Source organism: Coregonus lavaretus, assembly GCF_964263955.1.
Source record: "Coregonus lavaretus genome assembly, chromosome: 26".
Taxonomy (NCBI): Eukaryota; Metazoa; Chordata; class Actinopteri; order Salmoniformes; family Salmonidae; genus Coregonus; species Coregonus lavaretus.
The window spans coordinates 1769675-1910000 of NC_140013.1; the positions used below are offsets into that span (position 1 = coordinate 1769675).

The window sequence follows — 140326 nt, forward strand, 5'->3', positions numbered from 1 at the left end:
CTTTGCCACCATTCACATAATTCCTGTTTATCTGTTCTGTTGTATTGTCATCACATATTAAGGTTGAACACTGACAGTTTTGTAGCTTCAATGAGGCTTACAGATGTGTATGAGTTCCTCAAGTGCCTATGCAAATCCCAATGTTGGATTATTTACCACTTTATTACTTTATAAAGAGATCATTGCATTCGGATGACTGTCATGGCTCTATATGTAATCAGCAATGTTAATATTACATTAGAATGCTGCTACAATATATTATAAAAAAGGTTCAACATTGAACCCCTCCCATCACAAACAGTATCAGCGTATAAGCTTCAATCTGTGACACCTTTGCGAAAATATATGCTTCATGTCACAGGGGTTCCTCGAATAACCTTTTCAGAGGGGTTCCTTGATGAACTTTTGTGACCTGGAAAGATTCCCCATGTGGCAATTTGTAGAAGGTTCTTCCAGGCTCCTTTACTTCTAAGAGTGTAGGGGAATAAGGTTAGGATTGGGGGAGGGGAAGCTGATCCTAGATCTGTACCAAGGGGAAACTTCACCCTGGAGCGTGTGCATGTAGAGAGGGTGGGGCTGGGAAGAGAGGGGCGCGGCCGCGCGGTAGGATCCTGGGCCGCAGGTGTCCTGACAGGTGCTGTGACAACAGGAAGCTAAAAATAACCTGGCAGAGGTAGAGAGGAGGCTGGTGGGGGCGTACACAAAAAGGAAATAGATTATCCCAACACATTTGAATGTTTTAGGCCAGAGCTGCCAGACTGTGAGGACATATTCCGAGAACACAGATATTATCAGTATAAATTCAGATTACGTATCATATTTGCCCCTAAAGAACTGTCAATTTCATCAACCCCTTCCTTTCAGAAGTACTTTTTATTAATCTACAAGAAAAGTTGAGGACCTATAAAGTAGGCTACAATAAAAAAACCTGAGACTCATTTTCAGTCACACTAAGCGATACATGAAGCGCTTAGTCATTATGTAGGTGGAGCCTAATTGGATTTCCGCAGGGACGTTACACATATTGGAATAAGAGTACACACGGTCTCTTCAGAAGGGTGCAACGTTTCCAAACGTTCAGATATAAATGCTTTTTGTAGAACAGATCTGATTTTCTGGCATGCATAATTAGGCATCATGTATTATATTCATTACATTTCTATCTGCAATGTTTCACCGCACTGAATACACCCCATTCCTATATGTCAGTCTCTCAGGACAATTTATTGGTCTGCACCCCACCAAATCATATCAGTCCCTGCGACCTGACTCATCCAACCATATTCACCATGCCATGCCCTCCCTGTTGTTACATCACATCTGGGGCCTGTTGGAATACCTCCTTCCTAGAGGTAATCAGTGATCTGACAAGATTGGGTTGGTGAAAGCAACAGGGTGGTAAAACTAGCTTTCACTTTTCCAATGATTTACAGATCAGGGATTGCCTACCGAAAGGGAGGATGCATTTGTAAGTGTATGCGAACAGTGCTCAATCCCTCCCTCTCGCGCTTTCTCTTACCTACCAACATTAGCCGTAAGAGCAGTCTGGGAGGAAAAGGTTGTCATTATTAGTGATCATATCTCCTCTCCTCAAGAGGAAAAAACCCAAGCAAGGGACCTCTGTTTCGTCCTTTGGCCAGGACACTGTGACGGGATGAATCTCAAAAGTCTTTCCCTGTGTCTTCACTCCTTGCCTCCTTCTCTCCTTCTCTCCTTGCCTCCAAGTGGGTATTGCAAAAGGTATTGGAGGAATAGTCTACTAAGCTATGTGGCTATATGGAGAGGCAGGACGTTGGAGACGGCGAGATGCTGAGGCTTCGGACCTGTCCTTGTCTGACTTACTGAATCCCCTGGCAGCTACCGTGATGCTTCCTCCCCTATGAGACCAACAATGCTGTCACCACTCCAGTCAACCCGAACTGCTTCAATCAACCCTTCAGCCATCATTCTACATTTTCCCTTATCTAAATCAACTTCTGTAATAATTTTTTCTCTTTGTTTCCTTATTTGGCGGTTTATGGGATTCCGCTTTTAGCTGTGAATGTGTACAATATCAAATAAATCTTACTCTATGGATTGGAGGATAAGATCCAAGGTTCTGGATTATCTCTGACTTTCTCTCCTCCAATGCACTTTGAGAATGATGCGAGGAGAGAGGACGCGTGGAATCGAGGAAAGACAATTGTGAAAGAGCCAAGTACCCAAAAGGACAGCAGCTACCACAGCTTAAGCCGGGTGTCAACTGATAATGGCGCCGGAGGGGATGGCTGCCGTTTTACGTACTCCTAACCAATTGTGCTATTTTGTGTGTTTTTCAGCATTGTTTGTAATTTATTTTGTACATAATGTTTCTGCTACCGTCTCTTATGATCAAAAAGAGCTTCTGGATATCAGAACAGCGATTACTCACCTCAAACTGGACCAAGATTTTTTCTTTAATGAGTCTGACACGAAGGAATATACTGCTGCTCCCGGACCTGGCCCAAATCCCCATAATTTGCATGAAGAGGAGACAGAGATTCAGGGGCCGCAGATCTGGGTGCCTTGTGAGAATTTGTCGGCGAGCGGGTAACCTGCCTCTACCATCTGTGCAACTGGCCAACGTGCAATAACTGGAGAATAAACTGGATGAGCTCCGTTTGAGACTATCCTACCAATGGGACATTAAAACTGTAATATCTTATGTTTCACCGAGTCGTGGCGGAACGATAAAAAAACAAACATTTTTAGTAATTTAGCAGACGCTCTTATCCAGAGCGACTTACAGTTAGTGAGCGCATATGTTTTCATACTGGCCCCCCGTGGGAATCGAACCCACAACCCTGGCGTTGCAAACGCCATGCTCTACCAACTGAGCTACACGGGAACGATGACATGGATAATATACAGTTGGCTGGATTTTCCGTGGAAATATTAAGGAAGGTTTTGCTCGCCTGAGGTAGAGTACCTCATGATAAGCTGTAGACCACACTATCTACTAAGAGAGTTTGTGTCTATATTTTTCGTAGCTGTCTATTTACCACCACAAACCGATGCTGGCACTAAGACCACACTCAACGAACTGTATAAGGCCATAAGCAAACAAGAAAATACTCATCCAGAAGCGGCCGGAGACTTTAATGCAGGCAAACTTAAATCTGTTTTACCAAAGTTCTACCAGCATGTCATATGTGCAACCAGAGGGGAAAAAAACTCTAGACCACCTTTACTCCACTTCACACACAGAGACACGTACAAAGCTCTCCCTCACCCTCCATTTGGCAAATCTGACCATAATTCTATCCTCCTTATTCCTGTTTACAAGCAAGAATTAAAGCAGGAAGTACCAGTGACTCGCTGAAAACGGAAGTGGTCAGATGACGCGGATGCTAAGCTACAGGACTGTTTTGCTAGCACAGACTGGAATATGTTCCGGGATTCATCCGATGGCATTGAGGAGTATAACACCTCAGTCACCTGCTTCATCAATAAGTGCATCGAAGACATTGTCCCCACAGTGACCGTACGTACATATCCTAACCAGAAGCCATGGATTACAGGCAACATCCGCATCGAGCTAAAGGCTAGAGCTGACGCTTTCAAGGAGCGGGACACTAATCCGGACGCTTGTAAGAAATTCCGCTATGCCCTCAGACGAACCATCAAACAGGCAAAGTCTCAATACAGGACTAAGATTGAATCCTACTACACCGGCTCTGACGCTCATCGGATGTGGCAAGGCTTGCAAACTATTACGGACTACAATGGGGAAACTCAGCCGCAAGCTGCCCAGTGACGCGAGCCTACCAGACGGGCTAAATGCCTTTTATGCTCGCATCGAGGCAAGCAACACTGAAGCATGCATGAGAGCACCAGCTATTCTGGATGACTGTGTTATCACGCTCTCCGTAGCCGATGTGAGTAAGACCTTTAAACAGGTCAACATTCACAAGGCCGCGGGCCAGACAGATTACCAGGACGTGTACTCAAAGCATGCGCAGACCAACTGGCAAGTGTCTTCACTGACATATTCAACATCTTCCTGACCAAGTCTGTAATACCTACATGTTTCAAGCAGGCCACCATAGTCCCTGTGGCCAAAAAACGCCAAGGTAACCTGCCTAAATGACTACTGCCCCATAGCACTCACATCTGTAGCCATGAAGCGCTTTGAAAGGCTGGTCATGGCGCATATCAACACCATCATCCCAGAAACCCTAGACCCACTCCAATTCGCATACCGCCCCAACAGATCCACAGATGACGCAATCTCAATTGCACTCCACACTGCCCTTTCCCACCTGGACAAAAGGAACACCTATGTGAGAATGCTGTTCATTGACTACAGCTCAGCGTTCAACACCATAGTGCCCACAAAGCTCATTACTAAGCTAAGGACCCTGGGACAAACAAATATCTTCCTCTGCAACTGGATCCTGGACATCCTGATGTGCCACCCCCAGGTGGTGAGGGTAGGCAACAACACATCTGCCACACTGATCCTCAACACGGGGCCCCTCAGGGGGTGTGTGCTTAGTCCCCTCCTGTACTCCCTGTTCACCTACAAATGAGTGGCCAAGCACGACTCCAACACCATCATTAAGTTTGCTGACGACGGTGGTAGGCCTGATCACCGACAGCCTATAGGGAGGAGGTCAGAGACCTGGCAGTGTGGTGACAGGACAACAACCTCTCCCTCAACGTGAGCAAGAAAAAGGAGCTGATTGTGGACTACAGGAAAAGGAGGGCCGAACACGACCTATTCACATCGACAGGGCTGTAGTGGAGCGGTTCGAGAGCTTCAAGTTCCTTTCTGTCCACATCACCAACAAACTACCGTGGTCCAATCACACCAAGACAGTCGTAAAGAGGGCACGACAACGCCTATTCCCCCTCAGATCCTCAAACATTTCTACAGCTGCACCATCGAGAGCATCCTGACCGGTTGCTTCACCGCCTGGTATGGCAACTGCTTGTTATCTGACCGTAAGGCGCTACAGAGGGTAGTACGTACGGCCCAGTACATCACTGGGGCCAAGCTTCCTGCCATCCAGGACCTCTATACTAGGCGGTGTCAGAGGAAGGCCCCTAAAATGGTCAAAGACTCCATCCAGCCATCCAAGTCATAGACTGTTCTCTCTGCTACCGGTACCGGAGCGCCAAGTCTAGGTCCAAAAGGTTCCTTAACAGAATCTACCCCCAAGCCATAAGACTGCTGAACAATTAATGAATTGGCTACCCGGATTATTTGTATTGACCAAGCAGCTGCTACTCGCTGTTTATTATGTATGCATAGTCACTTTACCCCTAGCTACATGTACCTTTACCCCTACCTGTACACCCGCACATTGACTCGGTACCAGTAACTTCTGTAGATATTTTTTTGTCTTGCCAACACTAAACGATGTGACACAGACGGGGGTCACACACTACAAGATTCTTCACTTGGTCGCGAGGATTCTCGATACCACGCTGTCTCATGAAAATAATGATGTGAGTAGATTTAACGTAGCTACAATGAGCTGTGGCTCAAAGCAACCTCATAACCGTTTTCCGTCAGACATTCACGCTTGCCATACAGAGTTGGAAATATCTAGCCAACATTTTGAATTGAATAACATTGCTTGTGAACTTCAGAGTTGTAACGATTTGACGCTTTGGTTATAGGCAAGTACAAACGCATACTCGTAGCAGGCAAGTACAAACGCATACTAGTAGTAGTCATCGCTCCTGCTCGAGAGTCTACACATTCGGGGTGATGCAACGTCATCATCTCACTGGCTTCTTCTCTGGCGACCTCTCATTGGCTATTGCCGACCTCTCATTGGCGATTGCTAACCACCGTTCTCAAATCTTGTCATTGCACATCTCACTACAAGAGCATTGCAGATTTTGTGCGGATAACATCAAAACGTTTGAAAATATCGGGACGTCTGGGACTGCTCAAAGACGAAATCGGTAGCCTTCAGATTGCGTCTCTGAACCGCTCACATTAAATGAGCGTCGGTTCCCCCGTAGGCAACGACTTGGGGATTTTGTCTCCGATCTCAAAAACCTGTCTGGGACAGCTAAACCTATGTAATTACACTACATGACCAAAAGTATGTGGACACCTGCTCGTCGAACATCTCATTCCAAAATCATGGGCATTAATATGGAGTTGGTCCCCCCTTTGCTACTATAACAGCCTCCACTCTACTGGGAAGGCTTTCCACTAGATGTTGTAACATTGCTGCGGGGACTTGCTTCCATTCAGCCACAATAGCATTAGTGAGGTCGGGCACTGATGTTGGGCGATTACAAACTTTAGAATTGGCACTATGCATTCGGGCAGGTAGCCTACCACTTCGCGGCTGAGCCATTGTTGCTCCGAGACGTTTCCACTTCACAATAACAGCACTTACAGTTGACCGGGGCAACTCTAGCAGGACAGAAATTTTACAAACTGCCTTGTTGGAAAGGTGGCATCCTATGACAGTGCGAAGTTGAAAGTCACTGAGCTCTTCAGTAAGGCCATTCTACTGCCAATGTTTGTCTATGGAGATTGCATGGCTGTGTGCTCGATTTTATACACGTCAGCAACGGGTGTGGCTGAAATAGTAGAATCCACTAATTTGAAGGGGTGTCCACATAGTTTTGTATATACAGTGAGGGAAAAAAGTATTTGATCCCCTGCTGATTTTGTACGTTTGCCCACTGACAAAGAAATGATCAGTCTATAATTTTAATGGTTGGTTTATTTGAACAGTGAGAGACAGAATAAAAACAAAAAAAATCCAGAAAAACGCATGTCAAAAATGTTATAAATTGATTTGCATTTTAATGAGGGAAATAAGTATTTGACCCCCTCGCAATCAAAAAGATTTCTGGCTCCCAGGTGTCTTTTATACAGGTAACGAGCTGAGATTAGGAGCACACTCTTAAAGGGAGTGCTCCTAATCTCAGTGTATTACCTATATAAAAGACACCTGTTCACAGAAGCAATCAATAAATCAGATTCCAAACTCTCAACCATGGCCAAGACCAAAGAGCTCTCCAAGGATGTCAGGGACAGGATTGTAGACCTACACAAGGCTGGAATGGGCTACAAGACCATCGCCAAGCAGCTTGGTGAGAAGGTGACAACAGTTGGTGCGATTATTCGCAAATGGAAGAAACACAAAAGAACTGTCAATCTCCCTCGGCCTGGGGCTCCATGCAAGATCTCACCTCGTGGAGTTGCAATGATCATGAGAACGGTGAGGAATCAGCCCAGAACTACACGGGAGGATCTTGTCAATGATCAAGGCTGCTGGGACCATAGTCACCAAGAAAACAATTGGTAACACACTACGCCGTGAAAGACTGAAATCCTGCAGCGCCCGCAAGGTCCCCCTGCTCAAGAAAGCACATATACAGGGCCATCTGAAGTTTGCCAATGAACATCTGAATGATTCAGAGAACTGGGTGAAAGTGTTGTGGTCAGATGAGACCAAAATCGAGCTCTTTTGCATCAACTCAACTCGCCGTGTTTGGAGGAGGAGGAATGCTGCCTATGACCCCAAGAACACCATCCCCACCGTCAAACATGGAGGTGGAAACATTATGCTTTGGGGGTGTTTTTCTGCTAAGGGGACAGGACAACTTCACCGCATCAAAGGAACGATGGACGGGGCCATGTACCGTCAAATCTTGGGTGAGAACCTCCTTCCCTCAGCCAAGGCATTGAAAATGGGTCGTGGATGGGTATTCCAGCATGACAATGACCCAAAACACACGGCCAAGGCAACAAATGAGTGGCTCAAGGACATTAAGGTCCTGGAGTGGCCTAGCCAGTCTCCAGACCTTAATCCCATAGAAAATCTGTGGAGGGAGCTGAAGGTTCGAGTTGCCAAACGTCAGCCTCGAAACCTTAATGACTTGGAGAAGATCTGCAAAGAGGAGTGGAACAAAATCCCTCCTGAGATGTGTGCAAACCTGGTGGCCAACTACAAGAAACGTCTGACCTCTGTGATTGCCAACAAGGGTTTTGCCACCAAGTACTAAGTCATGTTTTGCAGAGGGGTCAAATACTTATTTCCCTCATTAAAATGCAAATCAATATATAACATTTTTGACATGCGTTTTTCTGGATTTTTTTGTTTTTATTCTGTCTCTCACTGTTCAAATAAACCAACCATTAAAATTATAGACTGATCATGTTTTTGTCAGTGGGCAAACGTACAAAATCAGCAGGGGATCAAATACTTTTTTCCCTCACTGTATAGTGTATCATTAACGTGCATCAGACAAGCGACTTAAATATTATACAACGTTGTTTGTCAATTATTTTCAAGCAGTTTCTCTTTAGGGTTGTTGTTAAATATGTTTAATTACAGTTGAGCTTGTTTATAGTGTTACCATCTACACAGATCTCAGATTAAATCACACAATTTGATATGGTCATTGTAGGCCGAACGCGGGACTTGCGCTCCCTCTCATACAGTATGGTCATGTTTCAGGCCAACTACATTGCAGACGTTGCATTGCATCCACCCATGGTCGATCGATTTGTACAGTCAGGCATCAGATTGCTATATCGTGATGTGATATGACATATCATATGATGTGATATGACAGCTCTCCAGGCATTGTGAGATTTGGCAGGCGTCTGAAACGTAGTCAGCCCGGAACGCGGCCAGTATGCCTTTGGAAAGGCATAGAACACATTCTTCAGGCCACTCCAGTGATTGCTCCAAATTAATGTTAAGGCAGTGTGTTTGATCCCTGCCAATGTTGAGGTTGCTCATTTGGTCCATTCTGATTGGTCCATGACAGGTTTGACTCAACAGGATTTGTCTAATAGAGGCCACGCGATTCGTCGGTGCTGACAATGCCGCTGCCAGATTGATCCATACAAATGATACAGGCAGGATCCCACTGCTGTTTTCCAGTACTATGTACACAGTAGCTACGCACATGTCCAATTCAAATTCATAATGGTCTGTTTTTAACTTAATTCGCATAACCAGTCAATCATAAAACATCTTCATAAGGTCAGCAGCAAATATGGAAAATAAGACTATGTAAAATGTTTCAGAGTTCCATATAACAAAGACAAACAAAAGGACAAGGTCCCAGAGTTCTAGAATATCACAAATACGTATTAAAATACACCATTTCACTAATCAGGAGTGTGTATGATGAGTGTTAGCACGTTTATGTATGGTGTGGTGTGTGTGTGTGTGTGTGTGTTTGTTTACTAATTGCACTTGAGGATGAAGATATGTGTATCACATTGCCGGTCAGATATCTGCAGATTTTTGGCATATTCGGGATACGTCTGGAACTGTTCACTATACACATAGGACATGGACATGCCTACAAAGAACGTAAAGTTAGAAACAGCTTATTGGAATAACAGCTCTAAACATACTCTAAACCAGTAGGTATAAATTCAGAGCATTTAGCCCAGCGGAGAAAAAAATACCATTGAAATTGCCTTCCTAAAAGATATGCAACATTTCAGACTTCACTTCATAGCACTTCCACCATGATAACTGTGTGCCTCTACATTCTGTGCAAGACCAAAGTCAACACACACACATATCCACTCAACTCTCTCTATGTACAGTTAACGGCGTTAGTACCATCAGTTCACCTACAGGGACAAAGACATTCCTTAACCTTCCGAGGCAAGACACAGTACCTCCTCTCCCACCTGTTTCATGTAGTTCTGTAAAGACCTTCTAAAAGGTGACACGGGCACTGTAGGGTTGGTGGGGTGTGGGGACAGGTGTCAGGGACAGGGAAACAAAATGGGAAGACACCATTGGACAAAAGCACCTCACAACGCTCTGTGGCGACCGTTACTTGGGAAACCGACTAATTTTACGACTCGACCGATCTAGTCAAAGGGAGAAGAATGGGTGCCGTGGGGGGGTGAGGAGGAGAACAGTATTTTTATATTTTGAAGTCTCAGAAGAACTTGTCGTCGATGCGGAAGTGCGGCCGGGTCACATCGTCGGGGTTGATGAACACCGAGATGGACTTGCCGGGGTTCTCCGTCACCAGCTGCTGCAGCTTCTTAGCCAATCGGTCATCCGGCTGGTGCTCGCCGCCCGCGTCCGACTGTGGCGACGGCAGGTTTGAGGAACTGCCGCGCCAATGCAGGTCCAGGGTCAGCCGGTTGGCCGCCTTGGCATGCTCAATGGTGGTGCGCAGGTGCTCGGACGGGTCGGAGCGCACCGAGCTGAGCTTGCGGGCATGGAGCATGGCCGTCTCGTCCGACAGGTGCTCCAGCATGTTGCACTGCGGGATGAAGTAGTTGGGGCACATCTTGTTGACCAGGCAGTTCTGCAAGTCGTCGATGAGGCCTAGCAGGAAGTGGGCTGAGAAGTCTTCCTGGGACAGGTAGGTGGCGGGGAGCCGATCGCAGGCCCACAGCATCATGCTGCGCAGGTGGTAGGGGCTGATGGCCTTGGGCCTTGACAGCAGCTTGATAATGATGGCCTTGCACGCCTGGTAGGCCTGCATCAGGCTGGCCGAGATGCACTTCTTGAGCTGCACTTCGCTGCGGGCGAACGACAGGCGCCACTCATTCTCCTTGCGGCCCTTGTGGGAGCAGGCAGGCACCAGGTAGAAGCCGCTGATCACCTCCTCCTCTGTGATCTTGCCGTCCCAGAAGTGGTTCTCCATCAGCCAGCTCTGGGCCACCGCCGGCCATCCCTTGAAGGAGACCACAGGCACGATGTCATAGAGCATGCGGCTGCTGCCCACGCCCAGGATGACGGAGATGATGGTGCCATTCCGCTCCACCTTCTCCACGCGGGGCATGCCGCGCTGGGGCTTCTTCTGGATCTCCACCAGGACCACGCTGATGGACTCGTAGAACCAGTCAGCCACCAGCGTGGGTGAGAAGAAGTAGTTGGTGGCGCCGTTGATGTGGTCTACCATGGTGCAGCAGTCCTTCCACTTGTTGATGGTGCCCTCGTCGAAGAGGCGCAGGCTCAGCCACGAGTGGCACAGGGCTGAGTGGCGCATGTCCAGAGTGACCGGCTGGTTGCGGTCGTGCAGCTTGAGTGCAGGCACAAGGAGGGTAAAGTCCATGTCGTAGTCGGTGCCGCGGGCGTAGACGCTCAGCTCGTCTAGGTCCATGTCGACCACGCCCTCCCGCACGCCACCTGACAGCAGTAGGTACTCGTTGGCCACAGGGAGCTTCTGGTCCAGTTTCTGCACCATACCTAATGGGAGAAGGATAAAGGGGGATTAATAGTGGCCTGTGTGGTCCAGTGGCTAGAGTTGGCATGGGTTCGAATCCGGCACACTGCCCTTTGACTCAACCTCCTCCTACCTTTCCTTGCCTGTCCTATCTGTTCAATAAAAAGCACAAAAGGAGTGGGACTGTCCACTCTTTAAAAAATAGGGGGATGAATAGACAGCATATAGCTAGCCTATGATTATGTTTCAGCAGTGCAAATGCTCTGTATTAAGGTAGCCTACTTCATTCCAGGCTTTGTGACTATACGTTATTGTGGCAATCCACACTGAAGGACACACTTGAGGTGGAGGAAACCTCTAACCACAGATCTAGGATCAGATTACCCTACCCCCAATACTAACCTTAACATTAATGGGGGTGGGAAAACATCAGATCCTGTATCAGTGTTGTTTAGATGCAACCCATTACCAGTAGACCAGAGGGGTATACTACAGAGCAGGATCAATGAGTTAGCCAGCTAACCTTGATAAACAACTAGAAATAACTATTTATTTTATGTTTCATTAAGAAAGCTGAACTTGGAAGAGTTTTTGGTTGTTGAGTACATTTTCCATGCTTGCTTTGCCTTCCAGGCTGCAAGTCTGGGCACTAGAGGCATATTTCACCCCCACCAGGGTGCCTGTCACAGTCCAACCACCACGCTGCCCAGTGCCCACTATGGGGATAACATACAGAGCCAGACACTAGACTATATTGATCTTTACACTAGTATTTCTACTCCTATACATTTCAGGGGATGGAAGCTAAATTATTTTCCAATCGTTCCGTTCCGAGCAGAACCCCTATTTTTTTTTTTTACATTCCTGTTACATTTTGCTCATTCATTTACTCCCCCAATTAGTGCATATTGAGCAGCTTGCTGTGGAACAGGTAAGATAGCTGTTTACATTTTTGATTGGTCAACTAAGTGCAGTCGCGAGATGCGACTGAAATTTCACGGGTAGGTAGGTAGGTAGGTAGGGGGAGAGAGAGAGAGAGACATGGAGGGGGCTTGAATCATGACATGACGTGAATTGTAATGTGTTTAGGCTATTCCTAACAATATAACTTCACCAAATTACCGAATCATATAATCAAATCTTATTTGTCACATGCGCTGAATACAACTGGTGTAGACCTTACCATGAAATGCTTACTTTCCTTCTTAATGCGTTTGAGCCAATCAGTTGTGTTGTAACAAGGTAGGGGGAGGTATACAGAAGATAGCCCTATTTGGTAAAAGACCAAGTCCATATTATGGCAAGAACAGCTCAAATAAGTAAAGAGAAACGACAGTCCATACAGACTATAATTTGTTTTTCAACAGGACAATAACCCAACACACCTCCAGGCTGTGTAAGGGCTATTTTACCAAGGAGCGTGATGGAGTGCTGCATCAGATAACCTGGCCTCCACAATCCCCCGACCTCAACCAAATTTAGATGGTTTGGGATGAGTCGGACCGCAGAGTGAAGGAAAAGCAGCCAACAAGTGCTCAGCATATGTGGGAAGCTGGTTGAGAGAATGCCAAGAGTGTGCAAAGCTGTCAGACGTGGCATTAGCTTCTAGGTTCTGTGTGCACTGCACTGGACTGAGCTAGCCTAGCATTCGCCTTTGCATCAGCTGAGTTTATCGATGTGGACTGCAGTGCTCTGCCTCGTTTGTTTTTCCTCTTCACTGATTCCAGGAAGTGTCTGTTCCCTCTCAGCAGCCATAACCCCGGACATAAGAGACGGGCCCCGAGTGGCTCGGCGCTGTGGTCTACTGTCACTGTTTGAGACACTGAGCGCAAGAAGCTTAAGTGTGAAGGCCTACAGCGCAAGTGTGTGTGTGTGTGTGGGCTTGTATTACTATCCTTGTGGGTACCGGAAAACTCCAAAAGGTCCCCACAAGGATAGTAAAACTAGGAAAATTCTCCCTTCGTGTGGACATTTCCCAGGTCTCCGCGATGACAAAGGCTATTTTAGGCTTACGGGCTAGGGTTACAATTAGGGTTACAATTAGGGTTAGGGTTAAGAGTTAGGGAAAATAGGATTTTGAATGGAAATCAATTTTAGGTCCCCACAAGGACAGTAAAACATATGCTGTGTGGGTGACTGTGCGTACGACTGTGTGTGTGTGTGTGTGTGTGTATGTGTGTGTGTGTGTGAGACTATGCGCTCTATGAAAAAATAAAAAAATTATGTATGTACTCACTAACTGTAAGTCGCTCTGGATAAGAGCGTCTGCTAAATGACTAAAATGTCAATGTAAAAAAATGCGCGTCCATCTGTCTGCTACTCCTTTTGTATCTTTTGCTCACATCATCTGAGTGAGTTTTCATGGTGTCCAGTTTTCTGCACTGCTGCTGAACCAGTACCACCACAACAGTTAGCCTAATATGCCAGTCAAATCAAAGTTATTCAAATTAGTACAGTGGTATTCAAACCTTTTCAGCGGGGACCCTATTTTTTCAGCAAAAATGTAGATTTCTATATCAACAGATAACCTTAAATTCATTACATTTTCATGAAATCAATAAATACATTTACTAAAAAAGAAAGAAAAAAATAATAAATCATTTTGGCGACCCCACTAGCGGTCATGACCAGACTTTGAATACCACCAAGTTAGTGGGCCAGTTTGAGTGGTAAGTCTAAAGGAGCCGACTGTAGATAAACTGTGACAGCCGAAAGTCTAACACTGACGTTGTTTTCCAACAGCAAGGCTCAGAGCAACATGGCAGTGTTGACATTGTTTAGAAAAGTTTTTCTTTATAATTTAGAAATAAACAGGTCGCCAACCCCCATGTCACACACTCAAACTGAAATATTTGTGCATTTACATTGTACAATGAATTATTGAGACTCAAATATCACATTAATTTGTATATCCACTGCTATATATGAATCGCGGCAAAGTTAGTTCCGGTTTCAGGCATGTTTTTGGTCACGTTCGTGAGTCAAACAAAAACACCCTAATGATTGGTTGACAATAGAGCCTCCCACAATGAGAGTAACTGCAGAAACTTGCTGTCAGCTGTAGTCAAAACTTCATGACCTTTGATCACATTATTTTTGTAAAGATCATGCAGTCGACATGTAGGAGCTAGTCGGGACAATTTTAATCCTCACCATAATACAACACACTTTGAAAGGCGGTGACCAACGACTTAAAGTGATCTACTCGAACGTGCCCACTGTGATCTGTTACACAGGGCTTGTTCTACATTGCAGCAGATAGTGTAGGAGACTGCCGACTGACTGATCTACAAATCACCTTCCGTCATAAATAGCTACTCATTATTATTTGTAGATCAGTCAGTTAGTCACAATTTATCCATGATACCTTACCCAGTGGGCAAAACCTGATTGAAAAGACGTCAGTATGACATCTTATTCTGGTCGCAATTGTGACCTCTATCTGACCAGCTGGTCATCATTTTGACCACCATATTGTGTGTTATATTATTTAGGCTACTGGTCATAATTAAAGACCTCATCATAACCTGGTAGTGACCACTTGACTACGCCATATTACCTACTGTAAAAAGTATTCCAAAGGATAAAGTTGGATATCGAAAACATTGTTCATTACAATTCAATTTGTTTCCATAGGCACCAAGTTTTAATCTGCAACATATTCTTACATTTAAAATAGATCAAGCAATGGCAAAAACCAATCTACATCACAAATCTTTGCACATCTGCAAAGTAATTGTTTCATAATTCACCCACAAACATTACATGCATAGAAAGACTGGGACAGAGTATATTTAAGCAATAAGGCACGAAGGGGTGTGGTATATGGCCAATATACCACAGCTAAGAGCTGTTCTTAAGCACGACGCAACGCGGAGTGCCTGGATACAGCACTTAGCCGTGGTATATTGGCCCTATACCACAAATCCCCGAGGTGCCTTATTGCGATTATAAACTGGTTACCAACGTAATTAGAGCAGTAAAAATAAATGTTTTGTCATATTGTGGTATACGGTCTGATATACCACGGCTGTCAGCCAATCAGCATTCAGGGCTCGAACCGCAGTTTATAAATACGCACATTGGGATTTTTATTAATGCTTAATAAGAGTGCCGTGATGGGGTAGATCCTCATCAAGGACCTCATAGCAGAGAAGGCGATCTGGAGCGTAGTGGCCACTTGAAGTGTGGTGTGATGGGTCAGATCTGGAGTGAAGAGAATCAGTTCATTACAACTTTATCAATTTCAGATTTTAAAAATAAAACTAGAAAAGGATGTTGCTGAAGAAACTTTGTGGACTCAGCTGTCTAATATATTTCCATGGTACTACACTGCTAAAAAATAAATAAAGGGAACACTTAAACAACACAATGTAACTCCAAGTCAATCACACTTCTGTGAAATCAAACTGTCCACTTAGGAAGCAACACTGATTGACAATACATTTCACATGCTGTTGTGCAAATGGAATAGACAACAGGTGGAAATTATAGGCAATTAGCATGGAGGCGCTACCAGGAGACAGGCCAGTACATCAGGAGACGTGGAGGAGGCCGTAGGAGGGCAACAACCCAGCAGCAGGACTGCTACCTCCGCCTTTGTGCAAGGAGGAGCAGGAGGAGCACTGCCAGAGCCCTGCAAAATGACCTCCAGCAGGCCACAAATGTGCATGTGTCTGCTCAAACGGTCAGAAACAGACTCCATGAGGGTGGTATGAGGGCCCGACGTCCACAGGTGGGGGTTGTGCTTACAGCCCAACACCGTGCAGGACGTTTGGCATTTGCCAGAAAACACCAAGATTGGCAAATTCGCCACTGGCGCCCTTTGCTCTTCACAGATGAAAGCAGGTTCACACTGAGCACATGTGACAGACGTGACAGAGTCTGGAGACTGCCTGCAACATCCTCCAGCATGACCGGTTTGGCGGTGGGTCAGTCATGGTGTGGGGTGGCATTTCTTTGGGGGGCCAGAGGTAGCCTGACTGCCATTAGGTACTGAGATGAGATCCTCAGACCCCTTGTGAGACCATATGCTGGTGCGGTTGGCCCTGGGTTCCTCCTAATGCAAGACAATGCTAGACCTCATGTGGCTGGAGTGTGTCAGCAGTTCCTGCAAGAGGAAGGCATTGATGCTATGGACTGGCCCGCCCGTTCCCCAGACCTGAATCCAATTGAGCACATCTGGGACATCATGTCTCGCTCCATCCACCAACGCCACGTTGCACCACAGACTGTCCAGGAGTTGGCGGATGCTTTAGTCCAGGTCTGGGAGGAGATCCTCCGTCACCTCATCAGGAGCATGCCCAAGCGTTATAGGGAGGTCATACAGGCACGTGGAGGTCACACACACTACTGAGCCTCATTTTGACTTGTTTTAAGGACATTACATCAAAGTTGGATCAGCCTGTAGTGTGGTTTTCCACTTTAATTTTGAGGGTGACTCCAAATCCAGACCTCCATGGGTTGATAAATTTGATTTCCATTGATAATTTTTGTGTGATTTTGTTGTCAGCACATTCAACTATGTAAAGAAAAAGGTATTTAATAAGATTATTTCATTCATTCAGATCTAGGATGTGTTATTTTAGTGTTCCCTTAATTTTTTTGAGCAGTGTATAATTACTCTTATGCTCTTTTACAAGCCCAGCTATGGCTAGAAAGGAGGGTACTGTCATTAGCACTTTTACTAATTTGCGTTGTAAAAGGGAAGCCGCTGCCGTCTCAGGTAATCCCTACTATTATTACGTCTCTACGCCCCCAGCAAACAGTGATAGGTAAGCAACATGTAGGGCGGATTGGGGTCAATTTTGACAATTTAATTTTCATTGCTATGCAGCCTTTGGTTATGAATAATAGGTTGGCAGGTAATGATTCGACTTTTATTGACACTTCAGGTGATTTCAAAGCCCGAAAAGGTTTGAAATTCATGCAACTAAATGTTGTCAGCCTTTTGCCAAAAATGGACTACTTCAAAATCTGGGCTTCCCAGGCGGATCCAGATATTCTTATTTTATCAGAAACATGGTTATCTGAGAAAATCGTGGATTCTGAGGTTACTATTGATGGTTTTAAAGTTTTCAGGGCTGATAGAATGGGCAAAGGTGGTGGTGTTGCTATCTATACAAAAGGTAACCTTATTGTGTCTCTTTTAAAGGCTACGTCCAGTCCTAAACAATTTGAATTTCTATCTTTAAGTGGCTAGGAGTCTACCACCCTCCCTCTGCTAAGAAAAGTTTGTTAACTACTCACTGACTGTCATAGGTGACTTTAACCTGTCCTGGGGAACCCAAGACTCAGACTGTTTAAAGGACTTTTGTAATAACCTAAACCTCACTCGGATGATTACCAAACCCACACGTCCAAATCTGAGGGATTCTACTGAATCAACATTAATTTACATTTACATTTTAGTCATTTAGCAGACACTCTTATCCAGAGCGACTTACATGACCTTATGTTTACAAATAATCCAGATCAATTTGTGGCTAGTGGTGTTTTCTCCCTGGATATTAGTGATCACTGTCCTATTGTTTGTATTAGAGATGTTAGGGCAAAATCATGCATTATTACAAGGAGAAATATTTTCAATTTAAGTGAACAAGCTTCTTTTTTTTACATGATCTCTACCATTGTAATCTTAATGTAATCTTAGCTATACCGGATTCTGAATTTGCTCGAAATCACTTTATTACTGTTTTTAACAACATTGCAGATAAGCATGCCCCGTTTAAAAAAGACGAAGAGTTCAATATAGATCGAACCTTTGGTTCACACCTGAATTATCAGAGTTCATACGCAATAGAGATGCTGCTTGGGCCATGGCCAGAAGTATTGACTCCGGCCGGGACTGGCAATCCTTCCGAGAATTGAGAAATCGGTGTGTAAAACTTGTTCGAAAAGCGAAATCTGATTATTATATTAACACTCTAGCTGACTGTACTGGAAATCCATATAAAATTCAGGAAAACTGTGAAATCATTAAAGGGTTGTACTTCCTCTACTCTTCCCTTACAAAAATGAATGTAGAGTCTGGCCCTATTACTCATAACTTTGATATAATTAATGAATTTAAATCAACATTTTATTTCTGCAGGCTCTCTCTTTGATAGAATTTAAAAAAATAAAAAATACTCACTGTGACAATGTACTGGAATTTTACTGAATAATTTTGAAGATGTCAGTCAGGGTTTTTCCTTTCGGCAATTCACAGACAATGAAGTCCTTGATGTGTTGTTGGCATTAGACATTAAAGAAATCTACAGGGGCCGACCATTTGGATCCAGGTCTGCGCAAGTGTGCAGCATCCCTCATTGTTGGCTCAATAACCTACATCTTTAATTTAACATTGTTATCAGGAAATATTCCTAAAGTGTGGAAAGCAGCTTATGTGCTGCCACTACATAAGGTGAGGTGATTGTTGTGATCTTGACAACTATTGTCCCATAAAGGATTTGGAATCTTTGGATGAATGTGTAACTTCGTTCTTTATTTTATCTATGAACTGTATTTTGAATATACAGGTGCAGCTCAATAAATTAGAATATTGTGGAAAAGTTAAGTAATTTCAATAATTCAATTGACAAAGTGAAACTCATATATCGTGGATTAATTACACAAAAAGTGAAATAGTTCAAGCCTGTATTTGTTTTAATCTTGATGATTACGGCTTACAGCTCATGAAAACCCCAAATTCAGTATCTCAGAAAATTAGAATATTGTGAAAAAGTTCACTCTAATCAGTTAACTCACTCAAAACACCTGCAGAGAACTGGATTGATGTCAAGTTGTCTTTTGAAACACACATTGAAAACTAACAATCTATGATTGTTTTTTTTATATAGAAATAAATCCTGCCTCAGTTCTGAAAATAGAAGGAAGATTGTTCAATCAACGCTTCTCCCTGTAATAGACTGTGCACACATTATTTATATGCCCGCAGCAGCCTCTGTTCTGAAACCATTGGACTCAGTATTCCATTCAGCAATGCATTTTATCACTTGGGACGGTTTTCGGACTCATCATTGTGTTCTTTACAAACATGTGGGATGGACCGCTCTGTCTGTAAGAAGAGGGCTGCACTCTTATTTATTTACAAAGTCTTGCAGAAACTTCCCTTAATTGATTAATTTTAGACATATGAATTACCAAACCCGTTCTCAGGGATGGAGAACTTTGGAGATCCCTTTGGTCTCCACAGAATTGGGAAAATCTGCTTTTAGTTTTTCCTTGAAATTAGATATTCTGGTGCCTTTCAGGCATTTTAAAATTATGTTACAGATTACTTTTCTTAAATATTTTTTATGTTGTGCATTGTGTTTTATTATACTGTGTCTTATTTTTAATGTATATGTAGGGCTGTTGTGTTTTATTTATGTATTGAGTTTTATTTGTAAACGTATACAGGGCTCTCTTGTAAAATAGTTTTCTCAATGTGACTCCCTGTTTAAATAAAGGTTAATACATAATAATACTGAACAAAAATATAAACACAACATGTAAAGTGTTGGTCCCATGTTTCATGAGCTGAAATAAAATATCCCAGAAATTTTCCAGACGTACAAAATGATTATTTCTCTCAAATGTTGTGCACAAATTTGTTTACATCCCTGTTAGTGAGCATTTCTCCTTTGCCAAGATAATCCATCCACCTGACAGGTGTGGCATATCAAGAACCTGATTAAACAGCATGATCATTACACAGGTGCACCTTGTGCTGGGGGCAATAAAAGGCCACTATAAAATGTGCAGTTTTGTCACACAACACAATGCCACAGATGTCTCAGGTTTTGAGGGAGAGTGCAATTGGCATGCTGACTGCAGGAATGTCCACCAGAGCTGTTGCCAGAGAATTGAATGTTCGTTTTACAGAATTTGGCAGTACATCCAACCGGAATAAAAACCGCAGACCACGTGTAACCACTCCAGACCAAGACCTTCACATCAGTCTTATTCACCTGCAGGATCTTTCGAGACCAGCCACCCAAACAGCTGATGAAACTGAGGAGTATTTCTGTCTGTAATAAAGCCCTTTTGTGGGTAAAAACTAATTCTGATTGGCTGGGCCTGGCTCCCAAGTGGGTGGGCCCTTGCCCTCCCAGGCCTACCCATGGCTGCGCCCCTGCCCAGTCGTGAAATCCAGAGATTAGGGCCTAATGAATTTATTTCAATTTACTGATTTCCTTATTTGAACTGTAACTCGGTAAAATCTTGAAATTGTTGCACGTTGCATTTATATTTTTGTTCAGTATAGTTGAAGAAGTTTGTTGCAGTTATAGCCTAGAGATGTCTTCAAAAAAAGAACAACTTGCTCATATACATACTTTGCGTCCTTCTCCACGGCGGTCCGGGACATATTTTAGGACTTTCCCGAGGGTCCGTAACACATCAACCTCTTGTGTTCAGGCTTTTCATGACTTACTGTAAGCATAAAATGAGAAGAAAATTAATTAAAGATTGGCATAATGTGGGCATGCAGGACACAACAGAACAGGAACACACATTAAAATATATTTAACAGTCAGATCTACTAAAAATGTATTATTGTCAAATGTCTCAACTGCTCACAATTACTTACCAAGTACAATGGAGCACACACAAGTGGTAGCAAAGGCATGTTTGCTTCTCTGTCCCTTCATATTGAAGTGGGACATTCATTAATTGGTCATCAATCTGAAACATTAAGAAAGACGATACCAAAAGTAGACAGTAGTTGGATAAAAAAAATAGTTTTGCTTAATCTAATACATGTTGTAATATTCAAACAACTTTTTATAAAAACACACTGCTCCATAATCCTGAGGACATTGTTCCGGACAGAGGTTCCCCCAATTGAGGACAGCTTGGCAGTCTTAAAAAAGAAAGGTACATGCAAAAATGTTGTATTTTTCAAAAGTTGGGTCTGTCATATCATTCCTGCAACCAACATTGTTAGAAATGGGTGTAATTGGCAAATCTCTTCCTCTTCCCTGCAACTGCGCACGTGTATGAGTTTGAGTGAGCAACTGGGAAAACGAGCAAGAGGAGAAACTACATGACTCACCAAGGGAGGTCTCTGTTGAGTCAGGACACAAGGGTTTCGCACCTGTAAAAAAAAAAAAAAGGCAAGTTAAAATAGGATTTTATTTGCTTTACTTATATTTACTTAAACTTGGATGATTAGGAAGCGATGCTATTTCAATTGGATCTACTTACACTAAGATCAGGCGAGACCTGATTCAGAGAAAAAAACGAATGATCATCAGCATGGCTAGTACAAACCTAGCTCTTACCAATGTGGTTAGTAGGAATCAATACACATTTTGCACACAGAACTTGCGGTCAATGACTATGGATTTGAGGGGTGGTTCTGCTCTCTTCTTTCCCTGCGATGTGGCAGAATAAGTCACTGGTAACTAAGTGGGTGGCCAAGGACTACTGTAGAGGTCATGCATCAGGTCATTGACATGTTTCAGGAACCATAAAGATAGAGACAAATCATGATTAACCATTAAGTTCCTTAACCTAGCTACTACAGAAGACCTAAGGTCTTCACTAAGTTAGACTTAGCCTAGCAAGTACATTGACCATGTTGCCCCTCAGCAATCTGGCAGACAGCAAAACATAGGATATTTGCATTTCTTAGTCAGCAGGCTGGATTACTGCTGTCCTCCTTCCCTTTGTTCCCCTCCTCCATCCAAACTTGAAGATTTCTGCAACAACAACAAAAATGATCAAGAATTGAAAAAGGCAGTTGAGAGGTGTAACGTTAGAATGAGTGTTGAGGGAGCTGGGATAGGCAAAATGCATCATAATGTCAAATACAAAATACACAAATACAAGGATCCCTGATGAATCAACAAAAACTTCACATCCATATCGGGGTACATATTTAAAGAATTAGGCTAGCTAAAAATGTCTCACACACACACAGTCAATGTTTCCTATATTTGTATTCATCAACCATCTCTCATTCACTCACTCTCACACACATACTGCTAGCATGACAATGTTAACAATCTTTTCTATAAGTTATTGTGATCATCTCCCTCCCTGTCACACACAGCTAGTATGACAATATTGACATGCCAATGTTTTCTAAAGTTATTGTGATCATCATCGCTCTCTGTCCGTCTCTCACACAGACAGAACACACACACAGTCATTAACTAAACAGATATCAAAATGTCAAAACGTTAGCTAGCTAGCTACAACAGGTAAAAAAAAGAAAAGAAAACTTACCATGTAAGTGGGGGATTAGCTAGAGAGCTAACGTTAGCCATCTAAAATTAGCCAGCTAGCAAAACTTTCCTTGACATTCTTCTCCCCAACAAACCGCCGCTCTACTTACAAAAGTAAAACAAGAATGCAGGAGAACAGGGACTATCACTTAGCAGTCAAATCTTAAAGTTTTTTGTGTACATTTCGAGAAACCGTCATTGTTTCCTGCTGTGTCCCAATGACTCTTGAGCAAGCAGGCTGCCAGCAACGCGCACAGAGATCTATTGCTGCGAGCGAGCGAGGCAGATTCCAATCCAAGTTTTAGTTGGTACTGATGTGCCTACCTCTTCATTTAACTACTGATATAAAAATAAAAATGTGGGCAGTCATTTTAATTGTTCAAAAGCTTTAAAAAGGAAAACATAACTCATTTTCAGGGTCAAATTCAGGTGCAATAATTTGACTAATTATTGATATAAATGGGATATAAATAGGGTTTGTAAATCCTGGTGGATTGTAGTAGGTTATTGAAATAAAATACGTAGGCCTACGTGTCTTTTGTTAAATTCTGCAGTTTCACAGTAGAACATTTTTGTAAAGGTATCCTGTATTATTGTGCATGTTTATCTTACATGTTGGTAGCCTAGAACAATTTATTTTTATTTTTTATTTCACCAGGTAAGCCAGTTGAGAACAAGTTCTCATTTACAACTGCGACCTGGCCAAGATAAAGCAAAGCAGTGTGATAAAAACAACAAACACAGAGTTACATATGGAATAAACAAAACGTACAGTCAATAACACAATAGAAAATATATATACAGTGTGTGCAAATGTAGTAAGTTATGGAGGTAATGCAAAATAGGCCATAGTGCAAAATAATTAAAATGTAGTATTAACACTGGAGTGATAGATGTGCAGAAGATGATGTGCAAATAGAGATATTGGGGTGCAAATGAGCAAAATAAATAATGTAAATAACAAATGCTATGGAAGTGAATGTGCACTTTTCAATTCGGTGGACTACAACTACAAAAAGCATTGCCATAGCCTGTAGTAAAATCAAAAGCATTTAAAGCACCCCAATGGTGGAACAAGCTCCCCCACGACGCCAGGACAGCGGAGTCACTGACCACCTCCCGGAGACACTTGAAACCCTACCTCTTTAAGGAATGCCTGGAATAGTATAAAGGAATCCTTCTTCCCCCACAAAAAAAATATTTAAAAAAAAGTGGTTGTCCCACTGGTTATCATAAGTTGAATGCACCAATTTGTAAGTCGCTCTGGATAAGAGCGTCTGCTAAATGATGTAAATGTAAAGCATCGGAGTTCCTCAAAATTAGGGACCAACTCTGATTGGGCTGCAGAGACTGTCACAAATTTTAGCTTGCTAATGACCTAGCAAATTCGATGACTTGGAGGTTAAATATAATACAAGTATTTTTTAAATGTTTTGTATTGGGGTTTCATCACCTGCCGGATAAAAACCTAAAATGGCCCTACTCCTGAAAAAGTTAAATCGGGACAGATAAGTTGAAGTGGACTCGCCCAGAGTACCATTAGCCTCAGCCTAGAGTAATATTATTATACCATTACAATTATACAAATCGGAGTAATGTTATTTTTCCAGCAGGGTTTGCGTGATTCAGTTTAGCACAGTTGGCAAACAACAGCTGGCAGAGCGCACCAAAGCGGGTTAGGGTCTCATGTACCCAGTCAACACACTGGGCCTATTCCGTTTGAGACTCTGGGGACTCGGACTCAGGGGGCTTCATGCGGGCCGAGCTCTTCCCAAGTCTCAAATGGAATAGGCCCAGCGTGTTGACTGGGTACATGAGACCCTAACCCGCTTTGGTGCGCTCTGCCAGCTGTGCTAAACTGAATCACGCAAACCCTGCTGGAAAAAGAACATTACTCCGATTTGTATAACTGTAATGGTTCTAGTGTCTTATATGTACAGTTGAAGTCGGAAGTTTACATACACCTTAGCCAAATACATTTAAACTCAGTTTTTCACTATTCCTGACATTTAATCCTAGTAAAAATTCCCTGTCTTAGGTCAGTTAGGATCACCACTTTATTTTAAGAATGTGAAATGTCAGAATAATAGTAGAGAGAATGATTTATTTCAGTTTTATTTCTTTCATCACATTCCCAGTGGGTCAGAAGTTTACATACAATCAATTAGTATTTGGTAGCATTGCCTTTAAATTGTTTAACTTGGGTCAAATGTTTCGGGTAGCCTTCCACAAGCTTCCCACAATAAGTTGGGTGAATTTTGCCCCATTCCTCCTGACAGAGCTGGTGTAACTGAGTCAGGTTTGTAGGCCTCTTTGTTCGCACACGCTTTTTCAGTTCTGCCCACAAATTGTCTATAGGAATGAGGTCAGGGCTTTGTGATGGCCACTCCAATACCTTGACTTTGTTGTCCTTAAGCCATTTTGCCACAACTTTGGAAGTATGCTTGGGGTCATTGTCCATCTGGAAGACCCATTTGCGACCAAGCTTTAACTTCCTGACTGATGTCTTGAGATGTTGCTTCAATATATCCACATAATTTTCCTTCCTCATGATGCCATCTATTTTGTGAAGTGCACCAGTCCCTCCTGCAGCAAAGCACCCCCACAGCATGATGCTGCCACCCCCGTGCTTCACGGTTGGGATGGTGTTCTTTGGCTTGCAAGCAGCCCCCTTTTTCCTCCAAACATAACAATGGTCATTATGGCCAAACAGTTCTATTTTTGTTTCATCAGACCAGAGGACATCTTTGTCCCCATGTGCAGTTGCAAACCGTAGTCTGGTTTTTTATGGCGGTTTTGGAGCAGTGGCTTCTTCCTTGCTGAGCGGCCTTTCAGGTTATGTCGATATAGGACTTGTTTTACTGTGGATATAGATACTTTTGTACCTGTTTCCTCCAGCATCTTCACAAGGTCCTTTGCTGTTATTCTGTGATTGATTTGCACTTTTCACACCAAAGTACGTTCATCTCTAGGAGAAATAACGCGTCTCCTTCCTGAGCGGTATGACGGCTGCGTGGTCCCATGGTGTTTATACTTACGTACTATTGTTTGTACAGATGAACGTGGTACTTTCAGGCGTTTGGAAATTGCTCCCAAGGATGAACCAGACTTACGGAGGTCTACAATTTTTTTGCTGAGGTCTCGGCTGATTTCTTTTCATTTCCCCATGATGTCAAGCAAAGATGCACTGAGTTTGAAGGTAGGCCTTGAAATACATCCACAGGTACACCTCCAATTGACTCAAATGATGTCAATTAGCCTATCAGAAGCTTCTAAAGCCATGACATCATTTTCTGGAATTTTCCAAGCTGTTTAAAGGCACAGTCAACTTAGTGTATGTAAACTTCTGACCCACTGGAATTGTGATACAGTGAATTATTTGTGAAATAATCTGTCTGTAAACAATTGTTGGAAAAATTACTTGTGTCATGCACAAAGTAGATGTCCTAACCAACTTGCCAAAACTCTAGTTTGTTAACAAGAAATGTGTGGAGTGGTTGAAAAACGAGTTTTAATGACTCCAACCTAAGTGTATGTAAACTTCCGACTTCAACTGTAGGTCCCGTGTAGCTCAGTTGGTAGAGCATGGCGTTTGCAACGTCAGGGTTGTGGGTTTGATTCCCACGGGGGGCCAGTATGAAAAAGTATGGAAAATGTATGTACTCACTAACTGTAAGTCGCTCTGGATAAGAGTGTCTGCTAAATTATTCAAATGTAAAAAATATTATATCCAATGTGTGCATGGCCCACAAACACAGTGGTGGAAAAAGTACCCAATTGTCATACTTGAGTAAAAGTATAGATACCTTAATAGAAAGTTACTCAAGTAAAAGTCACCCAGTAAAATACTCCTTGAGTAAAAGTCTAACAGTATTTTGTTCTAAATATACTTAGGTATCAAAAGTAAAAGTATAAATAATTTCAAATTCCTTATATTAAGCAAAGCAGATGGCACCATTGTCTTGTTTTAAAAATTTACTGATAGCCAGGGGTACACTCCAACACTAAGACATCATTTACAAACGATGCATTTGTGTTTAGTGAGTCTGCCATATCAGAGGCAGTAGGGATGACCATGTGTTCTCTTGATAAGTGCGTGAATTGGACCATGAAAAATAGGTCTTAATCTTGTTGATGTACGGTTATAAAACCTCGCGAACAGATTTCAACCAGAAAAATACGTCTTTAGCACGCCGTATGCCCTCGAGCATACAGTTTGCAGGCAGTTCAGCCCTATGAATGATTAAAGACTAAATTCATATTTAACTATATTGATCAATGTATCTAGGACTGAACAATGATGGGTCAGATATTAAATAGATTAGGGATTTAGTCGGCCTCTTGACTTGATCTCCTGATCTACACTGATAGATTTGAAAACAATAGCACACTTGCTTTCATTATTGCATCCATTCACCGCTGAAATCAAACTAGCAGACTGTAGTTGTTGTTATTGAGCATTGTCATAAATACATTTTGCATAATAATAATAAAAAAATCAGCCTCATTCTAGGTTCAAATGTCAGCTAAACAGAGGTGCTTTTTCCCACCGACAATCGCTTACCGAGCATGGAGAAAATGAAATCCTTGGCTGTGTGGATCTCGAGCGCTCGCTGGTCGTCATATTCTCGCTGATCGTGTTTACTCAATTCCTGAATCAATCGGTTCAAATCCTCAATTCTGGCCCCGGACCTGAAATCGAGCTCGGGGTAGCTTGGGATGATCTTGTTGTTATTGTTCGTGGAGCTGGGAGTCGCAGTGGGGCTGTTTCCCAAGCTATTTACGGACCCAGCCCGGCTGGTTAGAGTAGGGGCCGCCATGTTTGCAAGAAAAAAACAGCACGGTGAACGCAGGCGTCCCAGGGTCCCACAGTGGCTACCTTGGCTTCAGTTCAGAACATCAGCCGCTACTTGCACCAAACAAATCGGAGGTCATTTAAATTGTATGCGGGGTGTGTAAAGTGCTCTCCCTTTGGCTCTCATCAGCGTGACTGTTGGTGATGGTCTATCGAATCGTAGGCAAAGTAATTGTCATAGTTCGTGTGAAAGTGATAAAAATCTAAAGTCAAGTCGTCGCTTGCTCTGCTCCTCCAGAGCGACGAAGGAATTGTGCTGGCGCATTTATGTAGCTGATAAATTGCCCAGCCTATTATAGACATCTGTTTGGAAGATTAGATGTTTGAGATTTTTTCACTATTTAAACACACCAAATAAAAACAGCTCTCACTGTAACATATTTACTTTGAAAATATTAGCTATTGTTAGAAAAATGTTTAAAATTGTCAGAATATTTTTGAAAGAAACATGACATCATGAAATTCTATTATAGAAAAACACACTGTACTATGCTGTCATGTCCCTGCTTTTCCACTAGTTGACCCCAGTCAGTTCTGTGGTTAAGGGTAGAAGGGATCCAGCTTTTCTTCAGATGTAACTTTTCGTAGCAGGTTAGAATAATTAACGTAGCACATAAGGAGAATTAGGAAAAGGGTTAGCTAAAATTCAAAAATATTCCACTTGACGTAAATTTGACAAAAGCTGGAAACCTTCTAGCCATGACCCAGTTCTGTTTGGCTGTTTTAGACTGTTGACCCGGTATCGAATGTAGGAGGGGTCATTCTGGTTACTCGCTCACAAACATGGCGTGGAGGGGGTGCGTTTTAAGATGGGCTAGGGAGGACATTATTAGTACAGCAACCAGAGGAAACAGGTATGGTGTACGATATGCATTTTGCCCATCGCTGCGATCTTCAACGAGCTTGACCACTGATATATGTATTGTCATTCTAGAAAATATATCTAAAACTCAGCTAGCGGCTGCCAGAGCTAGCTACTTTAGGTTATCAAGATGATGAACAGCTGATCACTTTGAGATATGTTGCTAGTGGTGCCACAGTCCACTAGTCTTTGCAACCTGTCAATTCACAATTGTGGTAATATCTGTGGCTGCTCGTTACTTCAGTCTTCCCATTGAATTATTGTTTGTGGTAATATCTGTGGCTGCTTGTTACTTCAGTCTTCCCATTGAATTATTGTTTGATGAGTTGGACTTAGGCTATTCTTTTGTGCCATTTAACTCCCAAACGTCCTTTGTTGTTGTTGACAAATTCTGGCATGTAAATATGAAAGCATTACCAGCTGACTTACCTGTGTTCATTTACAGTTAGCACAGTGTTTCTTAATCCTGGTCCTGGGCAGTGGTGGTTACTCATACTTGAGTAAAAGTATAGATACCTTAATAGAAAGTTACTCAAGTAAAAGTGAAAGTCACCCAGTAAAATACTACTTGAGTAAAAGTATTTGGTTCTAAATATACTTAAGTATCAAAAGTAAATGTAATTGCTAAAATATACTTAAGTATCAAGTATAAATCATTTCAAATTCCTTATATTAAGCAAAGCAGACGGCACCTTTTTCTAGTTTTTAAAATGTACGGATAGCCAGGGGTACACTCAGACATCATTTGCAAATGATGCATTTGCGTTTAGTGAGTCTGACCGATCAGAGGCAGTAGGGATGACCACGTGTTCTCTTGATAAGTGTGTGAAATTGACAATTTTCCTGTCCTGCTAAGCATTCAACATGTAACGAGTACTTTTGGGTGTCAGGGAAAATGTATGGAGTAAAAAGTACATTATTTTCTTTAGGACTGTAGTAAAGTAAAAGTTGTCAAAAATATACATAGTAAAGTAAAGGTACAGATACCCCAAAAAACTACTTAAGTAGTATTTTTACTTGAGTACTTTACGCCACTGGTCCTGGGGACCCAAAGGGTTACACATTTTTGTTTTTGCCCTAGCACTACACACCTGGGGTGTGTTCATTAGCAACAGCAGTAGCAAAAAGTTTTGCACTGTTGCAAAAGGTTTTGCAATGGAAAATATTTTGCAACGAAAATAAGTTACTATTCGACAAAATTCAGGTAGGCTGTCCCTCCCCGTTCCATTCGTTTATGTTTGCCTCCGTTTGGTTCCCTTTGGTTCCTAGTGAATACACCCCGGATTCCACTTATCGCTCATCATCAAACCTTTTATCAGTGGAAGCAGGTAGTGCGAGGGCAATAGCTCCACTCCCCAGGACCAGGATGAAAAAAGACTGATTAAGCAGACGCTCTTATCCAGAGCAACTTAGTCAGTCAGTGAGTAAGTTCCTCCGTTTACTTTCAAAATCACTTGTCTTTTCTCTAGAAAGAGGATTCAAACCATTTCTCCTTTTACTCAGATGTTATTATAGCTAACTCATTGACCAATCATCTATCTCGTACTCTTCCCTGTTTATGCTTTTTCCTAGATTCACCCTCAACACTCAACAGAGATGTGGCTTCAGGAAAGCAGCGAAGGAGACAACGACCAAGAAGGGGGCCTTAGAGGAGACTGGGCCTTTACACACAGAGCCCATTGAAGGGCTCATCCACAGGAGGGGTGCATCTCCCCACGTGGAGCCCTCAGTGGAATACACACACCCCAGGCACTTTGGCAGACTGGTCAAGCCCCTGGTGTTCACAATAGGGGTAGGTATTTAGGTATTTCGTTAACTAAACAAGCACTACTCAATAAACTATACTACAACACAGTACACTAGAACTGTATTACCTGTTACACACTGAACAACTATTACTGTTTCAATCACAGAGACCTCTATAAGTCTATTGCCAGATTCAGCACAGCACTGATGGAATAAGGGGGACTAACACCATGTTAGTTCACAGCCTGTTCATTTGGCACAGCGGCCATCTGGCAGTATGAGTCACTAAAGTCCCGGGTCCAGAGCTACGTTAACGAGGTCCGGGCAGACTGGCTGGAGAAACTATGGCCGCAGAAACGGGGATCTTCGCAAATGGGTGAGATGAAGGATGGGTCAAAACATGCATGATGTTGGGTTGATCCTTTTTTTTTATACCATGCCTCATTATTTTGTATACATCTTTATTGATACAGTGAGGGGAAAAAAGTATTTGATCCCCTGCTGATTTTGTACGTTTGCCCACTGACAAAGAAATGATCAGTCTATAATTTTAATGGTAGGTTTATTTGAACAGTGAGAGACAGAATAACAACAAAAAAATCCAGAAAAACACGTCAAAAATGTTATAAATTGAGTTGCATTTTAATAAGGGAAATAAGTATTTGACCCCCTCTCAATCAGAAAGATTTCTGGCTCCCAGGTGTCTTTTATACAGGTAACGAGCTGAGATTAGGAGCACACTCTTAAAGGGAGTGCTCCTAATCTCAGCTTGTTACCTGTATAAAAGACACCTGTCCACAGAAGTAATCAATCAATCAGATTCCAAACTCTCCACCATGGCCAAGACCAAAGAGCTCTCCAAGGATGTCAGGGACAAGACCTACACAAGGCTGGAATGGGCTACAAGACCATCGCCAAGCAGCTTGGTGAGAAGGTGACAACAGTTGGTGCGATTGTTCGCAAATGGAAGAAACACAAAATAACTGTCAATCTCCCTCGGCCTGGGGCTCCATGCAAGATCTCACCTCGTGGAGTTGCAATGATCATGAGAACGGTGAGGAATCAGCCCAGAACTACACTGGAGGATCTTGTCAATGATCTCAAGGCAGCTGGGACCATAGTCACCAAGAAAACAATTGGTAACACACTACGCCGTGAAGGACTGAAATCCTGAAGCGCCCGCAAGGTCCCCCTGCTCAAGAAAACACATATACAGGCCCGTCTGAAGTTTGCCAATGAACATCTGAATGATTCAGAGGAGAACTGGGTGAAAGTGTTGTGGTCAGATGAGACCAAAATCGAGCTCTTTTGCATCAACTCAACTCGCCGTGTTTGGAGGAGGAGGAATGCTGCCTATGACCCCAAGAACACCATCCCCACCGTCAAACATGGAGGTGGAAACATTATGCTTTGGGGGTGTTTTTCTGCTAAGGGGACAGGACAACTTCACCGCATCAAAGGGACGATGGACGACGCCATGTACCGTCAAATCTTGGGTGAGAACCTCCTTCCCTCAGCCAGGGCATTGAAAACGGATCGTGGATGGGTATTCCAGCATGAGAATGACCCAAAACACACGGCCAAGGCAACAAAGGAGTGGCTCAAGAAGAAGCACATTAAGGTGCTGGAGTGGCCTAGCCAGTCACCAGACCTTAATCCCATAGAAAATCTGTGGAGGAAGCTGAAGGTTCGAGTTGCCAAACGTCAGGCTCGAAACCTTAATGACTTGGAGAAGATCTGCAAAGAGGAGTGGGACAAAATCCCTCCTGAGATGTGTGCAAACCTGGTGGCCAACTACAAGAAACGTCTGACCTCTGTGATTGCCAACAAGGGTTTTGCCACCAAGTACTAAGTCATGTTTTGCAGAGGGGTCAAATACTTATTTCCCTCATTAAAATGCAAATCAATTCATAACATTTTTGACATGCGTTTTTCTGGATTTTTTTGTGGTTATTCTGTCTCTCACTGTTCAAATAAACCTACCATTAAAATTATAGTCTGATCATGTCTTTGTCAGTGGGCAAACATACAAAATCAGCAGGGGATCAAATACTTTTTTCCCTCACTGTACATTATACAGGAAATTTTTCATTTTGCTGTCACAGTATCCAGCCTCTCCCCACAACATACACATACAGTACAACAGGCTGTGATCAGAACAGGGGCCCAGGAACAGAGGTTAGGGGTTATAGTCTCTCTGCCATTTGTAACTGAATGGGATATGAGGGTTACGAGGAACAATTCTTCCAGTGATTATTTGGACTAATTATGATTTTGCGGGGCTGGCGTCTTTCAAGTTTCATAAGGAAAAGGGTTGATTTGGCCCAAAGATGGACGAGGATTTCAGAAGAGTGGTGTGGACTTTGCCACTCACACTAGGCCAAATATCTCAATGCTCTCTCTTCTTGCTGAACTGTTGTCACTGATGTCTTAGCGAGTTGATTCCCTATGCTGGGTCGTGTTCATTACTACACACAACGGAAAATGTTTAAAAACATTTTGCAACAGAAAACTAAAATGTACATTTCTTATTGGACCAGGTTGTCCCTCCCTGTTTCAGTCATTTTTATTTTGTTTGGTGTCTAATGAACACGACCCAGGTTTCACCACATTGTGTGGGTGTTTTTTCAGACCGGTTCTGTTTCTGTTACAGATCAACCAGTGGTGGAACAGCTTGAGTGAGGGCCAACATACTGTTACAGGTTAGTCTGTACTGAAGCCCATAGATTTTGTTTTCTTGTGTCCTCTCAATAGTAACTAGTTGATACAGATATTGTGAGATCACTACTACTCTCTCTATCTCAAGATACCGTATTTTCCGCACTATAAGGCGCACTTAAAAGCCTTTAATTTTCTAAAAGAACGACAGTGCGCCTTATAATCCGGAGCGCCTTATATATGGATCAATTGGTTAATTGGTTGATCCATACTGGTTGTACACGGCGCTCAAGGCGCTCTGTCAAAATGTTTCAGTATGAAAAACCAATAAAAACAATTTAATAATAATGAAATGTTTCAGTACGACTGGTAAACTACAAAGCCGCACCGCTTGCAGCATTACGGCTACCGTAGTCAGTAAACACCGGTACTGTGCTTACTCACAATCCCACACCACTTGTGTGTGTGTATAAAGACCCCAAAATGGCACCTTTCAAGAGACACGCTTACGACGCAGAGTTCAAGCTCAAGGCTGTCGGTCACGCAGTAGAATATGGGAATAGAGCAGCAGCGAGAGAATTCAACATTAATGAATCAATGGTACGGAAGTGGAGGAAGCAAGAAGATGACCTGCGCCAAGTAAAGAAGACTAAACAGAGTTTCCGAGGGAACAAAGCGAGATGGCCACAGTTAGAGGACAAACTCGAACAGTGGGTTGTTGAACAGAGAGCAGCAAGTAGAAGCGTCTCTACAGTCACTATTCGAATGAAGGCAACAGCGCAAGCACGGGACATGATCATCGATGAATTTCGAGGCGGTCCTTCTTGGTGCTTTCATTTTATGAAAAGACGTAATCTCTCCATCCGCACACGAACTACCGTCTCGCAGCAACTGCCAAAAGATTACCAAGAAAAGCTGGTCACTTTCCGCGCATACTGCAAAAAGAAGATCACTGAAAAGAAGATCCGGCCAGAGCACATCACCAACATGGACGAGGTTCCACTCACCTTTGATATTCCCGTGAACCGCACTGTGGAGAAAACGGGGACCAGTACGGTGTCTGTACGCACCACAGGGAATGAGAAGTCATCCTTCACTGTAGTTCTCGCCTGCCAGGCTAATGGCCAGAAACTTCCACTCATGGTTATTTTCAAGAGGAAGACCTTGCCAAAAGAAAACTTTCCAGCCGGCGTCGTCATCAAAGCTAGCCCGAAGGGATGGATGGATGAGGAAAAGATGAGTGAGTGGCTGAGAGAAATTTATGTCAAGAGACCGGGTGGCTTTTTCCACACAGCTCCGTCCCTATTGATCTACGACTCAATGCGCGCCCATATCACCGATGCTGTCAAAAAACAAGTGAAGCAAACTAATTCGGAGCTTGCCGTCATTCCGGGTGGATTCACTAAAGAACTCCAGCCGCTAGATATTGGTGTCAACAGGGCGTTCAAAGCTAGACTGCGAGCTGCGTGGGAGCAGTGGATGACAGAAGGCGAACACACGTTCACCAAGACGGGGAGACAGCGCCGGGCGACTTACGCCACTATCTGCCAGTGGATCGTGGATGCCTGGGCTGATATATCAGTCTCAACTGTGGTCAAAGCTTTCACGAAGGCAGGAATAATCTCTGAACTGCCAGGCAACAGCAGCGACACTGACTCGGATAATGAGGAGAGGGAGCCGGGCAGGTTGGATGCCGTAGTCGCCCAACTGTTCAATTCGGACACTGAAGAAGAAGAATTCGAGGGATTCGTGGACGGGGAATGAACTGAAAAAGTGAGCTTTACGTGTTATACGTAACTGAACAATGTTGAGTTATGCACTAACGTTTGATTTAGTGGTATCAGACTGTTTCTTTTACTACGTGTTTACTGAATCAGGGAAAAGTTCCCCTCCACGTTTGGGAGAAGAGTGAGCAAGGCTGGGAGATATTGTTAATATGCACATTAACGTTTGAACAACGTTACCATGGGAGTGAACGGAGTTGTCAGAACGCTTAATAAAGTTTGACTTTATCTGACTGTTTTGTTGACATTCCCTTTAGCACAGCTCCATCTAGTGGATGCATAACGCAACCCCAGTCAAACGTTTGACTGCAGTATCTTCTATTCTATGCGCTTTATAATCCGGTGCGCCCTAAATATGAAAACAGTTCTAAAATAGGCCATTCATTGAAGGTGCGCCTTATAGTGCGGAAAATACGGTAATATATACTTTTTGTCCGTACGAGACAGAAATGTACTCAACCACTTCGATACACATAAACACACATTAGGTTGGAAAGGCTGGAGCAGAGGGCAGTCGCATTGCAGTGCCCAATGAGCAGTTTAGGGGTTTAGGTTCCTTGCTCAAGGGAACATCCCCCCAATCTCTTTCATTATCCACTAATCTCTCTCTCATCTCTCATTCATTATGTATTTTTCTACTCCTCTCCTCCTCTCTCTCAGGGATCATAGCTGCTAATGCTGTGGTGTTTTGCTGTTGGAGAGTACCATCCCTCCAGCGCTCACTGATCAAATACTTCACATCCAACCCTGCCTCCAGTGAGTAGGGGAAACTGTCCTATCATCTCAAATGACAAATACACTTAACTTGATCTCTGCCTCAGGAGGCGTTAATAGTAATCAAGTGTCATGATTAGGTCGCTGAGTTTTTCTTCAAAACGTGACCTGACCAGGAAAATCTCCGGGGCCCTTGTTATAGGCTATAGTTTTTCCTTGTCAGGTCACATGGTCAGGCAAAACTAGGGGCCCTAATCATGACACTTTATTACTATTAAAACGGACAGAGGCAGAGATCCAGTTTATTTGACATATGTAATAAATAAATATTAAAAAATCGACTCACCTAAGCTCTTACAGTAAAAACGGCATTAAAAATAAATATTAACAAATATACAGCCTCTATAGACAGATTATAATCTGAAAAGACTTGTCCAATAAGAAATAGTGCACACAGTAGCAAACCCTAGCGAAACATTTTGCAATGAAAATATTTCTTATAGGACAAATTCAGGTAGATCCCTCCCCGTTCCTAATGAACACGTCCCTGATCTCCTCCTCCTCCTGTCTGTGCCCTACCCACAGAAACCCTGTGTTTCCCCATGCTCCTGTCCACGTTCAGCCACTACTCCATCTTCCACATGGCGGCCAACATGTACGTCCTCTGGAGCTTCTCCTCCAGCGTCGTCTCCATGCTAGGCAGGGAGCAGTTCATGGCCGTCTACATGTCTGCAGGTACCAGCACGTGTGTGTGAGAGACAGAAACGTTAGAATGTAATAGACAGATTAATAGACTTATTTTCAGATAAATAATTAATCATCTCCTCATTGCCAGGTGTTATCTCTACGATGTTCAGCTATGCGTGTAAGACAGCCAGCGGGCGCTTAGGTCCCTCTCTTGGAGTGGTAAGCACCAACATTTTAGACTTCCTGTGTTATTCCCCTTTACTTCCTGTCTCTAACATCACTTCCTGTTCACTTCCTGCCCTCTCCAGTCAGGAGCCATCATGACAGTCTTGGCTGCCGTTTGTACCAAAATGCCAGAGGCTAAGCTGGCAATCATCTTCCTCCCCATGTATGCATTCTCTGGAGGCAATGTGAGTGAACAACCCTTACAGCACACTTAACCACACAGAGGCTACATTCCGATTTTCTACCCATCTCCAGAAGTGTGCACTCAAGCATTTAAAGGAAAGTTTGACAATATTTCAACTTCAAATTCATCATCTCCAGCACTACCCCAACATCAACATATGTAAAAATGGTGCGTTTCTATGTTTTGTAGTAAAAAATATGGAGAAAGATAAGTGTTTCCAGTGAACTCATCAACCAATTAGTAGACAATTAGTAGGCAATGCCTACTCACAATTGGTAAAAATCACACAAAAAATACCAATGATGTCATTGGAAACACTTATCTTCCTCAGTCTTTTTTACTACAAAACATAGAAATGCACCATTTTCACATATGTTATTGATGGGGTGGTGCTGGAGATGATGAATATGAATACAATTCTGAAGTTTCCCTTTAAAAGTATTGGATTGGTGCAAGCTTGGATGGAGGGAGTTTTCACCATATTCCTCATACCCATGAGGGGGAGTGTACTAAGGCTGGGAATTGCCAGGCACCTCACAATACAATATTATCATGATACGATATGTATTGCGATTCGATACTTTGATTGTATTGCGATTCGATGTTCCAAACATATGTCTGCTGCAGAGGGACAAGAGAGCCATGAGAAAATAAGTTTTGATCAGTCATGGAAATAAAAGTGCTGAAAACATAAGTGCTCGTTCCCTATTTAAAAAGAAGATGCTAAGAAGACCAAGCTATGAAGGAAAAATACTGGAATTCTGGTGCAGGTACAGCAAACTAATGCAAAAATAATATTGCGATATTGTCAAAATGATACGTTATATAGTAAAAAATAATATCCCAATATGTAACTATACTGAACAAAAATATAAACGCAACATGTAAAGTGTTGGGCCCATGTTTCATGAGCTGAAATAAATGGTCCCAGAAATGTTCCAGGTGCACAAAAAGCTTATTTCTCAGATTTGTTTACATCCCTGTTAGTGAGCATTTCTCCTTTGCCAAGATAATCCATCCACCTGACAGGTGTAGCATATCAAGAAGCTGATTAAGCAGCATGATCATTACACAGGTGCACCTTCTGCTGGGGACAATAAAAAGCCACTCTAAAATGTGCAGTTTTTGTTACACAACACAATGCCACAGATGTCTCAAGGTTTGAGGGAGCGTGCAATTGGCATGCTGACTGCAGGAATGTCGTTCAGAGCTGTTGCCAGAGAATTGTATGTTCATTTCCCTACCATAAGCCGCCTCCAACGTCGTTTTAGAGAATTTGGCAGTACGTTCAACCGGCCTCACAACCGCAGACCACGTGTAACCACGCCAGCCCAGGACCTCCACATCCAGCTTCTTCACCTGTCTGAGACCCCGGACAGCTGAAGAAACTGAGGAGTATTTCTGTCTGTAATAAAGCCCTTTTGTGGGAAAAAACCCATTCTGATTGGCTGGGCCTGGCTCCCCAGTGGGTGTGCCTGGCTCCCAAGTGAGTGGGCCTATGCCCTCCTAGGCCCACCCATGGCTGCGCCCCTGCCCTGTCATGTGAAATCCATTGATTAGTGCTTAATTAATTTATTTCAATTGACTGATTTCCTTATATGAACTGTAACTCTGTAAAATTGTTGCATGTTGCATTTATATTTTTGTTCAGTGTATATATCAATTCCCCCCCCATCACTAGAGTGTACATGTGTACAGTTCAGGAGAAGGGTACAGAATCAGAATGTAGTCACAAACTGTCCATCGATGTGCATGTTTACAATTACCATTCTGGAATCACAACGTATGCATTTTGGACACATTTCTATGCTACTTGGGGATTTAGTATTGTTGGTATTTCAGATTTTTGGTACGATGTGTGTTGGTATGTCTGATTTGGTATGTGTTTTGACAATTAGGATTTGGTCTTATTGTGGCTTTGTGTGAAATGCCTTTAGTAGGGTGTGTTATGTGACCTGCTGTGCACATTTACTGAGATAATCAGCGACCTAGCTACCAGCAACCAGTCATTTTCAAAGATAGGAGGAGACACCGCAACTAGAGAGCTAGTGACCGGAGTTCGAACATTTCCCACGTTTACGAACATTTCCCACGTTTATGCACATTTCAGCAACGCGGCCGCCTGACGGCCAATCGGAAGAGGGCAGCTCTTGCTAGCAAGCTGTGACATTGACTAACAACAAAATTGCCATCAAGCATGCTGTTTGAAGGATACACACACCAGGGGAGCTCTCACTGATTATCTCTTATTAACTCCCCCAAATAAATAATAAATAAATAAAAATGCCTTTTGTGAACTAACACTAACACTCGCACTTGACTTTCTTTTCTCCCCCTTAGTAGCTCTGACTTTGCTGATAGCTACTTTATTGAGGAAAACGTACTTACTATGACTGCTTGTTCTTCCTAGCTATCTTAAGACGAATGCACTGTAAGTCACTCTTGATCGCGTCTGCTAAATGACTAAAATGTAAGTGTGACTCCAGGAAGTTCTTTGCTGTCCTGTTTATTCACACCATCATTTTTATCTTCTCCTGTCCAGGCATTGAAAGGCATAGTAGCCATGGACACAGCTGGCCTAGTTTTAGGATGGCGGTACTTCGACCACGTGGCCCATCTAGGCGGAGCTATTTTTGGCATGTAAGTCTCACTGTTCAGCTAGGCGGAACACTTTTTGGCATGCAAGTTAGCTTCAAGTCCATCTGTCTGTCTGCTCTCACTCACTTATTCAATTACTCTCTCACACACTCATCCCCATTAAACTGACTGTTGCACAGGGCAGCAACAAAATATCTCAACATCTAGTCAAGCTAGCTGTCTTTGACCATCTTCTCCACAATACCCCAGCTTTGCTGATTGTGTTTGGGGGGCACTTAATCCTCTAACCCCTCCCTCCTCCAAACTGCTCCAGTCTTCTTCTTACCCTGTGCTGCTCCCAACCTATCGCGTACATGTCTGGTGTTGGGTCGGGTACTACGACAGCCGAAAATTGACAAATTAAGATCTATTCTTTTAGTCTCGTTTGAGCTCTGTTGTTCTACCTCTCTTCCGATCTCTATATGTTCCTCACCTATACTCTCTCGCTCTTTTTTTTTTTTTTGCAGCTGGTACATCATGTATGGCCACGAGCTGATATGGTAGAACCGCGAGCCCCTAGTGAAGGTGTGGCACGACCTTAGGACGAAGGGTCCTGGTGGGGGTGGAAACGGTGGTAGCGGCCCCCTGTAGAGCGCACTGGACTGGGTGAATGCATATGGATGGACTGGCCTTGGCTGTTATGTATAAATTAACAGATGACAGAAGTGTCAATAGCATCAACAGCCTTGCTGGCCACACAAACCAAAGCCCAACTCTCCATTTACCCCACACACACAAGCTCTACGTTTGTCTCTCTCACACTCACACATGTAAATGCCATTTGCATTCAGTGCTTTCTCTCTCTCTCTCTGTCTCTCTCTCTTACTCACTCACTCACTCACTCACTCACTCACTCACTCACTCACTCACTCACTCACTCACAATACAAAAGAATGCAGGGCTTTTGTGTTAATCATGCTTTTATGTGTTTGTGAGAAAAGAGGAGAGGACTCACTGGGGACACATTGTTGAGTTACACTAGGGCCTGCATTCACAAAGTGTTCTAGGATTAGTTTGGCCTTTTACATCATAATGAGTAAGATTATATGTGAACACGGACCCAGGAGCCTACAGGTCGTCATCATCTCCCCAAATGCTGAGGTGGAGGCCTAAACCCTAAGATACGAAAACCACATGGTCACGAAACCCCTCCCACTGTCAGTACAGGGGATGGCTAGGGAGCTACAGTGTCACAACCAATTATGTGTTTTATATGATGAAATACGTGTATATGATGATGTCTACAGTCAAAAGCACTAATTATTCTCTGGTCCCTGCAAAAGAGCAGGTGTTCTTAATGTTTGTTGTAGATTAAATAATTTTTGTTTGTTATTTGAACCAAATAAAATGTGTATTTGTCTTGTGTTCCAGGCTATACAGTGAGGGGGAAAAAGTATTTGATCCCCTGCTGATTTTGTATGTTTACCCACTGATAAAGACATGATCAGTCTATAATTTTTATGGTAGGTGTCACGCCCTGACTCTGAGGACTCTTATTTGTTGAGTCAGGGGTGTGATTTTCCTTGTTGTGTTTGTTCATTGTTGTAGAATCTAGTATGTCTAGATCTATGTTGGCCGGTGTGGTTCCCAATCAGAGGCAGCTGTAGCTCGTTGTCTCTGATTGGGGACCATACTTATGCAGCCTTTTGGCACTAGTGGGTTGTGGGATCTTGTTCCGTGTGAGGTTTGGTGTGTGTACCGTAGGACGTCACGTATCGTTAATTTTGTTGTTTTGTCGTGGTGTTTATTCAATATAAATAAACATGAATGCATATCACGCTGCGCCTTGGTCCTTCTCGTTCGTCAACGATTGTGACAGTAGGTTTATTTGAACAGTGGGAGACAGAATAACAACAAAAAAATCCAGAAACGCATGTCAAAAATGTTATAAATTGATTTGCATTTTAATGAGGGAAATAAGTATTTGACCCCTCTGCAAAACATGACTTAGTACTTGGTGGCAAAAACCTGTTGGCAATCACAGAGGTCAGACGGTTCTTGTAGTTGGCCACCAGGTTTGCACAAATCTCAGGAGGGATTTTGTCCCACTCCTCTTTGCAGATCTTCTCCAAGTTATTAAGGTTTCGAGCCTGACGTTTGGCAACTCGAACCTTCAGCTCCCTCCACAGATTTTCTATGGGATTAAGGTCTGGAGACTGGCTAGGCCACTCCAGGACCTTAATGTGCTTCTTCTTGAGCCACTCCTGCCTTGGCCGTGTGTTTTGGGTCAATGTCATGCTGGAATACCCATCCACGACCCATTTAATGCCCTGGCTGAGGGAAGGAGGTTCTCACCCAAGATTTGACGGTACATGGCCCAGTCCATCGTCCCTTTGATGCGGTGAAGTTGTCCTGTCCCCTTAGCAGAAAAACACCCCCAAAGCATAATGTTTCCACCTCCATGTTTGACGGTGGGGATGGTGTTCTTGGGGTCATAGGCAGCATTCCTCCTCCTCCAAACACGGCGAGTTGAGTTGATGCCAAAGAGCTCGATTTTGGTCTCATCTGACCACAACACTTTCACCCAGTTCTCCTCTGAATCATTCAGATGTTCATTGGCAAACTTTAGATGGGCATGTATATGTGCTTTCTTGAGCAGGGGGACCTTGCGGGCGCTGCAGGATTTCAGTCCTTCACGGTGTAGTGTGTTACCAATTGTTTTCTTGGTGACTATGGTCCCAGCTGCCTTGAGATCATTGACAAGATCCTCACCGTTCTCATGATCATTGCAACTCCACGAGGTAAGATCTTGCATGGAGCCCCAGGCTGAGGGAGATTGACAGTTCTTTTGTGTTTCTTCCATTTGCGAATAATCACACCAACTGTTGTCACCTTCACACCAAGCTGCTTGGTGATGGTCTTGTAGCCCATTCCAGCCTTGTGTAGGTCTACAATTTTGTCCCTGACATCCTTGGAGAGCTCTTTGGTCTTGGCCATGGTGGAGAGTTTGGAATCTGATTGATTGATTGCTTCTGTGGACAGGTGTCTTTTATACAGGTAACAAACTGAGATTAGGAGCACTCCCTTTAAGAGTGTGCTCCTAATCTCAGCTCGTTACCTGTATAAAAGACTCCTGGGAGCCAGAAATCTTTCTGATTGAGAGGGGGTCAAATACTTATTTCCCTCATTAAAATGCAAATCAATTTATAACATTTTTGACATGCGTTTTTCTGGATTTTTTCGTTGTTATTCTGTCTCTCACTGTTCAAATAAACCTACCATTAAAATTATAGACTGATCATTTCTTTGTCAGTGGGCAAACGTACAAAATCAGCAGGGGATCAAATACCTTTTTCCCTCACTGTAGCTCTACTGTGGTTTCTTTCCATCTGTACTGTTTTTACCATGGTAGGATTGCATTTCTATTTCCTATTTCACTAAAAGAGTCTCATGTCTATCAAACTGAGAAAGGTGATGGACTTTGCTCCTTCACCAGTAAACCATTAACTAAGCCATAAAACTATACATCTTTTCAGTAGCAGGAATTACAGATACAGTAGGACAGACTTTGTACCCCTGAATCACAGTTGTCACCTGGATACAGGAAGGAAGTCACTCACGCCTTTATCAGAAGTCATGTGCCCTTTTTGTTTTTAAACAGGATGTTATTGTTTCATGATGTCATATTATTCTGAAATTGGCATTAACAGGCATTTGAATTGAGCTTTTTAAGCATTTTGGGCTTAAATTGTCATCTGGGCTTCACTGTAACTTTGGTGCTGGCGGGTTAGGATATTGATGTAAAATAGACAAATAAAATGACCAAAGTCCACAAACGGTCATTGGGGAAAAAGCCAGAGACTGTGTCTGGTAAGAGTTGTAGACGAGGAGAGGAAGTCTTCTCTTGACTCTTCCCGGTTGTGATACTTGAAAAAAATAATGAGAATGGCCACTGTTTATGCTACCGTTAGAGTCAAAACAGTATTTAGCTAATTATAACTGCTGTCTTTTTCTCAGAATTAGATTCTCCTTTAAATCCGCTTCCCAAATAGCACCCTGTTCCCTTAATGGGGACTACTTTAGACTAGGACTTTGATCAAAAGTAGTGCACTATACAGTACATGTATAGGGTTCCATTTGCGATGCATCCTAAGTCATTTTCTACGTAACTGTATCATTGTGTCCTTAATTGTGTATCACAGGGTTTGGTTCAATTCCATTTAAATTCAGTTAAAAGTCAAGAATTAAAAAGGTGCCATTTATTTTTGGTGTGAATTTCACTTCACTTGAAGTTTAAATGGGAATTGACCCTGGTGTATAATGCGATTGTGTGTTTGAAAAAGTGAGCAGTAGTTTCTCTGTGAGTTTTAGATGTGTTGCTTTTCAGTGTGTTCGTGCGTATGGGCTCTGGTCAAATGTAGTGCACTATATAGGGAATAGGGTGCCATTTGGGATGCAGTCCATTGAACCCACAGTGCAGATATGGGGGAGAGTAGTAGGCCACGTGCAGAGGTGAGCATGTATGCTCAAAGTGGGAGGTTGTTTTGAAGGGTCATTGATCCACCCGATACCCAAATATCACCTCAGTGGGACCACAGCCTCTGTTCCAAAAAATACCCTTCACGCTCTCTTCTTCCAACTTACTTCTTCCATAGCCCACCAGGGAAACAGACAACTGGTGTTAAACACCTGAATAGAACAAGTGGATAGAAACACAAACTAGACTCGAACAACACAGGATACAAAATACCATTCAACAACACAGCAGACACAGTAACAAAGACCGAAAGTTCAAGTCAAGCTCATCACAGAAACAGTAAGTAAATTGGTTTACTTTTCCATTTCTTTGTTTGAGAGATTGGTTTATACGGTATACTCATCTGGACGGTGTAACATAGTCTTAGCAAATCATTTAATTCCTTGCGATCAGATTTCTCTAAACATTTCGATGGATTGTGTTTAATTTATCAATGTTATATATGATTGGCAAAGGACATTTTGTATTGAACGGTTGTTTTGTTTGGTATGATTTGCTATAGTGAAAACTTTCAACGTTCCTTCCATTCGATCACTTTACTACAGATTGATAAATTTGTGACTTACAAATATATTTCCCCTGAAGCACTGGTAGGTACACACCAGTGGAGGCTGCTGTGGGGAGAACGGCTCATAATAATGGCTGGAATGGAGTGAATGGAATGGCATCAAACACATGGAAACCATGTGTTTGTATTTGATACCATTCCACTTATTCAACTCCAGCCACTACCATGAGCCCATCCCCAATTAAGCTGCCACCAACCTCCTGTGGTACACACTACCCAGCTGGGGAAGAAATTGCACACCATGTCCCCATGACATCCTTTTTTGGTTGTAAACTGGTTTTCTGGTTGAGAAGACATATAATCAGTTTACAACCATCTGATGTCTGTTACAACCAGGTAAAGTTGCATTTTTCATGACGAGATCAAGACGTCATGGGAAGGACATACAGTGCCTTCAGAAAGTATTTATACCCCTTGACTTATTCCACATTTTGTTTTGTGTTACAGCCTGAATTCACAATGGATTAAATAGATGTTTGTTCTCAACCATCTACACACAATATCCCATAAGATCTACGAGATAGAATTGTGATGAGACATACAGTACAGTATATCTGGGGAAGGGTATAAAACAATTTCTAGAGTGTTGAAAGTTTCCAAGAGCACAGTGGTCTCCATCATTGGGAAAAAATATGGAACTACCCAGACTCTGCCTAGAGCTGGCCGTCCGACCAAACTGAGCAACCGGGCAAGAAGGACCTTGGTCAGGGAGGTGACCAAGAACCCAATGACCACTCTGACAGAACTACATAGTTCCTTGGCTTGGGAGAACCTGCCAGAAGGACAACAGTCTCTACAGCACTTCACCAATCTGGGCTTTATGAGAGTGTGGCCAGCCACACCTGAAAAAAAGGCACATGACAGCATGCCTGGAGTTTGCAAAAAGGCACGTGAACGACCGAGATCATAAGGCAAAAGATGATGTTGTCTGATGAGACAAAAATTTTACTCTTTGGCCTGAATGCAAAGCGCTATGTCTGGAGAAAACCAGGCATAGCTCATCACCCATCTAACACCATCCCTACCGTGAAGCATGGTGGTGGCAGCATCATGCTGTGGGGATGCTTTTCACTGGCAGGAACTAGGAGACTGGTAAGGATAGAGCGGAACAATGAATGGAGCCAAAAACAGGCAAACACTTGGTGAGAACCTGCTTCAGAGTGCAAATGACAGACTGGGGGGGCGAAGATTTACTTTCCAACAGGACAATGACCCAAGCATACAGCCAAAGCAACGCTGGAATGGTTTCCGAACAATAATGTGAAAGTCCTTGAGCGGCCCAGCCAATGCCCAGACCTGAATCCCATTGAAAATCTGAAGATTGCTGTTCACCGCCGCTCCCCATCTAACTTAGCAACGCTAGAGAAAATCTGCAAGGAAGAATGGGAGAAAATCCCCAAATACAGATGTGCAAAGCTGATACAGACATACCCAACATGACTCAAAGCTGTAATCGCTGCCAAAGGTGCTTCTACAAAGTATTGACTCAAGGGTGTGAATGCTAATGTAAATGAGATATTTCTGTATTTCTTTTTCAATAAATTTGCTCACATTTCTAAAAACATATTTTCACTTTGTCATTATGGGGTATTGTGTGTAGATGGGTGAGATTTTTAAAAATGTAATCTATTTTTAATTCAGACTAACACAACAAAATGTGGAATAAGTCAAGCGGTATAAATATTTTCTGAAGGCACTGCATGTCGGTTGTTCAAATAAAATATTTTCCTGGTTGCTAAAACCACGTTAACAAAACGTCCTTGTACAACCATCATACAACCTGACCGTGATGACATAAAATACATCATATTGCAACCAGTTTTGCCTACTGGGATATCGCTAACACTACAGTGTTTGTAGGTTCATAACTACTACATAACAAAAACATTTTGTTCTGCCTTCTCTCTTCCAAGTAAATCAGGCGGCAGGACGGACCACCATGCTTTTAGCCTTCCAGGTCCTGGGTCTGTCTTTAGGGGTGATTGGCTGGTGTCTGGAGAACAGCTGCACTAGTTCCCATTCCTGGAGGGTCCGCAGCCACTCTGAGGCAGTCACAATCAACAACTGGCAGTTCGAGGGCCTGTGGATGACCTGCGCAGCCACGTCCCTGGGCTCTGTGCAGTGCCAGAGATACAAGACTGTACTGGGGCTACCAGGTGAGAGACACATGCAGGGCTCAGTGCAATACTCACATGCAATATTAAAGGGGCAATCTGTAGTTTAAGCAACAACAAAATTGTTTTGGTAAACAGCTGAGGAATGGTGTTGGAGAAATGGAACCACTTTCAAATTCAAAGACAGAGCTATGGATCCAAGGACTGACCATCCAAGCTATAGTTTTAATCATGTTTTGAGCTCATGAGGCATTTATAATTTGTAGTCTTCAAAAATATATGGGTTCATGTTATTAATTTAAAAGTCCAAAATGTAATTACCAATCGCAGATTGCCCCGCCAGGATTGCGATTGCTCAGCAAATACAAATATTTTAATGTTGTAAACATCTTCCTCGGATACCACATAGACATAGTTCCTTCCCTGGTAGATGCCTCCAAGTTCCAAAATGAGGAGTGTGTATGCACGGACAGTAGTTTGTGGACAAAAGCGCTGTATAAACATTGCAATGGCGGCTTTCGATTAATAAATTCCAGCCAACAGTGTGACCCAGCAGTTAGATTTCGGCTGCTGATTAAAATCCTTAGACTCTTGATGTAGTTTTACCTTTGTAAGGTAAATGTGTTGCTTTGATAAGTGTCGACACAGCACAAATTAATTAAGAAACTGAGCAAAGATCTAAAGAAGGATTTGCATTACAAAAGTATTGTGTAGATGAAGCTGACATACTGTATCTGTGAAATAAATTGTAGAAGGCCTATAGTACAGTGTCCATATTAGGACAACCTCAGTCTCAGCAGGACGTTTTGAAGCTGTTCTCATATGGGCACTGTAGTACGGTAGTATTTTTTACTTCCTTTCCTACGTGACTGATACATTCAACTGTCTACCTTCAGACTGAAGAATGCAGGCCATAAAGTCTCAGTTTCAGGCCATGAAGGTAATAGGGGTTGTAAATCGCACAAGTATCATTGTATCATCGCGCGGTCAATCATTGACAGTCACACTGACCTTAGTTTCCTTTCAGTGTGTGTGTGTTTGTGTGTGTGTGTGTGTGTGTGTGTGTGTGTGTGTGTGTGTGTGTGTGTGTGTGTGTGTGCCTCTATTACACTGCAACAGACTCCTAGATAACCACACATTCATAAGAATGAAGAACTGTCACCTTACCACCAAAGGTCGGAGTACTTTAATTGTTACAGAGAGAGATTAAAAGAGTTTTGTCTAACCTGAAAATAATAGTGAGTATATTCTAAGGAGACACCGATGGCAAACTCCAATGGCAGGTATCTATTGTGAAACTCCTGATTTAATAGTTGAGAAAGTCAAACAGTGTCATTGCTTTCGATGAACCAATTGAAACCAATTTCGATGAACCAATCTGTCATATTGTTTATCTCCTTAGACCACCCCTAAGCTCAAAACCCTTGTCACCGTCACCTTATAGGTGAAGCCTATGGTTTTTACACGCCTCTTATTGATTTACAACCCCTGCGCAAAGACTAAAGTTCCCTGCGTTTGAAACAAGACAACAGACATCCAGCACATTGGAGACCAAGCAAGGACAAACGACAACTTGCATCTCATAAGGCCATTTTCAATCATCCTGTGTGTCTGAGGGTTTCAACCTCAAGAGTTTGGAAGCCTTTTCCTACACCTGTGTGTGTACTCTGGGTGATCATGTCGACGGCGGTGGAACTAACTGGGTTTTTGTTGTGCGTGGCGAGCTGGCTACTCACAGGCTCCTCACTAGCCAATGACTACTGGAAGTTGTCCTCGGTGTCTGGCAGTGTCATCGTATCCACACGCCAGTTCCAGAATTTATTTCACTCGTGTGCCGAGAACAGCGCCGGCATCAGGAACTGCAAAGACTTTGAGTCTATGCTCGCTTTGCCTGGTAGGTACTGGACTGACTACTACTCCCAAACTGGACCAATAGATAATCTCCAAAACCTGTCCCAAACAATATTGGCAAATTAGTTTGACACCCCTGGTCAAAGGGAACTCTAAATACTCTCCCGAGTGGCGCAGTGGTCTAAGGCACTGCATCGCAGTGCTAGCTGTGCCACTAGAGATCCTGGTTCGAATCCAGGCTCTGTCGTAGCCGGCCGCGACCGGGAGACCCATGGGGCGGCGCACAATTGGCCCAGCGTCGTCCAGGGTAGGGGAGGGAATGGCCGGCAGGGGATGTAGCTCAGTTGGTAGAGCATGCCGTTTGCAACGCCAGGGTTGTGGGTTCGATAAAATAATGTATGTGCTAACTGTAAGTCGCTCTGGATAAGAGCGTCTGCTAAATGACTAAAATGTAAAAAATGTAAAGGGAAACGTTTCCTGCTCCTCTGTGTCACTTGCCGACTCTGTTTCTTAAACAAATGGTTAATGTTATGTGAAGCGATTTTGCTGTGTAAAGGTCTATCAATTACATACAACAACCTTAACTAGTCTGTTTTGTTAGATTCCAGATGTTGCCAAATGTTTTAAGAATAAGAGGAACACAATCTGTCTTTATATTTTCAATGGAGTGTCTCTTCGGCAAACATGAATGATCCATGTATTGATACAGTTCTGTATCTTAGACACATCCTACATCTGAGTTAAAGCCTCCATTTGTTTGTGTTCTGTATGTGACATACAGGAAGTTGATATAAGCCTTTAGCGGTGTCTAACAATGAAAAAAAAGGCCACCAGCACTTGCTTGATAACAGCAATTGAAGTCTATTTATTTTCTTTAGGCAACATGTCCCACTAGAACACCCTGCAAATGTTTCTGCTATGCCTTCTTTAGTGCGTGTGTGTGTGTGTGTGTGTGTGTTGTGAGACACGCAAGGGGATAGAGTTGAGCACATTTCCCTCCCTTTACCTTTAGTATTGTCTCCAAGTCCCAGTCTACTCAGGCTCTCTATCTATCCAATGTCTGTTGTTGACTGGAACTCTGTCGCTTCCTGTGTTCAGGCTACATACAGGCATGTCGAGCCCTGATGATCATCGCTCTGCTCCTGGGTCTAGCATCCATCATTGTGTCAGTGCTGGGGCTGAAATGCACAAAGATCGGCAGCACTTCTGAACAGGCGAAGGGCAAAATCGCTCTGACCGGCGGTAGCTTGTTCATCTTATCAGGTGTGTCCCCAACTGCCAGCATCATCAGCTTTATTCAGCTCTCCTCTCACAGTATCTATCTATCTATCTCTCTCTCTCTCTCTCTCTCTCCCTCTCTCTCTCTCTCTCCCCCCCCCCTCCCCCCCTCTCTCCCTCTCTCTCCCCCCCTCCCCCCCTCTCTCTCTCTCTCTCTCTCTCTCTCTCTTCCCCTCTCTCCCCCCTCCCATCTCTCTTTCTTCTGCCGTTTACCAACCATTTCAATCTGCCTCTCCAACAGGTCTTTCCACCTTGACTGCTGTGTCATGGTATGCTGCACGGGTGGTACAGGAGTTCCATGATCCATTCTTTGCAGGAGTAAGGTGAGTACACATCCCAAAAGCTGAAAGTACTGCCTGGGAATTGCCGTTCTAATTAAGGCCAGGTTTAATTTTTTTTCGGTCAGGTCACATCACTCAACCAATCAATTAAAACCTTGTTCATAAAAACCTTTTATTGAAGGAATCATTCTGATTTGGGTACACACACAAACACACACACACAGGTCAAGTTGATTAATTCTCTGTCCCTGTAGGTTTGAGCTGGGTGCAGGTCTATACATGGGCTGGGGTGCTGCCTGTCTGGCCATTCTGGGTGGGGTCATGCTCTGCTGTTCCTGTAAGAAGGGTCCATCAGGACCACCAACAGGGTGAGTAATTGCGTCCACAAAGTTGAGTCCCAAATTGCACCCTAATCCCTATATAGTGCACTATAGGGCTCTGGTCAAAAGTAGTGCACTATATAGCCATTTGGGATGCAACCAAAGACACTTCCTACTCCCAAAGCTAATGTGCAAGCTAACCATTATCCTACCAAAACCATGGTCTTCGTTGGGCAAAGCGAGGACAACTCTATCTCAGGTCTCCAGGCATGTAATGGGCTAGCCAACACTAGTTAGCTAGCAATTTACCATCTGTTACATGAACTAGTCAAAGAAATCATTGTTGTCCAATCTATTGTACCCTACTTGTCTTACAGGGGATATTCAAACAACTACTCCAAAACAGGCCGTGGACAACAGATCTACAGGGCAGCACCTGTGTCAGAGTCGGGGAGTTCAAAAGCTTATGTTTAAAGCAGTTTAAAATGTGTGTGTTGAAAAAATAAAAATAAAATTGTTTGTTTGTCTGTTTTCATATGTTACTTCGCTAAAGTGTTACTTCACTGGTTTGCATTTGCCGTTATATATTTTAGTTTTTGTTGTCTTCTTGAGTTGAGTGAGTCACTGTGAATATTAATGCAATGTTTATTACTTTGAAATGTGTTGAAAATAAAACAATGTATCTGTTGATGATTATTGTTCTATTGATATTGTATATCCAAATTAATAGAAAATAGAAGCTATGCCACAACTCCAAATGAATGGAAAAGATACCCACTGGGTACAGACGTCTAATCCACATTGATTCAACGTAATTTCATTGAAATGACGTGGAAACAACGTTGATTCAATCAGTGTGTGCCCAGTGGGTAAACATCAAATACAGTACTTTTTATAGTGAATCCTGTGATTCTAAACTGACTATAGCCATATGTTCAAGTAATGTCTTGTGATTGCTCAGCTCTCTGCTGGACATTTAAAGAAATTCTCCACTCAAAATTAAAAATGTGATATTCTATTCTTTACTTAACATTTCATCTGCTATGTCTACAATGTGTCTAACCCAGATACTTTGGTCCGAATCTGTTGTACAAATCTACAGTTGGACTGCTTCAGACGGCAAAATACAGTAATTGGTTCATGTAACTGGCGTCACTGTGCTAGATTATCTGTTTCACTTTCACCTTCCACTTGCCTCTGACTGGGCTTGAACCACACTCTTAGAAAAAAAGGTTATTTAGGGTTCTATATAGAACCTTTTGGTTATTTGGTCAAAATGTAAAAACCCTTTTTAGAAAGAGGTTAAATCCTTTAAGGATAGAAACTTAGGTTTCTATAATTAATTTGTTTTTCGAACATCACTGTCCACCAACTGCCATTTATCCAGCATGACCACGGTCTGACTCCAGAAGACTGTTGTTGAAAATACCAATAAGCATGGCAAAAAAAATGTAAGATTTTTTTATTTGGAATATATGAAGTAAATCATATGATAATCTATGAGCTAGAATAGATAAGGTTCTTCCAGAGTTTGAGCACTAAGCTACTGTTTTTTAGCTAGCTGGATAGGTCTAGGAAAAAGCCACATTTAATTTGCCACTTTACAAGCTAGCTAACTCTTAAAAATAAAAGTTATTTTTAATTATTTGCTAAATAGGCTGCATTTAGACAGGCAACCCGATTCTGTCTTTTCACCAATCAGATCAGCTCTGAAAAAGATCTGATATGAATTGGGCTGCCTGTCTAAATGCAGCCATAGAGCTACAGACCCAGCCTGACATTGCCAATTAGCTAATTGTTACTTTTATTTCAGTGTGGAGTCAGATGGGGGGGACTATGTTACATGACGCTGTAAGAACAGTGAACTGAGTGCTGCTAACCTCTGTTGAATGCGCGTGATGGGCTTACAGAGGTAATAACCTCTCCCTCAATTTTAACATTGAGGACTTCAGGAGACAGTAGAAGGAGCACGCCCCCATCCACATCGACGAGGCTGCAGTGGAAAATGTATATAGCTTCAATTTCCTCGGCGTACACATCACTGACAATCTGAAATGATCCACCCACACAGACAGCGTAGCGAAGAAAGTGCTGAAGAAATTTGGTTTGGCCCCTAAGGCCCAAAGATCATCATGGACCTCAGCCACCCAACACATGGTCTGTTCACCCCTTTACCATCCAGAAGGCGAGGTCAGTACAGGTGCATCAAAGCTGAGACCAAGAGACTGAAAAACAGATTCTATCTCAAGGCCATCAGACTGTTAAATAGTCACCGCCCAGAACGCTGCCCTGAACTTTAGTCACTGTCACTAGTCGGCTACCACCCAGTTACTCAACCCTGCACCTTAGAAGCTATTGCCTACGTACATAGACATGGAACACTGTCACTTTAATAATGTTTACATACTGTTTTATCCACTTCATATGTATAGACTGTATTCTAGTCAAGGCCTATACTATTTAACTATTACTGTACATATACATATACTATTCTATCCTACGTATTCTTCAGGTATACCACATATTGTGGTCCTCTGTAGCTCAATTGGTAGAGCATAGCGCTTGTAACGCCAGGGTAGTGGGTTTGATCCCCGGGACCACCCATACGTAAAAATGTATGCACACATGACTGTAAGTCGCTTTGGATAAAAGCGTCTGCTAAATGCCATATTATTATTATATTCTATACATATACTGTCCATAATATCTATACATCCCATCATGTACAGTTGAAGTCGGAAGTTTACATACACCTTAGCCAAATACATTTAAACTCAGTTTTTCACAATTCCTGACATTTAATCCTAGTAAAAATGCCCTGTCTTAGGTCAGTTAGGATCACCACTTTATTTTAAGAATATGAAATGTCAGAATAATAGTAGAGAGAATGATTTATTTCAGCTTTTATTTCTTTCATCACATTCCCAGTGGGTCAGAAGTTTACATACACTCAATTAGTATTTGGTAGCGTTGCCTTTAAACCGTTTAACTTGGGTCAAACATTTCGGGTAGCCTTCCACAAGCTTTCCACAATAAGTTGGGTGAATTTTGGCCCATTCCTCCTGACAGAGCTGGTGTAACTGAGTCAGGTTTGTAGGCCTCCTTGCTCGCACACGCCTTTTCAGTTCTGCCCAAATATTTTCTATAGGATTGAGGTCAGGGCTTTGTTGTCCTTAAGCTATTTTGCCACAACTTTGTAAGTATGCTTGGGGTCATTGTCCATTTGGAAGACCCATTTGCGACCAAGCTTTAACTTCCTGACTGACGTCTTGAGATTGAGAGTTGCTTCAATATATCCACATAATTTTCCTTCCTCATGATGCCATCTATTTTGTGAAGTGCACCAGTCCCTCCTGCAGCAAAGCACCCCCACAGCATGATGCTGCCATCCCCGTGCTTCACGGTTGGGATGTTGTTCTTCGGCTTGCAACCCTTCCCCTTTTTCCTCCAAACATAACGATGGTCATTATGGGCAAACAGTTCTATTTTTGTTTCATCAGACCAGAGGACATTTCTCCAAAAAGTACGATCTTTGTCCCCATGTGCAGTTGCAAACCGTAGTCTGGCTTTGTTATGGCGGTTTTGGAGCAGTGGCTTCTTCCTTGCTGAGCGGCCTTTCATGTTCTGTCGATATAGGACTCGTTTTACTGTGGATATAGATACTTTTGTACCTGTTTCCTCCAGCATCTTCACAAGGTCCTTTGCTGTTGTTCTGGGATTGATTTGCACTTTTCACACCAAAGTACGTTAATCTCTAGGAGACAGAACGGGTCTCCTTCCTGAGCGGTATGACGGCTATGTGGTCCCATTGTGTTTATACTTGCGTACTATTGTTTGTACAGATGAACGTGGTACCTTCAGGTGTTTGGAAATTGCTCCCAAGGATGAACCAGACATGTGGAGGTCTACAAATTTTTTTCTGAGGTATTGGCTGATTTCTTTTGATTTTCCCATGATGTCAAGCAAAGAGGCACTGAGTTTGAAGGTAGGCCTTGAAATACATCCACAGGTACACCTCCAATTGACTCAAATTATGTCAATTAGCCTATCAGAAGCTTCTAAAGCCATGGCATCATTTTCTGGAATTTTCCAAGCTGTTTAAAGGCACCGTCAACTTAGTGTATGTAAACTTCTGATCCACTGGAATTGTGATACAGTGAATTATAAATGAAATAATCTGTCCGTAAACAATTGTTGGAAAAATGACTTGTGTCATGCACTAAGTAGATGTCCTAACCGACATGCCAAAATTATAGTTTGTTAACAAGAAATGTGTGGAGTGGTTGAAAAACTAGTTTTAATGACTCCAACCTACGTGTATGTAAACTTCCGACTTCAATTGTATTTCATTATTTATATATTATTTTCTTAATTTTTTCACGTTTCAAGTCCTGCCACAACATCTCAATTGGGATTATGTCTGGACTTTGACTAGGCCATTCCAAAACTTCAGATTTGTTGCTTCTTCAGCCATTTTCATGTAGACTTGATTGTTTGTTTTGGATCATTGTCTTGCTGCATGACCCAGCTGTGCTTCAGCTTCAGCTCACAGACGGATGGCCTGACATTCTCCTGTAGAATTACCTGATACAGAGCAGAATTCATCGTTCCTTCTATTAAGGCAAGTCGTCCAGGTCCTGAGGCAGCAAAGCATCCCCAAACCATCACACTACCACCACCATGCTTGAACGTTGGTATGATGTTCTTACTGTGGAATTCAGGGTTTGGTGTTCGCCAGCCAAAATGGGACCCATGTCGTCCAAAAAGTTGACTCAAGTTTGCCAAAAAGCACCTGGAAGAATGTTCTATGGACAGATGATTCAAAAGTATAACTTTATTTTGTATTTTTTATGCTGTGGTGTTAAGATTTCCCTTCACTGGATCTAAGGCCTAGCCCGAACCATTAAAAACAGCCCCAACCAATTATTCCTCCTCCACCTAAATGTACAGTTGGCACTATGCATTGGGGCTGGTAGCGTTCTCCTGGCATCTGCCAAACCCAGATTAGTCCGTCGGACTGCCAGATTGTGAAACTTGATTAATCACTCTAGAGAACGCGTTTCCACTGTTCCAGTGTCCAATGGCGGCGAGCTTTACACCACTCTAGCTGACGCTTGGCATTGTGCATGGTGATCTTAGGCTTATGTGCAGCTGCTCGGCCATGGAAACCCATTTCATGAAGCTCCCAATGAACAGTTATTGTGCTGATGTTGTTTGGAACTCGGTAGTGAGTGTTGCAACCGAGGACAGACGATTTTTACACACTACACGCTTCAGCACTCGGCGGTCCCGTTCTTTGAGCTTGTGTGACCTACCACTTTGCGGCTGACCGTTGTTGCTTCTACACGTTTCCACTTCACAATAACAGCAGTTACAGTTGACTGGAGCAACTCTGGCAGGGCAGAAATTTGACGAACTGACTTGTTGGAAAGGTGGCATCCTATGACGGTGTCACGATGAAGGTCACTGAGCTCTTCAGTAAGGCCATTCTACTGCCAATGTTTGTCTATGGTGATTGCATGGCTGTGTGCTCGATTTTATACACCTGTCAGCAACGTATGTGGCTAAATCCACTAATTTGAAGGGGTATCCACATACTTTTGTATATATAGTGTATTAGCTACGTCTGGAACTGACCAATGTCAACACAATTCAATGAAGAGCGTCTAACCTATAGCAGAGCGTTTTCGACACACCCTCTACTCAGAGACTTGTCCGGGACGCAGCTACAGTACCTACTTTTTTGTGACGAAATTGTGCAATCCGCACTCCGACCTGCGAACGGCAGCAATACAGCGTTTAGTGCCGGAAATTCACACGAAGAAGAAGAAAAGCTAAAAGGGTTGTGAAGTTGATTGAGGCTGGACATGCAGGAGTTGGTTAGCAGCGAGCTATTTTAAACCGAAAAACAACAATACAGCTAAAACTGAACTGTTCACTGGTGTCTGAAGACTCGTTTAGATGGTGTGAGTTGATGATTTTATGTTTATTTTATAAATAGTTTTGGCTCTCGTCTCGGCTGACGAATGTCGTCTGCCTTGATTCGCTACCGTTTGCTAGCTGGCTGTTAGCTATCACAAGTTAGCTAACTAGCTATGTGGTTTATATCTCAACTTTTTTCAAAGCATCAACTAACGCCAATTTAGCACAAGTAGGCAGCTGAAAACGACTAAATGTCATGATCTGAGTGGATGTGACACTAGCTACGCTAACTAGCGTAAGTTAACAATAGTTTCCATTCCTCTTGATGCTAACTATCACACTTGCTAATGACTGCGTGTTTGTGAAAACATATAGCTACCTAGCTTGCAAGCTAGCTAGCATTAGCAGATAGACTGCTAGCTAGCTTGTCGTGCTATAGACGTAGGTACAACTTTGTAAGTTAAAAACGTTACCTATCTAGCTAGCTAACTAATGTTAGGTATTTAACTAGCTGGCTACTAGTTAGTTACTGTAGTAGGCATTTGTTGCGTAATGTTATCTAGTTAACGTTAGCTTGCTAGCATGATCCTAGCTAGACCGAAGAGGGCTACCATAATCTGTGTACTTGTTTGCGCAGTCAATCGGATGGCTATTCCTTTCACCAACACACACAACGTTGTTACTGCTCTGGCAAATGACTTAGCAAATCATCGAGCTCCCTGCCATCCGGGACCATACCAGGCGGTGTCAGAGGAAGGCCCAAACATTTTTCTGACCCCAGCCTCCCAAGCCATAGATGGTTCTTTCTGCTACCTCACGGCAAGCGGTACCAGTGCACCAAATCTGGAACTAACAGGACCCGAACAGCTTCTACCCCCAAGTCATAAGACTGCTAAACAAGACTGCTAAATAGCTAGTCAAATGGCTACCCGGACTGCCTGCATTTACCTTTTTTTTGCACAAACAATTTTTTACCTACTCTATGCACACATACTGGACTCTACCCACACACTCTCACATACTGACACCCCAACTCACACACACTACATATGCCCGCACACATGCATACTGACGTCTCATGCACACACTTTCACACTCACCACATACGCTGCTGCTACTGTCTTATCTATGCTGTTGCGTAGTCACTTTACCCCTACCTATATGTACATAGCTACCTCAATTACCTCGTACCCCTGCACATCGACTTTGTACTGGTACTCCCATGTTATTTTTTTACTAATTATTGTTATTCACTGTGTATTTATCCCTCCTGTCACTATTTTTTGTATCTTTAACTGCATTGTTGGAAAATGAGCCGTAAGTAAGCATTTCACTGTTAGTCAACACACGTTGTTTACGAAGCATGTGGTCCTCTGTAGCTCAATTGGTAGAGCATGGCGCTTGTAACGCCAGGGTAGTGGGTTCGATCCCTGGGACCACCCATACGTAAAAATATATGCGCACATGACTGTAAGTCGCTTTGGATAAAAGCGTCTGCTAAATGGCATTATTATTATTATATGTGACAACTATAATTTGATTTTTTTTTTAATAATAATGCGCCTTTCAACCAACCAAAGCAGTTTGTGGTTATGAGATACAGGCTTTGAATTCAACCTAGCTATAGCAAAGATGATCTATTATGTCGTGAAGATGGTCGAGTGACCGCTCTAACAATGGAAATGCATGTCCTGAAAGGTGGAAGGGAGGCGAGATCAGGTGGGACCATTCTAGCCAATGAGTGGGCAGATGTGTGTGAACAACAGGCACAACTCTGATATAAGTACATTTGTTCCGTTGCCGAATTGCCATGTGCATTCACTTATATCAGTGCATTCTTAACAACCTAACCATTACGAAACTTCTATTCAATCAAATAAGCCTCACGTAGCAAATGAGCAATTCCCATTTTTGTTGACTTAATTCGACACTCATTGACCTCCATACAAAAATTCCTCACTTTGTGGTTTTATTTTCGTGGACTGATTTTTGGTTTAGTAAATCCTGTTGCTTTGCCTCTTTCTCTCTGGCTCTAGTCCATGTCTGACCATGTTTTTTTTCATCAGTATTCATATTCCACCTATGTGTGGCATTTTGAAAGATTTCAGAATCAAATGGAACATGGATGAAGCAGCATTGCCCATTTATTCTTATTAGACTTGGCTTTACTTGATATATTGGAAGCTGTGGTGTGCCTAGACGCTTTTGCCAGTAATTTCTCTTGAAATGGGTTCATGAGGCAGGGCGTGATGATGGATGTATTCACTTCTTGGTGGGTGTGTGTGCAGGTGGTGATGGCAGAGCGTCGTGTGGAGTGCTCATGGAAGAGGCACGTCGCAGAGCAACTGAAGCAGAGGGACCGTGTGCAGCGGCAGGCCTTCGAGGAGATCATCCACCAATGTTAGAGGCCCATACCATGTCTCAGTGCTCAAGATGCTATTGATTGACTGGTTTTTGGTTCTGCTGCCTGTGCAGTTATCCCAGAAAGTATTTTAAAGGACCTGTTTGTGTTTTTCTCAGATAACCGTCTCTTGGAGAAGTCCGATCTACAGGCTGTTCTTTCAGAGAGATATCAGTCGGACAAATATGACTTTCAGAACAGACATGACAGCAGGTAGGCCTCCTGACGATTTGACCTCTGAACTCGTGTGTGTTGCGAAGTCAAGCTGCTACCTGCTTATACCTATCCTCTCCAATCCTTTCAGATCTACTCGAGTGCCTAGGGAATAGAGGTTAATTTAGAGGTGGGCATTGGTGTTATAAGAAGCGTTGTTGTTTGCATTAGAGGGGATGGCGGTCCAGAAATCCCTTTCTTGTGAGGAAGTCTAAACAGGATCCTTGGGAGATCCAACTCTAACGTCACCCCATTGAAGTTAAAACGGTTAAGGTTAGGGTAGGGATTTCCCAAGGATCCCAGATAGCAATAACCTTGCTTGTGACCTTGTGAAACCATCTGTGTTTGGTTCCTCAGCCCGGGGGTGGACTCAAGTCGCAGCGACAACCTACAGCAGGAGATGGCCAAGATGCGAATCAGGCACCAGGAGGAGCTGACAGAGCTTCATAAGAAACGGGGCGAGGTTAGCCTTTATTGTGCCGTCCTGGCCAAACCTTCCTCTGGAGAACTACACTGTAGGCTTTCGCTCCAACCCTAAACTAGCACAGCTGATTCAGCTAATTGAGGTTCTGGGGAGCAGCTAATTAGTAGAATTGGGTGTGCTAGGTTAGGTTTGGGGTGTAATCTGGAGGGTAGCTCTCCAGTATGAGGGTTGGTCACCACTTGGCTGTGTCTGAAAATGTTACTAGCTGTCAAATCCTTACTTCTTAATTTCCTCTCAAAACGAACTGGGCCCGGTTTCAGAGGCAAAAATAGAATAAGTTTAAATGAACAAACCACTTTATACACTGAACAAAAATATAAACGCAATATGCAACAATTTCAAAGATTTTACTGAGTTACAGTTCATATAAGGAAATCAGTCAATTGAAATAAATTAATTAGGCCCTTATCTATGGATTTCATATGACTGGGAATACAGATACCTTAAAAAAAAAAAGGAGCGTGGATCAGAAAACCAGTCCATATCTGGTGTGACCACCATTTGCTTCATGCAGTGCGACACATCTCCTTAGCATAGAGTTGATCATGCTGTTTATTGTGGAATGTTGTCCCACTCCTCTTCGAAGGCTGTGCGAAGTTGCTGGATATTGTCGGGAACTGGAACACGCTGGCGTACACGTTTATCCAGAGCATCCCAAACATGCTCAATGGGTGACATGTCAGGTGAGTATGCAGGCCATGGAAGAACTGGGACATTTTCAGCTTCCAGGAATTGTGTACAGATCCTTGCGACATGGGGCTGTGCATTATCATGCTGAAACATGAGGTGATGGCGGCGGATGAATGGCACGACAATGGGCCTCAGGATCTCGTCATGGTATCTGTGTGCATTCAAATTGCCATCGATAAAATGCAATTGTGTTCGTTGTCTGTAGCTTATGCCTGCCCATACCATAACCCCACTGCCACCATGGGGCACTCTGTTCACAACATTGACATCAGCAAACCGCTTGCCCACACGACGCCATCTGCCCAGTATAGTTGAAACCAGGATTCATCCATGAAGAGCACATTTCTCCAGTGTGCCAGCGACGGTGAGCATTTGCCCACTGATGTTGGTTACGACACCGAACTGCAGTCAGGTCAAGACCCTGGTGAGGACGACGATCATCCAGATCTTACCTGAGACTGTTTCTGACAGTTGGTGCTGAAATTATTTCTTTGTGCAAACCCACAGTTTCATCAGCTGTCTGGGTGGCTGGTCTCAGACAATCCTGCAGGTGAAGAAGCCAGATGTGGAGGTCATGGGCAGGCATGGTTACACGTGGTCTGCGGTTGTGAGGCCAGTTGGACATACTGCCAAATTCTCTAAAATGACGTTGGACGCGGCTTATGGTAGAGAAATTAACATTCAATTCTCTGGCAAAAGCTCTGGTGGACATTCCTGCAGACGGCATGCCAATTGCATGCTCCCTCAAAACTTGAGACATCTGTGGCATTGTGTTGTGACCAAACTGCACATTTTAGTGGCTTATTTTCCCAGCACAAGGCGCGCCTATGTAATGATCATGCTGTTTAATCAGCTTCTTGACAAGCCACACCTGTCATGCAATGATCCCTCAAATTTTCAGCACTGACCAAATTTCAGGTCTGCTGAGTACAAACTTGAACGTTGTGAATATTCTATGCAACTTCCAGCGCACGTTTACTGTGAACAGTGAAGCTGTACCCATTTTAAGTTGGACAAGCAGGCTACTGTGGCTATTTGATCATAATGTAGGCTTACCAGAGTGGCCTACCATTAAAAACAATACTGTTGGTTAGCTACTTAATTGGATCCAAATATCTATCTTAAAATGTCTGTGACTAGGTCAGTTGGAGCAAGGTCTGGACTTAAGACCCTGACTCTCCATTTGTTTGTTTATCCTCTGGTTTGTTTGTAACCAACTTGCCCTCAGTTGTGGATGTTTTGACTGAATGTCTTTCTCTTCTCTCTCGCTCTGCTTTCATGTAGCTGGCCCAGAGTGTGATTGAGCTGAACCACCAGATTCAGCAGAAGGACAAGGAGATTCAACGCAATGAGGCCAAGTGAGTCTACTCTCTACCTGTTATGAGTCTCTCTGTCATTGATGGACCTTTCTGTACGTTCTAACACTCCAGCTATTTGCTATATTGTTACCTACTGATGTCATTCCCTCATTTCCATGAACCAGAGGTATGATTTCTTCCTGATAAATGAGGGATTTCTGACCATCCTATATACACTGAACAAAAATATAAATGCAACATGTAAAGTGTTGGTCCCATGTTTCATGAGCTGAAATAAAAGATCCCAGAAATCTTCCATATGCACAAAAAGCTTATTTCTCTCTTTTAGTGCACACATTTGTTTATGTCCCTGTTAGTGAGCATGTATCCTTTGCCAAGATAATCCATCCACCTGACAGGTGTGGCATATCAAGAAGCGGATTAAACTGCATAATTATTACACAGGGGCACCTTGTGCTGGTGACAATAAAAGGCCACTCTAAAATGTGCAGTTTTGTAACACAATGCCACAGATGTCTGAAGTTTTAAGGGAGCGTGCGATCGCCATGCTGACTGCAGGAATGTCCACCAGAGCTGTTGCCAGAGAATTGAATGTTCATTTATCTACCATAAGCCGCCTCAACGTCATTTTTGAGAAACCGGCCTCACAACCTAAGACCACGTGTATGGCATCGTATGGGCGAGCGGTTTGCTGATGTCAACGTTGTGAACAGAGTGCCCCATGGTGGGGTTATGGTTTGGGCAGGCATAAGCTACGGACAACAAACGCAATTGCATTTTATAGATGGCCATTTCAATGCACAGAGATACCGTGACGAGATCCTGAGGCCCATTGTCGTGCCATTCATCCGCCGCCATCACCTCATGTTTCATCACGATAATGCACGGACCCATGTTGCAAGGATCTGTACACCATTCCTGGAAGCTGAAAATGTCCCAGTTCTTCCATGGCCTGCATACTCACCAGACATGTCACCCATTGAGCATGTTTGGGATGCTCTGGATCAGGGGTTCTTAAACTTCTTCAGCCTGGGACCCAAACTAGAAAATCAGGAAAACATGCAGCTATACGTAAATATGGGTACATTACATTGCACTTATGCTTAAAACAAATGCAATATAGACAAAAACAAATAACAATGAAATGAAATACCCAAATTAAATTCTGGGAGTCCTCTCCCAGAATTTTCTGGGGCATCTAAAGCTAATTTCCTGCATTTTTACACAATCCAATAAGCCGTCTATATTTAGAACAAAAAGTAAGCAAAAAGACAGACAGTCATCTAGCTAGGTAAGGTAATTATTAAATATTTTTAAGTGATTAATAAGACTGAACTAGATCAAAGATATTTCAATAATAAATATTGTGTTGCACCTTTTAACAAATGAACAACTCTTTTAAAAAAATACGAAGACTTTTGATTGTCTTTATTAAGACATCCTCTCTATCAAATTTCAGCCAGACCAACCAGCCAGCCCGAGCCGCCTGCACGCCCGACCCCCACCATTCTAGTCAATAACTCAACTCTCTCCCAACACAATTTCCTTCCCAGTTCCCACCTTACATTTTTTTAATTCCCAAGGAAAAGTTTAGGAAACAACAACAAAGAACACATACACCTCAAATATACATTAACAGACAGAAACAGCAAATCCTCCATATAATTAATCTCACAGGACTAATAGTACTGTAGAGCTCTTTTTATTTGCACACAATATTGCTGGGTTGCCCCGTCCTGTCCCTAGGGGTCCACCACCCTGCAGCGCCCCAACCCAACACACCCCACTCAGCTTTAGGATATTAGTGAAACATTCATTTATTAGTTTTGCCAAGGCCAGAGTGACAACCCACAGGTCAGCAGACCCACATGGCAAGGACTGAGCAGCCCAGCAGCTAGTGATTGCTTAAATAGGTATCTCCGCTGACGTGGGCATGTTTTCAATAGACTCCTTTAGTCATACTGTATTCCATATAAGGCACCCAGACCTTATGAAAGTTGCCCAGTATACCCTTAATCTGGTAATAAATCAAATCTAGTGATACATAACTTGACATTGTGGGAGGATAACCAACCTTCCAATTAATGGCAATGCATTTCTTAGCCACTATAAATACTTGGTTACACAGTTTCTTCAGATAACAGTCTCCAGTATCAACATTTCCAAGCAAACAAAAACATGGAGAAGGGAGAAGCTATAGACATGCTGAGATAAAAGAACATACTCTTTGCCAGAATTCAGCCAGCCTTCACAAGGCCATAACATATGCAAATGTGTCCCCTTTTGTGTTTTACAGCTCCAGCAGAGGAATGACATTTCTGAGTGCATGTAATTCAGTTTCACTGACATGTAGTACTTTCTATGGATGGTCTTAAACTGCAGTAATTTATGTCTGAGATGATATGAACATGACTGGGCATTCGAACAGATCTGTATCCATTAATCATCATCAATAGCTTCTACCAGGTCTTCCTCACATTTCTGTTTTATATGTTAACGAAAAAAACAACCTTGATACCGTTTGGAAATCAACTTTGGAGGCTTCTCAGAATGCTTTAAAATAGCATATGGCTTGTCCAGTGTTTGCTGCACGGAGAGAATAAAGTGTTGTATCTGAAAAAATTAACCTCAGCTCCATCAGACTGGTCTTCCCTGGCTGCCTGACCCTGCTGAGACCCCTGTCACCATCTGATCCTCCTAAAATGAGGCATGACAAAGAATTACCTTGGTGTACATTTATACATTATATTATCAAAAAATTGAATAAATGGTTCAATAATTGAAATTACCATGATTCCCAGATCCCAGACTGTAGCTTTAAGCTTAAGCTGCTGTCCTGTAGCTACTGTAGGTCTACCCATCAATTTAAGATGGAACTTGGTATCATTCACTGATATTGTTAATATACTGCAAAATTCACCTGAGCTCCGTAGACTGGTCTTCCCTGGCTGTCTGACCCTTCTGGGACCCTTGTCGCCATCTGATCCTGCTAAGACATGATGAGCATAGTGTTGTGTACTGACTGCACTAGAGGGCTGCATTCCCATGGGTTGCCTGCGTGTCCCAACAGAGATAATTGCGGCGCCGTCTGCATTTTTCATGCTGCGGGTGGTCAGATGACTTTGTGGTGATAAATATTTTTGTTGTCTCACAGATTATTTGGTAACGGTCCTCTTTCTGCTTTGTATGCGTTAGTCTACCTATTGTATTAAAAGCACATAATTTTTCACATTCACACCCTCAATTCGCTGCTTCAACGTCAGTATCCTACCTCTCCTAGTTTGGCGTGAGAGTTCAAGTGCAGCTAGTATGTGTGGTCTCATTTTAAATAGAGTAGGCTGAATACATGGTCGGAGAATCACGTGGCAGTTAACTTAAATATGATTAGACTGTAGTTTACTACATTGTCTTTAAATAAATAGGCTATTGATAATGGAATGAAGTGGAGAGAGCTCAACCAACGTGGTTAGGCTGCTATGTTAGGCTGCTAGGTTGCCTATAGGGCACAAAATTGCTGGGACCATGGCTGGCAAGTGAGCTGCGTCACATACGCCTAAAATAACATTGTGGGACTGCGAGTGGGTTTGGGACCAGTTCTTGCTGTAGCGGGTGGGAGTCGGACAGAAAGCCAGCGGGTGCGGGAGGAGTATGTATGGAAAGCTGCGGATGGGAGCGGGATTAAGAATTTAGTCGCGCGCAGGCCTCTGCTGTGCACCATGACAGTGAGGCCTGTAACGTTACAGCTGTGTCGTGACAAGACTTAACATTAATCTGATGACTGTTATTTCTCTAACTATGTTTAATTGTTACCCGATTTTTAAATTAATCATGTAACAATTAACTCATGATTTGGGGCAACATGGAATAAATTGTTCATAGAGTTACCATCTCCCGAATGAAACTCTAAAGGTCTTTACCTATCACATCCATAATACAGTCAACGTATTAATTCATAACCTCTTATCATATCATTCTGAACGGCCGTAACCTTATTCGATCCGCAAAAATCAGCTTTACTTATGATTCAGTACTACACAAATTGGTTTAATCATTTATTTACTAGTTAACTAAATAATAACACAGAATTAACATACACACTTAATACATGAGAAAAAGTCCCTAGCAGAATAGCAGCAACATGACTGCTTGTCTACCAAAAGAGGGAGGGGTGGAAAGAGAAAGAGACCCTTATCGTTGATACATTTGGAAACCACTCAAAGTAATCATAGTACTTTGTGCATGAGCCACCGCCCGTTTGGAGTAAGAAATCATATAATAATAATAATAATAATATAATATATATATATAATATAAAATCATGAATGTATTTACGTGTGGATACCTTTGTTCGTCGTCTATCTCTGTTGAACCCAAGCCCTCTTGGAAAGTGGATTTTGGCTGGGTCTTCGCTCAGCTCACTTGTAAGGCTCTGATTGTCCACAGGAGGTCACAATGTCCTTCTTCTTAGTTGTAGTGGAGTGAGAACAGCTACTTGGCTGTACCAGTGATTGTCTGAGAGGGGAGTTCTTCTCTCCACCTCATGTGGTTAATCAGAGTTTGAACCACTTTACACGCACAGCTGGAGCCTGGCAATGTCCGGGTCTAGTCTGGGAGGTGATCTTCACCTCGTGTTGAGATTCAACATTCCAACCATTTTCAGACACGTAGCGACCGCCTCACGTCTTTCTGGTCTGTTAATTAATTTCGTTACCAATGCTTTTTATGCACTCTGGCCGAATGGGCGCTCCGTCATGCTGACGCTCTCTGAGCTCCCTCGGGGCGTGGCTAGTTACTTGTGCAAAGCTTATATGAAAAACTATCATTAGAAAACTAAAATCACATTCCTATCTTAAAAATACTTTAATTTTTAATATTATATACACAACGTATTGGGGATATACTTTCCAAGTTACAGTATTTTCTTGATACCATTCTTAATGACATCACAAAATAATAAACAATATGACATGATTATTCTTTAGATCCCCATTGACCATTCCCCACGTTCTTATGTTATAAATATTGTTCCAGTATTCATAATTTGAACATTAAAGTGTTGGGTGGGACAAAGTCTCTGGAGACAAAGGACATTCCTCTAGCCAATACTAGAGGGTACAGAGTCCTCTCCTGCTTAAATTTACGACCGGTTGTGAAGTGTCAACCGGCCCAGTGCCCTCCTCCCCTCTTCTGTGGATGAGAGGGTCTGGTTATTGTCAACCATTGCCAAGGTGATCTGAGCCATTGCATCCTCACACAGGACAGTCATGACAGCTGTTTATTACTGTGTCAGTGTGAAAAGTAGGGAATTAGCTAGATCAATAACGTTACATTGCCATACTGACTAATAACTCACATTGCACTGAAAAAACAGAATATTAATCTTCAATCGTTTGGCTGATGGTTTCATCGTTTGATTCAGGTCGAGTGTGATTGAGGCAAAAACAATAGTTAACGTTAGCCAACTTTTGGCCAGCTCTCTCTAACGGTACATCAACTGGCGAAGAGCTGACCTGGCTATTGTAGCTACTAGCTAGTGTAGCTAATTCATTCACCTCAGTTGAGAGGGGAGGAAATATTAGCGAACATTACATGTTAGTTACAATACTAGCTCAGCACTGTGAATAAACACTCGTTTTTTTTCTGTTAACTTAAACAGCAGTTACCTTGCCAGCTACATCAGTCAACTAAAGAGTAGCCAGTTTCTGCTCTGCTTGCTTTTACAACTCGGTGAAAGAGCGCAACACATTCACACTGAACTATGCTCAACTCTCCTGTGCTGGTCCAGCCAGCCTTCCAGAAGCTTTGCCTTCTCACAGCCTGTCAGCCCACTCTGTGGCGTCCGCGTGGTCCTAAATCCAGCCGGCTGAACACTCCAAACAGCCTACCTACCCGACCGCTCGTGGCCGTCCGCATGGTCCCAAAGCACACTGTTGCTGCTTTTTGTATCACATTGCTATGATCAAACTGGGGGGGGACAAAAATGCAATTTCAGAATGTAGGTGGGGGGGTGGGGGACATGTCCGTCCGCCCCCCCCGTCCCCAGTGAAAGTTGTGCCCCTGCCTGAAGCATTCTGCCCTGTTCTGAGAAAAGTCCCTGGGTTTACCGTCATGCTGTGGATGTTTGGTCAGGACGTGGTGTTTTTAATTTGTTCATTTTGAGAGACTCATTACTAAGCACTTCCCTGCACAAAACACATTGTGGGCGGCGCTCCTCCTTATTTCTCAACGTTTGTATGAAACCAAGAGCGAGAAACTCATCGCTGTATTTGCGTTTCAAAACGATTGCGTTCTGTCAGAACTTCTGGCTAGCTTGAGTCAATTCGTTGACAGCGGAGAGTGATGGCGAGTGGGAATGACAAGTCAGTGGCTGACAGCGCATCATCTGCTGCTGAACGACAGCGCTGCAGCGTGTGGGTCGCGGAGTGATCTTCAAGAAAATTGCTGAAAAAAAAGATCACCAAGCACATCTCCCTCCCACTCGCGCAGCTGCCAAACTGAGCATTGAAGAGTGGGACATTCCACAGGCCACAATCAACAGCCTAATCAACTCTATGCATAGGCGATGTCGCGCTGCATGAGGCAAATGGTGGTCACACCAGATACTGACTGGTTTTCTGATCCAAGCCCTTACCTTATTTTCAAGGTATCTGTGACCAACGGATGCATATCTGTATTCCCAGTCATGTGAAATCCATAGATTAGGGCCTAATGAATTAATTTAAATTAACTGATTTACTTGTATGAACTGTAACTCAGTAAAATCTTTAAGTTGTTTTTTATGTTTTTTTCATTACATTGATCCACATTGCAACTGACCCCTTCCAAATCGGCGTTCCTCCTTTTCCCCCTGACATCAATTAATTTTTCTGCCAGGATGCAGGAGTACCAGCGGCAGATTGCCGAGCTGGAGGGCGAGTGCCGGGAGCTGCGTGGTCAGCTGCAGGACCTGGAGCAGGCCAACCAGACGCTGAAGGATGAGTACGACGCCCTTCAGATCACCTTCGGTGCCCTGGAGGAGAAGCTGCGGCGCACCACCGATGACAACCAGGAGCTGGTGTCGCGCTGGATGGCCGAGAAATCCCAAGAGGCCAACAAGCTCAACGCGGAAAACGAGAAAGATTGCAAGTGAGTAGGGTTGACCCGATACCGGGTATCACGATACCAGGAAGTATCATGGCAAGGAAACAAAACATGAAGCATATTCTATTTCTTGAGGAAAACAGCCTTATGTTGTCACTGAGTCACATTTTATTTATTCCAAGCTTTAGCATATTTTACATAAAGCAAACCTACAAGTGAGCGAGAAGCTCGACTAAGCTCTAGTTGTATCATATCTTAGTGTGATGAGGGCGTATGGAGCAACTGGGTGGCTGGCTTGGAGCCGGGAAGGCTTGGAGACCCAGTTGTGGCTCAATGATCTATCTTCTAGGTGCCCCCAAGTGGCCTGCATGCAATTTCATATAATTTCAGTACTTTTTGTATTTTAATCATGTAGCAGACGCTCTTATCAGGAGCAACTAGCAATCAATGGATTCAACTAAAGTAGGCAAAACGACCACATGTCACCTTCATTTTAAGGAAAACCTTCTAAATAAGTGTTAGGTTGTGTAATCCAGTAATGGGTCCATTTTATGTAGTTGTTGTTTTTTTGCTTTTCGTTCCAGGCGCAGACAAGCCAAGCTTCAGAAGGAGCTCGCAGACGCTGCAAAGGAGCCCCTGCCCATGGACCCGTGAGTACTATTTACCGTAGAACCACAGAAGACTGCTCTGAGCAGAGGGATCTACTACGAAGCAGGATAGAGTTAGTGAGCTAAATTGGTCAATTCCGAGCTCAACTTGGGATAACCGTTGACACAAAGGAGGCTGTCCTTTTAGTCAGGTACATTTCTAATGCAACGAATGCTTCAGCTTGAACCTTTTCCGGGGCAGGCTAACTCCACTTGATCCTGAATGATGTGTTTGAGCTGCGAGTTGAGGACCAATCGAATCAGATTCCCTTACTGTCGCAAAGCGTCTTCATCATGCCCTTCATTCTCCGTATAATATTTGAGAAGCCGACTGCTTAAATATTGTATTAATCAAATGTTATTTAGTGTAAAATTGTAATATTTAAATGTATATCACACTACACAGTTATGACGAGGACACAAAGGATGAAGGAAATTCAATTGAGACTCACCCCTAGGGTTGATGTTTGACTTTTCTGGTCTCCTTTCCTCAGGGACGACGACATCGAGGTTCTAGCTGAGGATTCTGGGAAAGGCACTGGAGAGGCCTCTCCCAACCGGCCGCTCAGCCGCACCCCCAGGTGGGAGTGTGACTCAAACATGTTCTTAGGGAAACCCTGGCCCCTATAGCCAGTCCTACACACTTGATGTAGATATGTAAGAATTTGATAGATCTAAACAATATAGAAGTAGCTCTACCTTGCCCTATGAAAGGCTTGGGCAACATCTTCACCAATCGGCATATTGTTTATACCAGACCTGGGTTCAAATGATTTGTTCTTTAAATACCTATTTTCTGTGTATTTGAGTATTTTCAAATAACGTGGTCAAATCCACTACTTCTATTGGTAATTGAACATATTTTCAAATGAACTTACTATAAAAAGCCTACTATTTAAAAATAATCAAATGCGTTATTTCAAGTACCATACAGACCTGGGTTCAAATGCATGGGAGTATTTATTTTTTGTATTTCCAAATACATTCCGATATTCAACTACTTGTATAAAAAAGATATATAATCCAAATACTTACTTCCAAATGTCTTTTAAAGTAATTGAAATACCCTAAATATTATTTCAACCCAGGTCTGGTTTATACTCAATATATCAAATATTTTCAAATCTACACAAGTGCCTAGAAAGTTGGGGCTACGGATGTTTCTGGACCTGGCAGTGTATTGTTTGGTTGAGGTGTTGTGTTGCATATGAAATAACCCTCCTCTCTGTGTTCCTCTCTCGTAGTAAACGTATCTCCGGACAGCCTCCTCAAAGCGGCCTGTTGGACTCAATCTCCAACATATTTGGGTGCGTTTGCTTGGTTCTCAGTGTGGCGAGACTGTTGTCTTCCACTCTATGGGTGTATGTCTGGTCGTCTGTCCTGGGTTGTGTTCATAAGGCACCAAACGGAAGAGAACCGACTGAAACTAGGATGGACTACAAGGGGTGTATTCACTACGTACCAAGTGGAAGCAAACGGGCCGGAACTGAATCTGCCCCCCCAAAAAATAGCTGTTTTCATTGCATAAAGTCTTGCTACGGTGTGCGTAAATGAATACACCCCTGGAAAGGGGCATTTTCGTTTTATGTTGCATTACATTTTCAAACATTTTTCCCTGATGTTACCGTGGTTCCCATGTGGATCCTCTCTGGGCGGGTGTGTCCATCCTGTTGATGATGGCTTCTCTCTGTCTGTCCGTCTGCAGCGTGTCTGAGTCTGTGGAGCCCGGACTCCTCCCTCCAGACTCCAGGTGAAACGTCACTGTGGTGTCTATAGGGCTCACAGCTGTGTGCGCGCCTGTGTGTGTGGGCCGACGTGGGTGTGTGTGTGGGCCTGTGTGTATGTGTGTTAGAGAGGAGGCATCTTGATGTAGCTACTAAAAATATGGCACTATTACATTTGGCTTCTCAGTGAGGGTTTTCACCTCCCTGTAAATCAATATTCACTATTACTAACATAATCAGACTCAATAGAATAAAATAAGAGTATAGTACAAAAATAACGTATCAGAAGAAAAAACGTCTAACAACAATAACAAAAAGTTCATTTGAGGGTTTTCACCTCCCAACCTAGTTCATACAGCAGCCATGTGGCCTTAAAGAGGATTCCTGTAGAACTAACGATGAAGGAAATGATCACTAAGAGCCATTTGCCTTTAGAACAGAACTGTCCGATTCTTACGAGAGCCTCCTACAGGGTTTGAGTAAAAGAGTATTAGTGCCCCCTTATTAGTTTCCCACGTGGGATTTATCTAGGGCCAAATCTGGGAATGACAGTGGCACTTATCGACTGACCATCAAATCTTAAACTGATGGATTGATTTTAAAATGGGGTCTCGGACATACCAATTGCTTTGTTAGTAATTCAATGGCTTTTTTATCATATTTCTGCAAGGAACTTAAATAGTTTTTTGTGGAAGTTGTTCCAAAGCAAATTCATAAATTCTGGAACTCACCTCTTGCTAAATGTTTCCTTTTCTTTTTATATTGCTTGTGTTGAGTGAGCCTAATTCCACCTAATGTGAATGGGGTCATTTGTTTTGATAATTCCAAAGTGTTCCCTCTAGTAAGTCTACCTTTATTAGTGTGCGAACATCAAATACTGACATGCTTTTCAAAGCGCCTACGTCTTTGTGTGTGATTTCCCCCGCTCCCCCCACCCTTATACCGGTATGTAAACAAGGCTGGAGACTTTAGGGTGTTCCATAAAGCAGGATCATTAAGTTAGCCAGTGAACTTTGTTAAGCAGTAAAATATATACATATTTTTTTATTCATTTAAAAATAAACTTTAATATCGGTTGTTAGATATCAAGTCTTATACCATGGTAATTTCACGTCTATTTCTCTTTTCAGTTTGAGGCAGCATTACGTTTGCTAGCAAAGAGCAGTGCCGTTATTGGCTTACTGTAAATAAGTGAATTGTTTTGCTCCATGATGGTTAGCTTGCTAGCTAAAGTTGTTTACAGTTGGCAACCGCTCCTACACTGTTTAGCTACTGTGACACTTGGCTATAGCGTATTGGCTATGGTATGTAGCCTAGTTTGATTGTTGAAGGATTTCCTTTGTGGATTTACTCCGAAACTACCCTGCAAGCATTGCGTTTTCCTTTCCGTTAGCGTAAAATGAAAAGTGAGCCAGTTGTGAGTTGCTTCTGCATGTCTCGTTGGTTAAAAGTGGGACCGTTTCAGCTATGCTACGCTTGCGGTTTAGTTTGGCCGTTAGTGGCAACTGATTTGGGATCCTAGAAATCCCTGGCTTCCATTTGCTTCCTGACAAGAGTTCCCTGACTACTTCTCACTTCCATCGCTCTGCTCTCTGACCATGCACTGGCTTCCCTGGGACCATTGCATGTTGTGCTATGAGTTCTGTAAACATATGGTTGTATTTCGACTTCCCTGAATGTGTTTTCTTTTTGATTGTCTGCACGTTTTGAGGTGATTACTAGTTTGAGCGAGGCAAGGCGAGGCGCAGAATTGCTAATCTCAATCACATAATGGGTCGTCAAGTCATTTTGCGATGTGAGGTGAATTGTAAATCAGCAATTCTGCGAAGACCGACTGCAACGTAGTTGATCTCAAACATGCATGGTGATCTCTGACTGAATTTATTGAAAGCTCTCCTCTCTGTTGGCAGGCGTCGTCCTGGGAACTCGTACGGAACATCACCCGAAAACACGGAGACCCCCTCCGGAGTGTGTGCCGATGTCCGTGTTCCCTCCACGGCCCTCCACGTATTTGTAAGTTTCTTCATTTCATTCTCCTACACACAGTGTTTTGAGATCAGGCCAGCTCTCTCTCTCACACGTTTAGGTCAATGATGAGATGTAAAAGGTCTGATTGCCCAAGTCCTTTCCCATTGTCCCCTCTGCTCCCAGCAGCCCCTGCTCTACTCCCAGCATGCTCTAGTTGTGCATCGTTGGCCGCAGGGGCTGCTGACAGAGAGGATGACCTCACATCCTGTGTCTCTAAGAGACCAAGGCGTCACAGTGATGATGGACATCCAACATGACTAATCACCAAGGAGTATCGGGGTGTGGGATTGGGATAGGTAGATGATCTCAAGTTTTCAAGCTGAGACCTAAACTTCAGAAAACGATGCAGGAGAGAAAGAAAAATACTTAAATGGCTTTAATGGGCTTTCAATGGAGCTGTGCACCAATTGAGAAAGTGTTTATGAAATGTGTTTGTGGTTTAAAAACAACCTCTGTATCTTCAGTCACCGCCTGTATTTACTGTGTTAACCTGATTCGTATTCATTAGGCACCAAACAGAAGAAATGTTGTCTGTCGCAAACCCCTTTGAAACGTTTTCAGTTGCGTGTGTGCCTGTATCGACACAATGACGTTGAAGAACTCTTTGGTCACCCACTGTGTGTGGCATTTGTCTGTTCAGGACGCCCATGACGGGGAGGTGAATGCGGTGCGGTTCAGCCCAGGCTCCCGACTCCTGGCCACCGGAGGGATGGATCGCAGGGTCAAGCTGTGGGAGGTGGTCTCAGGTATGTGACGTCTTTGTATGAGTAAAGTGTGTGACTGTTGTAGGTCTGGAGGTCAGTGATGAACTGTAAAAGGTCTGATTGCCCAAGTCCTTTCCCATTGTCCCCTCTGCTCCCAGCAGCCCCTGCTCTACTCCCAGCATGCTCTAGTTGTGCATCGTTGGCCACAGGGGCTGCTGACAGAGAGGATGACCTCACATCCTGTGTCTCTAAGAGACCAAGGCGTCACAGTGATGATGGACATCCAACATGACCAATCACCAAGGAGTATCGGGGTGTGGGATTGGGATAGGTAGATGATCTCAAGTTTTCAAGCTGAGACCTTCATGAAAGGAGCATGATTAGAGCGCACCAAACGGGAGTATGTCAATTAGGGATGTGACAAAAGGACCATTTTGCTTAATGTTTAAACTACAATTTCTATCATAGTTTTTCCGTTAAAATGATAAGAAAAATTCCAGGTCAATTCACAATGCAGAATAATGGTCCTATTACTTGGGGCCTATGTATGACCGCTAGGGCCGGTGGAATGAAGTTATATCTACCGCAGTCATATACCTTTGAAAGCGCCTCGGCTATGGCATGTTTACTTGTCTGTAAGGGTACACTACGACTTTTTAACACTAGAACCGCCTGGCCTTTCAGCCTATAAGTACCCACTAGAGAATGTTGAGAACATTGTCAGCGTCTCCTTTAGCATACGCATCAGATGCATATCAACCCGCAAGGTGCGCAAACATAAGCACCAACGCTTGACAAATAGTGCAGAAACAATTGTAAAGGATGAATTGCATGAAGAAATATTTGTGGAAATATATCCATGTAAAAATATAACAATAGTTGGGTTTTTTTAGATAGTCAAGGATATCTTTTGTATAATTCTGCAAAGTCCTAGTGAAAAACTTAGGCATATAGCCTATTTACGACACCATTTCCAGTCAATGACTCATCAACATTCTGACAGGCTAATAAATATGTTTCAATTATGCTATCCGAAGAATAATCATTTGGTTGTGTTTATGAAGGTAACATTAGAATACAATTATTTTTTATATTTCAAAGAACATAATAGCATTAGTTTGTTACTCTAGGACCTCGAAGCCAGTTCCACTGCATTCTTTCATTTCCCCCCTCTAATCAGGGACTGATTTAGACCTGGGACACCTGGTGTGTGCAATTAAATATCAGGTAGAATAGAAAACCTGTAGGCTCCAGACCTCGTAGGCTAGAAGTAAAAACGAAAAACCATTAGTTCAAGAGTAAAATCCATCACAAAGAAATCCATTATTTCGTTTTGGCAGGTCTAAAGAAACATTGTGGAAATAACAATGTATAAAAAAAAAATCAAAACAGAATTAACATATTTTTACGTTTATTATGTTACTAGTCTTTGCTTAGTAGCCAGAGCAATGCTGCTGCGCGAGTGGTGCTGAACGCATTGATAGCGTGCATATTCTTGGAAAAAGTGATATTTGGAAATAGAGCTGAGCCTTTTGAATTTTGTATAATTTGACAACAGTGTGTCATAGAGCATATTCTGCAGTTTCTGATATTATATAGAAATCTAAACGTTTTACCTGCATTGAGTCTTTTTCTGAAGGAGGATTTGATAGTGATACTCCTTTCCCTGCATCTGTCAATTCCAAGCTGCGCCCATCTCTTCATGTATAATTTGATAACTGATAATATTGTCACTCATCAGACTATTGTCAATTTAATCTGGTCTTTAGGCTAATTCTTATTATGTGTGAAATTAGTTTCGGTATAGTTTAGGTGTAGTTTCGATGGGCCGGCTGCGCAGACTGACAGACATCATTTGCTTCCCCTCACGCATCAACTCGGATAGAGTCAAGGATATGTTTTGCAATATTCTAAAGGCCTACTGCAATACGTAGCATGTTTTCGTTTCCCTTACAATAAATATTTTTATAAAACGGTACCATAACTGCTTCTTTTTACAAATTTAAAATGTAAGAGCGAATGATATCAACCCGTAAGGCGTGCGGTCAAATAATTTGCTATAAACATGAGTGCAAATGCTGATAAATAATTCCTTATCATCCAGTTAGGCCTAATTTTAAATTCAATTGTGAAGTAATGTGCACGATTATTGCCCATTTAATCCATTTGCCATTCAGTGAGGAGAGAGAGACACATTAGCGCCTGGCTGGGTACCAACGTCCTACAGTGCATTGTCTTTGTGGGTTAAGTTGTGAATAGGTATTTAAAAAAATAGGTAGAAAGGCTCAATACTTTTCTGTTTGTGATTTCAAAATTCTGATAAATGAGTAATGTAACATACAAACATTTAGGCAAAGTCAGGGAAGGACATTTTTTTGTTGTCGGTAGGAATCGTCCTCTAGGAATCGACTCCTAAGATGAAATATTTTTGGAACGGAGGAGACTGATTTTAGTTGCTGTACTTCTGAGAATACAAACACTCCCGTCTTTCATAGTGAGGGACGGAGAGAGAGAGGGAGGAGGGGCACAGTATAGGCTGGTCGGCCACCAGGCAGACAGTCAGAACCCTGCACTAGGCCTATCTATCGGCAATCGAAAGCTGTATCTCGCAATGGAATGCTGTATTTCGCAATTTCTTGGCTTGCAATGTCTCGCGACTTCAGTAAAGCAGGGCCTATCATCAATGAATAGGCTAGGATATTCTACACGAAACAGACCGAAGACAGAACACACTGGCATCATTAGAGAAGAGTAAGAGCAGGTGAGCCAGCTGCACTGTGATTTTAATGTTGTGGAGAAAAAAAGAAAAACATGTTTTTCCATTAGGGATTTATGTTAAGGATCCCAATTTTCATTTAAACGTTCATACCCCTAATGCCAATGCCGATTATTCACCACAGCTGCATAGAATTGCCCTATAGTTCTTGTAATTTGAAATGGTGGCATGTGTTCAGTTGGTGTGTATTTTAATGTATACTCTTGTTCTGTGTTGTAGCAGTCTATCCTGGGACTTGTTCATTAGTCGCCAAAAGAAAATGGACTGAAGCGGGGAGGGACTACCTGCACTCGTCCAATAAGAATGCAAATTTTAGTTTTTCGCCGCGTGCTACAATTAACATGGCCCTGACATCACCCCCTTTCAAATTGACTGCCATTTATTTGTCTCAAGATTTGAGTAGAATGGTCAGGGACTTCCTCAGGCACCGATTGGGTATGGTTCTGGGGTGTATTCACTAGGAACCCAAAGGAAGCAAATGGGTGGAAACGGCAAGAGACTAACCAGAACATGTCCAATAAGAGAAGCTTATTTATTTGCTAAATGTTTTCCATTGCAAAAATGTTTGCTACGGTGTGCACTAATGAATACCCGTTTTCTTCCTGTATACAGGTCGCTGTGAGCCGAAGGGTGCTCTGACTGGCAGCAACGCCGGGATCACCAGTATAGAGTTTGACAGTGCTGTGAGTGTCATCCTGACAAATCTAATAACCTGTCTAAAATGGCACCCTATATCATGGATCATCAACTAGATTCAGCCGTGGGATGTTTTTTTTCTTGAGCCAATGGTCAGGGGGCCGGAAAATAATTACAAATCATTTGTAAATTGCAAATTCACCGCAAGAAGGCCAAACAGATAGTATTTAACTAAAACATACGTTTGTATATGATTACATACACTACATGACCAAAAGTATGTGGACACCTGCTCGTTGAACATCTCATTCCGAAATCATGGGCATTAATATGGAGTTGGTCCCCCCTTTGCTGCTATAACAGCCTCCACTCTTCTGGGAAGGCTTTCCACTAGATGTTGGAACATTGCTGCGGGGACTTGCTTCTATTCAGCCGCAAGAGCATTAGTGAGGTCAGGCACTGATGTTGGGCGATTAGGCCTGGCTAGCAGTCGGCGTTCCAATTCATCCCAAAGGTGTACGATGGGGTTGAGGTCAGGGCTCTGTGCAGACCAGTCAAGTTCATCCACACCGATCTCGACAAACCATTTCTGTATGGACCTCGTTTTGTAAAAGGAGGCATTGTCATGCTGAAACAGGAAAGGGCCTTTCCCAAACTGTTGCCACAAAGTTGGAATCACAGAATCGTCTAGAATGTCATTATATACTGTAGCGTTAAGATTTCCCTTCACTGGAACTAAGGAGCCTAGTCCGAACCATGAAAACAGCCCCAGACCATTATTCCTCCTCCACCAAACTTTAGTTGGCACTATGTATTCGGACAGTTGCGTTCTCCTGGCGTCCGCCAAACCCAGATTCGTCCATCGGACTGCCAGATGGTGGAGTGTGATTCATCACTCCAGACAACGCGTTTCCACTGTTCAAGAGTCCGATGGCAGCAAGATTTACACCACTCCAGCCGACGCTTGGCATTGTGCATGGTGAACTTAGGCTAGTGTGCGGCTGCTCGGCCATGGAAACCCTTTTCATGAAGCTCAGACGAACAGTTATTTTAATGACGTTGCTTCCAGTTTTAGCACTCGGCAGTCCCATTCTGTGAGCTTGTGTGGACTAACACTTTGCGGCTGAGCTGTTGTCGCTCCTAGACGTTTCCACTTCACAATAACAGCACATACAGTTGACCAGGGCAGCTCTAGCAGTGCAGAAATTTGACAAACTGACTTGTTGGAAAGATGGCATCCTATGACGGTGCCACGTTGAAAGTCGCTGAGCTCTTCAGTAAGGCCATTCTACTGCCACTGTTTGTCTATGGAGATTGCATGGCTGTTTGCTTGATTTTATACACCTGTCAGCAATTGGTGTGGCTGAAATAGCTGAATCCACTCATTTGAAGGGGTGTCCACATACTTTTGTATATACACTGCATTCGGAAAGTATTCAGACCCCTTGACTTTTTCCACATTTTGTTACGTTACAGCCTTATTCTAAAATGTATTAAATTATATTTTTCCCTCAATCTACACACAATACCCCATAATGACAAAGTGGAAACAGGTTTTTTGCAAATGTATTAAAAATAACAAAACAGATCTTATTTACGTAAGTATTCAGACCCTTTGCTATGAGACTCAAAATTGAGCTCAGGTGTATTCTGTTTCCATTGATCATCCTTGAGATATTTCTACAACTTGATTGGTTCCACCTGTGGTATATTCAATTGATTGGAAAGATATACACCTGTCTATGTCAGGTCCCACAGTTGACAGTGCGTGTCAAAGCAAAAAGCAAGCCATGAGTTCGACGGAATTGTCCGTAGAGCTCCGAGACAGGATTGTGTCGAGGCACAGGTCTGGGGAAGGGTACAAAAAAAAATGTCTGCAGCATTGAAGGTCCCCAAGAACACAGTGGCCTCCATCATTCTTAAATGGAAGAAGTTTGGAAACACCAAGACTCTTCCTTGAGCTTTACGCCCGGCCAAACTGAGCAGTCGGGAGAGAAGGTCCTTGGTCAGGTAGGTGACCAAGAACCCGATGGTCACTCTGACAGACCTCCAGAGTTCCTCTGTGGTGATGGGAGAACCTTCCAGAAGGAGAACCATCTCTGCAGCACTACCAATCAGGCCTTTATGGTATTTGTGGTCCTCTGTAGCTCAGCTGGTAGGGCACGGCGCTTGTAACGCCAAGGTAGTGGGTTCGATCCCCGGGACCACCCATACACAAAAAAATGTATGCACGCATGACTGTAAGTCGCTTTGGATAAAAGCGTCTGCTAAATGGCATATTATATTATATTTGCCAGATGGAATCCACTCTTCAGTGAAAGGCACATGACAGCCCGCTTGGAGTTTGCCAAAAGGCACCTAAAGGACTCTCAAACCATGAGAAACAAGATCCTCTGGTCTGATGAAACCAAGGTTGAACTCTTTGGCCTGAATGCCAAGCATCACGTCTGGAGGAAACCTGGCACCATCCTTACGGTGAAGCGTGGTGGCAGCATGCTGTGGGGATGTTTTTCAGCGGCAGGGACTGGGAGACTAGTCAGGATCAAGGGAAGCTGAACGGAGCAAAGTACAGAGAGATCCTTGATGAAAACCTGCTCCAGAGCGCTCAGGACCTCAGACTGGGGCGAAGGTTCACCTTCCAACAGGACAATGACCCTAAGCACACAGCCAAGACAACGCACAAGTGGCTTCGGGACAAGTCTCTGAATGTCCTTAAGTGGCCCAGCCAGAGCCCAGACTTGAACCTGGTCGAACATCTCTGGAGAGACCTGAAAATAGTTGTGCAGCGACGCTCCCCATTCAACCTGACAGAGCTTGAGAGGATCTGCAGAGAAGAATGGGAGAAACTCCCCAAATACAGGTGTGCCAAGCTTGTACCATCATACCCAAGAAGAGTTGAGGCTTTAATTGCTGCCAAAGTTGCTTCAACAAAGTACTGAGTGAAGGGGCTGATTACTTGTGTAAATGAGATTTTATTTACATGAGGTATTGTGTGTAGATTGAGTTTTTTTATTTTTATAATGCTGTAACATAACAAAATGGGAAAACGTCAAGGGGTCTGAATACTTTCCAAATGCACAGTGTATATTTCACTATTAAATCCCTTGGTCATGTCCAACAATAAAGAAAATAAACGGGACTCTTCCCTGTAAAGTAAAGCGGACTATATAGGAAATGGGCTGCCATTTCAGACAAACCCTAATTTCCCCTGTTAAGGTCACAGGCAATCTCTGCCTTCTGCTTTGCTACATTTAAAAAACATTTTAGTCATTTAGCAGACGCTCTTATCCAGAGCGACTTACAGTTAGTGAGTGCATACATTTTCATACTCGAACCCACAACCCTGGCGTTGCAAGCGCCATGCTCTACCAACTGAGCTACACAGAGCTACATCTGCTGCAGAGGATAAGTTCGTTAGTTACCACCCTCAGAAATTGCAGGCCAAATAAGTGCTTCACAGAGTTCAAGTAACAGACACATCTCAACATCAACTGCTCAGAGGAGACTGCGTGAATCAGGTCTTCGTGGTCGAATTGCTGCAAAAAAACACTACTAAAGGACACCAATGAGAAGAAGAGACTTGCTTGGTCCAAGAAACACGAGCAATGGATGTTAGACCGGTGGAAATCTGTCTGGAGTCCAAATTTGAGATGTTTGGTTCCAACCGCCGTGTCTTTCTGAGACTCAGAGTAGGTGAACGGATGATTTCCGCATGTGTGGTTCCCACCGTGAAGCATGGAGGAGGAGAAGTGATGGTGTGGGGGTGCTTTGCTGGTGACACTGTCTGTGATTTATTTAGAATTCAATGCACACTTAACCAGCATGGCTACCACAGCATTCTGCGGCGATACACCATCCCATCTGGTTTGGGCTTAGTGGGACTACCATTTGTTTTTCAACAGGACAATGACCCAAAACACACCTCCAGGCTATTTGACCAAGAAGGAGAGTGATGGAGTGCTGCATCAGATGACCTGGCCTCCCACAATCACCTGACCTCAACTCAATTGAGATGGTTTGGGATGAGTTGGACTGCAGAGTGAAGGAAAAGCAGCCAACAAGTGCTCAGCATACACGGGAACTCCTTCAAGACTGTTGGAAAATCATTCCTCATGAAGCTGGTTGAGAGAATGCCAAGAGTGTGCAAAGCTGTCATCAAAGCAAAGGGTGGCTACTTTGAAAATTGTAAAATATATTTTGATTTGTTTAATACTTTCTTGGTTACTACATGATTCCATATGTGGTATTTCATAGTTTTGATGTCTTCACTGTAAGTCGCTCTGGATAAGAGCGTCTGCTAAATGACTAAAATATAATATAAATATACTATTATTCTACAATGTAGAAAATAGTAAAAAATAAAGAAAAACCCTTGAATGAGTAGGTGTGTCAACTTTTGACTGGTACTGTACTTTAGTCACACGCGATATTTTGACACCACTAGCCCAATTTTTACGAAACTTAGGTGAGTGATGTGTCTTGCCATAGAGATCCGGCATTTACAAACTTCTAACAAACATATCTCCTGTCCCGTTTGAACTTGAATTTTTTTCACTAATTGGCCCAAGGGCTGCATTATGCATGGGGGACGACATGTTTGTTTTTTGCTTGTGGATACTTGCACAGCAAGTTGAACTGGAGTCACATCTGTAGATCTTTTGGTCTTTTTTGTAAACTGTTGCAACCTGAAAATTGTACTGTACTTTGAAAAAAAAAAAGAAAAAAATATATATATATATATGAGTCATACTTTGAGCTAGATTCCTTGTTTCATTTTCAGTGGGCCTCAGAGTTCAGGTTTAGATAATTTAATTGAATGACCTACCTCTGACTGCATTGATGCACTTCCACTCCACTGTTTAACTGGGTTGTGTGTGTCTCAGGGCTCCTACTTGCTGGCTGCATCCAATGACTTTGCCAGTAGGATCTGGACTGTGGATGACTACAGACTGAGGGTAAGTGTGCCACAGAAGGGCCCTTCTATACATCCAGAAGAAAACAAACCGAATTTGCTTGTTTTTATTGCTGTAGCATGCAAGTGAATGTTGTAGGGCTGACCCCATTTAGTCGACTGGTCAATTGTTTGGTCGATAGGCTGTTGGTCGACCCAAGTTATTTTTATTTTTTTTAACAGTCGCAAATAGATGAAGAAAAAACAATTACATGAGACACCTGTCTGATTTTGCTCCTGTCTCAGTGGACTAATCCATTGACTAAGCCGAGGGAATGCCACGGTCCAAGAAGAATGGGAGTGTGGCTAAGATGCACAAGGCACGTCTCTCTCCAGAATGCGATCTCTCCCGCCATTTTGTGCACTTTCATTGTTTCATAACTTCATTGTGTGACTTGTTTGCCCTTTGATTGTTAGTCTATCAATTCCCCATTACATATATCACCAGTAGTAGCCTACATTTACCATTGCAGACAGGCCATGCGTAGCCTTTGTGATTTATAGGATATTTATTTTTATCAGGATATTTTCTACCTGCAGGCTGCAATGTTTTTTTTGTGTTTGCTTTATGTAGGCTATTTTTACATAGTTGGCAATGACAAAGTTAATTTTAGATTTGTATCATTTTCATTTAGATTAACCAAATGACAATGATCTTGAGATACAAAGACTTATTACTAATGAAATGAAACTGTTCCATAAATGTGCATATGAAAATCATAACTGGCACGCAGGTAGGTAGAAATGGTAAGATACATTGGCACTCCAAATGGGAAAGGTTGCCGACCTCTGGTGTTGCCTATTGCCGGCAACTTCAGAGGTGTAATGGCAGAATCTGCGAAGGGGGGTCGGGAACAGATTTTTTTTCTTGTGGTTAGGCTATCTTCATCTCTGGCTCCCTCTTGAGTCATTTGTGTCGTACTTATTTAATCAAGCATCGTGCTTAAAGCATCAGACAAGCTCAATACATACAGTGCATTCAGAAAGTATTTAGACCCCTTCACTTTTTCCACATTTTGTTAAGTTACAGCCTTAATCTAAAATGAATTAAATTAAATGTTTTCCTCATCAATCTACACACAATACCCCATAATGACAAAGCGAAAATGTTTGCACATTTATTACAAATTAAAAACAAACCTTATTTACATAAGTATTCAGACCCTTTGCTATGAGACTCGAAATTGAGCTCAGGTGCATCCTGTTCCCATTGATCATCCTTGATGTTTCTACAACTTGATTGGAGTCCAACTGTGGTATATTCAATTGATTGGACATGATTTAGAAAGGCACACACCTGTCTATATAAGGTCCCACAGTTGACAGTGCATGTCAGAGCAAAAACCAAGCCATCAGGTCGAAGGAATTGTCTGTAGAGCTCCGAGACAGGATTGCGTCGAGGCACAGATCTGGGGAAGGGTACCAAACAATGTCTGCAGCATTGAAGGTCCCCAAGAACACCGTGGCCTCCATCATTCTTAAATGGAAGAAGTTTGGAAACACCAAGACTCTTCCTAGAGCTGGCCACCCGGCCAAACTGAGCAATCGGGTGAGGAGGGCCTTGGTCAGGGAGGTGACCAAGAACCCGATGGTCACTCTGACAGAGCTCTAGAGTTCCTCTGGTGATGGGAGAACCTTCCAGAAGGACAACCATCTCTGCAGCACTCCACCAATCAGGCCTTTATGGTAGGGTGGCCAGACTGAATCCACTCCTCAGTAAAAGCCACATGACAGCCCTCTTGGAGTTTGCCAAAAGGCACCTAAAGGACTCTCAGACCATGAGAAACAAGATTCTCTGATCTGATGAAACCAAGATTTAAGTCTTTGGCCTGAATACCAAGCGTCACGTTTGGAGGAAACTAGGCACCGCTCATCACCTGGCCAATATCATCCCTACGGTGAAGCATGGACGTGGCAGCATCATGCTTTGGGGATGTTTTTCAGCGTCAGGGACTGGGAGAGTAGTCAGGATCGAGGGAAAGATGAACGGAGTAAAGTACAGAGATCCTTTGATGAAAACCTGCTCCAGAGCGCTAAGGACCTCAGACGGGGGCGACGGTTCACCTTCCAACAGGACAGCGACCCTAAGCACACAGCCAAGACAACGCAGGAGTGGCTTAGGGACAAGTTTCTGAATGTCCTTGAGTGGCCCAGCCAGAACCCGATCGAACATCTCTGGAGAGACCTGAAAATAGCTGTGCAGCGACATTCCCATCCAACCTGACAGAGCTTGAGAGGATCTGCAGAGGAGAATGGGAGAAATTCCCCAAGTGTGAAAAGCTTGTAGCGTCATACCCAAGAAGACTCGAGGCTGTAATCTCTGCCAAAGGTGCTTCAACAAAGTACTGAGTAAAGGGTCTGAATACTTATGTAAATGTTATATTTCAGTTAATTTTTTATACATTTGCAAATAATATATAAACCTGTTTTTGCTTTCTCATTATGGGGTATTGTGTGTAGATTGAAAAACAATTGAATCAATTTTAGAATAAGGCTGTAACGTAACAAAATATGGAAAAAGTCAAGGGGTCTGAATACCTTTCGAATGCACTGTATATAAGAACATACGCCCCTTTCGGAGCCTAAAATAACACTCTTCAAGGCTGTGTTTGTGAGATACTGCAAAAGTTCTATGCTGATGGTCAATGATGTGATAATGTAAAAGGCCTGATGCCCAGTTCCACTCACTGCTATCCATCGGCTCCTAACAGCCCCTGCTCTATTCTCAGCATGCTCTAGTTGTGCATCGTTGGATACAGAGGCTGCTGACACCGAGGATGATGTCACATCCTGTGTCTTTAAGAGACCAATGGCGTCACTGTGATGACAGACATCCAACAGAACCAATCCATAAGGAGTATCAGGCTGTAGTACGGGGCTGGGCCGCTGATCTCAACTTTCAAACTGAGACCGTACCTGTGTTCTCAAACACAAAGGGCCATGAGTTTTCCTTCACCTTAATGTGGCTGGGTGAAAATCTCCAGGCCTAGTTAGTTATACGCTCCAACTACGGCCCAGAGATTGTGCTGGACAGGGTTGTGTTCACTAGGCACGAAATGGAAGAAAACGCTTTGAAACAGTGAAACGGTGCGGTACTATCTGAACTTGGCCAATAAGAAACTCTCGTTTTCATTCGTTTCCCCCCAGCACACGCTGACAGGCCACAGCGGGAAGGTGCTGGCGGCTCGCTTTCTCCTGGACAACGCTCGTATCGTCTCCGGGAGCTACGACAGGACTCTGAAACTGTGGGACCTGCGCAGCAAAGTCTGTAAGAGTTTACTTTTTTATTTTACCCATTAGTGTTAGCATTTCGTTTACGTTCCTCCTTGTCTCTGGTTTCCCCTTTTTTAAGGGATTTTGGTTTTTTCAGCCACACTAAATGGCTTTTAAGATTTTAACGCAGATTCACTGTATGGTCTACTCGTTAGGATGAGTTTTTCTTGTGGACGGAGCCCTGGGTCAGTTCTGAATCCCCAGTCTGTTTCTTCCTCTCAGGCATGAAGACTGTGTTTGCTGGGTCCAGCTGTAATGACATAGTCTGCACAGAGCAGTGTGTCATGAGCGGCCATTTTGATAAGAAAGTGCGGTTCTGGGACATCAGGTGAGTGTGGAGGGATAGTCCATAATAGATGGGTTATTGACGTCCAACTAACTATCCACTAACCTTAAAGGGGCAATCGGCTGGTGAAAGAATAACAAAGCGATTTCCCAGCCCCTTGTTCGGTAAAAAGCTGCGGGATAGGCCTGGAGAAATAGGACTGACCATCCATGATATCAAAATTAGTTTTAACCATGTTTTGAGGCTATATAGTGGTTGTTTACATTTACTTTGTTTACAAACATTTGAGTAAAACAAGTTTATTTTGGGTTCTGATGGGGTACGACATTTGAAATAAGTTCATGAGACATAAGTTATATTCTTCAAGAATCAATGGGTACACATCATTAATTTTTAAGTCAGAAAATGATGACGCAACTGCAGATTGCCCCTTTAACCTTACCAAAACGGTAAACTTAACCATATCCCTAGTAATGCTTAACGTATGCTTCCCATTTCTTTTTCAAAATCTGCCATGAAATTAGCAGCAGCAGTATAGAAACGTTGCTAGGCAAATGCATTCTTCTCTCCTAGATGCAGAATTAAAGGGGAATTACACTCAAATGTAAAGTTTAGTTTTTTGCCCAGACCTCAAATGGTCATCTGTGATTTAAGCATTGACATGGACTCGGAACATCCCATTTCGTTGTTTATCTATAAATAATTGTAATTTTGAGTGGGAAAAATACAAAATGATCAAAAACCAGGAAAAAATAAAATGGAGAAAACAACAGAATTCAGGAAAGATGTAACAGAATTTGGGGGAAATATACATATTTTACAGGACCCCCTTAAGGCTATGATGCAATATCGCTGAGCAACGGCGAGGGGTATGAGACACTGGAGCAATAATGACCAACATGGACATGAAAAATAGATTTCATATGAAGCACAATTTCAAACATTATTTATTTACTCATTTATTCCCCATTTTATTTATAGCTTGTTATTGCGAGTTGACTGCCACAGCTGTACTGGGATTCATCAGCAAACAAGCAATAAAGAAGTGTTGCCCCTGCTCTGTCCATCCACTGCTAGTCAACTCAATGGCAATGCAGACACAGATAGCTACTATAGATTTTAGATGTGAATGGTACTAATCTAGCTAGCCAGCTAGTTAAACATACAAAAAAACAATCTAAAACGGAAAAATAAATGTAAATGGCTATAGCTAGCTAACAATCTGTGGTTGGCTAGCTAGCTAATTTAGCCAGTTTGTCGCCCTGACTTAGCATAAGTCGCTTAGCCTGCGCCCTACCATGGATATTTTCGTCAGTTAAACATGACAAACTTAAAAGTAGCTCATGCTAGAAAATGGGGGAAAAGTATATCTCATGCTGCTATAGGTGAATATCCAAATAATGGGAATGTGTGGAGGTGGAGAACCCAGCTGGGGAAAATCATTCATACATACATACATGCCTACATACCCAGCGTATTTGTGTCGTGAGCAATGGCTTTATGGGTTCTTTGCCTAAGGGGTCGTTTTCTTGTCATGACACTGGCTTTTTGTCCTGGGGTGTATTCACTAGGAACCAAGCGGACGCAAACATGCCTAAACTGGGAGGGACCTACATGTATGTGTCCAATTAACTCATTTTGCTACGGTGTGCTGTAATGAATACCCCCTCTCGTAACGCTGTTACCATTTCTTAGCTAGCGCCGTCTGCGCATTCATTTGGTTGTTCCTTTTTTTAGAGCGGAGAGTATAGTCCGCGAGCTGGAGCTCCTGGGCCGAGTCACGTCTCTTGACCTGAACCACGACCGCACCGAGCTGCTCACCTGCTCCCGGGACGACCTGGTTAAGATCATCGACCTGCGCAGCAACGCGGTCCGCCAGACCTTCAGGTATGGGGACATGTCACTGCTCTAGGACTGTCGGTTTCTTTATAGTATATTTGTAGTTATGGAGTGCCTCACCCATAGTGTCAATTAAGATAATCTGAGGCGATTTGCATTGGTGGTCAGAGATTCTCTGTATTCTTATTGGTGAATAGATGCTGTATGTAGGCAATGGAATAGTCCTAATAGTGCAAACCCTGCATGTCTGGCACTCCAGGCGCAATCGTTTCCTTTGAATCCTATTGCAAAGGAAACCAAATACTATTTGAACCCAGGTCTGATGTGGATTAGTGGTGTTGGAGGTTTATGTCAACAGTGTTTTCTCATCTCTCCTCCCAGTGCTCAGGGCTTCAAGTGTGGCGCTGACTGGACCCGAGTCACCTTCAGGTGAGTGGACACCTTTTATGCCAGGGCTGTGTCCTATATGGCACCCTATTCCCTACATAGTGCACTACTTTTGACCAGAGCCCATTGGGCCTGGTCAAAAGTAGTTCACTATATAGGGAATAGGGTGCCATTTGGGACACATCCCAATCATTGGTTTATAGTTTTACTAACATCGGTCGTGGTCAAATTCCCTACCATTCTCCATGTAAGTGTGCACATGCTCACCTCTCCAACCACAGTCCCACGACTCTCCACTTGAACCCCTTGTTTTGAACCTCCCATTCCCTTGTGTACTCCTCAGTCCCGATGGCAGTTATGTGGCGGGGGGCTCTGCAGACGGAGCTCTGTATGTGTGGAACGTCTTGACGGGCAAGTTGGAGCGCACCCTGGACAAGAACCACTGGTCAGTTTGAACTTCCGGAGTAGGATCAAGACTCCCTTCGACACTGCTTTCTAGTCAGTTTTGCACTTTTGTTTTAAAAACTGTTTCAGGTTCAGGATTTGAGAGGGTAAGCCATAGACTTGGATGGACAGCTCTAGTACCACAAAGGCTGTTTTAACTTGGGCAGCGCCATTGAGGACTTATACCATTTTGACGTAGTGAACTGGGTGGGACTTCCTATGCAGTGTTTCCCCTAGAATTCTATCATCAATGGCAAGGGTCGGGTAAGGATTCGTGGAGGAGGATCCCAGGGGCATGCCCCACATGGATAACGTTTTTTTGTATAAGGACTGTGAGAAAGTCAGGTCTGGTGAGTTTTTAATAGGACATTCCACTCCAAAATGAATGAAAATAAAATTATGCCGACACCATCGTAAATGTAATGAAATAGGCTGAAACATGGGGTTACCCATATGCATACCCCATTGGGCTAATCATTAGCTAGATCCCAAACTCTAAACACGATCAATGCATTTAATGTCCCCACAAAAAAACATAACATTAACACAGTGAATAATATGGTCTCACCTATGCACACAGTGAATTGCAGAGGCTAAATGCACCAAAACCGGGCTGCGTCTCAACCGGCCGTGATCGGGAGTCCAATAGGGCGGCGCACAATTGGCCCAGCGTCGTCCGGGTTAAGGGAGGCCGGGGTAGGCCGTCATTGTAAATAAGAATTTGTTCTTATCTGACTTGCGTTGTTTAATAAAGGTTAAATAAATATATATATATATATATATATATATATATATATATATATATATATATATATATATATATATATATATATATATAAACACACACACACACAGTTGAAGTTGGAGGTTTTACATACACCTTAGCCAAATACATTTAAACTCAGTTTCACAATTCCTGACATTTAATCCTAGTAAATATTCCCTGTCTTAGGTCAGTTAGGATCACCACTTTATTTTAAGAATGTCAAATGTCCGAATAATAGTAGAGAATTATTTCTTTCAGCTTTTATTTCTTTCATCACATTCACAGTGGGTCAGAAGTTTACATACACTCAATTAGTGTTTGGTAGCATTGCCTTTAAATTGTTTAACTTGGGTCAAACGTTTCGGGTAGCCTTCCAAAAGCTTACCACAATAAATTGGGTGAATTTTGGCCCATTCCTCCTGACAGAGCTGGTGTAACTGAGTCAGGTTTGTAGGCCTCCTTGCTCGCACACGCTTTTTCAGTTCTGCCCACAAATGTTCTATAGGATTGAGGTCAGGGCTTTGTGATAGCCACTCCAATACCTTGACTTTGTTGTCCTTAAGCCATTTTGCCACAACTTTGTAAGTATGCTTGGGGTCATTGTCCATTTGGAAGACCCATTTGCGACCAAGCTTTAACTTCCTGACTGATGTCTTGAGATGTTGCTTCAATATATCCACATAATTTTCCTTCCTCATGATGCCATCTATTTTGTGAAGTGCACCAGTCCCTCCTGCAGCAAAGCACCCCCACAGCATGATGCTGCCACCCCCATGCTTCACGGTTGGGTTGGTGTTCTTCAGCTTGCAGGCCTTCCCCTTTTTCCTCCAAACATAACGATGGTCATTATGGCCAAACAGTTCCTATTTTTGTTTCATCAGACCAGAGGACATTTCTCCAAAAAGTAAGATCTTTGTCCCCATGTGCAGTTGCAAACCGTAGTCTGGCTTTTTTATGGCGGTTTTGGAGCAGTGGCTTCTTCCTTGCTGAGCGGCCTTTCAGGTTATGTTGATATAGGACTCGTTTTACGGTGGGTATAGATACTTTTTTACCTGATTCCTCCAGCATCTTCACAAGGTCCTTTGCTGTTGTTCTGGGATTGATTTGCACTTTTCGCACCAAAGTACGTTAATCTCTAGGAGACAGAATGCGTCTCCTTCCTGAGCGGTATGACGGCTGTGTGGTCCCATGGTGTTTATACCTGCGTACTATTGTTTGTACAGATGAACGTGGTACCTTCAGGCGTTTGGAAATTGCTCCCAATGATCATCCAGACTTGTGTCTACAATTTTTTTTCTGAGGTCTTGGCTGATTTTCTTTTTGATTTTCCCATGATGTCAGGCAAAGAGGCATTGAGTTTGAGGGTAGGCCTTGAAATACATCAACAGGTACACCTCCAATTGACTAAAATGATGTCAATTAGCCTATCAGAAGCTTCTAAAGCCATGACATCATTTTCTGGAATTTTCCAAGCGGTTTAAAGGCCCAGTCAACTAAGTGTATGTAAACGTCTGACCCACTGGAATTGTGATACAGTGAATTATAAGTGAAATAATCTGTCTGTAAACAATTGTTGGAAAAATTACTTGTCATGCACAAAGTAGATATCTTAACTGACTTGCCAAAACTATAGTTTGTTAACAAGAAATTTGTGGAGTGGTTGAAAAACGAGTTTTAATGGCTCCAACCTAAGTGTATGTAAACTTACGACTTCAACTGTATACAGTGCAGATCGCTCATTATTAGGAGTTGAGAAATACAAGTAGTAGCCATGGAAAGCTGCTTTCAAAAGTTTTTCCTGCAATTGCATTAAGAAATGTGCATTGACTGCTTGTGCATCAGAATGCATGTTTCTCTCCTTGTGTCACTCGCAACTTGAATGCACCTCGAGAGGAATATTTATTTATCGCATAGAACACACACAACGACAAGCTGACAAGGTAAATAGCTAGGTAAACTATTCTACTATGGGGTTGTCTGTTGCTGTTCATTACTCCTCTTGTTGGCAGAGGAATAGTACATGTTGACAGTTCTAGCATCTTCAAAGTTTTCCTCTTTAAAAATATTATTTAGTTGGTGTGTGCTAAATGAAACAGGGCGAACACTGCTATGGGTTAAGGAAAGATCACAGAATTCCATCCAGGTCAGCAGGAGGTATCAGCCATTATAAACTTGGTGGGTCGAGCCCTGAATGCTGATTGGCTGAAAGCCGCGGTATATCAGACTGTATACCACGAGTGTGACAAAACATGTATTATTACTGCTTTAATTACGTTGGTAACCAGTTTATAATAGCAATAAGTCACCTCAGGGGTTTGTGATATATGGCTAATATACCACGGCTAAGGTCTGTATCCAGGCACTCCACGTTGCGTCGTGATTAAGAACAGCCCTTAGCCGTGGTATATTGGCCATATACCACACACCCTCGGGCCTTATTGCAAATCTATAAAAAATATACAAATGACATTTACATAAGTATTTAGACCCTTTACTCAGTACTTTGTTGAAGCACCTTTGGTAGTGAGACCTTGTAGCGTCATACCTCAAGTCTTCTTGGGTATGACGCTACAAGCTTGGCACACATGTATTTGGGGAGTTTCTCCCATTCTTTTCTGCAGATCCTCTCAAGCTCTGTCAGGTTAAATGGGGGAGCGTCGCTGCACAACTATTTTCAGGTCTCTCCAGAGATGTTAGATCGGGTTCAAGTCCGGGCTCTGGCTGGGCCACTCAAGGACATTCAGAGACTTGTCCCGAAGCCACTCCTGCGTTGTCTTGGCTGTATGCTTAGGTTAGTTGTCCTGTTGGAAGGTGAACCTTCGCCCCAGTCTGAGGTCCTTAGCGCTCTGGAGCAGGTTTTCATCAAGGATCTCTCTGTACTTTGCTCCGTTCAGCTTTCCCTCGATCCTGACTAGTCTCCCAGTCCCTGCTGCTGAAAATCATCTCCACAGCATGATGCTGTCACCACCATGCTTCACCGTAGGGATGGTGCCAGGTTTTCTCCAGATGTGACGCTTGGCATTCAGGCCAAAGTGTTCAATCTTGTTTCTCATGGTCTGAGAGTGCTTTAGGTGCCTTTTGGCAAACTCCAAGCGGGCTGTCATGTGCCTTTTACTGAGGAGTGGCTTCCGTCTGGCCACTCTACCATAAAGGCCTGATTGGTGGGGTGCTGCAGAGATGGTTGTCCTTCTGGAAGGTTCTCCCATCTCCACAGAGGCACTCTGGAGCTCTGTCAGTGACCATCGGGTTCTTGGTCACCTCCCTGACCAAGGCCGTTCTCCCCCGATTGCTGTTTGGCCGGGCGGCCAGCTCTAGGAAGAGTCTTGGTGTTTCCAAACTTCTTCCATTTAAGAATGATGGAGGCCATTGTGTTCTTGGACTTTCAATGCTGCAGAAATGTTTTGGTACCCTTCCCCAGATATGTGCCTCGACACAATCCTTTCTCGGAGCTCTACGGACAATTCCTTCGACCTCATGGCTTGGTTTTTGCTCTGACATGCACTGTCAACTGTGGGACCTTTATATAGGCAGGTGTGTGCCTTTCCAAATCATGTCCAATCAATTGAATTTACCACAGGTGGACTCCAATGAAGTTGTAGAAACATCTCAAGGATGATCAATGGAAACAGGATGCACCTGAGCTCAATTTAGATTATCATAGCAAAGGGTCTGAATACTTATGTAAATAAGATATTTCCGGGTTGTTTTTTACATTTGCAAAAATGTTTAAAAACCTGTTTTCACTTTGTCATTATGGGGTATTGTGTGTAGATTGATGAGGAAATTTGTATTTAATCAATTTTAGAATAAGTCTGTAACGTAACAAAATGTGGAAAATGTCAAGGGGTCTGAGTACTTTCCGAATGCACTGTACTCGTGAGCAAACAATCTATAACTGCAGATGGCATTTAAATAACCAACCTTGTGTTTTGCCTGTTCAGACAACACGCTCCAGGTGGCAGTGTGCACCCTTTGTTTGTTGTCCGACTCATAGTAGAAGACTAAATGTACTTTAAAATGAAGAAAGCCCTCAATGGCGCTGCCCATGCTGTCACAGAAGCCATTATGGCGCAGATGCAAGTAAAGGCAGTTTTTCCATATCTTTGGGGTAAGGGGTAACCTCTACCTGAAACTCCCGTTCTGCCATCCTGCTCAGTTCTGACGTTCTGTTTTCTCTTCTCTTAGCTCGCCCATCAACTCGGTGTCCTGGTCGCCATCGGGAGCCTACGTGGTCAGTGTGGGGAAGGGCAGCAAGGCCGTGCTCTGGTCTGATATGTGATTGGCCATGCTCTGCTCTGACCCTCTGCCATTGGGTGACTGGCTGTCTGTCTGGACTGTTCAATTGAGGCACAGACTGGACAGGGGGTTCCCTAGCCCCACCCTCTAATGTCCAACCCCCCCATCACTTTGCCTGACTGGCATTGGACCATTCTGTGCTCCGACGCGTTGGGGGGGGGGGGGGGGGTTCTTGCCTATAGGAAGGAGGTCATCCGGTGTCAGCAGAGCGTTAGTTGGTGTCCAGTTGAAAGTGTCAGTGAAAAGAGCCATGAAGGCAGAGTTTTCTCTTGAAGTAAAATGAATTCATATATCCATTTGAAATGATATCCAAGCAAGGAGAGTGAGAGTTAGACAGTTGAACTAAGAAATGACATTATAAAATAGTTGTTGCCAAATTGCCATTATAAACAGAGCTGGATTGTCTGTGTTTACGACTGCAATCGGACACGTGGTTAGTTTTACAAGACCTTGGGGTGGGCAGAGGCTTTTTAAAGTTGAAGTCTGTCTGTGTTCGTCTCCTGGGCCCACTTTTTCAAAACTTATCTGATCGGATTTCGGCAATTGGATATAATTAAATCCATAGAAATAGAATTAATAGAACAGGCGTATCATTGACTTGAATGTGGATGTCCGTTCGATTATTTCTATGTATTTAATCCAATCAAATTGCCAAAATCAGATTACTTTGAAAAACTGGGCCCAGGTTTCACTTTTAAATCGATTCCTGTTTTTGGCCTTAAAAAATATATAAGAATGCATGGCAACCGTAACGGAGAGCACTGATATTGTGCAGTTCCCGGTCTTTCTAATGTGTAGCAGTATTTACATTCACTTTACACCACCCTGGCTGTGTACGAAATGGCACAAGGTGGGTGGTTGGATATTGGTTGTCTCAAACTGGTTGGGAGCATTGACTTGTCAAGGGTCAAGTTAATACTGTAATGCAGTGCTCTTCAATCCTTGTCCTGGCTACCAACAGGGTCTGTTATATGGTTGTGTTATAGCTCTGCACCAACACACCACAACAAGTGCTTAAGCAGTTGTACTGGGCTGGAACAAAAGCCTACACACCTTGTGGGTCCTCGGGACCAGGATTGAATAACACTGCTGTAAGGAGTGTGAAGACGTGTTGTTGTGGACAAGGCTAAGCACAATTCTCCATAACAAACAAACTCGTGCCAATCACAATGAAACATGCCCTCGATGTAACATTTAAACAGGGAATGCTCTGTTTGAGATGACAATTCTCTAGACTGTTGGAATGCACACACACACTTGGCACAAATCTGCTTAATACTATTTATTCAGGTGTTTGTTCAGTGTTATGTCCTATCAGTCACTGTCAGCATCAAAAGAATGCAAAGTTCCGGTCTTGGAGGTCCACAGCGTGTGCTGTTCTTCTTGAAACTCTGTACTTGATCGATCAATACTAGACCCGTTTATTGGTCAGCTCACCTCGATTCCAGGGGTGAAATGCTGGGCCACTTTCTGGAGGGATGCATAGTTCAGGACGTTACAAGAAACGTTTTGTTTAGAGCTGTCATGATTCCCATTTATAAAAGCATGTACAGTATGTTCTAATCTACATCATGTATTTGTATCTTTACTTTTATGTAGACCTAAAGCTGACCCCATCTTCCAAAGATGCTAAGCAGACACTGTGGTCCTCCAGAGACTGGGGATTAGCTCCACTCCTTAAAACTTGCATGTTGTATTTGTTCCAGTCTTTTTCATTACAATGGACATATGTGTCATGTTTACATGATGCTGTTCTAAATATCAATTACTAGTATCTTTCGCCACATGGGCAGGGAACCCCAGTCCCTCAAGGATCACCTGGTCCAATGGGATCTGCTGACAAAGGGCCAGGTTCAGTAGTAAAACATTGTCGAACATTGCAGGTAGCAATACCATAAATAGATTCAACATGATTCCTTGCTTCAATATGTCAGAGAGCCATGTTCTACATATTTCTATCTGGAAGTTACACAATGTTGAGTCCTGAGGCGTATACTACAAAGCAAGATCAATGCTTTAGCCAGCAAACTTGCCTAAATATTCTGAAAAAACTAATTTTTTAGAAACATACGTTTGAAAATGCATGGTCTGATTGAACTAACAACCAAAAGCACATATCTTAGTTTAGCTTTCCTAATGAACCAGAAAATCTGTGATTTATTTCTGTTTATCAAAGTTAGCTGGCTAACTCATTGATCCTGCTTTGTAGTATATACTTCAGTTCACCCCTGTCATATCCATTATGATCTAAAAGGCAAAAAGTGATCTGAGACAACGTATGAATACATGCCCTGGATGATACAAGGCACTGATAAGATTGAACAGGGGATTCTCTCTAAAGAGTGTTCTGTTGAAATAGGCCAGCATATCCTCTTCAGGGTCATGTTCAGTAGGCACCAAATAGAAGAAAACGGACTGAAACAGAGAGGGACTACCTGGACTTGTCCAATAAGAGCTAATTTTTGTTTCCTATTTTATTTTTTACTTTCGTGCCCAAATGAACATGACCCAGGACTCCTTCCCTCTGGCTAACTCCAAGCTTCAGTCATTGTGTACAGGCCAGGGGAAGGGGAGGTTGGTTTTGAAATGTGCTTTGTAAACTGCTGATCAGCAGTCCTTTACCCCACCCCTCTGCGATCAGCAAAAAGATTGTAAAGCTTAAGTTATATTATGTATGTATATGGAACATTCTGTATGTGTTAATGTATGCACACTGAGAAAGTGTGGGAACATTTCTGTGTGTTATAGCGTTTTTTCGGTGGGGTTAGGCAGATGGTAGCTGACTACAGATGACGTGTGTCAATAAAATTACTATCTTACTGGTGGTAATGTGCACTATAACTGAAACTTGAGAACTATTACAGTCAGTACTATGATCAATTCTATCTAGGTACAAAGTCTCCTCAATAAAGATTTCTCAATAAAATGTTAAGGGAAACGATACAAGCAAACAGCTTTTCCACATATTGTGTAATGGTTGCATAATGAAGCATGCATGAGAGCACCAGCTGTTCCGGATGACTATGTGATCACGCTCTCCGTAGCCGATGTAAGACTTTTAAGCAGGTCAACATTCACAAGGCCGCAGGGCCAGATGGATTACCAGGACGTGTACTCCGAGCATGTGCTGACCAACTGGCAAGTGTCTACACTGACATTTTCAACATGTCCCTGACTGAGTCTGTAATACCAACATGTTTCAAGCAGACCACCATAGTCCCTGTGCCCAAGGACACTAAGATAACCTGCCTAAATGACTACCGACCCATAGCACTCACGTCTGTAGCCATGAAGTGCTTTGAAAGGCTGGTCATGGCTCACATCAACACCACCATTATCCCAGAAACCCTAGACCCACTCCAATATGTATACCGCCCCAACAGTTCGACAGATGATGCAATCTCTATTGCACTCCACACTGCTCTTTCCCACCTAGACAAAAAGAACACCTACGTGAGAATGCTGTTCATTGACTACAGCTCAGCGTTCAACACCATAGTGCCCTCAAAGCTCATCACTAAGCTAAGGATCCTGGGACTAAACACCTCCCTCTGCAACTGGATCCTGGACTTACTGACAGGCTGCCCCCAGGTGGTAAGGGTAGGTAACAACACATCTGCCACGCTGATCCTCAACACGGGGGCCCCTCAGGGGTGCGTGCTCAGTCCCCTCCTGTACTCCCTGTTCACCCATGACTGCATGGCCAGGCACGACTCCAACACCATTAAGTTTGCTGACGACACAACCGTGGTAGGCCTGATCACCGACAACAATGAGACAGCCTATAGGGAGGAGGTTCGAGACCTGGCAGTGTGGTGCCAGGATAACCTCTCCCTCAACGTGATCAAGACAAAGGAGATGATTGTGGACTACAGGGAAAAAAAGAGGACTGAGCACGCCCCCATTCTCATCGACGGGGCTGTAGTGGGACAGGTTGAGAGCTTCAAGTTCCTTGGTGTCCACATCACCAACAAACTATCATGGTCCAAACACACCAAGACAGTTGTGAAGAGGGCACGACAAAGCCTATTCCCCCTCAGGAGACTGAAAAAGTTCTACAGCTGCACCATCGAGAGCATCCTGACTGGTTGCATCACGCCTGGTATGGCAACTGCTCGGCCTCCGACCGCAAGGCACTACAGAGGGTAGTGTGTATGGCCCAGTACATCACTGGGGCCAAGCTTCCTGCCATCCAGGACCTCTATACCAGGCGGTGTCAGAGGAAGGCCCTCAAAATTGTCAGACTCCAGCCACCCTAGTCATAGACTGTTCTCTCTGCTACCGCACGGCAAGCGGTACCGGAGCGCCAAGTCTAGGTCCAAAAGGCTTCTCAACAGCTTCTACCCCCAAGCCATAAGACTCCTGAACAGCTAATCATTGCTACCTGGACTATTGGCAATGATTAGCTGCTGCTAATTAGCTGCTGCTACTCTGTCTATTATTTATGCATAGTCACTTTAACTCTACCCACATGTACATATTACCTCAATTACCTCGACTAGCCACATTGACTCTGCACCGTAGCCAGGCACTTGGTTCTATTTGTGATGCTTAATGCGCTGCAAGTCCTGCCTCTCCCATCTCCTCATTGGTTTTTAGGAGCATATACCCACGTGGGCGATTGAAAGATGAACGGAGGTCCACACTCCATTCCAGTTGTTAGTGGTAATGCACCTTAAAGTTGGTTGCCAACCGCCATATAAAGTCCAAAGAAGAAGAAGCCTGAAGGAGGAGAGATTAACAGAAACGAGCTCTGTTTTGTTTTATTATGTTTTATCTGTGGATTAATTGTCGGAGTAGAGGACTTGTGCATTTCAGGTAAAAAAAAACAACCCAATGTTTATATCCCAGGACAAATTAGCTAGCAACAGCAAGCTAGCTAGCTAAATTGAAATAAATGTTTAATGCTTTCAGACCTGTCCCCAAATTAATATAGCTAGTTGGTTCAGAGTTCGTTTTGATATTTCTACCTGTGTGTCCTGGGTGCGTCTGGTGTGGGTGGACAAGATCAACATGCGCGTGTGCGGTGTGGTCAGCATGTCAGCCTATGTTGGTGCACCCGATACAGAACCAATCAGTCATTATATAATCGAGAACAATCATCAGAAATCAAGCGATATGAATCAGACAGTGGGGTGCCGCCTGACCGACTAGTTGGTCAGAAGGTTCAAATCACGTTACACAGGGTTGCCAACTCGTCAGTAAGGAAAGTAGGTATTGGCTGTCCTAAAAGTCGCTAAATGACGTCATCGCCTAATTTGCATATTTTGCCATGTGCATGTAATTGTGATGGGCGCTGTAGGAGAGAGTAATACCGTTGTGGGAGAGACAAACTGAGTAATAAACATCCTACATTTACATCCCGCCCTGAATGTAAGCCAGGGCGGGGATCAGCCAGCGGCGGAACCGCATGCGCGATTCATTTGCGGTCTGGAAGCAGAGGGGTAAACAGCTCCTGCTCTGACTGCAGCTGGGAGGGACTGCTACGCGAGGACTGGGCTGCCTGTGAGTGCTTTGGGACGGGGGTAACAAAGCACCCGCTGCTCGTTGAGAAGAGTAAGAACGATACGTGCTTCACGTCAGAGTCTCCAATAACACCAGAAAAAGTCGCTAGATTTGTCGCTGTGCCACCTGTGCTGTGAGAACACACAGCACTCCCAACATTGTCCACCAGTTGGAGTTATGGAAGGTAATGTATTTTATGTTATGTCAACAAACCTGTCAACATCTGGCAAAAAAAAATGGCTTCCCATTCAAAAATGTTGATCATGTACAGTTGAAGTCGGAAGTTTACATACACTTAGGTTGGAGTCATTAAAACTCGTTTTTCAACCACTCCACCAATTTCTTGTTAACAAACTATAGTTTTGACAAGTCGGCTAGGAGATCTACTTTGTGCATGACACAAGTCATTTTTCCAACAATTGTTTACAGACAGATTATTTCACTTATAATTCACTGTATCACAATTCCAGTGGGTCAGACGTTTACATACACTAAGTTGACTGTGCCTTTTTTAAACAGCTTGGAAAATCCCAGAAAATGATGTCATGGCTTTAGAAGCTTCTGATAGGCTAATTGACATCATTTGAGTCAATTGGAGGTGTACCTGTGAATGTATTTCAAGGCCTACCTTCAAACTCAGTGCCTCTTTGCTTGACATCATGGGAAAATCAAAAGAAATCAGCCAAGACCTCAGAAAAAAGAATTGTAGACCTCCACAAGTCTGGTTCATCCTTGGGTGCAATTTCCAAACGCCTGAAGGTACCACGTTCATCTGTACAAACAATAGTATGAAACTATAAACACCATGGGACCACACAGCCATCATACCGCTCAGGAAGGAGATGCGTTCTGTCTCCAAGAGATTAATGTACTTTGGTGCGAAAAGTGCAAATCAATCACAGAACAACAGCAAAGGACCTTGTGAAGATGCTGGAGGAAACAGGTACAAAAGTATCTATATCCACAGTAAAATGAGTTCTATATCGACATAACCTGAAAGGCCGCTCAGCAAGGAAGAAGCCACTGCTCCAAAACCGCCATAAAAAAGCCAGACTACGGTTTGCAACTGCACATGGGGACAAAGATCTTACTTTTTGGAGAAATATCCTCTGGTCTGATGAAACAAAAATATAACTGTTTGGCCATAATGACCATCGTTATGTTTGGAGGGAAAGGGGGGTAGCTTGCAAGCCGAAGAACACCATCCCAACCGTGAAGCACAGGGGTGGCAGCATCATGCTGTGGGAGTGCTTTGCTGCAGGAGGGACTGGTGCACTTCACAAAATAAATGGCATCATGAGGAAGGAAAATTATGTGGATATATTGAAGCAACATCTCAAGACATCAGTCAGGAAGTTAAAGCTTGGTCGCAAATGGGTCTTCCAAATGGGCAATGACCCCCTAGCATACTTCCAAAGTTGTGGCAAAATGGCTTAAGGACAACAAAGTCAAGGTATTGGAGTGGCCATCACAAAGCCCTGACCTCAATCCTATAGAAAATGTGTGGGCAGCACTGAAACAGCGTGTGCGAGCAAGGAGGCCTACAAACCTGACTCAGATACACCAGCTCTGTCATGAGGAATGGGCCAAAATTCACCCAACTTATTGCGGTAAGCTTGTGGAAGGCTACCCGAAACGTTTGACCCAAGTTAAACAATTTAAAGGCAATGCTACCAAATACTAATTGAGTGTATGTAAAATTCTGACCCACTGGGAATGTGATGAAATAAATAAAAGCTGAAATAAATCATTCTCTCTACTATTATTCTGACATTTGACATTCTTAAAATAAAGTGGTGATCCTAACTGACCTAATACCAGGATTTTTTACTAGGATTAAATGTCAGGAATTGTGAAAAACTGAGTTTAAATGTATTTGGCAAAGGTGTATGTAAACTTCCGACTTCAACTGTACATACAGTTCAGTTCTATAAAAGTTAGTTCCCTGCAGCAGTAAGGTAAATGTGGCAAGATCTGTCGTGCCAAGCACAGAGGGGATTTGGAGTTTTCTAACAACTTGTGCAATGAAATATCCCCCTGATAGTGTCGTTTCAAATCTGCAACTACTGTACTGTACTACAACAACTTTGTGTGTGTCTGTCTGTCTTAGTCAGGGCTGTTTATCCCATGTGGGCCTACGATGGGAGTGGAGGAGACAAGATGACCATGACTGTCACAGCCAGTACAACCGTCTTCTGACAGTTGTTGACGTTAGAGGTAGGCCTTATATAAAAATTTGAAACTAAGACATCTGGCTCTTTTACCATCTTGCAAACGGTATCAGAGCATCAAGTGTAGCAGCACCATGCTCAGAGACAGTTTCTCCCTCCAAGCCATAAGACTGTTGATGAAAACTGAACTGACTCTTTGCTGCTATGGCAACTACTGTACTGCACTTAATATACTGTAGTTATCTACTTATTTCATTGTATTGTGTACACTACGCTGTATTCCTGTGCAAATGACAACTTTGACTTTGATTTCATTTGATCTAGTTTACCATAACCCTGTTCACTCTGTTGTTATGCTGAAAATATGGTGTCATTTTGAAAGTTCTTAAGAGACATGCATCTCACCAACATCGGATGTAATGTTTAGCAATGCAATCTAAGAAACGGAATGTCCTCATTTCAGGAAGAGCTCATGACGTCTGGCTGCAGTTTTACAGCTGTGAGTTGGAACTTGTCACCCTGATCCGCTACAGACCAGCCTGCCACCCCCTATCTGCTGCAAACAGCAATTTCAGTGGACCTCCAGCGCCAGTTTGCAGCCCTGCAACTGGAGTGTGGGGTGTCATTGAGGGGGATTGCCTTTCCATAAATCCAATGCATACTGGAAGGTAGTTATTGTATTTTAAATTAGAAATCAAACCATACATGTAAGTGTTCTTTACTATGAGGAGTAGTGTTTTTTATTTTTTATCTACAGACAGTTGAGCTCTACCGGAAGCTCACAAATGAATCACTTGAGGAGTTCAAACACTGGCAGTTTGAACGAGAGACTGTCAGGAAGTTGGCGCCACTGACCTTGGACGGAACAAAGTGTCCTCTCTGTCCACAGGTATGTCAATGATAACAATTAAGGAACAACTCCTCTAAGCTAGGATTCTTATTTGCATTCAGCGTTGTTCATAATTTATAACCTCCGTTGTCTTTCTTATATATATTCTATCGTTGCCTTGCCAAACAGTAGTAATGTTATGCGGCAATACCATTGCAAGCCTCTCAAAAACCCAACCATTTGTCCAAGTTGTGGGAAGCGGAAACAGGTAAAGTATGGGATTGCCAGACGGCAAAGTTTTGTGGGTGGCTTTGCAACCCAGGCCGCTACGGTTGCCATGAAGGCCTGTCTGGATCCACAACACGCTGGATAATGGGGCTCTGGTAAAGCTAGGTGGACCAATCATCTGCTTAGTGGATACTACCGATTACAGATACATTCACGAAGAAACTACAGCGTAAATTACCTATGTTTCCCAAATAGCAGAAGGTTTTAAGTAATATCCTTGCAAATGTCCATTCCCTGTATCCCTAATAATTTTGTATAATTAATTGTTTGCATTATCATTTTAAAGGAAAACGGTCATCAAATTATTGCTGCTGATGCCCTATTTGGGCTTCCCAGAAAAAGATTGTCTGGGACCAGCATTGAGGGTCCCAAACATGCTGGGCGGTTATTTTGTGACCAAGACAAAGTTGACTGCTTTGTAAGGAGGAGCATCAGACACACCAACTGAGGTATACTGGATTTAGAAGAATGGGATGTATCTCACAATCAGTTAGTTTCTCTAGCCCTCTTCTGTGTGACGTGTGTTTGTGTGTATTACCAACAGCTGGGCTAATGTTGGAGAAGTTTAAAGGTTTGATTGAAATCAGGAGAAGCCATTTATCCTTGGTGATGCGACTCTACCATTGGACTATTCTGTCCATAATATTTTTTTGAAGTTGAACAGATTGGATGAAACATGAACTGCTTAGTGAATATTACTTTTTTCACTTCATTTTACAGGGGTGCCCGGGATTTCAAGCCAGGGATGCGCTGCGATCCAAACAAAAAAAAAAACAGAAACTGGACAAAACTGGTGTGTTTGGGATGGCGTGCAGGCACGAGCATCCGCAGAAGTTCTTGAACCTGAAGAGAGGAGAGAATTATGTCGATGGATGGATGGATGCTTCAGATGTATAGCTGATGTATTTTAGTTATATATATATATATATATATACACACACACACAGTGGGGGGGGAAAAGTATTTAGTCAGCCACCAATTGTGCAAGTTCTCCCACTTAAAAAGATGAGAGAGGCCTGTAATTTTCATCATAGGTACACGTCAACTATGACAGACAAAATGAGAAAACAAAATCCAGAAAATCACATTGTAGGATTTTTAATGAATTTATTTGCAAATTATGGTGGAAAATAAGTATTTGGTCAATAACAAAAGTTTCTCAATACTTTGTTATATACCCTTTGTTGGAAATGACACAGGTCAAACGTTTTCTGTAAGTCTTCACAAGGTTTTCACACACTGTTGCTGGTATTTTGGCCCATTCCTCCATGCAGATCTCCTCTAGAGCAGTGATGTTTTGGGGCTGTCGCTGGGCAACACGGACTTTCAACTCCCTCCAAAGATTTTCTCTGGGGTTGAGATCTGGAGACTGGCTAGGCCACTCCAGGACCTTGAAATGCTTCTTACGAAGCCACTCCTTCGTTGCCCGGGCGGTGTGTTTGGGATCATTGTCATGTTGAAAGACCCAGCCACGTTTCATCTTCAATGCCCTTGCTGATGGAAGGAGGTTTTCACTCAAAATCTCACGATACATGGCCCCATTCATTCTTTCCTTTACACGGATCAGTCGTCCTGGTCCCTTTGCAGAAAAACATCCCCAAAGCATGATGTTTCCACCCCCATGCTTAACAGTAGGTATGGTGTTCTTTGGATGCAACTCAGCATTCTTTGTCCTCCAAACACGACGAGTTGAGTTTTTACCAAAAAGTTCTATTTTGGTTTCATCTGACCATATGACGTTCTCCCAATCCTCTTCTGGACCATCCAAATGCACTCTAGCAAACTTCAGACGGGCCTGGACATGTACTGGCTTAAGCAGGGGGACACGTCTGGCACTGCAGGATTTGAGTCCCTGGCGGCGTAGTGTGTTACTGATGGTAGGCTTTGTTACTTTGGTCCCAGCTCTCTGCAGGTCATTCATTTGGTCCCCCGTGTGGTTCTGGGATTTTTGCTCACCGTTCTTGTGATCATTTTGACCCCACGGGGTGAGATCTTGCGTGGAGCCCCAGATCGAGGGAGATTATCAGTGGTCTTGTATGTCTTCCATTTCCTAATAATTGCTCCCACAGTTGATTTCTTCAAACCAAGCTGCTTACCTATTGCAGATTCAGTCTTCCCAGCCTGGTGCAGGTCTACAATTTTGTTTCTGGTGTCCTTTGACAGCTCTTTGGTCTTGGCCATAGTGGAGTTTGGAGTGTGACTGTTTGAGGTTGTGGACAGGTGTCTTTTATACTGATAACAAGTTCAAACAGGTGCCATTAATACAGGTAACGAGTGGAGGACAGAGGAGCCTCTTAAAGAAGAAGTTACAGGTCTGTGAGAGCCAGAAATCTTGCTTGTTTGTAGGTGACCAAATACTTATTTTCCACCATAATTTGCAAATAAATTCATAAAAAATCCTACAATGTGATTTTCTGGATTTTTTTCCCTCATTTTGTCTGTCATAGTTGACGTGTACCTATGATGAAAATTACAGGCCTCTCTCATCTTTTTAAGTGGGAGAACTTGCACAATTGGTGGCTGACTAAATACTTTTTTCCCCCACTGTGTGTGTGTGTGTATATATATATATATATATAACATTGGCTACGATGACTGATGTTGAACTGTCATTTCAGGCTTGCAAATGCTGTGTTCCTGCTGGGGGACCTGAAAGCAATGCAGGGACCAAACATCACAACGTTTCTTCACTATGACATTGCATGCCAGCTGAAGCCTCATTTACAGGTAAAATTGATATATCAATCTATGTTAGCTATTACATATTTCATATTTAACCACCACCCTGTAGTAAGAGATTCATGAATCACTTGATACGGTTTTATGAATGGCTTGAAACAATTTGCTCCATACCTGCTTTGAAATCTTAAGTAATATTTTACACCTACAGTTGAAGTCGGAAGTTTACATACACCTTAGCCAAATACATTTAAACTCAGTTTCACAATTCCTGACATTTAATACTAGTAAAAATTCATTGTATTAGGTCAGTTAGGATCACCACTTTATTTTAAGAATGTCAAATGTCAGAATAATAGTAGAGAGAATGATTTATTTCAGCTTTTATTTCTTTCATCACATTCCCAGTGGGTCAAAAGTTTACATACACTCAATTAGTGTTTGGTAGCATTGCCTTTAAATTGTTTAACTTGGGTCAAACGTTTCGGGTAGCCTTCCACAAGCTTACCACAATAAGTTGGGTGAATTTGGGCCCATTCCTCCTGACAGAGCTGGTGTAACTGAGTCAGGTTTGTAGGCCTCCTTGCTCGCACATGCTTTTTCAGTTCTGCCCACAAATGTTCTATAGGATTGAGGTCAGGGCTTTGTGATGGCCACTCCAATACCTTGACTTTGTTGTCCTTAAGCCATTTTGCCACAACTTTGGAAGTATGCTTGGGGTCATTGTCCATTTGGAAGACCCATTTGCGACCAAGCTTTAACTTCCTGACTGATGTCTTGAGATGTTGCTTCAATATATCCACATAATTTTCCTTCCTCATGATGCCATCTATTTTGTGAAGTGCACCAGTCCCTCCTGCAGCAAAGCACCCCCACAGCATGATGCTGCCACCCCCGTGCTTCACGTTTGGGATGGTGTTCTTCGGCTTGCAAGCAGCACCCTTTTTCCTCAAAACATAACTATGGTCATTATGGACAAAAAGTTATATTTCTGTTTCATCAGACCAGAGGACATTTCTCCAAACAGTCCCCATGTGCAGTTGCAAACCGTAGTCTGGCTTTTTTATGGCGGTTTTGGAGCAGTGGCTTCTTCCTTGCTGAGCGGCCTTTCAGGTTATGTCATATAGGACTCGTTTTACTGTGGATATAGATACTTTTGTACCTGTTTCCTCCAGCATCTTCACAAGGTCCTTTGATGTTGTTCTGGGATTGATTTGCACTTTTCACACCAAAGTACATTCATCTCTAGGAGACAGAACGCGTCTCCTTCCTTAGCGGTATGACGGCTGCGTGGTCCCATGGTGTTTATACTTGCGTACTATTGTTTGTACAGATGAACGTGGTACCTTCAGGCGTTTGGAAATTGCTGATTTTCTTTTGATTTTCCCATGATGTCAAGCAAAAAGGCACTGAGTTTTGAAGGTAGGCCTTGAAATACATCCACAGGTACACCTCTAATTGACTCAAATGATGTCAATTAGCCTATCAGAAGCTTCTAAAGCCATGACATCATTTTCTGGAATTTTCCAAACTGTTTAAAGGCACAGTCAACTTATTGTATGTAAACTTCTGACCCACTGGAATTGTGATACAGTGAATTATAAGTGAAATAATCTGTCTGTTAACAATTGTTGGAAAAATTACTTGTGTCATGCACAAAGTAGATGTCCTAACCGACTTGCCAAAACTATAGTTTGTTAACAAGACATTTGTGGAGTGGTTGAAAAACAAGTTTTAATGATTCCAACCTAAGTGTATGTAAACTTCCGACTTCAACTGTAAATGCACAAAATAACTGCTCCTACACTAAATTATTTTGACATTTAGAAAAACAGTCCCGATCTGATGGTGGACACCACATTTGCAGTGCCAGCCTTTCATGCCTATGCTCATGATGCTGACTGTCAGGTAATGAATATATATATTTAAAATCATTTATTCTGTTAAACACCAATTCTTTGTAGTTGCACAGTTGCCCTAACAATATTAAGAAACAGCTAGATGTAATTTGTCCTAGTCCCTTAATTAATCATCACCCATTGTAATGCTCATTATGGTTTCTGATTGTACTTTACATTTCAGATCACTGACGGTACCAGATATGTGACTGGTAGTGGGCTTGCTGAAGGAGAACAGATGGAGAGGTTCTGGTTCTACCTTAGAAAATTTGGGAAGATCACAAAAGAGATCACCATCTCATCGTGTTGACACCCTTCACTGATACCCTCCTCTACTACGCAGCCAGGGTCAGGGAGAAGCAAGGTATAAATGTAGAACTGGAAATCAGTTAAGTATTGAGACGACGCATTGTTCAGGATTGTGTTGATATCATTTTGCAAAAAAAACGCTGATGTATTTTAAACAATCTATAAAAAGTATGTTCACCTACATATGTTATAGCACCAGCAATACAACTCTGTCGGCAGAAGGTCCTGAAGGAGCAGGCAAAGGAGGAGTTGATGGTGCTGCTTAACAGCATTCCAGGTTAGATTCCATGTGTTTCGCTCAATTTAAAAAAAATTATATGTAATGATCCTTTTCTACTAATTTAATCATATGATTTGGAAGCAGGTCTTCAGTAGCTGAAGTCCAGGCTTTCTTTCTCCTACAGAGCTCCTCTTTATGGAGTGGTTTGCCGATATGAGAGAATCAGAATCAGACTCAGTCTCAACTTCAAGTCTAGACTGAAGACTTCTCTCTTCTGTCAGTCCTATGATTGAGTGTAGTCTGGCCCATAGGTGGGAAGGTGAACAGAAAGGTACTAGCCCCCACAACCCACTCCACCCATAAACCTTGACTTCCTGAAACCTGAAAGCCATATAACCCTAGAGTCTTGAAATGTTTGTATCCTCTATAGCCATTATGGTCTTTACCTGACCCTGCTGGTCATCTATGAATATTTGAACGTTTTTTTGTGTGCTCTATCCTGTTCTGATTATCCATCAGTCTGACAAGCATGCACACCATGAACTGCTTGTATTGTGCTTCTGCCTCTGCATTGCTTGCTCTTTGGGGTTTTAGGCAGGGTATCTGTAAAGCACTTTGTGATGCTGTTTTACAACTGCTGATGTAAAAAGGGCTTTATAAAATACGTTTGATTTGATGATGAAAACCTTTCCTGTGGTTTCACTGACAATTTGATATTTTAATAAAATTCCTAATAAGATATTTTTCACTAACTTGTGAGCATTGCACATGTAGAACTCAGCACAACTGCCAGTGTGGTTTATTTCGTTCTGCAATAGATTTCATTAGGCCCTTGATTATGTTGTAGGCAGCACACAGTCGGATGTGGAAGTTTGGACCCGTCAGATAAAGGAGACCCTCACAGACGAGGACGTTGTTCCTTACCTGGCAGGAGAGATACGTAGAAACTCGCAGAGCAACGTCGAGTCGCGTAAGTAGTTGCTACATATCTGACCTAAGATTTTAAACACCCTTTTCTGTCTGGCTTAGCCCAACCAGTCATGACTGCCACGTTCCTATACCCTACTGTGTCCTGGTCCCACAATCTCTTCCATCTGCATAGCTACTCCCTGTTACTCTGTACTCTTATCACCACATCCTGCTGTCACCTGCCCCTTTCCACTACATATCCCAGAAACATGAGTTCCCCCACCCCCCTCACCTGCTTAATCTATTCTACATGAAGTCTTCTGACCTGTGTGCCAACACTTCACGCTGCATAATCCACTCTACACTCAAATGGTTTTGCCTTCCTGACTGGTTATTTTTATGTTGAGATGCTTTCATACTGTTATATTTTCGCTTATATATTTGTATAATATTTTCTAGGTCTGACATGATGTCCCCGTCAATCACCGATGATAGGAACGCTCAGCTGACTACTCAGCTTGAAAAGTAAATAGCTTTTTTAGGATGTTGTCTCCATCATATTTGTCCCACTGTATTGGGGCTAGTCAATATAGGTTTCAGCCTGGAGAAAAGGTTGAAGGCCATGGAGAAGAGACACTGCATCACACCCTGGCATATCACTGCTGTTATCTAATTCTCATTCACCCAGGTGCTTTGAACTATATGAAAGATTTCTATCAAACTTCAAGATTTTCATTGCCATTTTTAAAAAGTGGACATCGGAGAGAATAAAACAGCAGATCAACGCCTACAATGGAAGGAACAAGTCACCTCAATTCCCGCCAAGACTGGAGTATGTGGATGTTCTCCAGCAAGACCATCCAGTCTGGTCCCAGGTATCCAACAGCTTGGGGGACAGTCTGCTCCGGGCAAAGCAGCATGCAGTGATGCTGCATAACATGTGCCTTAGGGCAGCAGAGGAGAGGCACCTTATACAGGCAGACCTACAAAATGGCTTTTTGAAGAGGCCCTTTCTTCTCTTGGGCAGTGTGAGGCCGAGCCAACACGCTTTCACCTGGGTGCCTCTGTGCTGCTCCGAAACAAAATGCAGAACATATTAAAGCTCCAGCAAGCATTTTCAATGTTGGCTGGTGATGGCTCGGTCAGCACAGATGTAGAGGAGGACAGTGAATCGGAGGACAGTGATGCAGAAGATGAAAGTGGTTCAGCAATGTCTGTCTGTGTGTGCGTGTGAGTTCTATAGGGACAAACTATACACTGAGTATTCCAAACATTACGAACACCTTCCTAATATTGAGTTGCACCCCCCCCGCTTTTGCCCTCAGAACAGCCTCAATTTGTCAGTGCATGGACTCTACAATGTGTCGAAAGCGTTCCACAGGGATGCTGACCCATGTTGACTCCAATGTTTCCCACTGTTGTGTCAAGTGGGCTGGATGTCCTTTGGGTGGTGGACCATTCTTGATACACGTAAAACTGTTGAGTGTGAAAAACCCAGCAGGGTTGCCGTACTTTACACAAAACGGTGTGCCTGGCACCTACTACCATACCCCATTCAAAGGCACTTAAATAATTTGTCTTGCCCATTCACCCTCTGAATGGCACACATACACAATCCAAGTCTCAATTGTCTCAAGGCTTAGAAATCCTTCTTTAACCGGTCTCCTCCCCTTCATCTACACTGATTTTAAGTGGATTTAACAAGTTAAATCAATAAGGGATCATAGCTTTCACCTGGATTCACCTAGTCAGTCTACTGTATGTCATGGAAAGAGCAGGGCTGAGATTCACAAAAACCTCAAGGTTTTGTGAATTTCTTCTTAACTGCCACTTTTTCCTTAACTATAGACTTATGAAGGAAGTTAAGCAAAGTTGCTATTCCTCAAAAATGTTCTTGCGCTATTTCTTATGTTTCTCCTTAAGCAAAAAGTTAAGAAGAAATTAGATTCTTGAAAATAAAGTTATTGGATTTGTTCTTAATTCCAAGATAGCTAAACCTTGTCTTAAACTCTGGGCAGTGAGAGAATAATATCATGAAAGCAATTGAACATGTTTAATTCACTAACAAACTTAATCTCGAAGTTTCAGTATTGATTATTTTAAACCATTAAAATCATTAAATCTTAAGATATTGTTGAGGAATTGCACTTATGAACTATGTTATGAACGATTTTATTTTTAGAAGCTTACGTTTTTCCGGAAGTGTTTTGTGAATCTGGGCCCAGGTGTTCATAATGTTTTGTACACTGTGTATATGTAAACTAGACACTTTACTTTTGGTATACACTATACAATTAGTTTTACTAGTTATCAGTTTTGAGCTAATTGATTAAGTCATATTTAGGATGTATTTTAACAAATTACAAGAATCATATCAAAAGTTATGTGAATAATGCATTGTGAAAAGCAGATACTTGGATGTAATATGTATGCCAATTGTTGGATTGATTTGGTGCAGTGAACAAGTGACTTTGTGAATATGTTTGTTGTACTCAGTCGATTAAAAATGTACTTGTTTTGAAACATGTCCCATTTTGATGATCTGTTGATTTATGGGCTAATAGTTGTGAAAGGATTTTCTTTTGAATAACTGGTCAGGGCATTCAGCTTCAGGCAACTTTGATGTAAGGCTTGTAGTGACAACTTCTCTCTGTCACGCCCAACCAGTGCAGTTCAGTGTTGCTTATCCAATGTTCACTCGATCTATCAATGTAATTACACCCAACAAAATGTTGAATAACATTTTTTATTAAAAAATAATTCATTGTGGCTAAGCAATAATGGAGTTCATTGCAACTGCAAGGATGTCTGTGTATGACTGGAAGAAAATAAATACAGAGACACAATTACAAAGTGATCAATTGTAAGGTAATAAAATACAGGTTGGCTTGTTGGCTACATTCACAGTACATTTTGAAAATGTTTTTAATATAGTGTCTGCACTGAAACACCTCATTCATTACGTAGTGTGGTAAATGAGTTTCCACACATTTACCCAATTTCTAATTCTGAACGGACTCTTTCTATGCCAGCAAAGATGCTCGTCATTGACTACATTTACTATTTTATCTTTTACTATTTTAACATGCAGTACACATTTGCTGTGCAAAGTCAGGTGCAGTGCTGTTGTTTATCTGGAATTTAGTATTGAACTAAGCCAAGCATCATTCATAACATACACACTTCAGTGACATAACATACAATTACAGTTTACAAAACATTAGGAACACCTTCCTAGTATTGAGTTGCACTTTTTTAACTCTATCCCACCTGGCATGCCCTCTACTTCAATGACCACCTTCTTGGCAGCCACAGCCATATATGGAACTCTGCCCTGTCTACCTGCTTCATCTAAACAGAAACATAAATAAGGCTTTAGTGAAGGAATATCAAGTGTACACATTATTCAAAGCTTCTACCAGTGATCCAGAAATCCAGAAATCTGCTTACTTGAATATCAACAATGTAAACCAACAAGGCACAGCTACCACATATGTTTATGTCAGGCCTTGTATCCAGAACTCTGCCTGTGAATTTTAGTGGTAAAATGTTTTAAGCTTGCTTAATTGTTGAATCACAGAGTACATTTTAATAGTTATTTCAAATAAAATGGTACATACTATACTGGTTGAATTAGGCTTGTATTCCTTGCACCCTAGCCTTGTCAAACCCCTTTGACTGTGAAGCTGCAGGTTTGCCTAGATGTAACAATAAAAGAGGCACAGTGCTGTATGAGTGTGTTTAAAGGCATTATAGATGTACAGATGTAGGATCTTAATTTGAGTCAGTTTGCTACAGCAGGAAAATAATCCTGCAGTAACAGGAAATGTGATATGTGGATTATAATAAACTGACATTTTGTCAGGGGTTGATACATTTATCGCAAGGGAAAATCAAGTCTGTCATTTCTAAGTGGACATAACAAACTTCAGAAGCCTTTTCAAACCTCAAATACACTACAAGTTAAAAATGTCCTGCATTGCAGAAAAGTTTTCCTGCAACAGGGTGATCAAATTAATATCCTACATCTGTATGCTTGAGGTTAAGTGTTACTAAAGTTATTTTTAAAGTATGTGTACCAGAAAAGTGTACAGAAAACTTGGCGATCAGATCCTGGCCCTCAACAAATTCCTTTCCCCTCCCAGATGAGGCTGTGCTGACTGGTATGAGGTCCTCTGGGTTGTGGACAAGGAAAGCTGTGTCAACCCCCTTACCTTCCAACTCGATAACCGAACAAAAAATTATATTGAAATAAACAAGATAAATAATAAATGAAATTATATGTAAAAAAAGACAATACCTAAAAATGCTTATAGGAAAAGAGTTGGCAAAAAATGAAATCCTTTCATAAGAAAAATGCCTGTTCTCTGGATCTTAAATCTGTATCTCAAATCTAACTCCCAACTATCAAATCAAAATACATTACTTTTTAAAAGTAAAAGTTTCAAAATTTCATGATTTACTATTGTGACCCTACAGTATATATTCCCACCATTGATTTCAGCCGTCTTAAATAATCTTTGACTTTTAAGGCCTTCAGGTTCCCCTTCAACTCCTGACCTCCTGCCTGTAGCTTGTCTGCCTCCTCAGTGTAATGGGCTTTTGTGGCAGGTGGTAATGCCTGCCTTTTGCCCTGTGTACCTGCCATAAATCCTGACATACAACAGAAAACATGACAATGTCAGTGACATTGTTTTATCTATCTATTCTATCAAGGCATTACTACAACTAAACATTTACTTGTTGAAACAAAGTAGAAATATATGTCAGATGGAGTCAGTAGACTTTAGAATTTGTTGTTAGACTTATAAAGTTCTGAAGAGAAACTCCTTTGATCATTCATCTAAAAATAATAATAATGAACCTACATCAAAGACACACCGATTGAGAAATGCATACAGTCCACAATACTAGAATGCCCGCCTTGCTCTTGTAATTGCAAACAGATAATTAAAGCCAAACATGCACAAACCTTTTGCTTTAAGGTGGTTCCTCATAAACAGGTTGTAAGCTGACACATTCCATTTGTAGAGCTTAGGTTTTTTTTTTGAGGGACAGCTTGACTCTGGGACAGTTTTCTTCTTTCATTCCCTGACCAATTCTAGAGGAAACAACAGGAAGACAACACAATAGTAAAGACTACAGCATCACATTTTCAAATCAGAGTAATTGCACATAATAGTTTATTAAAAGAGTAGACACAAAAATATTGCTCCACCAACTCAGCGTTTTATCTTGCAGATGATTGAAAAGGAGCCCTTATATACCATGAATTATCTGTATTGTGTCACAACCAGAGGGGCAGTGGGGGGTGTTTTGAATCTGGGTTTTACCAGGCAATGTGAAACTAGAGGCAAAACACAAATAGCTACTGGAAAAAGTTAAAATAACATAAGAATCAACATTATTATCACAACAGCAGAGGATAGGATCCAGGATTTGCATGTTATTCTTTCAGAATTTGAAGTCATAATTATCTGATAGCTAGCCAAGGGAAAGGAGTAGGGAGTGCATTGAGAATCCAATAGCCCGACAACGATGGATGAATGAATACTTAATTGTTCCATAGCGGCATTTGTTTGGGAATAATGGCACACATGTAACATGTCACAGAACATTCAACACTTCACTTAAATACAACATAAATATCACAGGACATACTTCCCAAGACAAGGTCAGACAGACAAATAGATAGAGGTATACTGTAGGTGGTTTGTTACGGTTTAGTCTTCCTGGATTTAGGAACCTGATGCTAGTTGATATGAATGACTTGTGTGCCCTGTTTGTTCTACAGAGTGGGGTTTTGAACCTTCGACCTGACAGCAGATGTTGGTACTGGTTGTATAGTGGGTGTGTCTTAGTAACATTTTCTGGATTTATGGATGGTTCTTGATTTGTAGAGTGATGGGATGCTTTGAGACTTGACGCTGCCGAACCATACCACCCAAGGTTAAGATGCTTTAAATTAATGTCTTATATAAAAGGTGCATCATCAGTAAGGCCATAGGAAGTGTCCTAAGTAGTCCTAAGCCAAATGTTTTGCCCAGAACCCAGGGAGATATTACAAAAAGACAAAACCCTTTCTGATGTTCACAGAATACAAAACAGAACATTAATGACCCTCACCTCCACCACACTCTCCGACAGTCCAGCTCTGGTGGCTGCCTCTCCTGGTCATTCCCTGGTCAAATAAGACTTTCAAAACCTCTCTTTGATCAGGAAAAATTGATGATCTTCTTTGTCCTAAGAACAGAATGACACTTGTTAAGACATATCCTAATCCAGTGTTATATATGGATCAGTATACATATCACAGACTTCATATGAGAAGTGGGCCATAATCAGCTAAGAAATCACTAAGGCATAATACAAGATTACACGCAAGGCAAGCCCCATGGCAGATCATACTGACTTCACATTATTCACATCCAGCCATAGTATGATGCAATAAGGCATGTTTCAGTATAAGCTTTGTGCCCTTAGCCATTAACACACTAAAAACCTACTCCACTGATTTTTGCTAGGACTTACTAGTGAGATTGTTTCCATGATATGTTGGCTGATGCGGTACACTGTTGTTATGTTACTGGGTTGTGTTGCTATTGACATGGTGATTTTGCTTCTGTTTGTAACTAACTTTGTAACAACGGGCTGTAAAAGCAGAACAAACTTTATTCACCAAGAATATTTACATGTACCAGGAATTTGACCTGGTGACATGGTGCTGATATACAGTATATGGATTATAAGAATATTATAACAACATTACAAGGGCTGATGTATTCAAGGATGTTGTGCTGGAGTATGCTGATGTTCAGCTTGTCAGTTGCACCAAAGCGCTAGAGAAGGAGCTTGAGCGAGTACAATGCAGGTGGCTATATTTTGCTCCCCTGCTCCCCAGCTCTACCCTCACGTTTTTGGCCATGGTTGGTGACTTTAATGGAATGTAGATAAGAAGCCACAATTTTACCCCTCAAAGACATCCATCGCACCCTCTTCACGACCTCCCTCCACTCAGAGAGCACTGACAGTTCACAACTTCTCAGTTACACCTGCTAGAACAAAGCCATTCCAACTATTTCCGCTATCAGACTCTATACTGGTAGAGATACATTTAACGTCTACATGATGCTATGATATATGCAAATCAAATACAATTTTATTGGTCGCATACACATATTTAGCAGATGTTATTGTCGGTGTAGCAAAATGCTTGTGTTCCTAGCTGAAACAGTACAGTAGTATCTAACAATTCACAACAATACAAACAAATCTAAAAGTAAAAGAATGGAATTAAGAAATATATCAATATTAGGACGAGCAATGTCTGACTGGCATTGACTAGAATACAGTAGAATACAGTATATACATATGAAATGAGTAAAACTGTACTTAAACATTATTCAAGTGACCAGTGATTCCATGTCTATGTACATAGGGCAGCAGCCTCTAAGGTGCAGGGTTGAGTAACCGGATGGTAACCGGCTAGTGACAGTGACTAAGTTCAGGGCAGGGTACTGGGTGGAGGCCAGCTAGTGATGTACAGTGGGGAAAAAAAGTATTTAGTCAGCCACCAATTGTGCAAGTTCTCCCACTTAAAAAGATGAGAGAGGCCTGTAATTTTCATCATAGGTACACGTCAACTATGAAAGACAAAATGAGAAAAAGAATTCCAGAAAATCACATTGTAGGATTTTTAATGAATTTATTTGCAAATTATATGGTGGAAAATAAGTATTTGGTCAATAACAAAAGTTTCTCAATACTTTGTTATATACCCTTTGTTGCCAATGACACAGGTCAAACGTTTTCTGTAAGTCTTCACAAGGTTTTCAAACACTGTTGCTGGTATTTTGGTCCATTCCTCCATGCAGATCTCCTCTAGAGCAGTGATGTTTTGGGGCTGTCGCTGGGCAACACGGACTTTCAACTCCCTCCAAAGATTTTCTATGGGGTTGAGATCTGGAGACTGGCTAGGCCACTCCAGGACCTTGAAATGCTTCTTACGAAGCCACTCCTTCGTTGCCCGGGCGGTGTGTTTGGGATCATTGTCATGCTGAAAGACCCAGCCACGTTTCATCTTCAATGCCCTTGCTGATGGAAGGAGGTTTTCACTCAAAATCTCACGATACATGGCCCCATTCATTCTTTCCTTTACACGGATCAGTCGTCCTGGTCCCTTTGCAGAAAAACAGCCCCAAAGCATGATGTTTCCACCCCCATGCTTCACAGTAGGTATGGTGTTCTTTGGATGCAACTCAGCATTCTTTGTCCTCCAAACACGACGAGTTGAGTTTTTACCAAAAAGTTCTATTTTGGTTTCATCTGACCATATGACATTCTCCCAATCCGCTTCTGGATCATCCAAATGCACTCTAGCAAACTTCAGACAGGCCTGGACATGTACTGGCTTAAGCAGGGGGACACGTCTAGCACTGCAGGATTTGAGTCCCTGGCGGCGTAGTGTGTTACTGATGGTAGGCTTTGTTACTTTGGTCCCAGCTCTCTGCAGGTCATTCACTAGGTCCCCCCGTGTGGTTCTGGGATTTTTGCTCACCGTTCTTGTGATCATTTTGACCCCACGGGGTGAGATCTTGCGTGGAGCCCCAGATCGAGGGAGATTATCAGTGGTCTTGTATGTCTTCCATTTCCTAATAATTGCTCCCACAGTTGATTTCTTCAAACCAAGCTGCTTACCTATTGCAGATTCAGTCTTCCCAGCCTGGTGCAGGTCTACAATTTTGTTTCTGGTGTCCTTTGACAGCTCTTTGGTCTTGGCCATAGTGGAGTTTGGAGTGTGACTGTTTGAGGTTGTGGACAGGTGTCTTTTATACTGATAACAAGTTCAAACAGGTGCCATTAATACAGGTAACGAGTGGAGGACAGAGGAGCCTCTTAAAGAAGAAGTTACAGGTCTGTGAGAGCCAGAAATCTTGCTTGTTTGTAGGTGACCAAATACTTATTTTCCACCATAATTTGCAAATAAATTCATTAAAAATCCTACAATGTGATTTTCTGGATTTTTTTTCTCAATTTGTCTGTCATAGTTGACGTGTACCTATGATGAAAATTACAGGCCTCTCTCATCTTTTTAAGTGGGAGAACTTGCACAATTGGTGGCTGACTAAATACTTTTTTTCCCCACTGTATATTTACCTGTCTGATGGCCTTTTTCAGTCTCTCAGTCCAAGCTTTGATGCACCTGTACTGACCTCGCCTTCTGGATGATAGTGGGGTAAACAAGCCGTGGCTCGGGTGGTTGATGTCCTTGATGATCTTTTTGGTCTTCCTGTGACATCGGGTGCTGTAGGTGTCCTGGAGGGCAGGCTGTGTGCCCCAAGTGATGTGTTGGGCAGACCGAACCACCTTCTGGAGAACCCTGCGGTTGAGGGCGGTGCAGTTGCCGTACAAGGCGTGATACAGCCTGACAGGATGCTCTCATTGGTGCATCTGTAAAGGTTTGTGAGGGTCTTTTTATTGACAATTACATTCAGTTTATGCAAAGAGTCAATATTTGCAGTGTTGACCCTTCTTTTTCAAGACCTCTGCAATCCGCCCTGGCATGCTGTCAATTAACTTCTGGGCCACATCCTGACTGATGGCAGCCCATTCTTGCATAATCAATGCTTGGAGTTTGTCAGAATTTGTGGGTTTTTGTTCGTCCACCCGCCTCTTGAGGATCAACCACAAGTTCTCAATGGGATGAAGGTCTGGGGAGTTTCCTGGCCATGGACCCACATTTTCGATGTTTTGTTCCCCGAGCCACTTAGTTATCACTTTTGCCTTATGGCAAGGTGCTCCATCATGCTGGAAAAGGCATTGGTTGTCACCAAACTGTTCTTGGATGGTTGGGAGAAGTTGCTCTCGGAGGATGTGTTGGTACCATTCTTTATTCATGGCTGTGTTCTTAGGCAAAATTGTGAGTGAGCCCACTCCCTTGGCTGAGAAGCAACCCCACACATGAATGGTCTCAGGATGCTTTACTGTTGGCATGACACAGGACTGATGGTAGCGCTCACCTTGTCTTCTCTGGACAAGGTGTTTTCCGGATGCCCCAAACAATCGGAAAGGGGATTCATCAGAGAAAATTACTTTACCCCAGTCCTCAGCAGTCCAATCCCTAGACCTTTTGCAGAATATCAGTCTGTCCCTGATCTTTTTCCTGGAGAGAAGTGGCTTCTTTGCTGCCCTTCTTGACACCAGGCCTTCCTCCAAAAGTATTCGCCTCACTGTGCGTGCAGATGCACTCACACCTGCCTGCTGCCATTCCTGAGCAAGCTCTGCACTGGGGGTACCCCGATCCCGCAACTGAATCAACTTTAGGAGACGGTCCTGGCGCTTGCTGGACTTTCTTGGGCGCCCTAATGCCTTCTTCACAACAATTGAACCTCTCTCCTTGAAGTTCTTGATGATCCGATAAATGGTTGATTTAGGTGCAATCTTACTAGCAGCAATACCCTTGCCTGTGAAGCCCTTTTTGTGCAAAGCAATGATGACGGCACGTGTTTCCTTGCAGGTACAGTGAGGGAAAAAAGTATTTGATCCCCTGCTGATTTTGTACATTTGCCCCCTGACAAAGACATGATCAGTCTATAATTTTAATGGTAGGTTTATTTGAACAGTGAGAGACAGAATAACAAAACAAAAATCCAGAAAAACGCATGTCAAAAATGTTATAAATTGATTAGCATTTTATTGAGGGAAATAAGTATTTGACCCCTCTGCAAAACATGACTTAGTACTTGGTGGCAAAACCCTTGTTGGCATTCACAGAGGTCAGACATTTCTTGTAGTTGGCCACCAGCTTTGCACAAATCTCAGGAGGGATTTTGTCCCACTCCTCTTTGCAGATCTTCTCCAAGTCATTAAGGTTTCGAGGCTGACGTTTGGCAACTTGAACCTTCAGCTCCCTCCACAGATTTTCTATGGGATTAAGGTCTGGAAACTGGCTAGGCCACTCCAGGACCTTAATGTGCTTCTTCTTGAGCCACTCCTTTGTTGCCTTGGCCGTGTGTTTTGGGTCATTGTCATACTGGAATACCCATCCACGACCCATTTTCAATGCCCTGGCTGAGGGAAGGAGGTTCTCACCCAAGATTTGACGGTACATGGCCCCGTCCATCGTCCCTTTGATGCAGTAAAGTTGTCCTGGCCCCTTAGCAGAAAAACACCCCCAAAGCATAATGTTTCCACCTCCATGTTTGACGGTGGGGATGGTGTTCTTGGGGTCATAGGCAGCATTCCTCCTCCTCCAAACACGGCGAGTTGAGTTGATGCCAAAGAGCTCGATTTTGGTCTCATCTGACCACAACACTTTCACCCAGTTCTCCTCTGAATCATTCAGATGTTCATTGGCAAACTTCAGACGGGCCTGTATATGTGCTTTCTTGAGCAGGGGGAAGCAGTGGGCGCTGCAGGATTTCAGTCCTTCACGGCGTAATGTGTTACCAATTGTTTTCTTGGTGACTATGGTCCCAGCTGTCTTGAGATCATTGACAAGATCCTCCTGTGTAGTTCTGGGCTGATTCCTCACCGTTCTCATGATCATTGCAACTCCACGAGGTGAGATCTTGCATGGAGCCCCAGGCCGAGGAAGATTGACAGTTATTTTGTGTTTCTTCCATTTGCGAATAATCGCACCAACTGTTGTCACCTTCTCACCAAGCTGCTTGGCGATGGTCTTGTAGCCCATTCCAGCCTTGTGTAGGTCTACAATCTTGTCCCTGACATCCTTGGAGAGCTCTTTGGTCTTGGCCATGGTGGAGAGTTTGGAATCTGATTGATTGATTGCTTCTGTGGACAGGTGTCTTTTATACAGGTAACAAACTGAGATTAGGAGCACTCCCTTTAAGAGTGTGCTCTTAATCTCAGCTCGTTACCTGTATAAAAGACACCTGGGAGCCAGAAATCTTTCTGATTGAGAGGGGGTAAAATACTTATTTCCCTCATTAAAATGCAAATCAATTTATAACATTTTTGACTTGCGTTTTTCTGGATTTTTTTTATTGTTATTCTGTCTCTCACTGTTCAAATAAACCTACCATTAAAATTATAGACTGATCATTTCTTTGTCAGTGGGCAAACGTACAAAATCAGCAAGGGATCAAATACTTTTTTCCCTCACTGTAACCATGGTTAACAGAGGAAGAACAATGATTTCAAGCACCACCCTCCTTTTAAAGCTTCCAGTCTGTTATTCTAACTCAATCAGCATGACAGAGTGATCTCCAGCCTTGTCCTCGTCAACACTCTCACCTGTGTTAACGAGAGAATCACTGACATGATGGCAGCTGGTCCTTTTGTGGCAGGGCTGAAATGCAGTGGAAATGTTTTTGGGGGATTAAGGTCATTTTCATGGCAAATAAGGACTTTGCAATTAATTACAATTCATCTGATCACTCTTCATGACATTCTGGAGTATATTTAAATTGCCATCATCAAAACTGAGGCAGCAGACTTTGTGAAAATTAGTATTTGTGTCATTCTCAAAACTTTTGACCACGACTGTACAGGAACAGAGGTGGTAAGCCCTCCAATAGTGATTTGGGATTAGTACAAAAATGAAAAATAGTGGCCAATAAATCATCAAATAATCTGAACTAATTATGCCAATCTGTTATGTTAACTATCCAAACGTTGTAATACACCCATAAATTAAGAAGCAATGAAGTCCACCTGGAACGCACCCGTTTCGACTTGCAACCGCAGCCTAGCAATGAATGCACCCATGTCAACCTGCAACGCGCCCCCTGGCTAGCAATGTGGTGATTGTTGTCTAATCGGGTGAGCCAGCAGCCAGCTGGGCCACGAGTTGCCGGAGCTCGTTCAGTGTAAATGCAATGCTCACTTATTATTTGTTAATGACCATTTTGCTTCCTATGGCGGGCAAGGGAGGTCTGATTGTCGGCCAAGCTGGAAATGTGATCTTGCGTTATTGTGTCATTGTCAATACAGTACATCTACACCACGATATGAAACGTTGATTTGAACCTTCTGACCAACTACTGGGTCAGGCGGCGCCAAACTGTCTGATTCATATCTCGATTATATCAACTGATTGGTTCTGTATGGGGTGGTTTATCATCCGTCGAAGTGAAGCAGTTTGAGCACCGCCCTCACCCAATCCTGGTACGTCCAAGAAACCAGTGACGAATACCCAAGATCCGGCACATCACCAACAAACTATCATGGTCCAAACACACCAAGACAGTAGTGAAGAGGGCACGACAAAGCCTATTCCCCCTCAGGAGACTGAAATGAGGGGTCCTCAGATCCTCAAAAAATTATACAGCTGCACCATCGAGAGCATCCTGACTGGTTGCATCACCGCCTGGTATGGCAACTGCTTGGCCTCCGACCGCAAGGCACTACAGAGGGTAGTGCGTACGGCCCAGTACATCACTGGGGCCAAGCTTCCTGCCATCCAGGACCTCTATACCAGGCGGTGTCAGAGGAAGGCCCTCAAAATTGTCAAAGACTCCAGCCACCCTAGTCATAGACTGTTCTCTCTGCTACCGCACGGCAAGCGGTACCGGAGTGCCAAGTCTAGGTCCAAAAGACTTCTCAACAGCTTCTACCCCCAAGCCATAAAACTCCTGAACAGCTAATCATGGCTACCCGGACTATTTGCACTGCCCCCCCCCCCCACCCCATCTTTTTACGCTGCTGCTACTCTGTTAATTATTTATGCATAGTCACTTTAACTCTACCCACATGTACATATTACTTCAACTACCTCAACTAGCCGGTGCCCCCGCACATTGACTCTGCACCGGTACCCCCCTGTATATATAGCCTCCCTACTGTTATTTTATTTTACTTCTGCTCTTTTTTTCTCAACAGGAGAGGGGGGCCGACCTCCTGCCCTCGACCACCAGGCGACACCACTACATCCACCCTGCTCTCTGTCCCAAGAAGAGTGGGGGAAACGGCCAGAGAGGGATGGGCCAACCCAGGGAGGGGGGGCCGACTGCCTGAGAGAGGGCCCAACCCCTGCCCGTGGCCACCAAGGGGCGCCACTAAATACACCCTAGAGAGGGCTGGGACAGACCCAGGGAGCGGGAGCCAACCCCCGAAAAGGGGGGGCTGACCTTCGCCACTTCATCCAGCCAGCTCCCTGCCCCAAGGACCAAGGAAATGGGGGGAGGGGGCCCAGTGAGGGGGGGCCAACCCCCGGAGGGGTCTTTACTCCCACCCACGGCCACCAGGGGGCGCCACTACATCCAGCCAGCTCCCTGTCCCAGCTATAGAGAGAAATAGCATCTTTTTGTAGGCACTAACTCATTTTACATTTACATTTACGTCATTTAGCAGACGCTCTTATCCAGAGCGACTTACAAATTGGTGCATTTACCCTATAGCCAGTGGGTTAACCACTTTACAAATTATTATTATTATTATTTTTTTTTAAGGGGGGGGGGGGGGGGGGCGGGGGGGTAGAAGGATTACTTTATCCTATCCCAGGTATTCCTTAAAGAGGTGGGGTTTCAAATGTCTCCGGAAGGTGGTGAGTGACTCCGCTGTCCTGGCGTCGTGAGGGAGCTTGTTCCACCATTGGGGTGCCAGAGCAGCGAACAGTTTTGACTGGGCTGAGCGGGAACTATGCTTCCGCATAGGAAGGGGAGCCAGCAGGCCAGAGGTGGATGAACGCAATGCCCTCGTTTGGGTGTAGGGACTGATCAGAGCCTGAAGGTACAGAGGTGCCGTTCCCCTCACAGCTCCATAGGCAAGCACCATGGTCTTGTAACAGATGCGAGCTTCAACTGGAAGCCAGTGGAGTGTGCGGAGGAGCGGGGTGACGTGAGAGAACTTGGGAAGGTTGAACACCAGACGGGCTGCGGCATTCTGGATGAGTTGTAGGGGTTTAATGGCACAGGCAGGGAGCCCAGCCAACAGCGAGTTGCAGTAATCCAGACGGGAGATGACAACGGACACAACGGAGTTGTCAACCGTGATGGCGAGATCATGGAACGGGCAGTCCTCCCCGGGAGGAAGAGCAGCTCCGTCTTGCCAAGGTTCAGCTTGAGGTGGTGATCCGTCATCCATACTGATATGTCTGCCAGACATGCAGAGATGCGATTCGCCACCTGGTTATCAGAAGGGGGATGTCACGATCGTCGGGAACAGGGATGTAGCTCAGTTGATAGAGCATGGCGTTTGCAACGCCAGGGATGTGGGTTCGATTCCCACGGGGGGCCAGTATAAAAAAAAATATGTATTCACTAACTGTAAGTCGCTCTGGATAAGAGCGTCTGCTAAATGACTAAAATGTAATGTAAATGAACAGAGGAGGACCAAGGCGCAGCGTTGCAGGCAAACATACTCTTTATTTAGCGATTATACGACAAAATAAACAAAACGATAACGTGACAGTTCACGGTCTAACACAAACCAACTAGAAACAAGATCCCACAAACACTACGGGACACAGACTGTAGGGGACACACACCACTGGCCCTACGCAGGGATCAGGAACGGGCCGGACCGGACTGGTAACACACCCCAGTACCTCTCGCCGTGCCTCTACACTTTCCCTCCCCTTTAATACCAGTGGCCCCCGTAACCTGGCGGCCTCCTCTGCCAACCCGCTGGACCGCTCTATCGCGGCCTCCTGCTGCCCCGACGTCCACGTCGTGAGCCCCCCCCTAAAACATTTCTGGGTGTCTCTCCTCCCCGTGGACCAGGCCTCCCTAGTTCTCGCCAGACTCTCACCCCACTGCTCCAAAGTCCAGCCACTCTGCTCTTCACTTGGCTTGGCCCAGTCGAGACTCTTAATCCACTGCTCCATAGTCCAACCTCTCTGCTGTTCACTTGGCTGGGCCCAGTCGAGACTCCTACTCCACTGATCCCAGGTCCATCCTCTCTCCTCTTCACGCTGCTTGGTCCTGTCTTGGTGGGATCTTCTGTCACGATCGTCGGGAACAGAGGAGGACCAAGGCACAGCGTTGCAGGCAAACATACTCTTTATTTAGCGATTATACGACAAAATAAACAAAACGATAACGTGACAGTTCACGGTCTAACACAAACCAACTAGAAACAAGATCCCACAAACAATACGGGACACAGACTGTTTAAATATGGCTCCCAATCAGAGACAACCAGCAACAGCTGACACTCGTTGCCTCTGATTGGGAGCCACTCTGGCCAACATAGAAATAGCACCCATAGAATTACACCATAGAACATAAACACATAGAACTTACACACCCTGGCTCAACATATAGAGTCCCCAGAGCCAGGGTGTGACAGTACCCCCCCCCCCAAAGGCGCGGACTGCGACCGCGCCTCAACAAAACAAACCAGGGGAGGGCTGGGTGGGCACTCCGCCTTGGAGGCGGATCCGGCTCTGGGCATGATCCCCACTCCTTCTCTAACCCCCCACAGTACCCCTGGTCCGGTCTGGCCCTGCTGGCCGGAGCTGGACTGAACACTGGTGGAGCGGATTGCTCTAGCTCCGACGTGGAGCAGCTGACCGGCACCGGACCAGGCACCGGTGGAACAGGCACGGGCTGTGCCGGACTGACGACGCACACCACTGGCTTGGTGTGGGGAGCAGGAACAGGCCGAGCCGGGCTGACGAAGAGCACCACTAACTTGGTGGGGAGAGCAGGAATGGACCGGGCCGGGCTGGCGACGCGCACCATAGGCTTGGTGCGGGGGGCAGGAACAGGCCGGACTGGGCTGGCGACGCACACCACTGGCTTGGTGTGGGGAGCAGGAACAGGCAGAGCCGGGCTGACGAAGCGCACCACTGACTTGGTGGGGAGAGCAGGAATGGACCGGGCCGGGCTGGCGACGCGCACCATAGGCTTGGTGCGAGGAGCAGGAACAGGACGGGCCGGGCTGGCGACGCGCACCCTAGGCTTGGTGCGAGGAGCAGGAACAGGCCGGGCCGGGCTGGCGACGCGCACCCTAGGCTTGGTGTGGGGAGCAGGAACAGGCCGGGCCGGGCTGGCGACGCGCACCATAGGCTTGGTGCGGGGAGCAGGAACAGGCCGGGCCGGGCTGGCGACGCGCACCATAAGCTTGGTGCGGGGAGCAGGAACAGGCCGGACCGGGCTGGCGACGCGCACCACAGGCTCGATGCGGGGAGCAGGAACAGGCCGGACCGGGCTGGCGACGCGCACCACAGGCTCGATGCGGGGAGCAGGAACAGGCCGGGCCGGGCTGGCGACGCGCACCACAGGCTCGATGCGAGGAACAGGAACAGGCCGGACCGTTCTGGGGACACACACCACTGGCCCTACGCGGGGATCAGGAACGGGCCGGACCGGACTGGTAACACACCCCAGTACCTCTCGCCGTGCCTCTACACTTTCCCTCCCCTTTAATACCAGTGGCCCCCGTAACCTGGCGGCCTCCTCTGCCAACCCGCTGGACCGCTCTATCGCGGCCTCCTGCTGCCCCGACGTCCACGTCGTGAGCCCCCCCCTAAAAAATGTCTGGGTGTCTCTCCTCCCCGTGGACCAGGCCTCCCTAGTTCTCGCCAGACTCTCACCCCACTGCTCCAAAGTCCAGCCACTCTGCTCTTCACTTGGCTTGGCCCAGTCGAGACTCTTAATCCACTGCTCCATAGTCCAACCTCTCTGCTCTTCACTTGGCTGGGCCCAGTCGAGACTCCTACTCCACTGATCCCAGGTCCTCCTCTCTCCTCTTCACGCTGCTTGGTCCTGTCTTGGTGGGATCTTCTGTCACGATCGTCGGGAACAGAGGAGGACCAAGGCGCAGCGTTGCAGGCAAACATACTCTTTATTTAGCGATTATACGACAAAATAAACAAAACGATAACGTGACAGTTCACGGTCTAACACAAACCAACTAGAAACAAGATCCCACAAACACTACGGGACACAGACTGTTTAAATATGGCTCCCAATCAGAGACAACCAGCAACAGCTGACACTCGTTGCCTCTGATTGGGAGCCACTCTGGCCAACATAGAAATAGCACCCATAGAATTACACCATAGAACATAAACACATAGAACTTACACACCCTGGCTCAACATATAGAGTCCCCAGAGCCAGGGTGTGACAGGGGAAAGGAGAAGATTAGTTGTGTATCGTCAGCGTAGCAATGATAGGAGAGGCCATGTGAGGATATGACAGAGCCAAGTGACTTGGTGTATAGGGAGAATAGGAGAGGGCCTAGAACTGAGCCCTGGGGGACACCAGTGGTGAGAGCACGTGGTGCGGAGACAGCTTCTCGCCACGCCACTTGGTAGGAGCGACCGGTTCGTTCGACAGCCTATGGGGCAATGAATGGCGTTTTTGTAGGGGTTGTTGATTATCGCCGAAAATTACTTATTTGATAAATACAGGCTTAGGAAATATTATATACGTTTTGTTCTATGAGATAATCTTCATCAGCTAATGTCACATTTTGTGATTTTTGTATCATTTATGTATTGACAAAAAGCATATAAAGCACACAAAGGCTTCATAATTTATAAAGGTCATGTTAAATGACTGACATTATCTCATAGAAGAAAACGTATAAGATCTCCTAAGCCCATCTTTGTCAAGGGGTGCTGAAGGTGGGTGTGGTGCATGAATCAAGCGCAGGACGCAGAAGCTCAGTCCAAAAGACTTTAGTGCAATATTCACGTAGAAAATAAGCACAATAAGCCCGAAGGCGAAATAACAGCGCACACAGGCGTCAATCAAACGGCGCACTAACATGTGCGAAAAACCTCTCCAAAACACTGGAGGGAAGTACGTAGCTCCAACACAAAACAGAAGAGCAATCACACACAAAGACAAACACACACAACGAGAACTAAATAGGACACTAACGAGGACTAACAAGACACAGGTGTACAACATCAAGACAAAACCAAACGAACATGAAACATAGATCGGTGGCAGCTAGTACTCCGGGGACGACGACCGCCGAAGCCTGCCCGAACCAGGAGGAGGGGCAGCCTCGGCCGAAACCGTGACAATCTTAACCTGACCTTATTTTCGGCGTTTTGTAATATTTCTACCATTATTACATTTATATTATAGTAATTAAGCAGACGTTCTGGTAATATTTTGCTAAATACATATACTGTAACACACATCTCTGGGCTATCTTTTAGCATATTCCTCACAGTAACACATTTTCAGTCTTTATTGGTCTTATTACACCAATTATTTATTCATCCATGGCTTTGAAAAATCTATTCAGTTCAGGCTGCTATGACTGATTTTACACTAAATCTATGATGACTATGAAACTTTTCCAATGGGTCTCCTTGTTCTGTGGGAAGTTTGGTTTAGTTTTCATCTTGGGGTACCATGTGATAATAAAGCACATCCCAATGCTGCCCATTCTGTCTCATCAATATACCCCAAAATGCATACAGGTGCTGTATGACCTTTGACCCCCCAAGGTGGGAATTAACATTCCAATTATTTCGTACCTTATTTCAGACCTCAAGTTAATAACATATCAATTGCCTTATTTTGTGAAGATTGTTCCCTGATAATACATCAATGTATATATTGTCTGGATATCAACAATTTTGCCTCTGAAGTAACAAGCTATAAGTCCATGTGAAAACAAATCCCCTCCATCGTGCATTCATTCTATTATAGAAACAATGTTCCTCCAGACTTTGCTCCCGAGTGGTGCAGTGGTCTAAGGCACTAGTGATCCTGGTTCGAATCCAGGCTCTGTCGTAGCCGGCCACGACCGGGAGACCCATGGGGCGGCGCACAATTGGCCCAGGGTAGGGGAGGGAATGGCCGGCAGGGATGTAGCTCAGTTAGTAGAGCATGGCGTTTGCAACGCTAGGGTTGTGGGTTCGATTCCCACAGGGGGTATGAAAAATAAATAAAAAATAATGTATGCACTCACTAACTGTAAGTCGCTCTGGATAAGAGCGTCTGCTAAAATAAAATAAAACGTATTGAATAGTGATTTCCTACTCATTCTAATGATACTACAGTGGGGAAAAAAAGTATTTAGTCAGCCACCAATTGTGCAAGTTCTCCCACTTAAAAAGATGAGAGAGGCCTGTAATTTTCATCATAGGTACACATCAACTATGACAGACAAATTGAGAGAAAGAAATTCCAGAAAATCACATTGTAGGATTTTTAATGAATTTATTTGCAAATTATGGTGGGAAATAAGTATTTGGTCACCTACAAACAAGCAAGATTTCTGGCTCTCACAGACCTGTAACTTCTTCTTTAAGAGGCTCCTCTGTCCTCCACTCGTTACCTGTATTAATGGCACCTGTTTGAACTTGTTATCAGTATAAAAGACACCTGTCCACAACCTCAAACAGTCACACTCCAAACTCCACTATGGCCAAGACCAAAGAGCTGTCAAAGGACACCAGAAACAAAATTGTAGACCTGCACCAGGCTGGGAAGACTGAATCTGCAATAGGTAAGCAGCTTGGTTTGAAGAAATAAACTGTGGGAGCAATTATTAGGAAATGGAAGACATACAAGACCACTGATAATCTCCCTCGATCTGGGGCTCCACGCAAGATCTCACCCCGTGGGGTCAAAATGATCACAAGAACGGTGAGCAAAAATCCCAGAACCACATGGGGGGACCTAGTGAATGACCTGCAGAGAGCTGGGATCAAAGTAACAAAGCCTACCATCAGTAACACACTACGCCGCCAGGGACTCAAATCCTGCAGTGCCAGACGTGTCCCCCTGCTTAAGCCAGTACATGTCCCGTCTGAAGATTGCTAGAGTGCATTTGGATGATCCAGAAGAGGATTGGGAGAATGTCATATGGTCAGATGAAACCAAAATATAACTTTTTGGTAAAGACTCAACTCGTCGTGTTTGGAGGACAAAGAATGCTGAGTTGCATCCAAAGAACACCATACCTACTGTGAAGCATGGGGGTGGAAACATCATGCTTTGGGGCTGTTTTTCTGCAAAGGGACCAGGACGACTGATCCGTGTAAAGGAAAGAATGAATGGGGCCATGTATCGTGAGATTTTGAGTGAAAACCTCCTTCCATCAGCAAGGGTATTGAAGATGAAACGTGGCTGGGTCTTTCAGCATGACAATGATCCCAAACACACCGCCCGGGCAACGAAGGAGTGGCTTCGTAAGAAGCATTTCAAGGTCCTGGAGTGGCCTAGCCAGTCTCCAGATCTCAACACCATAGAAAATCATTGGAGGGAGTTGAAAGTCTGTGTTGCCCAGCGACAGCCCCAAAACATCACTGCTCTAGAGGAGATCTGCATGGAGGAATGGGCCAAAATACCAGCAACAGTGTGTGAAAACCTTGTGAAGACTTACAGAAAACGTTTGACCTGTGTCATTGCCAACAAAGGGTATATAACAAAGTATTGAGAAACTTTTGTTATTGACCAAATACTTATTTTCCACCATAATTTGCAAATAAATTCATAAAAAATCCTACAATGTGATTTTCTGGATTTTTTTTCTCATTTTGTCTGTCATAGTTGACGTGTACCTATGATGAAAATTACAGGCCTCTCTCATCCTTTTAAGTGGGAGAACTTGCACAATTGGTGGCTGACTAAATACATTTTTTCCCCACTGTATGTCCCAGAATGATACTGCTGATGTATCCGACTCCACTTTGTGGGAGGCATTTAAGGCTGTTATGCATGGGCATATAATATTATATGAGGCTACCTTAAAGAAATATAGGCAGAGAAGATGATTAGAAATCCAGGCTGTGTAAGGGCTATTTTATCAAGAAGGAGAGTGATGGAGTGCTGCAGATGACCTGGCCTCCACAATCCCCGACCTCAACCCAATTGAGAAGGTTTGGGATGAGTCGGATGGCAGAGTGAAGGAAAAGCAGCCAACAATTGCTCAGCATTTGTGGGATCTCCTTCAAGACTGTTGGAAAACCATTCCAGGTGAAGCTGGTTGAGAGAATGCCAAGAGTGTGCAAAGCTGCCATCAAGGCAAAGGGTGGCTACTTTGAAGAATCTCAAATATAAAATGTATTTTGATTTGTTTAACACTTTTTTGGTTACTACATGATTCCATATGTGTTATTTCATAGTTATTTCATAAAAACCCTTGAATGAGTAGGTGTGTCCAAACTTTTGACTGGTACTGTATGTAATTGTAAAATATGGACCTTGTAGCAGTCGTAAGGGCATGAAATCAGCAGAAGACAAGGCAGGTTGACGTGGTCAGAATGTAGCGTTATTGACAGGTCTTAGTGATCCAATGGTGAAAGTGCCCTATCATACAAAATATACAAGTAGATTTACAAAATAGACACAGTCAATAGTCCTGTAGTTTCAAAATATGCATGATACTATTGTTATGTGGGCAGCTTGTCTCTCCCTTTTCTGTTTCCCTTCCTCCTTGTTTTGTCCCCTCTGTGTCTGTTGTATCTGTATGTGTGTTTGTCCCCTTTATGTGGGTGTGTCTGGAGTGGATCAGGGGGCGTGCTCAGGATCTGCCTCTCCTGTGCAGCTGCGGGTTGTTTCCAGTGATTCCTGCCTACGCAGCTGCATCCTATTCTCTAATCAACCTGCACTACATATTCCGGGGCATGGCTCTCCACCGGCGCCAGATCGTTGTTCTTACCAGAGCGTTTCGGACATACCTCCCAACCTGCCTGCCTTCCTGCCTGTCGGTCTGCCTGCCTGCCTGCCTGCCTGCCTGCCTGCCTGCCTGCCTGCCTCAGCCTCTCCTTCCTCCGGAGCCGACTAGCCCACTCTGTTCCTTTACTTCAGTTGTTTTTTGGACTAAGACAATTTTAACTTTTATTAAATATTTTTGTTTCTTCCACTCCCTTTGTCGTGTTTGTTTCTCTGAGTGCTGGGTTGAACCATAGCCTAACAGAACGATCTGGCCATGGACCCAACAGAGAGACAGCACGGGGCAAACGAAGACAGCTTCCAACAAGCTATCCAGGCTCAAGGAACGTTGCTAGGACAGCATGACCAACGGATTCGGACTCTTTTGGAAAATAATCATCAACTGCTGAACCAGGTGACTCAGTTAACTACACAAGTCTCTAAATTGTCTGTTATCAGTTCTCCATCTCTCTCTGACCCCCAGTTTGATGCACCCCAAGTTGGTTCCTCGGACATGATGCAGGCTTCGTTCCATCGGGAACCCCCTGTCACGTCGCCTGAACCGTTCAATGGAGAATTGGACAAGTGCCGGGGATTTTTGCTTCAGTGTGACTTGATTTTTCGGCAGAGACCACTGTCATTTTCTACTGATTCCTCTAAGGTACATTATGTTCTGGGGCTGTTAAGAGGGAGAGCTCTGGTTTGGGCTGAGGCGGTGTGCTCAAATCAAACTTTGACTGGATTGACTTTCGCTGATTTTTCTGCTAAATTGAAGACTGTTTTTGACCATCCTGACCATGTGGGTAATTCCTCCAAGATACTTTTTAATTTGAGGCAGGGTTCTAACAGTGTGGCTGAGTACTCTATTGAGTTCTGGACTTTGGCAGCGGACTCCAAGTGGAACAATGTGGCACTTCAAGGAGCATTTCTAAACGGTTTGAATGAAGCCATTAAGGATGAACTGGCTGCTCGTGACGAGCCACATGATTTACATTCTCTCGTTTCCCTGTCCATTAAGCTAGACAACCGGTTGCGGGAGAGGCGTCGGGAGAGAGGCGGTCGGCCGCATCTAGGAGGACGAGTTCCCCAGCCTTCAACCACTCGAGTCTCGCCTCCCCGGAGCCGGCAGCTTCTTGTTCCTGATTCCATCCCGAGCACAGAGGAGGAACCTATGCAAGTGGGTCGAGCTCGACTACCTCCAGCAGAGCGGCAACGGCGCCTCCAGGCGGGTGAGTGCCTGTACTGTGGAGACGCCACACACATTCTGGCTACATGCCCTAAGCGGCCAAAAGACAAGGCTCGCTCGTAACGGTGGGTCTACTTGCGAGCCCAGAGTTAGATCCTGAACCCATCATTCCCCGATTACAAGTACCTGTAACCTTACGTTTCCAGAGTCATTCCCTGCCACTCTCAGCTCTCATAGACTCAGGTGCAGAAGATAACTTTATTAGCCACCAGTTCGTTACACAAGCTCGTATCCCCATGGAGCCACTACCTACCCCCATTCGGGTCACAGCCCTTGATGGGCGCCTCCTCGCGGAGATAACTCATCAAACCACCCCCGTTTCCCTAGTGATTTCTGGCAATCATTGTGAAAGCATTCAGCTAAGAGTTATGTCTGGCTCAGCTACCTCACTAATCCTTGGCTTCCCCTGGTTGGCTCTTCACAACCCACAAATTGATTGGACACGTCACACCATTCTCAGTTGGAGCACTAACTGCCATTCAGAGTGCCTTAGGTCAGCGGTTCCCCCCACTAAGTGTAACCCAACTCATCCCTCAGCTCCTCTTGATCTGTCATCTGTCCCCAAAGAATACCATGACTTAGCGGAGGTTTTCAGTAAGGACAAGGCTCTGTCTCTACCACCACATAGGCCTTATGATTGCCCTATTGAACTGCTTCCTGGTGCTCCCTTGCCCTCTAGTCGCTTATACAATCTGTCCCGACCGGAAAGAGAGGCAATGGAGCAGTACATTGGTGATTCTCTGGTCTCGGGCATAATCCGTCCCTCGTCGTCTCCTTTGGGTGCAGGTTTCTTTTTCGTGGAAAAGAAGGACAAGTCGTTACGCCCCTGTATCGATTTCAGGGGTTTAAACAACATAACTGTTAAAAACAAGTATCCCCTTCCACTCATCAACTCTGCTTTTGAACCTCTGCATGGCGCCACAGTTTTCTCCAAGCTCGACCTCAGGAACGCTTATCACCTTGTCCGGATCCGTAAGGGAGATGAGTGGAAAACCGCTTTCAACACTCCACTGGGACATTTTGAGTATTTGGTCATGCCCTTTGGGCTCTCAAACGCCCCTGCTGTTTTCCAAGCCATGGTGAACGATGTTCTTAGGGATTTTTTGAACCGTTTTGTCTTTGTATACCTGGATGATATTCTTGTTTTTTCCAAGTCACCCGAGGAGCATGAGTCACACGTCCGTCAAGTCCTTCAACGGCTCTTGGAAAACAAGCTGTACGTCAAAGCAGAGAAGTGTGAGTTCCACAAACAGTCTACATCGTTCCTTGGTTTCATCATTGAGAGCGGGCAGGTGAAGGCGGACCCCGAGAAGATCCGGGCAGTGACGGAATGGCCCATACCCACCACCCGTAAGCAACTTCAACGATTTTTGGGCTTTGCTAACTTCTACCGTAGGTTCATTAAGGGTTTTAGTAAAGTGGTGGCACCCCTTACTAGACTCACATCCCCAAAGGTCCCTTTTTTGTGGTCCCCTGAGGCGGAGCAGGCGGTAGGGGTTTTGAAGGAACTGTTTTCCACCTCCCCTGTGTTGATACACCCCAATACCTCTCTGCAGTTTGTTGTGGAGGTGGACGCGTCGGACTCAGGGGTGGGAGCCGTCCTCTCCCAGCGCTCCCCCACTGACCAAAAGCTTCACCCCTGTGCTTTTTTCTCCAAAAAATTGTCACCCACAGAACGGAATTACGACGTTGGAAACCGAGAGCTGCTGGCGGTCAAGCTAGCACTGGAAGAATGGCGGCACTGGCTGGATGGAGCTGAACTGCCGTTTGTGGTCTGGACTGACCACAAGAACTTGGCTTACATCCAAGCCACTAAGAGACTCAACTCACGCCAAGCCAGATGGGCCCTGTTTTTTAGTAGGTTTAACTTTATTCTTACATACAGACCGGGGTCAAGAAATGTTAAACCAGATGCTTTGTCCCGCCAGTTTGCTGACCCTTCGGAGACCAGCGAGCCTGAGGCAGTCCTGCCTTCCTCATGCGTCGTGGCGGCTGTTCAGTGGGAGATCGAGTCTCTTGTGAAGACTGCACTTGCCACGGACCCGGGACCGGGTGATGGACCTCCCAACCTACTCTTTGTTCCCGAGACGGTCCGGTCTCAGGTGTTGCAGTGGATTCACACCTCCCGTTTTGCTGGTCACCCTGGGATGAGACGCACGTTGACGCTGCTTAGGAGACATTTTTGGTGGCCTTCAATGGAAACTGACGTTCGGGCTTTTGTGGCAGCCTGTTCAACCTGTGCTCGGGGCAAAGCCTCCCATCAGTCCCCTTCGGGGCTGCTGCTACCCCTCCCAGTTCCCAGCCGTCCCTGGTCCCACATAGCCATGGATTTTGTCACCGGCCTACCCAAGTCTGAAGGTAATGATACTATACTTACCATTGTGGACAGATTCTCTAAATCTGTTCACTATATAGCATTACCGTCTGCCAGTGAGACAGCGGACCTCCTAGTCCAACATGTATTCCGTCCCCATGGAATACCTGTGGACATCGTATCTGATAGAGGCCCACAGTTTACTTCCCGTGTTTGGAAGGTGTTCTGTTCTGCTTTGGGTGCTTCCGTTAGTCTGTCCTCAGGGTTTCATCCCCAGACCAACGGTCAAACAGAAAGAGCCAATCAAGACCTCGAAGCAACCCTTCGTTGTGTGGCTGCTCAACATCCATCATCCTGGGCCAAACATCTGCCTTGGATAGAGTACGCCCACAACTCCCTCACCACCTCTGCCACTGGTCTTTCACCCTTCGAAGTGACCATGGGTTATCAACCCCCTCTGTTTCCTGCTCAGGAGAAGGAATTGGCTGTTCCTTCGGTTCAGGAGAACCTCCGCCGCTGCCAGAGAGTGTGGCGCGATGCTCGGGAAGCGTTGCTTCGGACCACCGACAGGAACAAGATGACAGCGGATAGGAGCAGGACTCCCGCACCTGTGTTTCATCCTGGTCAAGAGGTTTGGCTGTCGTCTAAGAACGTACCTCTTCGTACCAAATCACGCAAGCTGTCTCCTCGGTACCTGGGTCCGTTTGTGGTGGAGTCCATCATTAACCCCGCTGCGGTTCATTTGAAGTTGCCTTCAGCCATGAAGATACACCCTACTTTCCACGTCTCCCAACTGAAACCTGTGTCCTCCAGCCTTTTGTGTCCGCCGGCTGTTCCACCTCCACCTGTTCGTCTCATTGACGACCATCCGGCCTACACCGTCAGTAGGCTACTGGACTCTCGGAGGCGGGGTAGGGGTCTCCAATACCTAGTCGATTGGGAAGGTTATGGACCAGAGGAGAGGTCTTGGGTCCCAAAGCGTTTTGTGTTGGATCCTCAGTTGATCACGGACTTCCATCACGACAACCCGGACAGGCCTGGTGGGTCGCCAGGTGGCGACCATTGAGGGGGGGGTACTGTTATGTGGGCAGCTTGTCTCTCCCTTTTCTGTTTCCCTTCCTCCTTGTTTTGTCCCCTCTGTGTCTGTTGTATCTGTATGTGTGTTTGTCCCCTTTATGTGGGTGTGTCTGGAGTGGATCAGGGGGCGTGCTCAGGATCTGCCTCTCCTGTGCAGCTGCGGGTTGTTTCCAGTGATTCCTGCCTACGCAGCTGCATCATATTCTCTAATCAACCTGCACTACATATTCCGGGGCATGGCTCTCCACCGGCGCCAGATCGTTGTTCTTACCAGAGCGTTTCGGACATACCTCCCAACCTGCCTGCCTTCCTGCCTGTCGGTCTGCCTGCCTGCCTGCCTGCCTGCCTGCCTGCCTCAGCCTCTCCTTCCTCCGGAGCCGACTAGCCCACTCTGTTCCTTTACTTCAGTTGTTTTTTGGACTAAGACAATTTTAACTTTTATTAAATATTTTTGTTTCTTCCACTCCCTTTGTCGTGTTTGTTTCTCTGAGTGCTGGGTTGAACCATAGCCTAACAACTATACCGTTGATCTCATGGACTTTAAGTCCCTGCATCCACAGTTTCAGCAAAGAAGAAGAATACTTATATTTTCCTTTCAGATGACGAAAATGTGTCTTTTGCTTTCAAACCCGTCTTGGAATACTGGGTCAGCCACAGTGCAGCGCCCCTGGACCAAAATTCATTTAGATGTTGGTGCCTTGCTAAAGGGCACATCGGCTCGACTTGACTTGCTTTTAGAATACACGACTTGGACTTGACTCAAGTCTTGACCCGTCATACTTCGGACTCGATTTGATACACAGACCTTGTGATTTGAACCTTGCTTGTGACTCGAATAATAATGGCTTGGTCCCACCTCTGTCTCTTTCTCTCTCTCTCCCTAAAGACATTTTACCATGGTGAACCAATCAAGGTCAGTGTCGATATCAACAACAGCTCCAGCAGATCACTGAAAGACATCACTGTCGCAGGTGAGAATGTTGTTGTTGTTGTTTGGTCGTGTGACCTACTGTATATGTTCATTCCGCCTGCTTGCTTCTATAGTGGAGCAGGTGACCAACGTGGTACTTTATTCCAATGACAAGTATGTGAGGGCAGTTGCCCTAGAAGAGACCTCGTAAGTATCACTCAATCAATCAGTCTCTTGTTCAGACAATTTAATTTGATTTAATGAAATACCTTCCCCATTGAATACCTTTCTACCTCTGTGCAGATGTTCTCTTTATGCAACCTTTATTGGTGATGATTTGTTTAATTTTTTGGTCAAATAAAGTTGCAGCATCAAGATGGTAGAATCACAAATAAGGCAATGTCTTCCTATGTTTCCCCACAGAAATACAGTGCCCTCTGGCACAACCCTGAAGAAGGTGTACACCCTCATTCCTCTATTGGCTGCTAACAAGGAAAGACGGGGTATTGCCGTGGATGGGAAACTGACGCATGAGGACACCTATCTGGCTTCCTCGAGCATGTGAGTGACCATCACGACACTCTGCTGCTCAAAGATCTCACACTGGTTTACATTTACAAGATGGCAGCAGAAGATCTCTATAATATTCTGACCTGCCCCCCCCCCCCAAATATTCTAAATAATACCACTTAATTGAATCTTCATTTAATCAACTTCTTTCCTGATCTATTTTCAAAAGGATGGTGGGATCTAGGTATGGCTGATTTCAAATGTTTCCTTTTTTGTCAGTCAAAAAAAATCTAGTTCTTTCAACTAAATATTATTAAGTAACTGGTTCCACTGGCTTTTTTTTTTACTCAACTTTTCGGTCAAAGTGTTACCTGAACTTAACATTTTTAGTTGGCACAAACTTACCTCCAACATGAGAAAACGTAGGCAAAAATTATGTGAACTTAAAATGATTGTGTTTGCTCAAATTGTCTCATATGTTCATTCAACTAGAAATTATTATTTGGGCATTTTACCCATAAAAAAAAAAATCTGTGGAACTAGTTACACACAGTGCTTTTAACATACAATGTTCTCAACTTACATATTTGACGTACATTATTACATTGTGCATGTTCATTTACACAGTAATTATTATTCAACGTGTCCTTGCCTGGGATTTGAACTCACAACCTCTTGATTCACAGTATTCCAATCTTCCTGCTATGCCACCATGTCTGTGACAATAACTGATTTCACCTGTATTGCTACAGGCAGATCCCCACCTGTTTAGCAAAATAAAATAAAAAATGCTAGGCAATTCAAGGCCCCTTGGGTGCTGCCATAGATTTACATTACATTTACATTGGCCACAGATAAAATTATGTCAAATCACATTTTATCTACCGTAGCTTTGATTGGTCTGATCATTTCAACATCATACTTTCAAAATCTTAGCTAGCAAGCTAGCTATCTAGACAAGCAGTCATCATCATGAATCACATCGATAATCGATAAATGAGTGGTTTGTAAGGAATCAGTAGCTAACTGCTTCACATAGCAGGCAGCAGTCTCTGTCAGACTCTGACATGATGACGCAGCCGCTATTTGGGGATGGCGCGCTATCACAGACTAAGGTCTCTGTTAGTGCGATTCAGACCCATGCGGCGTTCACAGAGGGCCCGATTACTACGGTCACAAAAGTGTCCAACGTATCGGCGCCCCCACCTCTTTCTGAACGCGCCAAAGCTCACCACACTGAGCGTAATTCAGCCCACCAGAGGTGCAGAGCTGAACACGCACAGGAGGTGAAAGGGGAAAAGATACCAAGACGCCGTCTTGGTTTATCTCAAAGAGACCTCACATTACAGACTCCAAGGAGTACTGTAGTGAGTGCCTCTCATAGCAGGCTGCAGTCTCAGTCAGGAGACATGATGACACAGCCGCTATTTGGGGATGGCGCACTATCACAGACTAAGGTCTCTGTTAGTGCGATTCAGACCCATGCTGCGTTCACGGAGGGCCTGATTACTACGGTTACGGGTATAACCAACGTATAGGCGCCCCCACCTCTCACAGAACGCGCTGATGCTCACCACGCTCAGTGTGGCTCAACCCACCAGAGGTGCAGAGTTGAACACACACAGAAGGTGAAGGTAAAAAAGGTATCAAGGCGCCGCCTTGTGTTACCTCAAAAATACCTCATATTACAGACTCCTAGGAGTATTGTAGTGAGGGGCTCTAATAGCGAATTGCAGTCATCTGGGATGATGACGCAATCGCTTGCTGGGGATGGTGCCTTGTCGCAGGCTGTGGCCTCGGCCAGTGCAATTCAGACACGCGCTGCGTTCACGGAGGGCAGGAATACGACGGTTACGGGTTTAACTGACGTCTCTGCCCCTCCTTCTTGTTCAGAACGCACTAATGTTTCCTCTCCCTTTCATGGGAGGCCCGCCTTGGGCTGTTCCACCACCTCAGTGTTGGGGAACAGCGGCGGCAAGGGCCATAGAGGAATAAAGGTCCTTCCTACTGAATGAACCACAGCTTCGCGCTCGGCCGCTTTCTCTGCATTGCTGGCAGTGGCAGCGAAGCTGCACCCTCTCACGCTGGCTAGAACAGACGTTGCAGAAGGGTTATGCTCTCCAATTCCATCGGACCCCACCCCCATTCAGGGGAGTGGTGGAGACGGTTATGAAAACGCCCGAAAAAGTGGCCGCTCTGATTTCAGAGATTACGGAACTTTTGGCGAAGGAGGCGGTCACAGTGGTTCCCCAGGAGCAAAGGAACAAGGGGCTATATTCGCCCTACTTCCTGGTGCCCAAAAAGACGGGGGGAATGAGGCCAATATTGGATTTACGCATTCTCAACGAGAGCGTAACCAAACGGCCCTTTCGAATGCTAACGACAAAACGTCTGCTGGAATGTGTCCAGAAAGGATACTTTTGTACGAGCATAGACCTAAAGGACGCGTACTTTCATGTGCCGGTACAGCCGGGTCACAGGAAGTTTCTGCGATTTGCCTTTCAAGGGGTGGCGTACAAATACACGAGGATGCCATTTGGGTACGCCCTGGCACCTCGCACGTTTTCCAAGTGTGTGGAGGCGGCATTGGAACCGTTGCGTCGTCAGGGAATACGGCTACTAGCCTACCTAGACGACCTACTGGTTCTCGCCCTGTCAGCAGAGCTGGCGATCACTCACACAACACAGACAGTGATTCATCTCACACGTCTGGGGTTCGCTGTGAATTGGAAAAAGAGTGCGCCCTGGCCCAGTCATCAGATTGTCTACCTGGGGATACAGCTAGACACTGTAATGATGAGGGCTCGAATTTCGGACCCAGAAGGGTAGCCTTGTTGCTAGCCCTGAGGAAGTGTCGTCCGAATCACACGGTGACGGCGCTGTCGATCATGTCACTTTTGGGTCTCATGTCGTCAGCCCACTCTGTGGTTCCGCTGGGACTCCTGCACATGCGCAGGATGCAGCGATGGTTCGCCCAACTAAGACTAGACCCATTGCGTCAACGTCATCGGTTGGTGGTGGTTCCCCCCTCGCTCAGGGTAGATCTGAACTATTGGAGAAACCCGCGCGTTCTCACGCACGGAGTCCCGATAGGCAAAGTGTCCTCTTACATCCCAGTGTTCACAGATGCATCTCTGACTGTATGAGGAGGGACATGTCAGACCCAAGCGATAGGAGGTGTGTGGCCTCTTTCGAGTCGCCACATCAACCTCTTGGAGTTGGAAACGGTTCGACTGGTTTTGACCCACTTTGCGTCTACCCTTCGGGGTCGCGATGTGCTGGTCTGGTCAGACAACCAGACCACAGTAGCCCACATAAATCGCCAGGGAGGAGTCAGGTCTCCTGCTCTCCATCGGGCGGCAGAGGAATTGTGGCTGTGGGCTCACGAGCACCTTCGCTCATTGAGAGCAGCACACATTCCGGGCTACTTGAACGTAGGAGCAGACCTCATGTCAAGAGGGGTTCCTCGAGACGACGAGTGGTGTCTGCATCCGGACATTGTTCTCAAAATTTGGGAACAGTTCGGGAGAGCCGAGTTGGATCTATTCGCGTCACGCGTGAACGCGCAATGCCCCCTATGGTTCTCTTTGAGGGAACAAGACGAACCACCACTGGGAAGAGACGCTTTTGCGCACCACCCGTGGCCGAGAGTTCTTCTGTATGCATTCCCTCCGCTGTCCTGCATTCTCCCACTGTTAGCCAGGGTGAGGTCAGGAGGGCTATCAGTGATATTGATAGCCCCCGATCACCCAGGGGCTCCTTGGTTTGCGGAGATGAGACGTTGTCTCAGGCGGGGGGCACGATAGGGCAGTTGCCCATAATCGGCCAACCACTGAAGGCCTGGCTGCTGAGAGGGACAGGCTAGAGCACCGTGGGTTATCTGATGCAGTGATCAGGACCATACAGGGTTCACGTGCCAGTTCCACTTCTAAGATGTATGCCAGTAGATGGAACGTGTTTTTCACAATGGTGTGTCACACAAGGTGTAGACCCCATGAGCTGTCAGGTTGAGAGTATTCTCTCTTTCCTACAGCTTATGTTTGATAAGCAGAAATCGCCCGCTACCATTAAGGTGTTTGCAGCGGCGATTTCAGCTTGTCACGAGGGGTTTGGCAGAGACAATGTCTTTAGCCACCCTCTAGTGAAACGTTTCCTATTAGGAACGCGGCGGCTTAGGCCAACACCTAGAGCCACGCTTCCTCAGTGGGATTTGGCTTTGGTACTCGAAGCGCTATGTAAGTCGTCGTTCGAGCCATTGAATCAAATACCCCTCAAGATGTCTATGAAGACGGCACTGTTGCTCGCTTTGACTACTGCTAAGCGTGTCAGTGATTTGTGTGCTCTTTCGACGAGACCCGACTGCCTAGCCATTAATGGCGATCTGAGCAGAGCGGTGTTACGTCCTAACCCGGCATTTGTGCCGAAGGTTATTAAGAGTTCATATAG

The 140326-nt window shown here is 43.8% G+C and overlaps 3 protein-coding genes, 3 long non-coding RNA genes and 1 pseudogene across 7 annotated transcripts; 5 read left to right on the forward strand and 2 right to left on the reverse strand.

Annotated features, from left to right (window-relative positions):
• Positions 1 to 8306: 8306 nt before the first annotated feature.
• LOC311101327 (nucleotidyltransferase MB21D2-like) lies at positions 8307 to 27561 on the reverse strand. The gene is made up of 2 exons (XM_084142455.1): positions 26938 to 27561; positions 8307 to 11180 (listed from the first exon to the last, which is right to left on the reverse strand). Exons 1-2 carry the CDS (start codon positions 27191 to 27193, stop codon positions 9916 to 9918), a joined length of 1521 nt encoding a protein of 506 aa, XP_083998581.1. The 5' UTR covers positions 27194 to 27561; the 3' UTR covers positions 8307 to 9915.
• LOC311101328 lies at positions 15093 to 21764 on the reverse strand. Its single transcript, XR_014609913.1, has 5 exons — positions 21349 to 21764; positions 21197 to 21238; positions 20732 to 21004; positions 20478 to 20574; positions 15093 to 15363 (listed from the first exon to the last, which is right to left on the reverse strand). It is a non-coding gene; the product is annotated as an uncharacterized lncRNA (long non-coding RNA).
• Positions 27562 to 28006: 445 nt separating the features above from the next.
• LOC311102132 (presenilin-associated rhomboid-like protein, mitochondrial) lies at positions 28007 to 40097 on the forward strand (annotated as a pseudogene). The gene is made up of 10 exons (XR_014615749.1): positions 28007 to 28082; positions 29663 to 29882; positions 30074 to 30212; positions 32490 to 32538; positions 34939 to 35034; positions 35578 to 35727; positions 35828 to 35898; positions 35988 to 36089; positions 38631 to 38728; positions 39193 to 40097. The product of XR_014615749.1 is annotated as a presenilin-associated rhomboid-like protein, mitochondrial (transcript).
• Positions 40098 to 43240: 3143 nt separating this feature from the next.
• Positions 43241 to 50302, forward strand: LOC311101877 (claudin-19-like). The gene is made up of 6 exons (XM_084143110.1): positions 43241 to 43481; positions 45684 to 45926; positions 48834 to 48998; positions 49255 to 49336; positions 49549 to 49662; positions 49992 to 50302. The coding sequence occupies exons 2-6, from the start codon at positions 45710 to 45712 to the stop codon at positions 50086 to 50088; spliced, it is 675 nt and encodes a 224-aa protein (XP_083999236.1). The 5' UTR covers positions 43241 to 43481; positions 45684 to 45709; the 3' UTR covers positions 50089 to 50302.
• Positions 50303 to 55429: 5127 nt separating this feature from the next.
• LOC311102131 (autophagy-related protein 16-1-like) lies at positions 55430 to 95305 on the forward strand. Its single transcript, XM_084143367.1, has 19 exons — positions 55430 to 55580; positions 57825 to 57936; positions 58057 to 58150; positions 58508 to 58613; positions 60609 to 60682; positions 67517 to 67768; positions 68308 to 68373; positions 68865 to 68951; positions 69615 to 69677; positions 72005 to 72107; positions 72763 to 72868; positions 76215 to 76285; positions 81122 to 81193; positions 84337 to 84457; positions 84685 to 84790; positions 86486 to 86635; positions 86969 to 87016; positions 87318 to 87419; positions 92370 to 95305. Exons 2-19 carry the CDS (start codon positions 57831 to 57833, stop codon positions 92461 to 92463), a joined length of 1821 nt encoding a protein of 606 aa, XP_083999493.1. The 5' UTR covers positions 55430 to 55580; positions 57825 to 57830; the 3' UTR covers positions 92464 to 95305.
• A 4388-nt stretch (positions 95306 to 99693) lies between these two features.
• On the forward strand, positions 99694 to 102138 carry LOC311102136. The gene is made up of 4 exons (XR_014609973.1): positions 99694 to 100202; positions 100620 to 101045; positions 101560 to 101722; positions 101994 to 102138. It is a non-coding gene; the product is annotated as an uncharacterized lncRNA (long non-coding RNA).
• A 1737-nt stretch (positions 102139 to 103875) lies between these two features.
• On the forward strand, positions 103876 to 109898 carry LOC311102135. The gene is made up of 7 exons (XR_014609972.1): positions 103876 to 104000; positions 105780 to 105860; positions 106035 to 106238; positions 106353 to 106436; positions 106524 to 106710; positions 107227 to 107349; positions 107748 to 109898. It is a non-coding gene; the product is annotated as an uncharacterized lncRNA (long non-coding RNA).
• The last annotated feature ends 30428 nt before the right edge of the window (positions 109899 to 140326 follow it).

Coding starts and splice junctions, on each gene's coding strand:
- LOC311101327 (XM_084142455.1), bottom strand. CDS start 27,193: ATGGCGGCCCCTACTCTAACCAGCCGGGCTGGGTCCGTAAATAGCTTG. Junction 11,181..26,937: donor TTTCATTTTCTCCATGCTCG/GTAAGCGATTGT, acceptor TTCTCCCATTAG/GTATGGTGCAGAAACTGGAC.
- LOC311102131 (XM_084143367.1), top strand. CDS start 57,831: ATGGCAGAGCGTCGTGTGGAGTGCTCATGGAAGAGGCACGTCGCAGAG. Junction 72,869..76,214: donor GCTGTGGGAGGTGGTCTCAG/GTATGTGACGTC, acceptor TCCTGTATACAG/GTCGCTGTGAGCCGAAGGGT. Junction 87,420..92,369: donor ACCCTGGACAAGAACCACTG/GTCAGTTTGAAC, acceptor CTCTTCTCTTAG/CTCGCCCATCAACTCGGTGT.
- LOC311101877 (XM_084143110.1), top strand. CDS start 45,710: ATGCTTTTAGCCTTCCAGGTCCTGGGTCTGTCTTTAGGGGTGATTGGC. Junction 45,927..48,833: donor GACTGTACTGGGGCTACCAG/GTGAGAGACACA, acceptor TCCTGTGTTCAG/GCTACATACAGGCATGTCGA. Junction 48,999..49,254: donor TAGCTTGTTCATCTTATCAG/GTGTGTCCCCAA, acceptor CCTCTCCAACAG/GTCTTTCCACCTTGACTGCT.